This window comes from Mobula birostris, chromosome 13 (assembly GCF_030028105.1).
Source record: "Mobula birostris isolate sMobBir1 chromosome 13, sMobBir1.hap1, whole genome shotgun sequence".
Lineage (NCBI taxonomy): Eukaryota > Metazoa > Chordata > Chondrichthyes > Myliobatiformes > Myliobatidae > Mobula > Mobula birostris.
The window spans coordinates 91,335,782-91,479,960 of NC_092382.1; the positions used below are offsets into that span (position 1 = coordinate 91,335,782).

The 144,179-nt window shown below is 47.4% G+C and overlaps 1 protein-coding gene, 1 long non-coding RNA gene and 1 other non-coding gene across 11 annotated transcripts; 1 reads left to right on the top strand and 2 right to left on the bottom strand.

Annotated features, from left to right (window-relative positions):
• Positions 1-18,110: 18,110 nt before the first annotated feature.
• Positions 18,111-70,074, bottom strand: LOC140207169 (lysophosphatidic acid receptor 5-like). 9 transcript variants are annotated; one of them, XM_072275519.1, is made up of 3 exons: positions 69,809-70,074; positions 50,639-50,972; positions 18,111-23,727 (listed from the first exon to the last, which is right to left on the bottom strand). In XM_072275519.1, the coding sequence occupies exons 2-3, from the start codon at positions 50,651-50,653 to the stop codon at positions 22,543-22,545; spliced, it is 1,200 nt and encodes a 399-aa protein (XP_072131620.1). In that variant the 5' UTR covers positions 50,654-50,972; positions 69,809-70,074; the 3' UTR covers positions 18,111-22,542. The 9 variants fall into 9 exon arrangements, with proteins under 9 accessions (XP_072131620.1, XP_072131622.1, XP_072131618.1 ...); XM_072275521.1 differs by lacking the exon at positions 50,639-50,972 and adding an exon at positions 38,468-38,567 and having other exon boundaries at positions 69,809-70,072; XM_072275517.1 differs by lacking the exon at positions 69,809-70,074 and adding an exon at positions 51,372-51,439.
• Positions 51,619-59,365, top strand: LOC140207170 (uncharacterized). Its single transcript, XR_011888522.1, has 3 exons — positions 51,619-51,766; positions 56,754-56,855; positions 59,317-59,365. It is a non-coding gene; the product is annotated as an uncharacterized lncRNA (long non-coding RNA).
• A 56,390-nt stretch (positions 70,075-126,464) lies between the features above and the next one.
• trnap-ugg (transfer RNA proline (anticodon UGG)) lies at positions 126,465-126,552 on the bottom strand. Its single transcript is given in 2 exon segments — positions 126,465-126,500; positions 126,517-126,552. It is a non-coding gene; the product is annotated as a tRNA-Pro (tRNA).
• Positions 126,553-144,179: the final 17,627 nt, after the last annotated feature.

The window sequence follows — 144,179 nt, forward strand, 5'->3', positions numbered from 1 at the left end:
GGAAGTGAGGTGAGTGGAAGGGAGAGTCGGAGGGGATGTGAGAGGAGAGGAGGGGTAGAGGAGGCGAAGAGGGAGGAGAAAGTGGATGGAGAGGGTGGGGAATGTGGAGAGTCAGTGGCGTCTGGCTAGATATTTGAAGGTCAGTACGGAGATTATGGGCAGACAGGCCTCTTTCTGTTGAGAGAGGGGGAGTGGGGTTAGGGGTGCGAAAGGAAGTGAGTGACCGAGACGGAGAACCGTAGGTGGAGAGGAAACATTGTACTCAATCTCCAGCAGGAAGAAGAGAAGTAGTGGAGAGCGGGGCAGAGATGGTCTCAACACCACAACGGGTCAGCAGGCTGGCTCGGACGTTCGGTGGGGATACCGGCATCTTCTAATCTCCCTTCTCTCTCTCTCTGTCTCTCTCTCTCTCTCTCTCCCTCTCCCTCTCCCTCTCCCTCTCTCTCCCTCTCCCCCCCCTCTCTCTCTCTCTGTCTCTCTCTCTCCCTCTCCCTCTCCCTCTCCCTCTCTCTCTCTCTCTCTCCCTCTCCCTCTCCCCCGCTCTCTCTCTCTCTCTCTCTCTCTCTCTCTCTCTCTCTCTCTCTCTCCCCCACCTCCCCAGCTTTCTATCACTTTACATAATTGTCCTCTGCCTGGGTTGGGGCGGAACAAGACCAATGACCAATGTCTCCTCCGGTGTGCGCCACTACCGTTACCTGAGCTCCTCCCGTCTTGGCTCCCCGCGTATCCACCGTTACGTCCAGCTGTGGGTCTGGAAGAAGATTTGGGTGGTGGTGATGTGGGGAGGGGGGGGGGAGTAAAATCGTTTTAAAATACTTCGGACAGCATAAACACAAGAGACTCTGCAGAAGCTTGAAATCCAGACCAACGCATGGAAAACTCCGGAGGAAATCGGCAGGTCGGGCAGCATTTTTGGATAGGAACGTTCCGTCGATGGTTCCTGCAGAGACCTTTCATCTAGGACAGGGACGGCAGGGGAAAGAGGCCAAAATAAGACGGTGGGGGAGGGAGAGAAAGGCGTAGGTGACGGGTGATGCCAGGTGGGCGGGGATGGGGGAACGAAGTGGAAATCTGTTGTGCATTCCCCACTGCCCAAAAATGTCCCTCCTGTCACTTATCCCTGTTTGCGGGACAAGCGCTACAACCGCTCCTTCGCCCCCAGTCAGGGCCCCAAACTGTCCTTCTAGCTGGGGCAACACTTCACTTGCTAGTCTGTCAGAGTACCTGGTGCTCCCGCTGCACCCACCTCTACATCGGTGGGACTGGGCGTACGCCGTCGGTTGGGGAGTGGGGGTGGGGGAGAGGAGGGGTGCCTTCATCGACCATCTTAGCAGGCGGGATCTTACCAGCGGCCACCCATTTCATTCGACTTCCCATTCCCATTCCGGCACGTCTGTCCGTGGCCTCTTCTGCGACAATGAGGCCTCTCCCTGGTTGTAGGAACAACACTTCATGTTCCGTCTCGGCAGCCTCCAACCTGACTGCACGGCATTCATCCAATGTTTCCCTCCCTCCCTTTTTTCTCTTCTTCTACCCCCATTTCGCGCTCCCCTCTAACCCTTCTCTTCCCACCTGGATACCGCCTCCCTGTGGTGCCCTTTCTCCTTCTCATTCTCCCACGGCCCACTGTCTTTTACCTTCAGCCCTCTGCACTTGCACTTTCACCTCCCAGCTTCTCGCCTGGAACCTTTCCCTTCGCCGAACACTGCTTGGCTGCTCTCCTTCACCCACCCCCCATCTTCGTACTCTGGTGTCCGCTCATTCCTTCGCAGACCCGATGAAGGAGTTCCTCCCGGAAAGTCAATTGCTTACTGCTCTGCAGAGATGCCACCTGACCTACTAAATTCCTCCGGCATTTCGTGTGAACATCTCTGACCAGCATGGGTGTCCAACGCACGCGGGCGTCGCAACTCGGTGACGACACGAATAAGCGCCAAACCTCTTGACCTAGGGGCACACACGCGTCGGACGCGACCCACGCCGCACTCCCTCGTTCCTCCGCACCTCACTCCTCAAGGCCTGAACAAGCATTATTTCTCGCGAACACGAAGAAATCTGCAGACGCTGGAAATTCAAGCAACACACACAAAATGCTCGTGGAACGCCACAGGCCAGGCAGCATCTCTTGGAAGAGGTAGGAACGGATCCTGACCCGGATCTGGGCCGTACCCTCCAAATATCCGGACCTGCCTCTCTGCACTACTTTACTTTCCATTTTCTATTTTCTACTTATGATTTATAATTTATATTTTTAATATTTACTATGGATTTGTACTCCAGGGAGCGGAAAGCGCAGAATCAAATGTGGCTGTGATGACTGTACGCTTTTTTATCAATTGTTTGGCGACAATAAAGTATAAAGTATGTATCCCTGCAGCAAATCCTCCCTCCCCACCCCTCCCCACTTGCCCATTCCCCCTCTTGGCCCTTCACGTGTCCACTCCTCTGCCGGCCGGCCCATCCCTAACCCGCCCTGCCCTAACTCCTCGCTCTGCTTCACCCCCAACCTCCACACTCCCTTCCCATCTGAAATTCCCCATTTTACTCCCACTCACGGCCACCTCCCCACTCCCCCTGCCTTCCTCCCGCTCGCCTGCCCTCTCTCCTCCTCCCAAGCCCATCTCCTCCCCTTCATGCCTCCCATTCCCTGCTCCGCTTCATTCCCTGGCAACACCCCCGCTCCCTTTTTACCATTTCTCTATCCCCATACACCACCCGCTCTACCCTCTTGCCGCCCTCCGTCGCCTTCCTATTCCCCACTCTTATTCCTCCACACTTCTCCATCCCAATCCCCTCCCAACGTCATACCTGTATCACTTAAGCTGTGCTTACCCTGAAACACTTTCCTTCGAATCCTCACCTCAATACCTCTCCCTCCTTCCACTGCCTATTCCTTACTCCTCACCTCCATCCCCACTTAATCCTCCGCTACTTACCCCTCTAAATCCTGTGCTGATTACAACTATCCCCTCTCGTCTCCGCCCCAACATCCCCTCCCCATTTCTTACTTTACCACCCCTCGCAACTCTCCTCCCTCCACAACATCCCCCTCGCTCCCCCTCTGTCCTCCCACTACCCGGCCCCCTCAATACCGTCTTCTCCTCATTCACGTCCTTTGCCCTACTTTCTCCTCCCGTTCAATCCCCACACAGGGTCGCACATTCCTCCACCTCTCCCCCCACTGCCGCTGTCTGACTCTGCTCTCATACCCCACATCACTTACCCACCCTTCCCTCTCCTTCTCCCGCTCAAAAGTTCCGCCTCCCATTTCCTCTCCGCACTCTTCTCATCGTTACTCCCTTTCCCCATCGCCCTCCCCTCTCCACAATCCTCCCACTCAGCTCCCTCGCCCCGCACCCCTCTCTCCATTCCCCTCTGCTCGCCCTCCATTCGCTTACCATCCTCCCTCCCCATTTCCTGCTCACTTCCAATGCCCCCGTTCCGCTCCCAGCTGCCCCCATTCTCGCACCCTTTCCCCACTGTCCGCAACATCAACCCCATCTCCTCTCCTCGTCCTCCAAATACCCATGCCCCTCTCCGAACATCCACCCTCAACCGCACACTGCCCCACTCCCGACCCTTCCCACCACCCACTCGAACTGATTGTCATTCATCACTTTTCTCTTTCTCCTCGTGTCTCACTCCGCATCTCCTCCCCGTTCATCTCTCTCCCTCTCTGCTACCCTACCCTCTACGGCCTTACTCCCTATTTTAGCCCTTCCTTCGAATTCCCCTTCGCTGTCTACTTCTCCCCGCATCTTCTCTTCGACTCCCCTCCCACAAACCTCCCTTGTAGCACACTCCTCTTGACTTCTCTCCCTCTCTCCTTGTCCTCCTCTACCCCTTCTCTAAACTTCCCACTCCCCTCTGTGCACACACTCCCTCTGAACCCGTACCATTCCACTCCAATCCCCTTCTCCCCTACTCCTACCCATCTCCTCCCCCTCCCATCCCATCCAGAGACACACCCACAACTCCGGCTGCCCATCCCCTCGCCCCTCCCTACTCATCACTTTGCCAAACTCCCCCGATCCAGCCTCGCCCCCTTTATCCTCCTCCTCCTCTCTCTTCACACATTCTACTGCTGTATCCACTCACCTCCCCCCCCCCGTGCTTCCTCTGGCCTCTTCTATCCCCTACAGATGCCCGTCCCTCACCATACCCCTACCCGGCCGCTCCCTCCCTCCGGCCGCCGTCCCATACCTCGCATCTATTACACTAGCCCTCCCCCCTTACTGTGGCCACCTCACTGCACATCCCTCCTGTTCTCATTGCCCTCTCTCACTCCAATCTCCGATCCCACTCTCCTCCCTCACCTATCTCGCCATCCTACACCTTCCCCGCGCCCCCCCCCCCGGACATGTTCGCCAGGACATTTGGTCTCCGAGTTGCGGAGCACGACAGAGTGGGATGCTTATTGGACTTCCTCCTGGGAATGAGTGCCTCGCAATCCTCCGCCAGGGAAAGCAGATCGCTCGGTCATGCTACCTGGAAGGCAGCTGAGCATAAAGAAATCTCGGCAGTATCCTGAATATCCTGAAGGTGTAGAAGGAGAGCCGCCACTTGTACAGGGAAGCATACCAAACACTGCCTGCCACTGCCCCCGCTGTAAGGACCCAGTTTTTATCCTATTGCCTAGGGAATCCCCGACTTCTCTGAATTCTGGTTGCAAAAAAACAGCGAGTGGGAACAAGATGACTACCCAGTTACACAAGGTGGATTTCACAAGTTGTTTCAAGTCCACTGCTATTAACACCTCCCTTAAAACAAAAAATCAGTTTACCTCAGGTGGCTATAACACTACAATCACCACGAATCACAATAAATAAATAAGGAACTACAGGACATCAAAGTATTCATATCTCCATTCAGAATTAAATGTATTGTCTGCTGCTCCCAGTTGTCCCAGAACAGACATGCAGAACGCCGCAGACAGACAGTGACGGGCACGAAGGATTGCGAGGCAGTGGGCCCCGGCGGAGACCTCAGCCACCTGGGTCCATGACTGGAAAGGACATTTTACTCGCTCCCCGTCCCCCTCCGGAATTGGTGACCAATAATGAAGAGAAGGGGGCTGGTGTAGGCAGAAGGCCGGGAGGAGTAGCCCCTTCAGATATACCAATGAATTAAATTCAATTGACCTGACTTTATTACTTACATCCTTCATATACATGAGAAGTAAAAATCTTTATGTTACATCTCCGTCTAAATGTGCCATATATAGTAATTTATAATAAATAATATGTACAACAGGATAGTCAATATAACACAGAAATGCAGTTGTGTCAGCGTGAATTAAGCAGTCTGATGGCCTGGTGGAGGAAGCTGTCCCGGAGCCTGTTGCTGTCACCCAGTTCAGGTATGGCCCAAGTGTGGAGTGAGAGACACTGAAGCAGATCGATATTTCACAGACTTTAATGCGAACAGAGTTAAAGGGAAAAAGGAAGCAATAAACGCCAGGCCAAACAGGGCCATTAACTAAAACTTTCAAATGGAAAACGAAACCTACAGTGCGGCTGAAATGAACAACTATGAATGAAACAAATACTACTAGTCTTCCGAGTCCAACTTCTCAGGCAAGGAGGAATGCAAGCAGGCAGCGAAGCGTTGCTGTGTCCAAGTCTCGACAAACACAACGACGGAATGAATGGAGTTAAATACCTTCACAATGAAATAATAATCAGCTGACACGAGCGCAATTGCCGGATCCCTGGTTGTGACTGTCGGTCCTGCTGCGGGTACCGCTTCCCGGATGGCAGGAGCTGGAACAGTTTGTGGTCGCGGTGACCTGGGTACCCAGTGAACTTTCGGGCTCTTTTTATGCACTTGTCTTTGTAAAGGTCCCGAATAGCGGGAAGTTCACATCCACAGGTGCGCTGCAGATAGGAGCCATCGACATGCGCTGCCCGCAGAAGCGACGCGCGGCTGGAATATCTGGGCGCATACTTTAAAGACAAACCTGACTGCGAGCGAAGCTCTGTGGAGGACACTGTACCCAGGTCCCTAATGCACAAGGAAAGGACACCGGCATAAAGCGACCGCCATTGGGTACCCCGCCTCCCCCCGTTATCAAGTTAAAGAACCTTTCGGCACCGTCGTCCGGGTCCGGGGCAACCATTTCCTAAGCTTTTGGCAGGTTCCAATAGAAGCTGAGCATTGCCAGCGGAGCGGCGCTCTTGGTGCCCACTGGTGCGTCCCGTTACGAAGTCAGTAGTAAGTGCTTCACCAGCACACGCCGCCCACCTGCGTGCTCAGCGTACCCGAATCCTTGCAGGGCCCTGTCCTGCGACGGGGAGGCCGCCACCGCTGCATGGAAGCATACGAGCGACTGCAACTGCGCTCTGCGACCGTGCCGCTGCAGAGACACGGTGCTTCCTGCTGCTCCCGAACATCCTCATTTTACCCTGTACTTTCCTGGCAAAGTCAACGGGTGGGTTCAAGGTAACCAGCCGGTACCCCACAGACTACCAGTTGGACTACAAACACCCCACGCCCTATCTCATTTTTGTTTACAAAAATTGCTATCTTGAAATGAGTGTTCTGCAATAATGCAGCAACACGATAAACTATAAAAGTAACTAAAAGCAATTAAGTTAAAGCACCTCCATCCTCATCCAGGATGTTGTTAACTCCTTGAGGTGCCGTCTGGCTCCCTGTCCCGCCCAGAGCTAGCTCGGTCAACTCCATGATCAAGTTTACAAGGTCATCCTCCTCCCACTACGCCCCCTTCCGCACGGCGGCCAGAAATGAAAAGGGTGGGGCTAAAGGCTATTCCGGGGACCTATGCAAATAGGGGTTGCGTCAGGCACATGCAGAACACGGTCAGTTCAGGCCCGCCAACCGACACACAACTGCGAGTCCCATAGGCAAGCGCGAAACCCCATTGGTCAACCTGCAGGATCCTGAGGCGGAGAGCTGCTGCCACCTCTCCACGTTGATACGCCAGACGCGATCGCCCCTTCCGATCTCCGAGACCCAGAAGAGGTGCACCAACTACCCCTGGACTCTCGTGCCAAAGGAAGAGGATTGGGTCACCAGGTGACCGCCGGTACCACAATATGGAGGCCACCAGTTGGTTTACGACAACCCCCTCCCCCACGGCCCGGATTGGAGGAGGCCCAGTCAGCGTCCCAGCCCGAGGGGCTCAGGTAGGCTGCCAGTGTGAGGTGCTGATCTGCACCGGCGGGAAGCCCACCTGCCACTGACACACCAGTTCCCACCGACATACAGCGGGAAGTAGGCCAGCGTCTTCCGACTGCGGGAGGAAGCGGGAACGGCCGGACGGAACCCAGGCGGTCACGGGGAGAAGTTGCAGGCAGTGGCGATGCAGGAGAGCGTTGTGCCAACCGTACCAGCCCGGACACTTTGCCCAGTTATTCCTGACACTCGATGCAGCCGGGAAGACCCGCCGGCACTGGCGCATGAGGTGACCAGCATCAACATTTAGCCAGATCTAGGAATTCCCTCCTGGAAGGAAATGGGGCAATGGAGAAACTATTGACTTGGCGCTCTCGCTCTGCCACAGAGTAGAAGAGTTTGAGGCGCTCTCCAAGTGCGGTCACAGACCGCACATCTACGGAAAGCAATGGTTCACCTAACCGCAAACACGACAAAATCTGCAGGTGCTGAAAATTCAAGCAACACACCACAAATTGCAAAAGAAATTTGGCCTGTCCCCTAAAGCCCTCACTAATTTTTATAGATGCACCGTAGAAAGCATTCTTCTAGGGTGCATCACAACCTCGTATGGAAGTTTTCCTGCCCAAGACCGGAAAAAGCTGCAGAAGATCGTGAACACAGCGCAGCACATCACACAGACCAATCCTCTGTCCTTGGATTCACTTTACACAGCACGCTGTCGGAGCAGTGCTGCCAGTATAATCAAGGACACAGCCCACCCAGCCAACACACTTTTCGTCCCTCTTCCCTCCGGGAGAAGGCTCAGGAGCTTGAAGACTCGTACGGCCAGATTTGGGAACAGCTTCTTTCCAACTGTGATAAGACTGCTGAACGGATCCTGACCCGGATCTGGGCCAGACCTGCCTCTCGGTTTTTTTTTGCACTGCCTTACTTTCCATTTTTCTATTTTCTATTTATGAATTATAATTTAAATGCTTTAATATTTATTACTTTTTACTATCTTCACTATTTTTAATATTTAGTATTTGTAATCCAGGGAGTGTGAAGCACAGAATCAAATATCGCTGTGATGATTGTACGTTCTAGTATCAATTGTTTGGCGCCAATAAAGTATATATTATTTCCGATCTGCACAGACTGTGGTCTTTCGCTGAGGTAGTGGAAGTTCGAGTTGCAGAAGAAGGTAAAGAGACCCATCTTATGGAGCTTTTTGATCAGATCTATTGGAATGATTGTGTTAAACACTGAACTGTAGGCAAAAACAGCAGCCTGACCGAATTATTAGTTTTGACTCGGCGGCTTGAGAGCCAGTGAGATCATATCCGCTGTAGCGCAATTGTGAAGACAGCCAAATTACAGTGAATCCATTCCTTGCAAAGGCAGGAGTTGATTCTAGCCGTAAACTAAAATCATCACCTGGGAGTGAGACATCATTGACATTCCCGACGTTAGTTTTTCTTTTGAAAGAACTAATGGCCTACATTCTCTGCCAGAGTTGACGTAACGTGCATCCAATGCAGAGCAATTGCCTTTGTATCCTTTCTAATAGTTTCTTATTTCTCTTTAACACTTGTCACGCCATTTAATTATAACACAATGTAATCTGAGAACCGAGAAAATTCACTGATCAGCCTTTGGCAACGATGTCTGCAACCTCCATGGCGGAAGGAGGAGTACCAGATGCTTGGTGTGATGTAAATGTTAGTTCATGGAAATGAGAAGGGATTGCACTGGCATTTAAAATCAGTGAGTCTTAATTCAGCGGTCGATACTTCACGTACCCCGTGACGGGGATGAAGAAACCAGCAGAAATAGAAACCACTTTGGAGTCCAGTATTGCCATAAACTACTAACATTTATTAGTAACTACAAAATACAGTAATATCAATGTAAATAAATCACACGGGCTAGCAATGAATATATAAATATATATAAATACATAAATCAGTAAGTGTGGAATATATATGTATGAAAAACCAAGCTTCTTTAAGTCTAGGGGTAAAAAGATACAGTCTTACGATGTTGAGTAAAGTTCAGTTCAGTTCAGTTCATGGTATTTAGTTGAATAGTGATGGAGAGAGAGAGAGAGAGAGGAATGAGTCTTCAGGTGAGCTGTTGCCGTCGATCTTCTCGTCGCCCTCCGAAATCCTTCACAAGTCACCGACTGTGACTTTAACCAGGGGGACCATTTTCCTGTGGTGGAGCTATCACCCCGGCAAGGATGGACACATAGACAACTCCCCCACCAGTCAAGCCCTTCTCCTTCACTGGAATAGCAACTTGGATCGATCCGCCTGATCGATCCTCCAAAACCCACTTTCTCTGCAGGCACAACAATGCTCATTCAGTGTCCAGATCATGTGTCTGAGTTCTGTATCATCTGACCTCCCATTTATCTCACCAGGCTGAGCATCACCTGTCATTCAGCGTCCCTCCTTCCTTTGTCTGTGAGGAAATGCAAGCAGGCAACAGGTCCTTGAAAGTAACATCAACAACCTGCCTTCGGTCACCATAGCAACTTTCGAGCAGCTCGGTGCTGTCTCCAAACCCAACTCAGTAAAAATCCAAAGTTACTTCCAATGCCTTAAAGTGAGAGTCCAACCGTTAATCTTCGTCTCTCTCTCTCTCTCTCTTTTGAAAAGCAACGGTGGGTACTCCAGGGAATTGAGTGTTTTGTAGATAGGACTCCGAGACAGGCTCCGGGACAGCTTCTTCCACCGGGCCATCAGACTGATTAATTCACACTGATACAACTGTATTTCTATGTTCTTGGACTCACTTTACACCGCACGCTGTCCGAGCAGTGCTGCCAGGATAATCAGGGACACGACCCACCCAGCCAACACACTTTTCGTCCCTCTTCCCTCCGGGAGAGGGCTCAGGAGCTTGAAGACTCGTACGGCCAGATTTGGGAACAGCTTGTTTCCAACCGTGATAAGACTGCTGAACGGATCCTGACCCGGATCTGGGCCGTACCCTCCAAATATCCGGACCTGCCTCTCGGTTTTTTTTTTTTTGCACTACCTTACTTTCCCTTTTCTATTTTCTATTTATGATTTATAATTTACATTTTTAATATTTACTATCAATTTGTACTCCAGGAAGCGCAAGTGCAGAATCAAATATCACTGTGATGATTGTACGCTCTAGTATCAATTGTTTGGCGACTATAAAGTATAAAATGCTGGTAGAACAGAGCAGGCCAGCCAGCATTTAGTATGTGTTTACCTTAGCCGGGCGCTTTCTCATGATCAAGAGAGAGAAACGCAGCCAGGAAACCACACCCGGACCAGGCGAATATTGTCCTGGATGGGGACTGTTCTCCGACGGTGCACGGCTTCCAATGGATTATCTGCCCTAGAGCAGGGCCACGACGGGCAAAGGCCTTGCTCTCCCTGTATGTTTCTACAACAGACGGTGGTCTCCCTTCTTTGAAAGCAGGACCACGATAGAGACCTCTTCCGGGCTTTCTCGTAGCGCGCGCAGTCCAGTCGGCCAGAACATCCCAACTCGACAGTAAGGACATCCGGGCTGGGTGACACTCTCCCCTCCGGAGCAGGTGAAGGGAGATGCGCGGTTCTGCCAGTGTGAGGGGACCGCCTAGCGCCCCTGCAGCCTCAAAGCAAACGTCATCAGGGCCCACCCAAAGAATGCCGGACACACCCTTAACGGGCGGAGCTGGCGAAGTGAAGGCCCGTAAAAGGGGCGGCCGCGGACTGTCACGTTTAGCCTGACAGGATCAGAAACGGAGGGTCTGCCGGCTCCGAGTGGCGCCACCAGCTGCTTTCGGACGTTGCGCCGCCACTGCAGCGTGTGCAAGGGTAGGCCGCTACCCGACTCGTGCCCCGTTTGGATCCGTAGCCTTCGGCCCGGGCCTCGGATCGCTCAAGCTGGGCAGAACGGTATTGCTGTGTACAATGCATATAGATTAACGCTATCACAGCGCCAGCCGCCCGGGATCAGTTCCGACGCCGTCTGTAAGGAGTTTGTTCTTTCCCCGGTGAGTGTGTGGATTTCCTTCGGGTGCCCAGGTTTCCAAAGACCGACGGGCTCGTAGCTCAACCGGTCACGTGGGTATATTGATGACTTGGCGTGGGCTCGCTGGTCTGGGGAGCCTTTTTACCGCGCTGTATCTCTGAATAAAGCAAGCAGGAGATCCCTCTGCGCTCCAGTCTCCTGATTATCCCAGCTCAGGAAGGGTCAGACCGAGACGGGACTCTCTCTCTCATAAGGCACATCAATGTCAGATTTCCGCCACCTAGTCAAACTTCTAGCGTACTTCTGACATGGGAATCAGACTGGGCCTTTTCCGCACCCCACCACAGCCACGGGGGCAGGAGTCCTCCCCTTTCTTACGGGAAGCGATTCTAAACTCTGAATGAATCACAGGATCGGCCGCCCTCCATCAGTCGACTCCAGACCTCACCGAGTGCACAGCGGAGTGAACTGCGCCGACGATAAATGGTGGTCCGAGTACAGCAGAGGCCGCACGGAGGTTGCAGACACAGGCGTGCCTGAGGAACGTCCTGCCGCTCCATGCGGCGGTCTTCGTCACTCATACTCCCAGAGAAGACACTGGAGTCAGGGAAGAAAGTCCGCCAGGTGCTTACTGCATCAGAGTAGTCCACTAGTGACGTTCAGCAACGTTCGTTTTTCAGACCAATGCGAGCAGGAACTTTTTACAAGGACGAAAAAATGTGTGGAACTTTAAATGTGTCTTATTTTGTCTTATGTACAATATGAATATTTAGATTGAACACTGAAAAATCATATACTTTTGAATTTATTTATCGATTAAAAAGTATAACCACATAGAAATAAGTTGTAACATTTTGTAAACTTTTTTCCGTCTGTCTGTATTCCGCCGAGCTGTGTGCGGGGAAGCATTTCAGACACTGCGCGGCCACAGCTTAGAGGGAAGATTGCTAGCAAGGTCTGCACTGATCCCTGTTTCTGTTGGAGACTGGAGCAGTTCTCATCCTCGGAGATACGAATGAAAGTTCCCCCCCAAAGACGACAGTCACCATAGTCCATGGAGCTCAGCCATGCGAGCGTCTGACGTAGCAAGCAGCACTTTGGGCCCAGGGTTACTGCAAAGTGCGGCGGCGCGTCATTCGGGCGCACAGCAGGATAGAAAAACGGTCTTGGATTTTTCCAATTTGCGGCTGGGAAGATCGTGACTGGCAAAAGAACCACCGTGCTGGAAGTGGAGCTGAAGTAACTCACTACATCGCTCTGCCCGCCAGAGAAAGCAGGATCTCCCAGTGGCCACACATTTTAATTCCACATCCCATTCCCATTCTGACATGTCTATCCACGGCCTTCTCTACTGTAAAGACGAAGCCACACTCAGGTTGGAGGAACAACACCTTATATTCCGTCTGGGTAGCCTCCAACCTGATGGCATGAAAATTGACTTCTCTAACTTCCGCTAATGCCCCACCTCCCCCTCGTACCCCATCCGATATTTATTTTTTATACACATATTCTTTCTCTCACTCTCCTTTTTCTCCCTCTGTCCCTTGTCCATCCTCTGGGTTTCCCCCCGACCTTGTCTTTCTCCCTGGGCCTCCTGTCCCATGATCCTCTCATATCCCTTTTGCCAATCAACTGTCCAGCTCTTGGCTCCATCCCTCCCCCTCCTGTCTTCTCCTATCATTTTGGATCTCCCTCTCCTCCTCCCACTTTCAAATCTCTTACTAACTCTTCCTTCAGTTAGTCCCGACGAAGGGTCTCGGCCTGAAACGTCGACTGTACCTCTTCCTAGAGATGCTGCCTGGCCTGCTGTGTTCACCTGCAACTTTGAAGTGTGTTGCTTGAATTTCCAGCATCTGCAGATTTCCTCGTGTTTGCATTTTTAAATAGAGAGGGGGAGAGAGAAATAGACAGAGATCATTAGAGGCAAAAGATCAGAAGGCGGGGGGTGGGTAGAGAGACACTGATAAGCAGACAGAGCCTGTTAGGCAGGGAGATAGACAAACACAGAGAGAATGTGTGTGTGTGTATGTGTGTGTGTGAGAGAGAGAGAGAGAGAGAGAGAGAGAGAGAGAGAGAGAAAGAGAATTGTGTGTGTGTGTGTGAGAGAGAGAGAGTTGGGAAGAGAGAGTTGTGTGAGGCGAGGGAGGGCAGAAAGGTTTGAGAGAAACTAGTCCATTGCTTTGGTCCTGTTCTCCACAGGACACTGGTAAGCCCACCGTTGCCCCCGAGTCCCCTTTCCTTCTCCTGCCCAACCCCTACTCCCATCCTTCTCTTTCACATCCCCACGAGTCTTGCCTCCGTGCCCCGGGAACACGTCGGCCATTTGCAGCCTCGGCTTCGTTCCCTCGCTCAGTTTCCATCCTGGCCAAGATCTGGAGAACTCGAGCTATGCCTTCCCCCGGGTTCCCAACGCATTCGAGGATCCCTCGCCACACCATTTGGTCTTAGTAGCCGGGGCTCTTCTCTTCCACGTTTTGTTTGGTCTTTCCATTCAGTCTCTGTGGTGCCTCTACTCAGGTACCTGAAACTTTCAGATCCTCAGGAGTGGAGAACCCTGCCTGCGGTACACACGTCCCTTTGCTTTACACTACCTACCACACTCAACCCAACGCTCCCGACCCAAATTATTACCGGGGCCTGCTCCCCATGGATCAACATGTCCCTGGCTTGTCAGAGCCGCTCTGCACCCCCGCCCCCACCTACACACACTTAACTGTTCCATTGGCCGGCTGCTCTGGCATAATATTCACGTTTGCTGGAGTTGCAATGCTCGTTTGCACAGGGCCCATCATAGTGCGGGCAATCAACCTGTTTCTGTGACATTTTCCATTGCGATAGTCCCACTTTGCATTCCCAGTGGCACTCCTCACACTCAATGAACGGACCCTTATTCCCCCAGTGTCGACTCCCATTCCCAATCCCACCTCCATATTCCCAATGACCCCAGGCCATCCCCATTAACCCCTTGTTGTATTCCCATCGACCCACTTTTGCCATATTTACAATAACCCTGGCTATAACGATGTTCAGTGATTACACCCCTTTGCTAACGGCCCTCTCCCGCTCCCAATGACTGCGCTGTCGTTCCAAGAGAACTCATACCGTCCCCAACAACACACATCAAAGTTGCTGGTGAACGCAGCAGGCCAGGCAGCATCTGTAGGAAGAGGTGCAGTCGACGTTTCAGGCCGAGACCCTTCGTCAGGACTAACTGAAGGAAGAGTGAGTAAGGGATTTGAAAGTGGGAGGGGGAGGGGGAGATCCAAAATGATAGGAGAAGACAGGAGGGGGAGGGATGGAGCCAAGAGCTGGACAGGTGATTGGCAAAAGGGGATACGAGAGGTTCATGGGACAGGAGGTCCGGGAAGAAAGACAAGGGGGGGAGGACCCAGAGGATGGGCAAGAGGTATATTCAGAGGGACAGAGGGAGAAAAAGGAGAGTGAGAGAAAAAATGTGTGCATAAAAATAAGTAACAGATGGGGTACGAGGGGAAGGTGGGGCCTTAGCGGAAGTTAGAGAAGTCGATGTTCATGCCGTCCCCAGTTGTCCACAATGAGATTTAGAGCTTTATAGAGGCTCATCTACTAGAATCATATCCGCAGCTAGCAATATGGCACCACAAAGGACCCTCCGGAAAATCCTGGCAATACCAGACAGGGTTTCTCACCCTCTGCATGCCGCCTCGGCGGAACAGAGGAACACTTTTAGTGATAGACTGAGACAACTGCGCTGCTCCAAAGAGCGATACATGAGGTCACTCTTACCGCCGGACATAAGGCTCCATAATCAGTCAACCTGTCACTGGGGAAGTGATGACCCCCCCCCCATCCTGTTAGACAGTTTGAGGTACCCTTTTTTATTGTTTCTTACTTCTCTTCTAATATTTGTATATCTGTGCACTTCTAATGCTAATGTGACACTATAATTTCCTTTGGGATCTTTTTGTATTAAAACTATATTAATAATATTAACTGTATTAATCTTTCTTTATTAATAACGTTTCCTTTGGAATCTATCTATATTAGAACCAACTGCAAGTTAATCAAGAAACAATCACGAGGATTGTGTTGACATTCCAGCGCGGGAGAAGGCCGATCATACCACATCAAATGTTCAGAACAAGCAACAAAAATACACAACTGACAAGTTTTAAACACTGGAGGTTCTTTCAGCTGCTGAAAATATAGAGCAAAGCACAGGAAATGCTGGAGGATCTCAGGTCAGGCATCATCTGTGGAAAGGAGTAACTAGTCGGCATGTCGTGTTGGGACGCTTCATCAGGCCTGGAAAAGATGGGATAGGCTAGAATAAAGGTGTGGTGGGAGAAGAAACCGTACAAGCTGGAAAGTGATAGGTGAAGTCAACTAATCAGCTAACAATTCATAACATACAATAGTAAAAGCAGGAGTACGCTAAAGTGCCTGACCAGCGGCAGTGTTACTATCTCAATGAACGAAATGCAGTTCGGTGCAGCAGTCGCATTAGGAACATAGGAACATAGAAAATCTGCAGCACAATACAGGCCCTTCGACCCACAATGCTGTGCCGAATATGTCTTTACTTTAGAGATTACCTAGGGTTACCCGTAGCCCTCTACTTTTCTAAGCTCCGTGTACCTGTCCAGGAGTCTCTATTGTATCTGCCTCCACCACTGCCGCCGGTAGAGACAACCTGCGTAGCAGCTTTGAGTGTCCTATGGACTCGGACCCGAAGATCCCCCTGACCCTCAACACTGCCAAGAGACTTACCAGCAAATTTACTAACCCATTCCCCCACTTCCTCATCCAGGTCATTTATAAAAATCACCAAGAGTAGGGGTCCCAGAACAGATCCCTGAGGCACACCACTGGTGACAGACCTCCATGCAGAATGTGCCCATGCAAGGCTTATTAGAAAGTAAGGAGGCATGGGATCCAAGGGGACATTACTTTGTAAATCCAGAAATGGCTTGCTCACAGAAGGCAAAGCGTGGTTGTAGATGGGTCATATTCTGCATGGAGGTCGGTGACCAGTGGTGTGCCTCAGGGATCTGTTCTGGGACCCCGACTCATAGTGATTTTTATAAATGACCTGGATGAGTAAGTGGAGGGAAAGGTTAGTAAATTTGTTGATGACACAAAGGTTGGGGGTGTTGTGGATAGTGTGGAGGGCTGTCAGAGGTTACAACGGGACATCGATAGGATGCAAAACTGGGCTGAGAAGTGGCAGATGGAGTTCAACGCAAATAAATGTGAGGTGGTTCATTTTGGTAGGCCAAATATGATGACAGAATATAGCATTAATGGTACGACTCTTGGCAGTGTGGGGGATCAGGCGGATCTTAGGGTCCGAGTCCATAGGACAGTCAAAGCTGCTACGCAGGTTAACTCTGTGGTTAAGAAGGCATACGGTGCATTGGCTTTCATCAGTCGTGTGAATGAGTTTAAGAGCGGAGAGGTAATGTTGCAGCTATATAGGATCCTGGTCAGACCCCATTTGGGAGTACTGTGCTCATTTCTGGTCGCCTCACTATAGGAAGGACGTGGAAACCATAAAAAGGGTGCAGAGGTGAGTTACAAGGATGTTGCCTGGATTGGGGAGCATGCCTTATGAGAATAAGTTGAGTGAACTCGGCCTTTTCTCCTTGGAGCGACGGAGGATGAAAGGTGACCTGACAGAGTTGTACAAGATAATGAGAGGCATTGGGATCATGTGGATAGTCAGAGGCTTTTCCTAGGTCTGAAATGTCTAGCACGAGAGAGAATAGTTTTAAGATGCCTGGAAGAAGGTACAGAGGAGATGTCAGGGGTAAGTTGTTTTATGCGGAGAGTGGTGAGTGCATGGAATGCGCTGCCGGCGTTCGTGGCCTAAGGTAGAAGGAGACGAGGAGAAACATCAAACTTTCTGTATTTTCACTCAAACGAGAGCTGTATAACTCATCTCCTTCTACCTGCAGCCACGAACTTATCAATCAGCCTTGCTGTGGACCACTTCTACAAAGAAGGGATCCGTATGCTCCACGACGGCTGTTAAGTGTGTACATGTAGGACGGGACAATGCTGAAAAATAAATGTGCTAGGTTTTCTAAAATTGACTCCTTCTACCTTAGGCCACGAACTTTTTAATCACCCCTCGTACATATATGTCACCACATACAGCCCCGAAACTCATTTTCTTGCGGGCATACTCAATAAATCCACTATATAATCTCTGAAAGGCTGCACCAACTTGACCGTTCGACCACGTGCACAAGACATCAGAGTGTGCAAACGCAGAAAGAAATAGTACTAACCCATTCCTTCACTGCCTCCTAAATTCTCCCTGCACTTTTTCTATATTTCCGATGGCGTGGTGATGAAAAGTGAACACCCTACTCCGAGGGCAGCCTCAGAGACGTTTCATTACCGTGATGTGACCTTCCAGCTTCCTCTCTCATTGCCTCAACTCATGGGGGCCAGGGGCTCTAACACCATCTTCACCTCCCTGCCCGCTTACCAGGGTATTGAGCGGGGGACTTGGGATGTGTAAGATGTTGGTGAGCACTGTCAGCAAGTTCGGGTCACCTGAGACTCAAGACCTCAGTTACAGGGAAAATTTGAACAAGTAAGAATTTTACCTTTCTGAAGTGCAGGAGAGCGAGAAGGGATCTTACAGAAGGGAACTGGCGAGTGGTTATGGTGGAAGCAGATGTGACGCGTGTATTTAGGAGGCTATTAAAATCACATCAATACGCAGGGAACGGATCGCGTACAGGTAAGACCATAAGCTTTTCACTGCGCGCTCCCGCGTACGCGCGAGAAGTGAATGAATCTGAAACGGGAGCACGCTTGACCTCTGATGTTTGGACGAACTGGCTGGCACCCGGGTTGTTTCAAACTGTCCCGCGGACGGTCACTCGAGGTCATCCGCGTGAGCGCCGATTCTCCGCGCGCGAGGAGACCCGAAATATTGAGTGACCGCGAAAGTGGGCTACGACCGTGCACGGTGCGGTGTCAGAATCAGTCTGGTCCAGTCTTCGTTAAAATTTATTATAGGCATACATTATAAACTCCACATAATACAGAAAGGTAGTGCAGGAACAGGCATCTAAGCCCCACAGTGTCATGCCAGACTAATTAAGCTAATACCACAATCTCTTTTTTAAAATATAAACAGAACTCGTCACCATCACTATGTGCCGTGTTGCAGGACAGACGATCATGGTCTATCCACGGCCACGATTGTTCTTGGCAAATTTCCCCACAGAAGTGGCCTGCCACTGCCTTCTCCCGGGCGATGTCGTCACAAGGCAGGTGACCCCACCCCCTCCACAACCATTTATCAACACCGTTCAGAGATTGTCTGCCCGGCATCAGCGGTCGTGTGCCCGGACCTCTGCAAATGCAGCATTTGCTCATATGACCATCCTGTACCTGATCTCGTGGCGGGGGAGGGGCTAACAGGCGCCACACCTTGCCCAAGGGTGACCTGCAGGCCAGCACCTCGCACCTCCTTTGGTGGAAACGTGTCCCGACCCCACCACCCGATTTAACATTTATTCACTCACAAAATACAGAAAGTGACCAGGGCTTTACAAAGCTGACATTTCACATTAAAACGTGGTTACTATTATCTACAAAACACTCAGTTCTGTAGAGCGGGGGCCCCGGTCCAACAACGCTCCCAATGGGCCCGCAGAGATTGCGTGCGCCCGCTCCAAGGACATAAACCCTCGGGCTCCTGCTGTGTGGATCTATAAGCTGCCATCTTGGCCAGGGCCAGGAGCAGGTCCACCAGGAGATCCACCGAGTGCCCCAGCCAGTCCGTACTGGGTGACCACAGGTCTGCAGTGCGGGGCTGGGCACATGGTCCATATCCCTCCATTCTCTTCGACACATCCACAGTTTCTGCTTCCTCCGCTGCACCTGGCAGCCCATTCCAGACGCGTACTGTTCTCTCTGCGAAAAAAAACGTGCCTCTCACATCTTATTTGCACTCCCCCCCCCCCCCCGGTTTGGCATTTCTACCTCAGGGGAAATGTAGCAATGATGCTGGCTAACTGCTCTACACTTGCCTCTAATATTATAAGACATAGGAGCAGAATTAGGCCATTCGGCCCATCGAGTCTGCTCCACCATTCAACCATGGCCGATCCCTTTTCTCCCACCACCACACCCCACCCCGCCCACAGCTCCACTCCCCGGCCTTCTCTCCGTAACCTTTGATGCCATGCCCAGTCAAGAACCAATCAGTCTGTACGAAATACAGACCTGAAATAATGACCTGGCCTCCACAGCTGCCTGTGGCAACAGATTCCACAAATTCACCGAAAGAAATTTCACCCCATCTGTTTTGAAAGGGCGCCCCTCCTTCCTGAGGCTGTGCCCTCTTGTTCTAGACTCCCCCACCATGGGAAACATCCTTTGCACAGCTACTCTGTCTGGGCCTCTCAACATTTGAAAGGTTTCAGTGAGATCCCCCCTCCCCTCCAACCCTTCTAAATTCCAGTGAGTACAGACCCAGAACCATCTAACATTCCTCCTATGATAACCCTTCCATTCCCAGAATCATTCCTGTGAACCTCCTCTGGACTCTCTCCAATGCCGGCACAACTTTCCCTAGATAACTGTTCACGATACCCAAGGGGGTGGCCTCACCAGTGTCTTATAAAGCCTCAGCATCGACCAGGACTGCAGCCAATTCTCCAAGTATGGCCACACCAGAGCGGTTGATGGCTGCATCATGATATCCCAAGTCTCATACTGCATGTCCCCAGCAATGAATGTAATTATGCTACTTGCAGGCTTTTCCACTCAGACTACCCGTGACACAACCTTTAGGGAGCTTTAGGCTGCACCCATTATACGTATATCACTGTTCCTGCCAGTACTGCTGTACGCTGCACCTGACAGCTGCCAAGATTTTGAGCGTAGGCTTGGCACTTTCACCATGTAAGAAGGATTCTCAGTCAAGGCGCCAAGTGCAATGTTGGCACGCATTTCAAGTGGAACAGAATATTAAAGCAAAGAAATAATGCTGAGCCTTTAGAAGACACTGGTCAGGCCGCACTTGGGGTATCGTCAACAGGTTTGGGCCCCATATCTCAGAAAGGATGTGTTATAGCCTCCTGTAATTTCATAATGTTAGAGCATTCGACCGAAAGACATGGGCAGAATTAGTCCATTCAGCCCATCAAGTCTGCTCCGCAATTCTATCATGGCTGATACCGGATCCCCCTAAACCCCATTCACCCGCCTTCTCGCCATAACCTTTGATGCCCTAACCGATCAGGAAGCTATCAATTTCCACCTTACATATACGCAGACTTGGCCTCCACTGCAGTCTGTGGCAGAGCATTCCACAGATTCCCTGCTTTCTGGCTAAAAAAAACTCCTCCGTGCCTCTGTTCTAAAAGGCCACTCCTCAATTTTGAGGCTGTGCCCTCCAGTTCTGGATACCCGCACCGTAGGAAACATCCTCTCCACATCCACCCTATCTCGTCGTTTCAACATTTGGTAGGTTTAAATGAGATTCCACGCACCCCCCCCCCGCATTCTTGTAAATCCCAGTGAGTACAGACCCAAAGCTGCCAAGCTCTCCTCAGATGTTAACCCCTTCATTCCTGGAATCATCCTTGTGACCCTCCTCTGGACTCTCTCCAGGGACAACACATCCTTTCTGAGATATGGGCCCAAAACTGTTGACAATACTCCAAGTGCAGCCTCACTGATGTCTTATAAAGGCTCAACGTTATCTCCTTGCTTTTATAATTCTTTGAAATAAATGCCAACATTGCATTTGCCTTCTTTACCACCGACTCAACCTGTAAATTAGCCTTCTGAGATTCTTGCAGGAGGTCTCACAAGTCCCTCTGCTCCTCTGATATTTGAATGTCCTCCCCGTTTAGATAACAATCTGCACTATTCTTCCTTTTACCAAAATGCATAATTGTACATTTCCCAACACTGTATTCCATTTGTCTGTCCTGCTCTTTCAGGTCTCTCCTCGGCCTCCAAGAATCCACAAAAAAAAAACAAGTTTGTCCAATCTTTCCTACAGCTGATACTTTCTGAAATCAATTGGACCATGTTTGACTGAAAAATCTCAAAAGTATTTGACGTGATCGCAGATACTGGTAACTGTGTTGGCTTGCCTACTTTATTTATCTCTGTTTCTATCTCACGCACTTTGAGTCTGGCAAGACTCCATTCCAGAGATCTCACAGAGAGTGCTTGCTTTCCAGGTGAGTGAATGCATGTCGCACCCCCACAGTCGGTCCCTGAGTGATTTTGTTCAGCGGTCAACGCAGTGTCTGTTGGGACATCGGCAGTGGGCGGGAAGGGGCAGGAAGCATTCGGAGTGCCTGTGTTCATGGAAAGGGTTGGACTCTTTACGAGTGTGGGTGGTAGAAGGCACAGAAAGGGCTGCTGTGTATTGTGATTGCAGACTGACAGGGTAGGCTGGGTCATTGGGAGTGTGTGCTATTGGAATGATTAGGAATAGTTGGGCTCCATTAAGAGCAGAGGGGCAGGGTGAAGTCATGATTGCGCTAAACAGTGACTCCTTTGCTTGCCTCCTTGGAAATAGCTCTATTTCTATCCTTGAAATCTCCTTTTTCCCTTCTCCGGAGTTGCACCCTGTCTTCGGTTCTTTGTGGGAATGGGACCCTCTCTCTGGGCCTTACGACCGGCTGCTTTTTGATATCCCGCTTTTTGACTAGCACGCTTTCCGGGTGCCAGAATCCTGTGACTCTGGAGACAGGCCAGGTCTTGGCCGGTGCCCCTGTCTGAAGCACCATGACAGAACACGGAACATCAGGGGCAGCGGGTCGGAGTGTGTCCGGAGAGCTGTGCCTTTCTGGGGCCAACTGTCTGGGCGCAGAGCTTGGAAAAAGCAACACAACAGGCTTCTAAATTCATGATTCAGTGAGATGATTGTTTAGTCTCCCCTCTCTCTGTGAAATGGGGACACCTCTTTTTTTCCCTTATCAGGGAAAGAGAAAGAGCTGGTGGTATGTTGAACTACCGTGCGAACAAGTAGTCTTTGGGGTACTGCACATATGTGTCTTTACCGATGCTTTGCTGCACCCTTGAGTGTTCAATGGAAGGTGCTGATGTCTTCTTGCTCGTGGGCATGGGGGGCTGCGGGCTGCTGCTTGTGCGAGGGAGGGGGGAGCTGTGGGGTTCAAAGGTTTAACTGTCGTTCATTCTTTGAGGTACACCTCTGTTTTTGTGGATGCTGGTGAAGAAAAAGAATTTAATTACATTTCCCTGACAGTAAAGGTTCAGAGCAGACAGTGGGAGTGAATGGGAAGGAGTGGACACTGCTGGGAGTGAATGGTGGGGGGCGGGGGTTGGTTCTTTGGGAATGTAGACGAGGGGAGTGAGTGGGAAGGAGTGGGACCCATTGGGAACGTACGATCGAACAGTATTGGCCGGCTCAGAAAGGATCGTGGGATCAAAGGGTCACACGCCCGACACTGTATACAAGCATTTCTCCCCCTTCTCCTCTGCAACCTCTCCATTGTCCAACCCCTCCCCCTTCCCCACAACCTGGAACTCCACAGGGGGAGATCCGTGGTCTGAGGACCTGGCCCGGTCGCGCCCCTTCCTGGACGGCAGCAGGAGCGTCCACCGCCCCTGGCCCGGTTCCCTGGACCAGCTCGGGCTGAGGGGCCCACGCCGGAAGGTGGCCCGGAAGCCCTCAGTGCTGAAGTAGTAGACCAGCGGGTCCAAGCAGCAATTGGAGCTCGACAGGAGCATGGTGATCTGGAGGGCGTAGCGGAGTCTGGACCTCAGCTCTGTGTTGCCCTTGTCCCCTCTGGCCTTCAACCCTGCATAGCTCACCAGCAGCAGGTTGTAGGGCAGGAAGCACAGCACAAAGATGGTGGCGTTGACCAGCAGGAGAAGGCGCACTTTCTTCCTCCGGACCTCGCCCTCTCCCTGCCCGCTGCCACCCCTGCGGCTCAGGACGCGCAGGATGCGGACAGAGCAATACAGAACGGCAGACAGGGGCAGGAGGAAGCCCAGGATCTCCGCCAGCACGACGAGAGGCAGCAGCTCCCTCCTCCAGGCCCGCGGGGAGAAGCTCTCGAAGCAGCGCACCTCCACTGTGGATTTGGAATTCTGGCAGCAGCTGGTGTCGTGGGCGATGGCCACGGGGATGGATCCCAGGGCGATGAGCGCCCAGACCACCCCGCACACTCGCCAGGCTACTCGGCGCCGGCGCAGGGGCCGGGAGCGGAGAGGCTGCACCAGCGCCAGGAAGCGGTCGACGTTGACGGCCGCCAGGAAGAGGCAGCTGCCATACATGTTGAGCTGGAAGAGTGAGCCCGCCAGCTGGCAGAGTGCATTGCCCAGCGGCCAGTTGTCGGTGGCGAAGTAGTAGACCCGCAGAGGCAGGGCCAGGGTGAAGAGTAGGTCGCAGGCGGCCAGGTTCGCCAGGTACACTGTCACCACCGTCCGCAGGCGCAGGAAGCAGATGAAGACCCAGAGAGCCACGACGTTGAGTGGGAGGCCGATGCCCAGTTGCACGCTGTGCCAGGCCAGCAGCAGCTGGTGGACCTGATCGTGGTCGCTGCAGTTGGGCAGCAACGATATGTTGTCAAAGTCCCGGCAGACGGAGGGCAACTGAGTGGTGGTCAGCTGCATCTGGGGAGAGTAGGATTAGGGAAAAATTGATGTCAGTGAGGAAACGGCTATGGAATGTCCCATTCCCAATAACAAGCCATTACCCCATACCCAGTCGCCCCAGCCCTTTCCCAATGGGACTCACTCCGATCTTCAGTGAGCACTCGCCCATTCCCAACTACTTTGTCCCATTCCCATTCAGAGTTGTGCCCTAATGATCGCACCCCCCCGTCCCACGCCCCATATTCGACCCCCTTTCATATTCTGAGTCGCACCTGTCGCACGTCCCCCTTCCACCACCCCACTAACTTCCGCCCTATTCCCCACTGTCGCAGCTGCGGACTGGGCAGAGCAGCAGAACCGGCAACGGCGCTCGTGAACACGCACGCATCAGCCAGTTGTCATCCCACGATAGCTGTATTTAACTCCCTTCTTTTCATCGTAGCACTTGTCGAGACTTGAGCAAAGCACGGCACCGTCACGCTGCCTGCTCGCTCTCGGCCTTGCCCGAGGAAGTGGACCGCCAAGCCGACTGGCTCTGAAGACTAGCGGTGTCTGTTTTATATTTAGATATTCCTTTCAGCCGCAAATGTTGGCATCTAGTTTTACGTTTGAGAGTGTTAGTTAACGGTCCCATTTGGTCCAGCGTTTATTGTTCTCCTTTCCCTTAAAATACTGTTCGCATTAAAGTCTGTGAGCTATCGACCCGTTTCAGTGTCTCTCTCTCTCTCACCGCACTTAGGCCATATCCAAACGAAATGACAGCAAAAGAAGGGAAGTAAATACAGCTGTCATGAAATGATAATTGTCTGACATGTGCATATTATGGAAAGCACAAATGCCAAATCTGCTGTGCCTGTGACACCAGTTGCCCCTCACATTCACATTGTCTGTCTTGAACTATAGGCATCAGTAAGCCTCATGAGACCATGGATTTGCCCCTTGGAAGATTTCCAGGGTGCAGGCCTGGGCAAGGAAGACCGGCAGTTGCCCATGCTGCAAGTCTCCCCTCTCCACGCCACCGATGTTGTCCAAGGGAAGGGCACTAGGGCCGACACAGCTCGGCACTGGTGTCGTCGCACAGCAATGTGCGGTTAAGTGCCTTGCTCAAGGACACAACACGCTGCCTCAGCTGAGGCTCCAACTGGCGACCTTCAAATCACCAGACGAACACCTTAACCACTTGGCCACGCGCTGACACTACTCCAATCAGAATGTCCCCGCCCCATTCCCAACAAACCCCACCCCATTCCTGACAAACCTGGCCCCACTTCTGAGAAACACCGTCACCACTCCCAATGTCCGCCAAGCACATTCTCAATGACCAACGACAATTCCTCATGACTGCCCCGTCACCAGTGACACCTGCCCATCCCCACCCCATCTTCCCGCCCATTCCCATGAACTTCTCCCTGAATCCCACGACTGCACTAAATCTGAGTGGCCCCGTCCCATTTCCAGTCAATCCAACTCCGCTCCCGGCAGTGGCTGTCAATTCACAATTACAGCCCCATTCCCAGCGACCCCTGCACAACTCCAGATGATCCCATCTCAGTCCGAACGGTATTCCGTTCCTAATGATTTGCCCCATTCCCAAAGGCAGCAGCAGGTCTTACATCCATCCGATTCCCCATTGTCAATAGTCTGTTGCTCTTTCCCAATAACCCACTCAGCAGTCCCAATGGCCCCTCCCACTTCCCAGTGACACACTTCCCCATCCCCAATAACCACAACAAGACCATAAGACACAGGAGCAGAATGAGGCTGTTCAGCCCATCGAGTCTGCTCCACCATTCCATCATGGCTGATCCCGGGTCCCACCCAACCCCATACACCTGCCTTCTCGCCATATCCTTTGATGCCCTCACCGATCAGGAAACGATCAACTTCTGCCTTAAATACACCCATGGACTGGCCTCTACAGCAGTCTGCGGCAGAGCATTCCACAGATTCACTACTCTCTGGCTAAAAAAAAAATTCCTCCTTCCCTCTGTTCTAATAGGTCACCCCTGAACTTAGAGCTTGTGCCCTCTAGTTCTGGATACCCCCCCCCCCCACAGGAAACATCCACAGCTTCCACATCCACCCTATCTAGTCCTTGAAACATTCCGAAGGATTCAAAGATCCCCCCCACCCTCGCATTCTTCTAAATCCCAGTGAATACAGACCCAAAACAGCCAAATACTCCTCATATGTTAACCCCTTTTTTCCCAGAATCATCCTCGTGAACCTCCTCTGGACTCTCTCAAATGACAACATATCCTTCCTGAGATATGGGGCCAAATCTGTTGACAGATTTGTCTCAATCTGAATGGCAAGTACGGCAGGACCTGGAGGAGCTGCTAGCTCCTGTTTGGACATGAACTTGAAGCTCTCACCTATCTCTGCAACAGCTTGATCAATGAGGGGAGGATGAGACAGAACCAGGCAGGGAACCTACTGTCAAGCTGTGATGACAAGAAGCTCTCTGTCAGTCCGTCAATTTTTTCCAGAAAGCTTGGAGGATCTTGGTCAGCTCCCCTCTCTGTACCAATGGGGCAGAGTTGGACACAGTTGACAGCTTCAAGTTCCTGAGTCTAAATGTCACCGTCAATTTGTCCTGGTCCAACGACAAGGATGCTGTGATTGAAACAACACCTCTACCAAAAAATGCAGAAAATGTTGAGGAAATCCAAAATGCTCCCCAAAGATCACCACCAATCATATATATCCTTATAATAATTACAGCACGGAAACAGGCCATCTCGGCCCTTCTAGTCCGTGCCAAACTCTTACTCTCACCTAGTCCCACTGACCTGCACTCAGCCCATAACCCTCCATTCCTTTCCTGTCTATATATCTATCCAATTTAACTTTAAATGACAACATCGAACCTGCCTCAACCACTTCTGCTGGAAGCTCGTTCCACACAGTCACCACTCTCTGAGTAAAGAAGTTCACCCTGAACTTTTGCCCTTTAACTTTCAACTCATGTCCTCTTGTTTGAATCTCCCCCACTCTCAATAGAAAAAGCCTATCCATGTCAACTCTATCTATCCCCCTCATAATTTTAAACACCTCTATCAAGTCTCCCCTCAACCATCTAGATTCCAAAGAATAAAGACCCAACTTGTTCAACCTATCTCTGTAACTTAGGTGATGAAACCCAGGTAACATTCCAGTAAATCTTCTCTGTACTCTCTCTATTTTGTTGACATCTTTCCTGTAATTCAGTGAATAAAACTGTACACAATACTCCAAATTTGGCATCACCAATGCCTTGTACAATTTCAACATTACATCCCAACTCCTATACGCAATGCTCGATTTATAAAGGCCAGCATACCAAAAGCTTTCTTCACCACCCTATCCACATGAGATTCCATCTTCAGGGAACTATGCACCATTATTCTTAGATCCCTCTGTTCCACTGCATTCTTCAATGCCCTACCATTTACCATGTATGACCTATTTTGATTAGTCCTACCAAAATGTAGCACCTCACATTTATCAGCATTAAACTCCATCTGCCACCTTTCAGCCCACTCTTCTAACTGGCCTAAGTCTCTCTGCAAGCTTTGAAAACCTACTTCATTACCCACAACTCCACCTGTCTTAGTATCATCTGCATACTTACTCATCCAATTTACCACCCCATCATCCAGATCATTAACATATTTGACAAATTGTTCATCCCAGTTTGGCAAAAGAATAAACCAGGGAAGGTAGTGCACCCGTGGCTGACAAGGGAAATTAAGGATAGTGTCAATTCCAAAGAAGAAGCATACAAATTAGCCAGAAAAAGTGGCTCACCTGAGGAATGGGAGAAATTCAGAGTCCAGCAGAGGAGGACAAAGGGCTTCATTAGGAAAGGGAAAAAAGATTATGAGAGAAAGTTGGTAGGGAACATAAAAACTGACTGTAAAAGCTTTTCTAGATATGTGAAAAGAAGAAGATTGGTTAAGACAAATGTAGGTCCCCTACACACAGAAACAGGTGAATTGATTATGGGGAGCAAGAACATGGCAGACCAATTGAATAACTACTTTGGTTCTGTCTTCACTAAGGAGGACATAATTAATCTTCTGGAAATAGTAGGGGACCGAGGGTTTAGTGAGATGGAGGAACTGAGGGAAATACATGTTAGTAGGGAATTGGTGTTAGGTAAATTGAAGGGATTAAAGGCAGATAAATCCCCAGGGCCAGATGGTCTGCATCCCAGACTGCTTAAGGAAGTAGCCCAAGAAATAGTGGATGCATTAGTGATAATTTTTCAAAACTCTTTAGATTCTGGACTAGTTCCTGAGGATTGGAGGGTGGCTAATGTAACCCCACTTTTTAAAAAAGGAGGGAGAGAGAAACCGGGGAATTATAGACCGGTTAGCCTAACATCGGTGGTGGGGAAAATGCTAGAGTCAGTTATCAAAGATGTGATAACAGCACATTTGGAAAGCGGTGAAATCATCGGACAAAGTCAGCATGGATTTGTGAAAGGAAAATCATGTCTGATGAATCTCATAGAATTTTTTGAGGATGTAACTAGTAGAGTGGATAGGGGAGAGCCAGTGGATGTGGTATATTTGGATTTTCAAAAGGCTTTTGACAAGGTCCCACACAGGAGATCAGTGTGCAAACTTAAAGCACACGGTATTGGGGATAAGGTCTTGATGTGGATAGAGAATTGGTTGGCAGACAGGAAGCAAAGAGTAGGAATAAACGGGACCTTTTCAGAATGGCAGGCAATGACTAGTGGGGTACCGCAAGGCTCAGTGCTGGGACCCCAGTTGTTTACAATATATATTATTGACTTAGGTGAGGGAATTAAATGCAGCATCTCCAAGTTTGCGGATGACACAAAGCTGGGAGGCTGTGTTAGCTGTGAGGAGGATGCTAAGAGGATGCAGGGTGACTTGGATAGGTTGGGTGAGTGGGCAAATTCATGGCAGATGCAATTTAATGTGGATAAATGTGAGGTTATCCTCTTTGGTGGCAAAAACAGGAAAATATCTGAATGGTGGCCAATTAGGAAAAGGGGAGATGCAACGAGACCTGGGTGTCATTATACACCAGTCATTGAAAGTGGGCATGCAGGTACAGCAGGTGATGAAAAAGGCGAATGGTATGCTGGCATTCATAGCAAGAAGATTTTAATACAGGAGCAGGGAGGTACTACTGCAGTTGTACAAGGCCTTGGTGAGACCACACCTGGAGTATTGTGTGCAGTTTTGGTCCCCTAATCTGAGGAAAGACATTCTTGCCATTGAGGAAGTACAAAGAAGGTTCACCAGATTGACTCCTGGGATGGCAGGACTTTCATATGATGAAAGACTGGATGAACTGGGCTTATACTCATTGGAATTTAGAAGATTGAGGGGGTATCTTATTGAAACGTATAAAATCCTAAAGGGATTGGACAGGCTAGATGCAGGAAGATTGCTCCCGATGTTGGGGAAGTCCAGAACGAGGGGTCACAGTTTGAGGATAGAGGGGAAGCCTTTTAGGACCAAGATTAGGAAAAACTTCTTCACACAGAGAGTGGTGAATCTGTGGAATTCTCTGCCACAGGAAACAGTTGAGGCCAGTTCAATGGCTATATTTAAGAGGGAGTTAGATATGGCCCTTGTGGCTAAAGGGATCTGGGGGTATAGAGGGAAGGCTGGTACAGGTTTCTGAGTTGGATGATCAGCCATGATCATACTGAATGGCGGTGCCAGCTCGAAGGGCCGAATGGCCTACTCCTGCACCTATTTTCTATGTTTCTATGTTTCTAAATAACATTGGACCCAGTACAGATCCCTGAGGCCCACCACTAGTCACCGGACTCCAATCTGACAAACAGTTATTCACCACTATTCTCTGGCGTCTCCCATCCAGCCACTGCTGAATCCATTTTACTACTTCAATATTAATACCTAATGATTGAACCTTCCTAACAAACCTTCAATGTGGGACCTTGTCAAAGGCCTTACTGAAGTCAATATAGACAACATCCACCGCTTTACCCTCGTCAACATTTCTAGTAACCTGTTCAAAAAATTCAATAAGACTTGTCAAACATGACATTCCACGCACAAATCCATGTTGACTGTTCCTAATCAGACCCTGTCTATCCAGATAATTATACATACCATCTCTAAGAATACTTTCCATCAATTTACCCACCACTGATGTCAAACTCACAGGCTGATAATTGCTAGGATTACTCTTAGACTCCTTTTTAAACAACGGAACCACATGAGCAATACGCCAATCCTCTGGCACCATCCCTGTTTCTACTGATATTTGAAATATTTCTGTCAGAGCCCCTGCTATTTCCACACTAACTTCCCTCAAGGCCCGAGGGAATATCCTGTCAGGACCCGGAGACTTATCCACTTTTATATTCCTTAAAAGCTCCTGTACTTCTTTTTTAATCCTCATAGTTTCCATAACTTCCCTACCCGTTTCCCTTGTCTTACACAATTCAATATCCTTCTCCTTAGTGAATACTGAAGAAAATAAATTGTTTAGAATCTCCCCCATCTCTTTTGGCTCCACACATAGCTGTCCACTCTGATTCTCTAAGGGACCAATTTTATCCCTCACTATCCTTTTGCTATTAATATAACGGTAGAAATCCTTGGGATTTATTTTCACCTTACTTGCCATAGCAACCTCATATCTTCTTTTAGCTTTTCTAATTTCTTTTGTAAGATTCTTTCTACATTCTTTATATTCCTCGAGCACCTCATTTACTCCATGCTGCCTATATTTTTTGTAGATATCTCTCTTTTCCCGAACCATGTTTCCAATATCCCTTGAAAACCATGGCTCTCTCAAACTTTTAACCTTTCCTTTCAACCTAACAGGGACATAAAAGTCCTGTACTCTCAAAATTTCACCTTTAAATGACCTTCAATTTCTCTATTACATTCTTTCCATAAAACAAATTGTCCCAATCCACTCCATTTAAATCCTTTAGCATCTCCTCAAAGTTAGCTTTTCTCCAATCAAAAATCTCAACCCTGGGTCCAGACCTATCCTTCTCCATAATTATATTGAAACTAATAGCATTGTGATCACCGGACCCGAAGCGCTCCCCAACACAAACCTCCGTCAACTAACCTATCTCATTCCCTAACAGGAGATCCAACACTGCCCCTTCTCTCATTGGTACCTCTATGTATTGCTGCCAAAAACTATCCTGCACACATTTTACAAACTCCAAACCATCCAGCCCTTTTACAGTATGGGCTTCTCAGTCTCTGTGTAGAAAATTAAAATCTCCCACAATCACAACCTTGTGCTTATTACAAATATCTGCTATCTGCTTACAAATTTGCTCCTCCAATTCTAGCTCTCCATTTGTGGTCTATAATACACCCCCATAAGAGTTATTACACCTTTCCCATTCCTCAATTCCTCCCAAATGGCCTCCCTAGACAAGCCCTCTAATCTATCCTGCCAGAGCACCACAAAGAAAAAGCATCCCATCCAGATGCGTCAAGACTTGAAACAGCAAGTGCTCTGCACAAGGCCATCAGGAAAACCAGCTTCCCCTTCCATTGGCTCCTCCTGCACTTTCCGCTGCAGTTAATATCATCCAGCACCTCTTCCACCCCTGTCAGCCCTCTCTGCCATTGGACAAAAGATGTTGGTACCCAACTCTTAAATGGAGCTTGTTTGCTGAGGTCAACTTGATCCCCATTCAATGACATTATTGTCCGTCCATCACAACCTGTACAGCACATTCTCTGTAATTGTGCCACTGCATTCTGCATCCTGATTTCCTTTTAGATTCTGGATGCATCTGCTTCAGCGGGTACAACCTGCCTGGGTGGCATACAACAGAACTAAAGCTTCCCACTGTAAAGCTGATGAAAATCAATGGGAGCTGATTGCAGGTGCAATTTGAACAAGAAGGCCTTTCAGCACGCTTACCTTCATCAGGTGGAGCATGGAGAACAAATGGCAGGGGGTCATGTTACACCTGCACAAAACAGTATTAGTTCCTTCCTGTTAGTGGGCGGATTAGCTGAGGGCTCCCGACAATGCCACCAGGATCATAACTCCCTACTACCAGAGGGCATGCAATTATGTTCAGAGGAGGTTAAGGTCAAAGGAGATTTACGGGGCAAGAGTATTTTTTTTCAAACAGGGAGTGCTGGGTGCTTGAGATGGTAGAAAGGCAAAAACAAAAGGGGCACGAATGTGGAGGAAATCGATAGATATGAACTGGGTGTGGAAAGGAGGAATTAGTTTAGCTGGTCATTTGACACCTAATTCAATTATGAGGGCTGAGAAATGAAGTTAAGGACTGCATATAAGCCAAGGAAAGGGCATATGAGGTTGCAAAAGTGAGTGGGGAGTTGGATGACTGAGAAGATTTTAAAATCCAACTACCGAAGCCACAAGAAGGGAAAAAGTGAAATATGAGGAGAAACAAACCACAAATATAAAGCAGGATACCAGAAGTTTTTATCAGGTAGAAAAAGAGTAAAAGGGAGGTGAGAGTTGATTTTGGACCACTGGAAAATGATGTTGGTGAGGTAGTAACGGGGGACAAAGAAATGGCAGATGTACTTAATGGGTACTTTGCATCAGTCTTCACTGTGGAAGACACTAGCAGTGTGCCAGAGGTCCGTGAGTGTCAGGGTGCAGGAGTGAGTGCCATTGCTATTATAAGGGGAAAGTGCTAGGCAAACTCAAAGGTCTGAAGGTGGATAAGTCACCTGGGCCAGATGGACTACACCCCAGAGTCCTGAGAGAGGTGGCTGAAGAGATAATGGATGCATTGGTCATGATCTTTCAAGAATGACTTGATTCTGGCATGGTCCCGGAGGACTGGAAGATTGCAAATGTCACTCCACTCTCAGAAGAGAAGAAGGCAAAAGAGAGAAAATGAGAGGCCAATTAGCCTAACCTCAGTGGTTGGAGTCTATTATTAAAGATAAGGTTTCAAGGTGCTTGGAGACTAATGATAAAATCAGTCAAAGTCAGCATGGTTCAGTGAAGGGAAATCATGCCTGACAAATCTGTTAAGAGTTCTTGGAAGAAGTAACAAGCAGGGTGGAAAAAAGGAGAAGCAGTGAATGTCACTTACTTAGATTTTCAGATAGTGTTTGATAAGGTGCTGCACATGAGGCTGCTTAACAAGATAAATTCCTATGGCATTACTGGAAGGGTACTGGCATGGATAGCAGAATGGCTGACAGGCTGGAGGCAGTGAGTGGGAATAAAGGCGGTGCTTTCTGCTCGGCTGCCGGTGACCAGTGGTGCTCCTCAGAGGTCAGATTCGGAACCGCTGCTTTGCACATTGTTTATCAAAGATTCAGATAATGGAATTGATGGCTTTGTGGTAAAGTCTGCAGATGGTACAAAGATAGCTGGAAGGGAAGGTAGTGCTGAGGAAGCAATGCGATTGCTGCAGGACTTAGACAAATTGGAAGAATGGGCAAAAAAGTGGCAGATGGAATAGTGTTGGGAAACATCTGATGATGCATTTTGGTAAAAGGAACAATAGTGCGGACTATTATCTAAATGTGGAAATGAAGGGGTTAACATATGAGGAGCGTTTGGCAGCTTTGAGCTGGAATTTAGAAGAATGTGGGGGTGGGGGGAATAGAATCTCATTGAAACCTACCGAATGTTGAAAGGACTCGATAGGGTACATGTGGAGAGGATGTTTCCTCTGGTGGGGAATCCCGGACAAGAGGGCACAGCCTCAAAATTGAAGGGCGACGTTTTAGAACAGAGGGAAAGAGGAATTTTTTTTAGCCAGATAGAAATGAGTCTGTGGAATATTCTGTCCCAGACAGCGGCAGAAGCCAAATGCGTGGGGATAAATTAAGGAGGAAGTTGATAGTTTTCTGAATGGTCAGGGCATCAAAGGATATGCGGAGGAGGGGGAGTGGTGTGGAGGAGAGCAGGAGCTGTGTGTGTGCGTGGGGGCGGGAGGTGAGTGGGGATATGGAGGGTCATGTGAGGGGGAGGGAGGGGTGGGAGAGGGGAGGAGAGAGGCATGCGGGGGTAGACGGAGGTGCAAGGGGTGGAGAGTAAGAGGGAGGTGTATAGGGGGAGAAGGAGGAGTGTGAGGAGGGTGGGCAATGTGTGGGGGAGGGAGAGAGAGCTGTGCGAGAGAGAGGGGGTGTTTAGTGGAGAGAGGGAGCTGTGCAGGGGGGAGGGGAGTGCGTATAGGGGAGAGAGTGGAGTGTGTGGGGTGTGGAGAGGGATGTGTGGGGGGGGTGTGAAGAGGGAGGTGCATGCGTAGTGTGAGGGTGGTGCTTTGGGGGGAGCAGTGGTAGAGTGGGGGTGTGGGGAGGAGTGCAGGTAATAGAGGGATGTGTGCAGGGGAGAGGGAGGAGAATTGGGGGAGGGTGGAGAGTTGGGGAAGAGAGGAGAGTTGGGGGAGGAAGGAGAGTAGGGGCCGAGGGAGGAGAGTTGGGGAGAGGGTGGAGAGTAGGGGGAGAGGGAGGAGAGTTGGGGAGAGGGAGGAGAGTTTGGGGAGAGGGTGGAGAGATGGGGAGAAGGTAGAGAGTTGGGGGGAGAGGGGAGAGTTGGGGGGAGGGAGGAGAGTTGGGGGGAGAGGGGAGAGTTGGGGAGAGGGAGGAGAGTTGGGGGGATGGTGGAGAATTTGGGAGAGGGTGGAGAGTTGGGGGACAGGGGAGAATTGGGGGGATGGTGGAGAATTGGGGGAGGGTGGAGAGTTTGGGGGAGAGGGAGGAGTGTTTGGGGGAGATAGAGGAGTGTTTGGGGGAGTGAGTAGAGTTTGGGGGAGAGGGAGGAGAATTGGGAAGAGGGAGGAGAGTTGGGGAGAGGGAGGAGAGTTTGGGGGACAGGGAGGAGAATTGGGGGAGTGAGTAGAGTTTGGGGGAGAGGGAGGAGAGTTGGGGAGAGGTTGGAGAATTTGGGCGATGGTGGGGAGTTGGGGGGATGGTGGTGAATTTGGGGGAGGGTGACAGTTGGGGGGACGGTGGAGGATTGGGGGACAGTGGAGAATTGGTGGGAGGGTGGAGAGTTTGAGGGGTGGGTGGAGAGTTTGGGGGAGAGGGTGGAGAGTTGGGGGGAGAGGGTGGAGAGTTGGGGGGAGAGGGAGGAGAGTTTGGGGGAAAGGGTGGTGTGTGGAGTAAGGTAGACGTGTGGTGTGAGAGGGAGGAGAGCAGCGTGATAAGGGAGAGAAGGCAAGATGGGGATGAGCTGGGTGGGGGAGCGTAGCGGAGAGGGAGGAGAGTAGAGCGAGAATAGGCGAGTGGGATGAGAATTGGTGGGAGAGGGGTGGTGTGTGGGTGGAGAGGGAGGTGTCTTGCGGAGAGGGATGTTTGAGGTGAGAGGGAGGTGTGAAGGGAGAGGGCGAGAGTTGTGGGGTGGAGAGGTGTGTGAGGTGATAGTGCGGAGAGCTGGTTGGGAAGGTCGAGCATGACTGGGGAGGGGGTGCACGGCATGTGTAGTGGGAGGTGCGTGGGTAGCGTGAGGGTGGTGCTTTGGGGGGAGCAGTAGGTGAGTGGGGGCGTGGGGAGGAGTGTAGGTAATAGAGCAGGTAAAGTGGGGAGAGGGAGGTGTGTAGGGGGAGAGGGGCAGTGTGTCGGTGGAGGGGGAGGTCTATTGCAGAGAGGGATGTGTTAGGCGAGAGGGAAAGTGTTGTGGAGTTACAGTGAGGAGTGTGGCTGGGGAGAGGTTCGAGCATGGGGGGGGAAGGGTCCTCGAATTCTGGATACACCCGCCATAAGAAACAAACCCTTCACATCCACCCTATCCAGTCCTTTCAATATTGAGAGGACCAATGAGATCCCACAGTAATCTTCTAAATTCGAGTGAGTAGAGGCCCAAAGCTGCCAAATGCTCCTCACATGTTAACCCCTTCATTCCCGGAATCATCCTCATGAACCTCCTCTGCACTCTTTCCAATGACAACACATCCTTTCTGAGATATGGGCCCAAAACTGTCCATGTGGCCTGATTACTACTTTATGAAGTTTCAGCATTATCTCCTTAATTTTATATTCTACTGTCTTTGAAATAAATACCAACATTGCATTCACCTTCTTTACCACAGACTCAGCCTGTAAATTAAACCTCCGGGAGTCTTGCATGAGGAGTCTTAAGTCCCTTTGTACCTCTGATGTTTGAAACTTCTCCTCATTTAGATAATAGTCTGCACTCCTGTTTCTTTTACCAAAATGCATTATCATACATTTCTCAACACTGTATTCCATCTGCCACATTTTTGCCCATTCTTCCAATTTCTCTAAGTCCTCTGCAACCACATTGCTTCCTCAGCACAACCTACCTCTCCAGCTTTGTATCATCTGCAATCTTTGCCACAAAGCCATTAATTCCATTATCTAAATCATTGACAAACAAGGTGAAAAGTATTGGTCCCAATACTGACCCCTGAGGAACATCACAAGTCACTGGCAGCCAACCAGAAAAGGCCCCTTTTATTCCCACTCACTGCCTCCTGCTTGTCAGCCATTCTGCTATCCATGCCAGTATCCCTCCTGTAACGCCAAAGGATTTTATCTTGTTAAGCTGCCTCATGTGTGGCACCTAATCAAATATCTTCTCAAAATCTAAGTAAATGACATCCACTGCCTCTCCTTTGTCCACCCTGCTTGCTGCTTCCTCGAAGAACTCTAACATATTTGTCAGGCAAGGTTTTTTCATAGAAACCATGCCGACTTTGACTGATCTTATCATTAGCCTCTATGTACCCCGAGAAACTTCATCCTTAATAATAGACTCTAACAGTTTCCCAATCACTGAGGTTAGGCTAACTGGCCTATGGTTTATTTTCTTTTGCCGGAGTTGAATGACACTTATAATATTCCAGTCCTCTGGGACCATGCCAGAATCAATTGATTCCTTAAAGATCATGGCCAATGCATCCATTACCTCTTCAGCAACCTCTCCCAGGACTCTGGGATTTAGTCCACCTGGCTCAGGCAACATATCCTCTTTAAGACCTTTGAGTTTGCCTAGCACTCTTTCCTTTGTTCTCGCAATGACACTCACTCCTGCTCTCTGACACTCATGAACCCCTGGCACACTGGTAGTGTCTTCCACAGTGAAGGCAGATGCAAAGTACCCATTATTTTCATCTGCAATTTCTTTGTACCCACATTACTACCTCATCAGCATCATTTTCCAGTAGTCCAATATCAACTCTCACCTCCCTTTTACTCTTTATATAACAGGGAAAAAAATTATAGTTTCCTGCTTTATTTTATTGGCTAGTTTTGCCCTCATGTTTGATCTTTTCCCTTCTTACAGCTTTTTAAATGGCCTTTTGTTGAATTTTAAAAACTTTCCAATCATCCAACTTCCCACTCAGTTTTGTTACCTCATATGCTCTTTCCTTGGCTTTTACGCAGTCCTTAACTTTGTCAGCTACTACCATTTGAGAACTTCTATCCAGCGCCTTGTGAACTATTCCCAAAACCTCAGCCATCTCTGCTCTACCGTCATCCCTGCTAGTATCCTCCTCCAATCCACCTGGGCAAGCTCCTCTCTCATGCTTCTGAAATTCCCTTTTTTTCTGTTGTGATACTGATATATGTGACCTATGTTCTCCCTCTCAAACTGCAGTATGAATTTAACCATGTTATGATCACTGCCTCCTAAGGTTTCTAACATTAAGCATTCACCAGCAATTTCTATGTGTGTTGCTCCCTGTTAAGATCTAGGTTATTACACAACAGCCAATCTAAGATGCCCTTTCCCCTAGCAGGCTCAAGCACAAGTTGCTTTAAAAAGCTGTCTCATAGGCATTCAACAAATTCCTTCTCTTGCGATCCGACACCAACCTGATTTCCCCAATGTTCTTGCATTTTGAGGTCCCTCATTACAATTGTGTCATTACCCTTATTACATGCCTTTTCCAGCTCCCTTTGCAATCTCAACCCCACATTTTGGCTACTATTTATGATTTCCCATTATGCTATTTTCACCTTTGCAATTTCTTAACTCCACCCACAAAGATTCAACATCCTCTGACCCCATGACTCCTCTTTCTCAAGATGTAATTCCATCTCTTCCCAACAGATCCACACCACCGCCAATGCCTTCCTGCCTGTCCTTTCGATACAAAGTATATCTTTTGATGTTAAGCTCACAACTATGGGCTTCTTTCGGCCACGGCTCAGTGATGCCCACAACGTCATAGCGACCAATCTGTAATTGTGCCACGAGCTCATCCATCTTATTCCAAATGCTATACACATTTAAATACAGCACTCAGCTCTATCGTACTGATTCCCAACCCCTGCCATATAAGCTTACCCTACTCCCAACAGCTCTAGTAAACCTGCCCTCAAGAATCTTGCTACCCCTCAGATTCAAGTGCAACCTGTCCCTTTTGTACAGATTCCACCAGAAGAGGACACAATGATCAAGAAATCTGAATCTCTGCCCCTGCTCCAATTCTTCATCCACACATTTATCTGTCAACTCATTCTGTTCCTATCCTCACTGTTAGGAGAAAGGGGACGGGAGGTGGGATGAGCAGAAGGGGGAGAGAGAGGAGAGGGCTGTGGGAGAGAATGAGAGGGGAAATGGGTTTATGAAATGGGGAGAGGTGTCAGATGGAGTACAAGCAGGAGAGTGAGAGAAAGAATTGGGGAGCGGGACACAGAGAGGGGGAGGCAGAGCTCGAGAGAATAAACATGGGCTCATGGCAAGATGGGGTGGCCAATGTTAAGCAAGGTAGCCACGCTCCAAATAGGGTGAGACCCCCTCGCTTGTCTTTGCCTCTCCCTCCCAGACACACGATGCCAACACTGCGCGCACGGATGCCGAGCAGACCTACCTTTCCTTGCCTGGATCGCGTTTCAGAAGCTGGCCCCTTCACGGGCACTGGAGCATCGGTCTGACAGCAGTGCCACCTATCTTCTGCCGGAAATCTCTCTCTGTGGAGTTGGGGAGGAAGGCCTTAAAGATGTGTAAGCCCGCGTGTAGTCACGCCACCGAAAGCACGGTCACACACCAACGGCCGTGATCTCTGGGAGGAGCTGCTCGACCCGGTGCAGAGCTTCGGGAAGATATGGGCTTCTCAGCAGTAGCGGATTTGGGTTTCAGTAAAACACTGATTGAGGTATGCTCACAGAAGACAGCAAACAGCTCTGCTCACCACAAGGTAGGAACAGCGCGGCAGTGCTCGCGTGGTTTCAGAGGAAGTCCCACAGACTGCTCAGTATTAAATTCGTGCAGAAACCACAAATTTCAGACTGACCAAAATCTGGTGCACTTGCAAAGTGCCAGGCCCAAAATGCAATTCTTTTCAAACAAAACAGGTACACATTACTCTTGAGGATCATCTTGCAGGAAATTACAGGAAAGATCGAGGAGATTCAAGGGGAGAAAGAAAAGAAAGAAATGAGGCAGACACCCTGTGCGTGTTGTGGCATGAATTTCCAGCTTAGCAATTTGTCGGAGAGGCTGATCTTACTCGATTCTGCTATGGGGAAGTATTAAATTGGAAATAGCACAGAACGAAAATGTTTCTCCACGATGTTGTCTGCCCTCAAGCGACTGAGTGACAGAGGGAGGCTGAACAGGCTGGGGGTGTATCTGCTGCAGGAGAATGATGTGTGATCTCATGAGGGCCTCAGCTAGGGTGGAAGTATACAGTCTTAGGGGAAACCAAGAACCTGGATGCCTGTTTAACGTGAGAGAGAGAGAGAGAGAGAGCAAAAAGACCAATCAGGGCCCCGAAGGGCGCACACAAAATGCCGGAAAAACTCAGCGGGCCAGGTAGTATCGATGGGAAAGAGTACAGCCGACGTTTCGGGCCGAGAACTTTCACCAGCACTGAGGGAACAAAAGATGAGAAGTAGATTTAAAAGTGTTGGGGCAGGGGGTGGAGGGGAGAGAGAAACTGGGAGGGGGGAGACACTTGGGCGGGGACTCGGTATGAGGCACACACACAGGCAAACGGGTCTACCTTCAACGGGGTCGCGACGGGGACGGACCAGCCTGCCAAAGGGCCTACTCCCCACACTGAACCCACTCCACGACCTGCCGGGGACGTTGGCGGGAACGATTCGGCGGTAGCCAGCAGTCCATCTCAGGCTGCGGCCTGCTGGGGCAGCGGGACGAGAGCAGCTGAGAAACTGACCAGGAAGGCTGGTTCTGTGCTGGGGAGGGGATGGAACTGGATACCCTGGTGGTTGTATCAATGCTGTAGAAACTACAGAGCATTACGGACAATCCCTCTCACCCCCTCCATGGACAAACTGAGGAGCACTTTTAGTAACAAGACTGATTGTGCTGAGGCTCACCACTGAACACCACAGGAGATCCTTTCTCCCTGTGGCTATAGGACTCTGCAACTCCTCCTCCTTCAGTATACAGGTTTATGGTTTCATTGCACATCTGTATTTTGACCTATTGCTTTTTAATACACATTCTGTATTTTTTGTACCTTAATGCTTGCATTTTGTATTTTAAAGAATACTTTTCTGACTGAACAGCCTTGCAACGACGATTTCCTTCGGGATAAATAAAATTTGATCTCATCTCATCTACAAGGAGAGGATGGAAACGTTTGAAATCTTTCCTCGGCTGCATCAGAGGCTGAAGGAATACCTCTTGTATGAGAAGCTGGGCCCTGGCCTCAGAAAACTGCATTGCTATGGTCAGAGTCCGAATCAGATTTAACACTTGTTTTACTGCAGCACGACAGTCTCACATCATAATAAGGGAACCTGCGAATCCTAATAGTATCAAACAACTCCTCCCGGGCTCCCGGCCAGGTAGGGAGAACGACTATCGCCGGCGTTTCGGCATCAGACTCTGCCATCTTCACCAGGGGCGACGGCAGAGCTGGTCATTGAAATGCCAGCTGTGATCGATACCTGCACCCGGCTGGAAGCCTGGGAAGAGTATATCCATCAGCGTGCCGGATCTGTTTACGATTATACATCTGTGGGTGTATACATACACACACACACACACACACACACACACACACGTCTACGGACGCATATAAAGGGAGCAAAAGACAGAAAAATAAAACATTGGCCAATCAGAAACCTGATGGCATAGGGGAAACAGGTGTCCCTTAAAAGTTGCGCGTGTGTCGTCAGGCTCCTGTACCTCCTCTCTGATGGTGGTAATGAGAAGAGGGCACGCCCTGGATTGTGGGGGTCCTGACTGATGGATACTGCCTTTCTGATTTCTATTGCACATTGGTTGCTTGTCAGTCTTTGTTTCTGTGCAGTTTTTCATTGATTCTGTTGTATTTCTTTGTTCAGGAAGAAACTGAATTTTAGGATGTGACATAGTAATATATAGCAACACACACACGATGCTGGAGGAACTCAGCAGGTCAGGCAGTACTGAGTATTCCTCCAGCGTGTTATGAGTGTTGCTTCGACCTCAGCATCTGCAGAGTATTTTGTGTTTAGTATTGAGTAAAACAGTCCACGATTCGGGCTGAGATCCTTCATCAGGACTGAGAGGTAAGGGGAGGGGGGAAGATGCCCGAATTAAAAGGTGGGGGGAAGGGTGAGAGGGAAGGGGATGAGGTGAAGCCAAGTGGGTGGGAAAGATCAAGGGCTGGAGAAGAAAGAATCTGACAGGAGAGGAGAGTGGACAATAGGAGAAAGGGAAGGTGGGGGTGCGGGACTTGATACTTCATTGTTTCCCTACACAGTAGTTTTTACTCATAATTCTGCATTGTTAGTGTTGTAGCTCATGCCAGCTCAACTACTCTGACGGTTTGACCTGTACAAACAGTATGCAGGACAAAGCTTTTCAGCACGTCTTGGAGCACGTGACAAGAATCAGCCAAAAGTAATAACCGACTAACACACGCAAAATGCTGTCGGAACTCAGCAGGCCGAGCAGCACCTGTAGATCTGACTCCTCATCCCTTTTCTCCCCCCGTCCCAATGAAGGGTCTGGGCCCGAAACATCGACTGTTCACTCTTTTCCAGAGATGCTGCCCGGCCTGCTGAGGTCTCCCTGCATCTTGTCTGTGTTGCTCAGACTCCCAGAGTTCGCAGATTGTCTCTTGTTTGTGCTGGCATTGGAGAAGGTTCACTAGGATGATTCCGGGAGTGTTAAATGGCTCTGAGGCTACGTCCACACTATGTCGGATAATTTTGAAAATGAAGCCTTTTCTCTTCGTTTTGACCCTCCGTCCACACTGAAATGGCGTTTTCATCCCCCGAAAACAGAGATTTTCTAAAACACTCTCCAAAGTGTGTAAATTTGAAAATGATTGTTCGGCGTTGCAGTGTGGCGGGGTAAATGTAGATATCTGAAAACGTTGTCATGACAACACCACAACAACAATACTTTTTCTGCTTCTGCTTGGTACTGCGCAAGCACTGCCGAACGGCTGTTATAACGCGCAGTCGGTGTGAACAGCGTGAGAGTTAAATTGTAAAGTGTGCTTTTTTGACTAGATCCCCTAAACTGATTTGATTGAGTCTATCTTTAAAAATATTAATGTCAGAAATACTGCGCAGGTCTGGCGGCAGAAGATTCCACTCTCTTGTTGATCTTGGGTAGAGGATGGCTTCATGCGTGAGTTGTTTACTTTATTGTCTACGTTAATAGTTTGTTTGGAGTTAAACATCTCCACATTCTCCACTGCTTTGCTGACTTTGTAGTTGTTTGTAACTCGCAGAAACAGCTCGACTTCATTGTCTGTCTAAACGAAGAAGTCCGGTCTGATTTTTCCAGTGGAGGTTTTCTTTGTATTCCTCGAAGACATTGTTGAAAACTTTCTTTTGCTGTTGTTGTTGGTACTCTAGTTTTTGACCAATAGAAATAGCACAACGCCTCCGTGGAAAGTAAATATTATACTGTTTCCTCTTCGCTTGTAGATGTCTCTGCGCATGCCCAGTAGGATTCGCCCAAATATCCGTTTCAGTGTAGACAGAGATATTTTGAAAAATGTGGAGTGTGGATGCCTGTCGTTTTTACTCGAAACCAGCATTTTCAAAATTATCTGGTCTAGTGTGGACGTAGCCTAAGTTTGTACTCACAGGAATTTAGACGGATGGGGGAGGGGGAGGAAAGGGAATCTCATTGAAATCTACCAAATGTTGAAAGGCCTGGACAGAGTAGGTGTGGAAAGGATATTTCCCACCGTGGGGCGAGTCTAGGACAAGTGGGCGCAGCCTCAGGATGGAGGGGCGTCCATTTAAAACAGGGATGTGGAGAATTTTCATCAGCCATAGGGTGGTGAATTTGTGGAATTTGTTACCGCAGGCAGCTGTGGGGAGCCAGGTCGTTGGGTGTATTTAAGGCAGAGATTGATAGGTTCTTGACTGGACATTGCATCAAAGGTTATGGGGAGTGGGGCTGAGGTGGGGAAAAGAGGAAAGGGATCAGCCATGGCAGAGAAGACTTGATGGGCTGAATGGCCTAATTATGCTCCAATGTCTTATGGTCCCTCCTTTTACTGCATGTTAATATGTCCACTTAACAGCCTCCTGAACACCACTATGATATTTGCCTCCCGCACTGCTCAAGACGCTCTGTGAAAAAGAAACTAGTCACACTCATCTCCTTTAAACTTCCTCCCCACAGACTCCCACCCCCACCTGAAAACACAGCCCCAACTATTTGACATTCCTACCCTGGGGAGGGAAGATTCTGACTGCCTACCTTCTCAGTGTTATCAGTTGTATCAGGCCTCCCCTGAGCCTCCAACGCTCCAGAGAAAATAATCAAAATTTTTCCACACTCTCCTTTGTACTTCACACATTTTCATGTAGACCACACCCTGGTGAAAATCTTCTGTCTCATCTCCGAGGGCTCTGCATCCTTCCTGTAAACCCTCAGCAATGTCAAATCTTTTCTTAGACAAGGTGCCCAAAACTGTTCGCAATACTCAATCAGCCAATCAGCATGGGGGTGGGGGTGGGGCTACTGCACAGGACCAAAAGAAGCCGCAGAGGGTCGTAAATCTAGTCAGCTCCATCTTGGGCACTAGCCTACAAAGTACCCAGGACATCTTCAGGGAGCGGTGTCTCAGAAAGGCAGCGTCCATTATTAAGGACCCCCAGCACCCAGGGCATGACCTTTTCTCACAGTTACCATCAGGTAGGAGATACAGAAGCCGGAAGGCACACACTCAGCGATTCAGGAACAGCTTCTTCCCCTCTGCCCTCCGATTCCTGAATGGACATTGAACCCGTGAACACTACCTCACTTCTTTTAAAAAATATACAGTATTTCTGTTTTTGCACATTTTAAAAAATCTATTCAATATAAGTAATCAATTTACTTCTTTATTTATTATTATTATTTTATTTATCATTATTTTTTTTCTCTGCTAGATTATGTATTGCATTGAACCGTTGCTGTTACAGTCACAAATTTCACGTCACATGTCAATGATAATAAACCTGATTCTCATTCAGTATTGGGCAGACAGCAGGCATTTGATTTCTCTCGTGCCTTCAGTACTATCCAGCCACTTCGTCTGAGCAAGAAGCTGCAAAGACAAATCTACTATCTCTTGGATTACTGACTACCTGGCAGATAAACCCCAGTTTGTATGGCTGGGTAGTTCTCTGTCTGAGATGGTGGTGAGTGGCACTGGAGTTCCACAAGGGACTGTCCTGTCTCCATTTCTGTTCTGTGCACCTCTGACTTTCTGTACCACTCTGTGAGAATCAGAGGTCAGGGGTTGAGGGCAAAAGGTGAAATGTTAAGGGGGAATAGGAGGGGGGAGCTTCTTCACACAGAGGGTGGGTGTAGAAGCAATAGATGCTGGTTCCATTGCAATCCCTGATCGAGATGTACAGGATGATGAGAGGAATTGATCGTGTGGATAGTCAGAGGCTTTCTCCCAGGGCTGAAATGGCTGCCACAAAAGGGCACAGCTTTAAGGTGCTTGGGAGTAGGTACAGAGGAGATGTCAGGGGTTAGTTTTTTTTTACACAGTGAGTGGTGAGCGCATGGAATGGGCTGCTGGTGGCAGCCGAAATGAAAGGGTCTTTTAAGAGACTCCTGGATGGATACATGGAGCTCAGAAATATAGAGGGCTATGGGTAACCCTAGGTAATTTCTAAGGTAAGGACATGTTCGGCACAGCATTGTGGGCTGAAGGGCCTGCTTTAGTACTGTAGTGCCCCATGACTCCAGCCCTCTATTCTACCTCACTCCCCAGTGCCCTGGCATGCACTGTGCGCATCCCACCCCGCTTTGTTCTCCGAAGTGGAACACCTCACAGCTGTCCACACTAAACTGCACCTGCCATTTCTCAGCCCACCCTTCACAGCCGATCCAAACCCCACCGCAAGCTTTGGTGGCCTTCCCCGCTGCTCATTACGCTGCCAACGTTTGGTCTCGTTTGTAAATTTGCTGATCACACCATCATCCAGATCATTGATACATCACGAGTCACAGGCCTCCAGTTAGAGGGGTCTGCTACAACTCCCTGCCTTCTCCCATGACACCCATGTCTAATCCATTTCACGTCCTCATCCTGAATGGCAGACAGCTGAAACTTCTTAATCAGCCTCTGGCATTACAACTGGCAGCTCACTACCCCTCATACCTTTAGGTCAAAAGTCTTGCTCAAGTCCATGTAGACTACATCCACTGTCTTTCCTTCTTCAACATTCCTGGTAACTTCCCTGATAAGTTCTAAACGATTGGTTAGACACAATCTATCAGGCACAAAGCCATGCTGATGATTCTTTCTCAGTCCCTGTTGGTCCATATGCTCATATATCTGGTCTCTTAAAGTACCTTTTTAGTGATTTACCCACCACTGACATCAGGCTCCCTGGCCTGTAATTTCCCAGCTCAGAGCCTGTCTTAAACAATAGACCAACATGAGCCAAGTCCTCCAGCAACTCATCTGTGACTAACGGCAATTTAAGTACCTCTGCTAGGACCCCTGCAGTCTCTGCACCAGTCCCTGCCAAAACCCTGTGCATCTATCCACCCTGATTTGTCCTACGCCAGTGAGCACCTCCTCCTCTGAAATCCATGACCTCACAGTTGCTTTGCCTCATTTCTATGGACTCTGTGTCCATCTCCTGGTTAAATACAGATGCAAAAATAAAAAAAAAAATCCGATTAAGATCTCCCCATCTCTTCCGGCTCTATGTGTAGATGTTGATATTGATCATCAAGAGGGCCAGGTCTATCCCTTGCATTCATTTTCAAATATACCTGTACAGGCCCTTTGGATTCTCCTTCGCCTTGTCTGCTGCAACAACTTCATACCTTCCTGGCTTTCACTGCTATGCACCTCCTCCTCCTCCCTCTTAACCAGGACCTCATTATCTCTTAAAAATCAAGGCTAATAGCTTTGCTCTTTATTCTGACAGGAACTCTGCCACTCTCAAAATTTCACCCCTGAAATGCTCCCGCTAACCAAGCATCCCTTTGCCAGTGACAACCTCTCCCACTTGCCAGATCCTCTCCGATGCCATCAAAACTAGCATTTCCCCCATGAAGAACCTCCATCCATCCGCCTCCAGAATTATTTTGAAACTAATAGAATTAAGGCAATTATGTAAAGCATTCCCCTTACACACAGTTCTGTTACCTGGCCTGTCTTGTTCCCTGGTTGGAGATCCTGAATCACACTCTCTGTTTATGGCCTCTACATAATAACCATATATAACCATATAACAATTACAGCACGGAAACAGTCCAACTTGGCCCTTCTAGTCCGTGCCGAACTCTTACTCTCACCTAGTCCCACCGACCTGCACTCAGCCCATAACCCTCCAGTCCTTTCCTGTCCATATATCCATCCAATATAACTTTAAATGACAACATCGAACCTGCCTCAACCACTTCTGCTGGAAGCTCGTTCCACACAGCTACCACTCTCTGAGTAAAGAAGTTCCCCCTCATGTTACACCTAAACTTCTGTCCTTTAACTCTCAACTCATGTCCTCTTGTTTGAATCTCCCCCACTCTCGATGGAAAAAGCCTATCCACGTCAGCTCTATCTATCCTTATATTGATTAAGGAAACTTTGTTGAACACTTTTGACACGTTGCAAATGTGTCTCCACTCTTGAAAGCACCTTCTAACAAAATGCCACATTATATTTCTTGGCACTTCTGATATCTCCCTACAAATTTGCTCTGCTAGAGCACACCAGAAGACACAGGCCATTCAGCCCATCGAGTCTGCTCCACAGTTCCGTCATGGCTGATCCCGGATTCCAATCAACCCCGGACACCTGCCATCTCACCATATCCTTATGGGAGGGTCTATAATAGAACCCCATTAGCTATCATCCATATCTCATTCCTCAGTTCCACCAATACATCCTCAGTGCAAGGGACGAGTAATACCGTCCCTCCCTCTCAATTACGTTCAGAGCCATAGAATCCGCAACATTGAGTTGCTCATCCTGCTCCTCCTGCAACCCACTCTCACCAATGGCTACATAGGAACATAGAAAACCTACAGCACAATACAGGCCTTTCGGCCCACAATGCTGTGCCGAACATGTACTTACCTTAGAACTGCCTAGGCTTACCCATAGCCCTCTATTTTGCTAAGCTCAATGTACCTATCCAGGAGTCTCTTAAAAAGATCCTATCATTTCCGCCTCCACCACCCCATTCCACGCACTCACCACTCTCTGCGTACAAAACTTACCCCTGACATCTCCTCTGTACCTACTTCCAAGCTCCTTAAAACTATGCCCTCTCGTGCTAACCATTTCAGCCTTGGGGAAAAGCCGCTGACTATCCACATGATCAATGCCTCTTATACACCTCTATCAGGTCACCTCTCATCCTCTGTCGCTCCAAGGAGAAAAGGCTGAGTTCACTCAACCTATTCTCATAAGGCATGCTCCCCAATCCAGGCAACATCCTTGTAAATCTCCTCTGCACCCTTTCTATGGTTTCCATGTTCTTCCTGTAGTGAGGCGACCAGAACTGAACACAGTACTCCAGGTGGGGTCTGAACAGGGTCCTATATAGCTGCAACATCACCTCTCGGCTCCTAAATTCAATTCCACGATTGATGAAGGCCAATGCACCATATGCCTTCTTAATCACAGAGTCAACCTGCACAGCTGCTTTGAGCGTCCTATGGACTCGGACCCCAAGATCCCTCTGATCCTCCACACTGCCAAGAGTCTTACCATTAATACTATATTCTGCCATCATATTTGACAATGTCACAATTCCACTTGCTGATCCATGCTCTAAGCTCATCATTCTCACCTACAACACCAGTATTGCAGTACACATAATTTGGAGCACTATTCCCATCAAGCTCGGGCTTTCAATTCCTGACATTGCGAATAGGCCCAAGAACATCTTTACTACCCCTTCGGGCCGGTGGGGCTCATTGGCCTTGGACGGCAGCCCGCCTAGGAGGAGGAAAGCTCTGATTTTAAATCTCTGCTGTCTTGTGGCCATGCCCACCCATGGGAGAGTCTTTGGGAATAAATCCCGAGGAAGAAATCTGGAGCCCGGGGTCCCAGAGGCAGTTTGATGTTGCTTACAACTTCACTCTGTCAACCTCTGCGACGACACTGGTGCCAAGCTGGATCAGTGCTTGCCCTTCCCTTGGACTCCATCAGTGACGTGGAGAGGGGGAACCTGCTGGACGGGCAACAGCCGGCACTTGAAAGGAGACGGTCCACCAGAGGTGCAAACCCGTGATCCCCTGGGATCGACGGCTGCCTGCAACTAGCTACCCCAGAACTCCAGATTCACATTTCTGGATCATTGGGATATCCTTCTGGGCAAGGGATGACCTGTACAAAAAGGGAGTGTTACACCTGAACTCAAGGTGGACCAATATCCTTGCTAGCGTTGTTGAGGAGAGTTTAAAATAATTTGACAGGAGCGGTGGGAACCAAGGTGGTAGGGCTGGGGATGCATCAGTCGCTATTCAGATAAATGCAGTCTGCAGAGAGATTGCAAAGAAAGATAGGTAGATGATAGGGGAAAATAGGGTCAGTTGAAACATGGGGGCAAAAATCGAAAAGGGTGATGAATAAAGGACTAAAGGTGCTATATTTGAATGCACACAGTCGATAACCTTGTAGCACACTTATAAATTGGCAGGTATAACATTGTGGGCATCACCGGGTGGGAGCTTAAATCAAAGGATGCCCATTGAATCAAAAGGACAGGCAGGTAGGATGTTCACAATAATCCTGTGAGTGGAACTTTTAACATAGGGGCAGCATTTGATTGCTCTGGGCCTGTACTCACTGGAGTTTAGGAGAATGAGGAGGGCATCTCACTGAAACGTATTGAATATCGTAAGGCCTTTGTAGAATGGATGTGGAAAGGATGATTTCTATAGTCAGTGGGAAAAAGATCTAGTACTGGAGGATACAGGTTCAGAATAGAAGGACATCCCTTTAGAACAGAGATGAGGAGGAATTTATTTAGCCAGAAGATGGCACCACAGATAGCTCTGGTGGCCCAGTCATTGGGAATAAATAACTAAAGCTTACGGGTAGAAAGCAAGAGGAGGGATCTGTGAGGGATAGTAAATACGCCTTGATGGAATGGCAGAATAGACTCGGTGGGCTGAAGGGAAGGGGAGAGCGGAAGAGAGAGTTGGATGGAGTGGGGCCAGAGAGGGCAGGGTGAGTGAAAGAGAGCAGAGGGAGGTGACGAGGAGAATGGCAGAGGGGAACCAGAGGGAGAGGGTAGAGTGGTCGGGGGTGGGGAAAGAAAGAGGGTAGAAATGGAAGGAAATGGAGAGAGTGGGGGAGAGAATGGGAAGGCAAAGAACAGTGGGGAGAGGGTGAAGAGAGTTGAGATAGCGAGGAGGCGCAGGAAGGGTGAGAGATGGAAAATGGACAGAAGAAAAGGAAGATGAAGGATGAGAGAAAGAAAGAGAGAGAGATAAAGAGGGGAGAGACATGAAAATGATGGGGAGAGGGGGTAATTGCAGGAGGGAGAGGGGGAAATTGCAAGAAGGGGAGATGGAAGAAGGGAGAGAGGGGATGGATGGCACACAAAAGAAAGTGAGGAAGAGCAAGAGAGAAACATCAAAATTGGTGTAGAGGAGAGAGGGACTGAGTGATAGAGAGAGTGTGATGGGGTGGGAAGATGTGAAGTTGGAGAGACAGGGGCAGCGGTCAGGAGAGAAAGGGAGGAGAGGGATGAGGGAGGGAGACAGAGAGGGACGAGGGAGGGAAATGGAGGAGAGGGACGAGGGATAGAATAGTGCGACAGGCACTGGGAAATTGGAGAAAGTGAAAGAAAGCAAAAGGGTCGCAGAGGAGGTGAGAAGAAGGAGAGGGTGGAAGTGAGTGGACAGAGTGGTGGATAGAAAGTTGAGAGAGGAGAGTGACAGTTAGGGGAAGTGGGGAGAGAGGGAAGGGAGCAGAACGACAGAGTAGGAGGGAGGTAACCCACACAAAATGCCGGAAGAGCTCAGCGGCCCAGGCAGCATCTATGAAAGAGTACAGTCGGTTTTCCGGGCGAGACCCTTCGTCAGGACTGGAGAAAATAAAAAGATGTTTCCTGGTCTAAGTTTATCCAGCATTGTGTGTGTTGCTTAGATTTCCAGCATCTGCAGATTTTCTCTTGTTTGTGAGGGCTGAGAGAAATGGCGAAGGGAGAAACTTGGGCGGGAGGGAATATGGGAAATGAAAGAGAGAGAGAGAGAGCAGGACAAGAGAGGGGGCAGGAGAGGGAGGGGAGAGAGGGGGCAGGAGAGGAGAGAGAGCAGGAAGGGGAGAGAGGGGAAAGGGGGGCAGGAGGGGAGAGAGAGAGAGAGCGGGAAGCGGAGAGAGGGGGCGGGAAGGGGAAAGAGAGAGCGCGCGAGAGAAACGGCAGGAGGAAAGAAAGAGAGAATGAGATGAAAAGTGAAAGAAAAAGGAAAAACAGAGTGGGTGAAGGACGAACGAGACGGTTGAGTTACAGAATGAGAGAGATCATGCACTTCAGTTCCCGGGGCGCTCCCTCCTCACTACCCTCCCGTGGCTCCGACCCCTTGCTCTCCCTCGCCACTCCCCTCTCCCCGATACTCCTCTCCGTATTCTCGGCCTCGGCCTCACCTTCCACCCGTCCATGAATCCGAGTCAGTCTGATCGATTCGTTCCTTTGTGTTCCCCTTAAACCGAGATATGCCCGGATCGGTCGCTGAGAAGGAACGCTGAGACGTATCCCGAGCCGCCTTCGACGGGCAACGGGAAGTGGATTCAAACCTTCCTTGCGAGGAAAGAATCGGGCCTCCAGAATTCTCCGGTGTAACTTGAGAAGAACTTTAGCTGGTTGGCGAAGGGCAGGTTGTCACACGCCTGTTGTCTGGTGCATGATGACGCGCCAATTGCCGGGGTGCCTCTCTGTCTCGATCACTCAACAAGAATTACAGATTAAACGCCTTACGCCCTATCCATAAACATTAGGAATCTGATAATGCTGTGTTGGCGCGACAAGCGAAAAAAAGCCCAACAACGTTCAACGATGATAACGCATAAATGAATACACAAAAAAACCTGAAGTTAGAGGTTAAAGTGTGGATGTGCTGAGACCAAAGGCGCATATTTACATAAACACATAACTCTTACCACCACCCCCTCCCTTTCCGCTCCCTTGTCCACTTTCCCTACCCGCGCATCCCCCTCCTGTTAGTTTAAACAGGATCTGCGGCGGTAAACACTGGGATCTGTATTTACACAGGAAGACGGGCAGTTTATTGATGCTAAAGTAAATTACAGGGTCACAGTAGCATTACAAGTGCACAGATATACAAATATTAGTAGAGAAGTAAAAAAGAATAAGAGTTACCTCAAACAGTCTAACGGGGGGTGCGGGGGGTGTCATCACTTCCCGGCTATAGTTTGACTCATTGTAGAATCTAACGGCCGAGGGTACGAGTGACCTCATGTATCGCTCTTTGGAGCAGCGCAGTTGTCTTAGCCTATCACTAAAAGTGCTCCTCTGTTCAGCCACGGTAGTGTGCAGAGGGTGAGAAACATTGTCCAGAATTGCCAGGATTTTCCGTAGGGTCCTTTGAGCAGTTTGACTCCGATCGCAGAGCCAGCCTTTTTCATCCGTTTATTGAGTCGGAATATCGTTGACATTTCCTGGTGTTTACAGTTTGCAGATCCTGTTTACAGTGATTTATAGACTTGCCAAGTATGACCGCAGGAAAAGAATCTCAGGGTTGAACGTGATATCATGTATGTACTCTGATAATGAACTGTACTTTGAACTTTGAAAGCGGAACAAGTGCCGCACCTGCCTCACTACCATCCAGGGCCCCAGACAGTCCTTCCAGGTGAAGCGACACTTCATCTGTGAGTCTGCTGGGGGCCATCTACTGTGTCCGGTGCTCCCGGTGCGGCCTCCGGCTTAACAGTGAGACCCGACGTAGATTGTGGGGGAGGGGGCACATCGCCGAGTCCGCCAGAAAATGCCTGATTTCCCGGTGGCCGCCTATTTCAATTCCGTATCCCATTCCCATTCCAACATGTCAGTCCAGGGGCTCCTTTTCTGCCATGATGAGGCCACACTCCGGTTGGAGGAGCAACGCTTTATATTCCTTTTGGGTAGCCGCCAACCTGATGGCATTTTCTGGAACTTCCGGTAATTACCCCCCCTCACCCCACCGCCCTTCTCTTTCACCAATCCCCGTTCCTATTTCCCTCTTTCACCTCATCTCCTCACCTGCCCATCATCTCCTTAAAGTTCTCCTCACCATTCCCTTTCTGTATTGGTTCAGAAATGTGATCTGATTACTGTCTGCATGCTTTTGTTCATTGCACACTCGGTGTTGGCAAAACTTCTTCACACACACACACACACACACACACACACACACACACACACACACACACACACACGGTGATTGATAAGTTCGTGGCCTAAGGTTGAAGGAGTCAATTTTAGAAAACCCAGCACATTTATTTTTCAAGCTAGTCCCGTCCTACATTTACACACGTAGTCCAGTGGTCGTGGAGCATACAGATCTTAGACCTCCAGAAAGTGTCCACAGCAGGGGTGATTGATAAATTCGTGGCCTTAGGTAGAAAGAGATGAGATGAACTTCAAACTTTCTGCATAATCACTCAAAGAGTTGAACTGCACGTGCATGTAACGAGAGCGTCTTGGACCTCCAGGTGGTCCACAGCAGGGCTGATTGATAAGTTCGTGGCCTAAGGTAGAAGGCGATACAGCTCTCGTTACATGCACGTGCAGTTCAACTCTTTCTGTGAAAATGCAGAAAGTTAGAAGTTAACAACTCATCTCCTTCTACCTCAGGGCACAAACTTATCAATCACCCCTGCTCTGGAGGTCCAAGACGCCGACTTCTACAAAGAAGGGATCCGTATGCTCCACGACTGCTGGACTAAGTGTTGAAATGTTGGAAAAAATAAATGTGCTAGGTTTTCTAAAATTGACTCCTTCTACCTTAGGCCACGAACTTATCAATCACCCTGTGTGTGTGTGTGTGTGTGTGTGTGTGTTTGTATGTATAGTTTTTTGGGGAGTGTCTTTGTTTCGTGACTGTCTGTTGGGAGACAAATCTCAAGACTGTATTAAGTATCATCCTCATCTCATCATCAGGTGCCGTGGCCAATTTGAGCTTTGACTGCCATGGCCCTCACACTCCTGTTTCGGGTCAAGTGGATCAATTCATTGGTATTTATTTCCAATTCTCTGGCTGCTGTCTCCATCATCATTTGTCTTTCCCTTCCTTTTGCTTTCTTCCCTTCAAATTTTCCCATAATTACCATGCACTTTAACTCCTCTTTCCTAATTACATGTCCAATGAAGTTACGTTGCCACTTCATGATCCCATAAGAATTGAAACTGCACATGGATTAAGATGTTAACTGTCCTGTGCTATCACCAGTGGGATCATCAGTTGATCTGCCACCTCTTTTTGTGTTTGCGCTGTTCATGACATCGTCATCACATATTCGTTTCGTCCATGATAGTCTTTGCATCCTCCTTAAAAACCACATCGTGGCTGCTTCAATTCATTTCCTCATGTTACTAGCTATCATCTGACATTCAATATACCTATTCTGATAATAAATGTACTTTGTACTTTGGTCATTTACCCCCTCCTATCTGATTTTCCCTTCTCCAGCCCTTTACCCCTTTCACCAATCAACTTCCCAACTTGTTCCTTCACCTCTCCCCCTCTCCCTGTTTCACAAATAAACCACCGTCTTGTACTTCTTCCAAACCTGCCCCCACCTCCTTAGCCTGACTGATCATCTTTTTCTCCCCCAGTCCTGCTGATGGGTCATGGCCCAAAATGTCGACTGCTCCCTCCTTTCCCCAGATGCTGCCGGGCCTGTTGCATGGCTTCAGCATTGTGGGTGGCTGGCCTTGGATTTCCAGCATCTGCAGATTTTACTGCAGCTGATGCTGACCTCAGAGGAGGAAAAGCACACAGAGGAGTGTCCCTCAATCCCTCTCTCAGCGGGAAGCTTGCACAACGAACAGTGCCTCTCTGTCCCTCTCCCTCAGCGGGTTACCTGTACCTTGACCAGAGTCGATGCATCCTTCTGTCTCAGGTTTATCTGTACATTGAACACTCACAACCTGACCTGCTGGGCTCATGCAAACTTTTAGGTCTGTTGCTCTGGATTTCCTGGAAAGTGCAGAATCCCTTGTGACTCACAGACCGTCCGTCTCAGGACTGACACAATGACAGGGGTCCCTCAGTACTCACTTTCTGAACTGATACAGTGACAGGGGTCCCACAGTCTTCACTCTCTGTCTCACGGAGATTTGTGTAAGACAATCAGAGTCTTGGCCGCCTTCTCTCAGGGATATCTGCTCAAGGTATTTTGTATTTCTCTCTCTCTCTCGGGGTGTTATCTGCACACTGACTAGCATGTCCTGCACCTTCCTCTCAGAGGACTACATGTACATGGACAGCTGTGATGGAAGATATCTGCCTCACAGTCCCTCTCTCTCAGTGGGATATCTGTGCATTGAATAGTGTTTCAGGGAGATATCTGTGCATTGGTGCCTCCAAGGCTCCCTCTCTCCCATAGGGATATTTGTACCCCGGCCACTGTCCCCTCATCCCTCTCCCACAGGCAGACAACTTCTCACTGATTCTGGCTGTTGCTCTTGCTTTCTCACTGGGACCATCTGTATGCTGTCTGGGTCTTGGGATTCTTCCCCCTCAGTGGGATATACCTGTACAGAAGCTCATGTCTCTTCGTACCCCTCACTCTCGGGGCAGGGCGGGTGGAACACCTCTAGCTGACCGCCGTGTCTCACCCCGCCCTGGACAGTCCCAGCCCAGCTGCAGGAGGAGGAGGGTTGGACGTCCCCTGAAGAACCCAGAGCCGCAGAAACCAATTGAAGCTCCGGAGACCTCATCCTCGGGAGAGGAAGGACATTTGCCCCAAAGATGGCAAAGCTGAAGCCTCTATCAGCCCAGGTTAGAGCACACAGGCAAACTCCTGCCCCCGTTGAGTGATGCACCCAAGGAAGAACAGGACGGATACTGCTATTTCTAAGTCCTGCTGTGGAGGGGTGTCCACTGACTGCTGTCTCTCAGACCCTCTCTCTCCCTCTCAGAGGCATATCTCTACGTAGGTCAGTCCCTTTTCCTCAGGGACATCTTCACATTGACCAGTTTTCCTCAGTGCCTGCTCCTCGGGGACATATCGGGATGCTGACCATCGCTGTCTGGCAGTGGCATGTACATGTATTTGTATATTGATGAGTGCCTCTCATGGGGACATCTGTACATTGACTGGTATCTCTCAGTCCTTCTCGCTGAGGGGCTATTAACACTCTCACTGGTCACTGGCAGTCCCCTTTCCCTGAGGGGAATTCCTCTATCCCTCTCTCTCTCAGTGGGACATCTATCCCCTGTCCTATGTTGCTCCACCCTGCTCCCACTGTCTGATATCAGCACACTGAGTGATGGCTATCAGCTGTCCCTTCTCAGGGGGGATACGTGTACACTGACTGGTGTCTCTCAGTTCCGTCCTCTCAGAGAGATAGCAGCCTCCTGTCCAGTGTCTCTTCATCGCTCTCCTTCAGTGGGATAATCCGTACACTCTCTCCCGGGCATATCTGCACACTGATTGGATTCTCTGAGCTCCTTTCCCCCGGGCAGGGCTTCCCAACCCTTTTCTCAGCCACAGACCCCTACCGTTAGGCGAAAGGTCCATGGACTCCAGGTTGTTATCCCCTGCTCTGATACATTAATCAATGTATCTCCATTCCTCTCCCTCCGCGGGAGAGCTGTACACTGACCGCCGTCCCTCAGTCCCTCTCTGTCAGGGGCATATATGCTCACAGAAACATAGAAAACCTACAGCACAATACAGGCCCTTTGGCCCACAAAGCTGTGCTGAACATGTCCCTACCTTAGAACTACCTAGGCTTACCCATAGCCCTCTATTCTTCCAAGCTCCATGTAGCTATCCAGGAGTCTCTTAAAAGACCCTGTCATTTCCACCTCCACCACCACAGCCAGCAGCCTATTCCACGCACTCACCACTCTCTGCATAGAAAAACTTACCCCTGACATCTCCTCTGTACCTACTTTCAAGCTCCTTAAAACTATGCCCTCTCGTGCTAGACATCTCAGCCCTGGGGAAAAGCCTCTGACTATCCACATGATCAATGCCTCTCATTATCTTATACACCCCTATCAGGTCACCTCTCATCCTCCGTCGCTCCAAGGAGAAAAGGCCGAGTTCACTCAACCTGTTCTCATAAGGCATGCTCCCCAATCCAGGCAACATCCTTGTAAATCTCTTCTGCACCCTTTCTATGGTTTCCACGTTCTTCCTATAGTGAGGCGACCAGAACTGAGTACAGTACTCCAAGTGGGGTCTGACCAGGATCCTATATAGCTGCAACATTACCTCTCAGCTCTTAAACTCAATCTCACAATTAATGAAGGCCAATGCACCGTATGCGTTCTTAACCAAAGAACGTCAGTGTCGTTTCTCTCAGGGAATAGTGGATGCTGACTGGTGTGTGTCTAGTCTCTTTCTCTCAGGGCCTGCCCTTGGCAGTGTTGCTTGGGTCCCACTGCAGCAGTATAGGTATCGGACCGGGATTCAAAGTGCTCGGGCTTCTGGATCATAGCCAGTCTGCACATGCAATATGGAATTTCAGCCAGCATGCTTTTGTCAGAGATACCATGAAATAGCTTGTCTCACATTCCTTTCACAGAGATCCGATCATGGCTTCGCGCATTGAAGTAGAACAAGGGGAAAATAAGCAGCAATCGAATGCAGAATATCACTCAACAGCTGCAGGGAAAGTACAGTGCAGGTAAGCGAGAGGTGAAAGGTCATGATGAGGTAGACTGTGAGGTCATGATATCATACTGGAGATCCAGTCAGAGGGCTTAGAACATCCCACTGGAGCCTGGTTTTTCTGGTTTGCTGCAAGCTGTGCTGGGGAGAAGGCTCTTGTGCTGATTTTTTTCCGCTCCTCACCCCACTCCCTGGCTGTCTCCTTGGTAACCTTTGATGTCATGTCCATTCAAGAAACTCTCAATCTCTGCCTCAAATACAGCCATCCACCTGCCCTCCACAGCTGTCTGTGGTAACAAATTCCACAAGTTCACCACCCTCTGTCTGAAGAGGTTTTTCCGCACCTCTGTTTTAAATGGACACCCCTCTATCTCACATCATCCTCCCACTCTATCACACAGCTCTCATTTGCCCATCCCACACCACCCAAGCACCCAATGACACCTCAACCCTCTCCACTCCCGCACCCAGTCCAACAGCATCTACGCACCATATCGCATATCACTCCACCCCAAATCACTCATACGCTTCAGTCATACACCCCATCCTGCATCTCTCTGACACCTCCTCCGCCACTTTCCCCACTGCCTCGTCATCCAATGCTCCACCTATCTTCCATCCCTCCTACATCCAATATCGACCCAACTCAAAGCTCTATTCATTTGTTTCAGACCCTCATCGTACTTCCCTCTTACCCACAGCCGCTCTCCCCCTCACGGAAACCAGCCTCGCCTATGTGGATTCTGTCCATACTCTTTGCTGCCTCGGTAAATGACATCCTGGCCTCTCCCATTGGCAAACAGATATGAAAGGCTGAAAGCACATCCCGTAAGGCTCAAGAGCAGCTTCCTGCCTGCTGTTGTAAAAGTTCTCCAGTACGACAAGATGGACTCCTGTTTTCACCATCGTTTTGACAATGTACCTTATTGTCTGCCTGCACTGCACTTTCTCTGCTGCTGTCACACTTATTCTGATTTGTTATGATTTTATTTATTTCTATCTCAGTGCTTTGCATGTTGATTTGATCTGTATGAACAAATACACAACGCAGGGTTTTCCACTGTGCCTTGGTGATGGTGGTGGTTGTCGTCCGTCTGTCTCGAAGGACGATGGGTGATTATCATCATCGCCAGCCTGGGCGGAAGGTATGGAGATCCTGAGATGCCCAGTCGTCAAGATCCTCCTCTCGGCCTCACCGGTGTCGTCCAAAGGAAAGCTTATGAAGCAATACGTTTGGCACCAGCTCGGCTGCAGGAGCTGCTGGGAGGATGTTCAATGATGCCTGGTCGATTTAGGGGTTCCACTGCGGATTTTCCGTCTGGATTTACTCCTTGTAGCCTTCGTCACTGCCCACAAGACAGTGGTGAGGCTATTAACCGGAGCTGGGGATCTGTTTCACGAGCACCAGCGGGTGTCCACACACCAGTGGACATGTGTGGTATGTGTGCAGGGGCCAGACCTCCCCCCCGTCCTCTGTAGCTCAGCCTGAGTCCGAGAGTTCTGTTTCTGTGCCTCACCAGAGAGGAGGCACGACATAAGGGTTGCTGGTGGAGAGGCTGTGCTCTGGCAGGGAGGGACTTACACATTCAACCCTCCTTTTCATAAGACTGCCAGCCAGTGCATGCAGACAACCTTCCAAAATGACTCCCGCCGACTTGTGGGGGGGCACCGCTTCCAGGGTCTCGTTACCTCGTGGTGTTGTGTGTGTCCTGCCTTAGCGAACCTGTCCCTTTTTATCCCCCTGCTGGGGTATCACCTGTCCATCACTTCAGACAGTTCAGGGTTCAAAGGGGGAGCCGCTCTAGACAGCTCTCTCTCCCGTCCCTTCATTACACATCTCCAAATCGCCTGTCCATCACTTCAAACAGTTCAAGGTTCAAAGGGGGAGCCGATCTTGACAATACCCAGACTGATGGCTCCTTCATTAACATCTCCAAATGCTTCTTCATTGTGTTCCTTATCTCTCCCTCCCCTGAGGACAGGTGGCAGACCAACTGCTGATGCCACTGGTGCTAGCCCAGGCCAGCAAACATCTTAATTTATGTGTATTCTCGTCACAATACCCACGGCCTTGGTCTCCACCTGCAGACTGAGGCTGGGCCCTCCAGTTCCGATTACCCTCACCGGAGGAAATGTCCTCTCCACATCCATCCGTTTTTGGTCTTCTGAGCATTCGGTAAGTTTCAATGAGATCCCCCCACATTCTTCTGAATTCCAGTGAGTAGAGGCCCAAAGCTGCCAAAACGCTCCTCATATGTTAACCCCTTCATTCCCGGAATCATCCTTGTGAACCTCCACTGGTCTCTCTCCAATGACAATAAGTACATCCTTTCTGAGATATGGGACCCAAAAGTGGTGATGAGATTCCAAGTGCGGCCTGACTTGTGTCTTATAAAGCTCCAGCGTTATCTCCTTGCTTTTATATTCTACTCTCCTTGAAATAAATGCCAACACTGCATTTGCCTTCTTTCCCACAGACTCAACCTGTGAAATAACCTTCTGGGAGTCCCAAGGTTTAAATTGATCATCAATCAATTTATGCAGGTCAGTATTACGTCATGGGCCTGTGCTCTAACTTATATCGCTGAGATAGGGCAGCACTATTGGGATTACATAGTTTCTGATCTGAGGATACACCCTCCAGCCTCTTGGGGTGGATGCGGTTATTTCCCAGTTTTTACAGCCACTAAAATATAGATTTACTGGAGAAGGGGAATACAAAAACTTACTCCTGTGCCTCTCACTGCCTCTCCCGCTCCCCCTCACCATATGAAACTGCAAATAATACTGTAAGAAATAGCGGAAATGACTCACTAAGCCCATCCAGTCTGCTCCGCCATTTCATCATGTCTGATCCATTTCCCTCTCCTGCCTTCTCCCTGTAACTTTTCATTTCCTGACTAATCAGGAAATCATCAACCTCAGGTTTAAGTACACACAGTGACCTGATCTCCACATCCGACTGTGGCAATAAATTCCACTGACTCACCACCTTCTGGCTGAAGAGGTTCCTCCTTGCCTCTGTGCTGAATAGAAGTTCCTCCTTTCTGAGGCTATGCCCCTCTGGTCCTGAACTCTCCCACCATAGGACATATCTTCCCAACATCCACTCTAATTTGGCCTTTCAATATTTGACAGGTGTTGATGAGATCCCATCCCAACTTTCACTTACGTTCCAGTGAGTACAGGCCGAGAGCCATCAAATTCTCCTCACACAGTATGACCCCTGAATCATTTTCATTGAACCTCTCCAATGTCAGCATATTCTTTTTCAGATGAGGGGCCTGGCACTACTCCAAGTGATGCCTCACGAGTGTCCTAGGAGGCCTCAGCATTACATCCTTGCCTTTGTATCCTCGTCCTCCTGGAATGAATGCTAACATTGCACTTGCCTTCCTCACCTCTGACTCATTGTGCAAACTGAACCTCCAGGGAATCCTGCATGAGGGCTCCCAGTCACTAGCGTGCATCTTGACTCAAGCCTGTCCCCTAGTGGCATAGCACTGCACCACCCCGATGCTGAACCTGTCACAATTTCCCTCCTGTTGTTGTCATCCCTGGACCCAATCTTCCATCTCAATATTGACTGGCCTCCCTCTTCCTCCCCAAATTAACTCTAAACTCTCCTCGAGTGCATCTCTCTCCTCTACGCCCACTGCCAGTTGTTCCCAGTCAATTTGCTATTTATTTCTGTGTTCTCAGACTGCCTCCTTCTTAGTTCAGTTACATCCTCCAGACATCCAGCACTGCCTGTAATTCCAGACTGTGAGAATGTAGTCATTCCATCTACATCTGTGCTTTATAACCATATAACAATTACAGCATGGAAATAGGCCATCTCGGCCCTTCTAGTCCGTGCCGAAGTCTTACTCTCACCTAGTCCCACTGACCTGCACTCAGCCCATAACCCTCAAACGATCTGTCCAATTTAACTTTAAACAACAACATCAAACCTGCCTCAACCACTTCTGCTGGAAGCTCGTTCCACACAGCTACCACTCTCTGAGTAAAGAAGTTCCCCCTCATGTTACCCCTAAACTTTTGCCCTGTAACTCTCAACTCATTCCCTGCTTGTTCAGGCATCAGTTTAAGTTTAAGTCCCTCTTAAACTTCGCTATCATATCTGTTTCCTTCAGCTCCTTGGCAGCATGTTTTAAGCACCCACCACTGTATTAAAAAAACAAACTTGCCTCGTAAATTTTATTTAAAACTTTCCCACATTAGAGCTATGCTTTTTAATAGCTGACATTTCCACCCTGAGAAAGACAGACTATCTACCTAATTTTATGTACGTCTATCAGGTCATCTCACAGTTCCTGATGCCTCAGATAAAACATTCTAAGTTTGCCCAACTTTATAGTTAACATTCCCTAACCAAAGTAACATTCCGGTGAACGCTTCAGCATTCTGGCACCCAAATCTGCACACAATACTCCTGAATGTGGCCTAATCAAAGTTTTATACAGCTGCAAAGGACTTCCTGACTTTTATGCTTAGTGCAGAAAAGGCAAGTACGCGCTATGCCTTCTGTCCATGTTGCCACTTTCAGGGAGGGTTTGTTTTGCACCCAAAGATAGTTCTGTAGATCAATGCTCCTAAGGTCCTAACGTTTACTATATACTTTCCTCTTACATTTGACCTCCCAAAGTGCAGCACACCACTTGTCCAGATTGGGGAAATGCCAGACAAACCCATCTGTCGTTTATTTCCTGATTTTTCTAACTTACTATATCCTGATGTATCTTTTGCTAACCTTCCTCTCTATGCATAACTGTGCCAATGTTCATATTTGCAAAATTACTAGTCAGCCACCTACTTATTAGTAAGGATCATTTATCTACAAGAGGCCCAAACACCACTGGTCACAGATCTCCCAGTCAGAGTAAGGCACCTTTACCACTTTCCCAAATTCTGTCTGCCAATTAAATAAGGGCTGCAAAAAAGCTCAGTAAATTTAAAGAACAGCTGTGTTACTTATGCTGCCCAAATAGTCTCCTCAGTTCTTTCATAAATCAGATTGGACCATACAAATTTATGTTTGGAGCTTCAAATTGGAAAGAATTATTTTCCTAGAATATTACATGCACATGGCCTCAATCTTTTAAACCAATTTCTTTTCACCAAAGCATAAAACTCTGGAGTTCTCAGTCAAACATGTATTGACATGCTGTCACCTTCCTCCCTTTATTGCTGCATGCCTGGCCAAGCATTTTATCTTCTTTTCTTACATATGATGCATTTCCCCATGCAACATTCTCACTGAGAATACTTTTCTTTTTATCTTTCATATCAGTCCTCACACTTCAAAGCACTGAATAAACACCCAACAATAGCTCCTCTATGCAGAAGTAAATGCAAACTGATTTAGAGAAAGCAAGATCAGCAGCAGAATCCTCCTTTCATCAGGTGATATTCTGCAAGGAAAAAAGACCAAGTTACCTTCAGAGAGGAACAAGTCAGATACAGCAACTGGAGTGAACAGTCTGCAATGACCTTGCCTCCTCCCTCTCTTGTTCTCTCTCCCACATTATCACTCTTTCTTTCTCTGCCACTCTTTCTCTGTCTCTCTCTCTTCCTCAATGGGGAGAAAATCCAAAAATCTGAGATGCAAGGGGACTTGGGAGTCCTTGTCCAGAACACCCTAAAGGTTACCTTGCAGGTTGAGTCAGTGGTGAGGGAGGCAAGTGCAATGTTATTATTCATTTCAAGAGGTCTGGAATACAAGAGCAGGGATGTGATGCTGAGGCTTTATAAGGCACTGGTGAGGCCTCACCTTGAGTATTGTGAACGGTTTTGGGTTCCTCATCTGAGAAAAGATTTGCTGGCATTGGAGAGGGTCCAGAGGAGGTTCACAAGGACAATTCAAGGAAAGAAAGGGTTATCATATGAGGAAAGTTTGATGGCTCTGGGATTGTGCTTGCTGGAATTTAGAAGGATTGTGGGGGGGGGGCGGGGTGCGAGGAATCTCATTGAAACCTTTCGAATGTTGAAAGGCCTAGAGTAGTAGATGCGGAAAGGATGTTTCCATTGGTGGGGGAGTCTAGGACAAAAGGCCCTAGCCTCAAGATAGAGGGGCATTCATTTAAAAGAGAGATGCAGAGAATTATCTTTAGCCAGAGGGTGGTGAGCTTGTGGAGGCCAGGTCATTGGGTGGATTTAAGGCAGAACTTGATAGGTTCTTGATCGTCCATGGCATCAAGGGTTATGGGGAGAAGTCTGGCGAGTGGAGGTGATGTAGTGGAAAAAAAAGGTCAGACATGGTTGAATAGTGGAGCAGACTTGATGGGCCAAATGGCCTAATTCTGCACCAATGCCTTATGGTCTTATGGCCTGCGGTCTCTTTTTCTGTCTCCTTCTTTGTGTTCCTCTCTCTGTCTTCCGTCTGTCTTTCCCTCTCACACTATGTCTTTGTCTTTCTTTCTCTCTCCTATTTTGCCTATCTCTTTCTGGCTCACTGTCTTTTTCCCTCACACCCCCTCTCTGTGTCACAGTTTCTTTGTCTATCTCTCTTTCTGCACGTGTGGCTCTCTGTCTTTCTCTTTCACTGTCTATCTCTCTCCCTGTCCTTCCCTGCACCCGCTCTCTCTGTCTCACACTCATGCTGCTTTGTTTCTCTGTTGTGCTTTGTCTCTTTTCTGGGTGCCAACATATTTGCTAAATGAGGTTCCCTCTTGCTTTCAGAAGACCACAAGTATCCTTGTTCCTTTGAAAAAAAAGCAAAGAAACTGAGTTAAAGACTACCGCCTGGTGGCTCTGACATCTACCCTCATGAAGTACTTTGAGAGATTGGCTATGTGTTGCATCAACTCCAAAGTTCCAGGTAACTCAAACCACAGCAACTCTTTTGCCACTGAAACAGGCCTATGATGGTCTGTGCCCTCATCTCTACAGAATGCGGAGAGTTAACACACCTAAGTTATTGTTTATTGACTATGACTCCAGTTTCAAAACCTACAGCACAATACTGGCCCTTCGGCCCACAGAGTTGTGCTGAACATGTCCTGACCTTAGAAATTACTAGGCTTACCTATAGCCCTCTATTTTACTAAGTTCTATGTACCTATCCTAAAATCTCTTAAAAGACCGTATCATATCCGCCTCCACCACCATTGCTGGCAGCCCATTCCATGCACTCACCACTCTCTGAATAAAAAACTTACTCCTAACATCTCCTCTGTACCTACTCCCCAGCACCGTAAACCTGTGTCCTCTTGTGGCAACCATTTCAACCCTGGAAAAAAGTCTCTGACTATCCACACGATCAATGCCTCTCATCATCTTACACACCTCCTTCAGGTCACCTCTCATCCTCCATCGCTCCAAGGAGAAAAGGCTGAGTTCACTCAACCTATTCTCATAAGGCATGCTCCCCAATCCAGGCAACATCCTTGTAAATCTCCTCTGCACCCTTTCTATGGTTTCCACATCCTTCCTGTAGTGAGGCGACCAGGATTGAGCACAGTACTCCAAGTGGGGTCTGACCAGGGTCCTATATAGCTGCAACATACCTCTCAGCTCCTAAATTCATTTCCATGATTGATGAAGGCCAATACACCATACGCCTTCTTAACCACAGAGTCAACCTGCGCAGCTGCTTTGAGTGTCCAGTGGATTTGGACCCCAAGATCCCTCTGATCCTTCACACTGCCAGGAGTCTTACCATTAATACTATATTCTGCCATCATATTTGACCTACGAAAATGAATCACTTCACACTTATCCAGGTGGAACTCCATCTGACACTTCTCAGCCCAGTTTTGCATCCTATCAATGTTCCACTGTAACTTCTGACAGCCCTCCACAACACGCAACATCTCCAACCTTTGTGTCATCAGCAAACTTACTAACCCATCCCTCCACTTCCTCATCCAGGTCATTTATAAAAATCATGAAGAGTAAGGATCCCAGAACAGATCCTGAGGCACTCCACTAGTTGCCGACCTCCATGCAGAATATGACCTGTCTACAACCACTCTTTGCCTTCTGTGGGCAAGCCAGTTCTGGATCCACAAAGCAATGTCCCCTTGGATCCCATGCCTCCTTACTTTCTCAATAAGCCTTGCATGGGGTACCTTATCAAATGCCTTGCATGAGGTACCTTATCAAATGCCTTGCTGAAATCCATATACTGAAGTTAGTCACTAATAAATTGGACATGGACGTTGAAGTGACCTTTATTCATGAATAAGGGAAGAATGACTAGCTAACAGTGCGATCATCAATTCTTCCAACGTTCAATAGTCACAACCTTTTTCATACACGTAGACAGAAAGTCAGTGACATCAGTCAAAGTTAACAAAAGTCAATTCTGACACCACACACAAAATGCTAGAGGAACTCAGCAGGCCATGCAGCATCGATGGAAAGGAGTACAGGTAATGTTTCAAGTCAAGACCCTTCAGCAGGGCTGGAGAAAGGATGATGAGAAGTAGATTTTAAAGGTGGGGGGAGGGGAGAGAGAAACACAAGATGATAGGTGAAACTGAGAAGGGGAGGGAGAGGTGAAGTAAAGAGCTGGGAAGTTGATTGGTGAAAGAGATACAGGGCTGGAGAAGGGGGAATCTAATAGGAGAGGACAGAAGGCAATGGGCAGGCAAGGAGATAAGCTGAGAGAAGGATAATGGGATGGGGAATGGTGAATTGGGGGGCATTACCGGAAGTTAAATAAATTGATGTTCATGCCATTAGGTTGGAGACTACCCAAACAGAATATAAGGTGTTGCTCCTCCAAACTGGCTGTGGCCTCACCTCGACAGTAGAGGAGGTGATGGATTGACATGTCGGAATTGGTATGAGAAGTGGAATCAAAATGGGTAGCCAATGGGAGATCTCCAGTGTTGCTTGGATTTCTAGCATCTGCAGATTCTCTATTGCTTGTGAAAAGTCAACCCTGCAAGTCTTATCAATTCCAACGAAAGTGTCCAAGACAGTCTCTTTTCTGCGCAGAACACACAGAGATAGGCTGTGAGGCATCCTTCAAACTGTGGTCAATTATTGCAAGCATGGTGAGTACCCTGGCCGATTAGTGAATCTTTATTTATGGTATGTGGAAGGCTCATTAAATCCTCAGATCCAATAAGTCATTAAAGTACAAAAGCATAATATGTTTTACATGTTGGTACCAGACACACGCTTTAATTGTCAGAAAGTTAACAACCCACAGGATCCGCTCTGCAATTCATGACCTTCACTGTCTTCATCTTGTTTAAGGTGCTGTGCTCCTCACTCAGGCCAGCACCAGGCATATTGCCAAATAAAGGAATGTGCAAGGTGTTAACAAACCAGATATGTTAACCCTTTATTTGGAATTTACTTCCAACCTGGGATTTTCAGCCTGAGATTGAACTTCCTGTCCAATGGACTACAGTCACTCTGGATGCTTTGGCACAACCTCAGCATTGGTGCACAGCAAGGCTGTATCATCAGAACCTACTCTACCCACGACTCCGTGGCCAGTTCTGTCTACGTTTGCCAATTATACCACTGTAGTCAGCCATATTTCAAGCAATGGACAATGGCAGCACAGCAAGGAGGCTCGGTCCAGTGATGTGTGTCATGACAACACTCCTTCCATCTGTCAGCAAAAGAAAAGCGCTGGTCAATGACTTCAGGAAGGGGGTGCGCACATGCCCCTGCTTACATCGTGGTTGAGGTTGAATGGGAATAGACAACAGCAAAATCCTCACCTGGCAAAGAATGCCCCCTCCCCCATCACCACCCCAAGCCTCTACTTCACCAGTAGGATACAGAAATTTTACATGTCCTCATGGACCCACAGCGGTTTCCATTGGTGCTTGGCTGCATCATGACTTGCTTTTGGAATTGCTCTATCTGTGACCCCTGACAGACTCGGTCTGTGCTTCTCACTGCTTCAATAAACTCTAAATTCATTATCACTCTAAGTAAGAACTGGAATTCAATTGTGGAAACCTAATTGGATGAGGGCTAACAAGGAAAAATCTGCAGATGCCATTAAGTACCTACCATCCCTGCCACCTTCATCAGGGATGATGCCTGGGCATGTCTAGTCCGGTGTTAATTATACTCCCGTCATCTGCCCCCTCAGGTTGGTTAGTCCTCATCCAGCACACGCAAAGCATTCACTCTTCTCACCTCTCCGATCATACAGAGGATACAAAAGTCTGAAAGCACGTACCACCAGGCTCAAGGACAACTTCTAGCGTGCAGTTATATAAATCGATTGAACTCTTCCGAGAACTGTAAGGTGGGCTGATGATGTTACAATCTAACTCAATATGATCTTGTACCTTATTGACAGCCAGCAGTGAACCTCCTGTTTCAATACAACACTTTATTCTGCTCTCTGTTATAGCTTTAACTTATGGTATCTGGGTGTACCATAAATGAAGTGACTTGTATGTATAGTACTCAGAAAAGCTGTTCACACCACCTCCATAGCTGTCAGGAATGATCCAATTGACAATTTCCCAGTACACTGTCCAATCAATCTTAATGAAAGCTCATCAGTATTACTACTTTCTTAGGAGTTCGATGAGGCTCAGCTTATGATCGAACACTAAAGAATAAAAAAAAACACCAATGTTGAATAAACTATTCTCGGGCTTCCAGCCGGGAACAAATATTAATTTTAACTGATGTTTTGATGACAAGTTCTGCTATCTTCATCGGGGATGATACATGGGCATGTCTAGTCCGGTGCTATTTCTACTCCTGTCGTCCATCCCCTCTGATCGGTCAGTCCTCATCCAACACATACAAAATGCTGGAGGAACTCACCAGGACTGCTGAAGGGTTTCGGCCAGAAACATCGACTGCACGTTTTTCCACAGATGCTGCCTGGCCTGCTGAGTTCATGCAGCATTTTGTGTGTGTTGCTTGGATTTCCAGCGTCTACAGATTGCTGATGCAGATCTCCCGACGCAAACTGGGAGACCGTTTCGCTGAACACCTATGTTCTATCTCCCAGAGAAAGCAGGATCTCCCAGTGGCCACACATTTTAATTCCACGTCCCATTCCCATTCTGATATGTCTATCCACGGCCTTCTCTACAGTAAAGATGAAGCCACACTCAGGTTGGAGGAACAACACCTTATATTCCGTCTGGGTAGACTCCAACCTGGTGGCATGAACATTGACTTCTCGAACTTCCGTTACTGCCCCACCTCCCCCTCATACCCCATCCGTTATTGCCCATCCTCTGGGCTTTCCCCCTCCCCTTTCTTTCTCCGTAGGCCTCCCGTCCCATGATCCTCTCATATCCCTTTTGCCAATCAACTGTCCAGCTCTTGGCTCCATCCCTCCCCCTCCGGTCTTCTCCTATCATTTCCCCCTCCCACTTTCAATTCTTTTACGAGCTCTTCTTTCAGTTAGTCCTGACGAAGGGTCTCAGCTGGAAACGTCGACTGTACCTCTTCCTATAGATGCTGCCTGGCCTGCTGCATTCACCAGCAACTTTGATGTGTGTTATCTGCAGATTCTCTCTTGTTAATCCTCATCCAATTAGGTTTGCGTGGTCCCACCTTGTTTACATTTGAATTCCTGGTCTTACAGTGAGACCTTTGGCTTTGTCAAAAATTATTTTCCTCTTGTTTTATTTCAATGCATACCATCATCAGGAAGTCCCAAAAGCACAATAGTTTTGGGACCATCTGGTGAAGAAAGCCACTGAAATAAAACTAGAGGAAAAGAATATTAAGAAAGACTAAGCTCTCGCTCTCAGTAAGAACTGGAATTCGATTGTAAACGGCGGGAAACAGATGAGGACCAAACACTCAGGGAGGGATGGACAACGGGGGTATAAATACCACCGGACTAGACATGGCCATGTCTCATACCCGATGAAGATGGCAGAGTTCGTCATCGAAATGTCGGTTAAAACTAATATTTGTACCCGGCAGGAAGAGTTCATTCGTCATATACGCTGGGAGAGCACCAGACCCTTTTCCCAAAACAAATGTACTGTTAAAAAGTCTGCTAACTGATGCGTCATGGTTTGGCACGGCAGTTCGAAAGCGCAGGAAAATAACAGACTGTAAAATGTAGTGGATTCTGCCCCGTATAGCAGGAACCTCACTACCCACCACTGCCTCCAGGAAGCAGAGCAACCACCCGACGTGAAGATCCCAGAATAGCTGGGTCCCTTCAATCTTGCAGTTCTTAAGCCAACCGGAAAAATCATAATCACTACTTTAGTCTCAAAAGACTGTGAACACATTGACCGCTTTTCACACAGTGGACTTTAGCTCTAATGCATTTTCCTGGAAAAATGCCCGAGAGTTGTTTTTAATTTATTTTTCTGCTGTGTAAGTTGATTATCTGATGCCGTCTTCCTGTGATGCTGCTGTAAAGAAGCTTCTCACCGCTCCTCTGCATATATATAATAGTGTAGGGGAAAAATAAATGCAAGTCTTCGGTCGTCAAGAGATAGGGAGTCGCTAGGAATGACAATCCGATGGAAGTGTCATAAACTTCATAAACATGTGTCATAAACTTCGCAGGAGAGACACGTGACCTCACTGTACCCACTCGCTCTCTCCCTCTCTCTCCTTCACATCCACTCACACACAAAAATACTCTCTCACACGCAAACACATACTCACACAAGCTCTCTCTCTCCGTCTTAACAATAGCACCACCTGCTGGGCAGACATCCAAACATCTTCCGAATGACTTTACGCCCAGATACAGACTTGTATTGTTCCTGGTGACGACTATTTGTGTGTCACGTGACCTCGCTTCCTCCTCCTCCTCCTCCTCCTCCTCCTCCCCATCCCCCACCTTCCTCTCCCACCTCCAATCGTCTACTCACTTTCTCTCTATATATCTGTCTCGCTGATAAGTCAATTGAATCTCAGAGAGAGAGAGAGAGAGAGAGAGAGAGAGAGAGAAAGAGGCAGAGAGCGCGAGAGGAGAAAGTCTGTATGAGTTAAGAGGACAGCATAACACCTCTTTCCTTGATTTAGCGTCAATGAAGTCTATATCTTTACCTGAGTATCTGGAAGAAATCACTCTCGCTTTGATGGAGGGTAAGAGCCCACCCGCAGTTTTGTTCAGCTTCAGACTCGCTGACGGCGCAGCGGCCGTTTCCGCGTTGGCTTTTTGGGCGAATGACAACAGGGCTCCGTGACTCTGCCTTTGTTCTATGTTGAGGAAAATATGCAAAATAAACAAAGCAACTACCCGCAGTTTTATGAAGAGTTCATTGTTCTCACGTTGCCATGCACCTTTGGTCAAACACGCTACCGTGGGTGGGTCAGCCCTCAGCAGCCGGCTGTCCATGCAGGAGCAAAACTGATCTGCGTCTAGTACAAACTTCGCAGTGTGGACATCAAGCGGCCTACGCAACAACCTAAAGGTACAGTGGGGGACGGAACGGGAAAGTACAGTAGAAATAGACTAAAGTACAAAAGTTAAGCAGCCAGCAGCGTCAGGGACACCCACACACGGCGGAATTCTCTTTTCTTCCCTCTCATTTCGGGCAAAGCTCTGAAAGCACGTACCAGGAGGCTCAAGGGCAGCTTCTGTGCCGCCGGTTTACGAGTGAATAGTTCCCGAGTGAGGAGAATGGATCCCTGATCTCTCAATTTACCGCATTATGACCTTGCACGGCAGTCTCTCTGTTGCTGTTATATTTTATTCCGCTTTACTAACGAACGAACTGCATAATGAATTTATTTTTTATGGAACCTATGCAAGCCAAGTTCTTCACTGTACCTCGGTACAAGTGACACAAAGAAACAAACTCCAATTTCAATAGAATGGAGGAGTTACTGTTTCTGCCACCAGGCCATGTGGAGAGTGTGGACAATGAGAATTACTGATTATGGAATCCCGCACATCGATGTTCTCCCGACCAGCGTCAAACTCTCCTCTTGACGGCGGAGAAGCCAGTTCAATGATTGTCGAATATGAACAAAACACAGACCCCCCCCCCCCACACACACACAGGAAATGGTGGAATGTCTCATATGAAGCAGTAGTAAATCAAGGCAACTGGACCGGCTGTGTTGACATTTCGCCACTCATCCGAGAGGTTTCTTCAGTTCTGATCCATGGTGGGTAGTTTTCTGGTTTGTAAACTCTGTGAGCGGTTTTGAGGTATAGCAATCACATGAGGGTCATTAAGGGACGTAGAGGGAATGTCCTCTAGAAATGAACGTTAACATTGCATTTGCCTTTATCACCACTGACTAAACCTGCAAATGAACCTTTAAGGGATCCAGCACGGGGGCCGCCCAAGTCCTTTTGCACCTCAGATTTTTGAATTTTCTCCTCATTTAGAAAACAGTCGGCACTTTTATTTCTCCTCCCAAGGTGCAGGACCATACTCATCACTGCAATGTATTTCACCGCCGCTTCTTTCTCCATTCTCCTAATCGCTTTCGATCTTTCTGTAGCCTCGGACCTGCTTGCCCCTGCACCTATCTTCGTATTGTCTGCAAACTTGGCCACATAGCTTTGAATACCGTCATCCACATCTTTGACATATCATGTAAAAAGAGGCGGTCCCAACAGAACAGTACTACACATCAAAGTTGCTGGTGAACGCAGCAGGCCAGGCAACATCTATAGGAAGGGGTACAGTCGACGTTTCAGGCCGAGAACCTTTGTCGGGACTAACTGAAGGAAGAGTTAGTAAGAGATTTGAAAGTGGGAGAGGGAGGAGGAGATCCAAAATGATAGAAGACAGGAGGGGGAGGGATGGATCCAAGAGCTGGACAGGTGATTAACTTTTGTACTTTGGTCTATTTCTACAGTACTTTCCCGTTTCTTCCCCCACTGTTCCTTTAGGTTGTTGCATAGGCCACTTGATATGAGATGATCATGGGACAGGAGGCCCAGGGAGAAGGAAAAGGGGGGGGATCCCAGAGGATGAGTAAGGGGTATAGTCAGAGGGACAGAGGGAGAAAAAGGAGAGTGAGAGAAAGAATGTGTGTATAAATATAAATAACGGATGGGGTACGAGGGGGAGGTGGGGCATTAGCAGAAGTTAGAGAAGTCAATGTTCATGCCATCAGGTTGGAGGCTACCCAGACGGAATATAAGGTGTTGTTCCTCCAGCCTGAGTGTGGCTTCATCTTTACAGTAGAGGAGGCCGTGGATAGACATGTCAGAATGGGAATGGGATGTGGAATTAAAATGTGTGGCCACTGGGAGATCCTGCTTTCTCTGGCAGACAGAGCATAGGTGTTCAGCAAAATGGTCTCCCAGTCTGCGTCAGGTCTCGCTAATATATAGAAGGCCACATCGGGAGCACCAGATGCAGTATATCACCCCAGCCGTCTCACAGGTGAAGTGTCACCTCACTTGGAAGGACTGTCTGGGGCCCTGAATGGTGGTAAGGGAGGAAGTGTAAGGGCATATGTAGCACTTGTTCTGTTGACAAAGACAAGTGCCAGGAGGGAGATCGGGGTGCTCAGAGGCTCCATCTTCCTCTCACCTCAACCCTCCCCTCTCCACTGACACCCCCAACCTCACCCCTCCCCCCTCTGATCCCAGCTCTCATCCGTGCTGGGTCTTTACCATCCCCTCCGGCCTTCAACTGTCTGAGGCAGAACGCTCTGTCCTCAGTAAGGGCCTCACATTTGTCCCACTTTGCCCACACCTCAGCGAGTTCCGTGTTCGCCATGATGCAGAACTCTTTTTCCGCCGCCTCCGTCACTGAGCCTACTTCTTCGGCAAGGACTCTTCCACCCCACCAATGACCCCTTTTTCCATCTTCATCCCTCCTCCTCTTCATGGACACCCCGCTCTGGTCTTCTGCCTGCTCCGGATCTCTTTATTGCTAACTACCGACGGGACATCTACCGTCTCGACTTCACCGCACCTTGTTCCCATTCCAACCTTACTCCTTCCGAACGCTCTGCTCTCCACTCCCTCTGCACTAATCCTAACCTTACTATTAAACCCGTCGATAAGAGGGGTGCTGTTGTAGTCTGGCGTACTGACATCTACCTTGCCGAGGCTGAGCATCAACTCGCGGATACCTCCTCTTATTTACCCCTCGATCCTGACCCCACTAAGGAGCTCCAAGCCATTGTCTCCCAGACCATCACCAACTTTATCTGCTCAGGGGATCTCCCGTCTACTGCTACCAACCTTATAGTTCCCACACCTCACACTTCCTGTTTCTACCTCCTACCCAAGATCCACAAACCTGCTTGTCCTGGCAGACCTATTATCTCAGCTTGCTCCTGCCCCACCGAACTCATTTCTGCATACCTCGACACGGTTTTATCTCCCCTTGTTCAATACCTTCCTACCTATGTTCGTGACACTTCTCATGCTGTTAAACTTTTCGATGATTTTAAGTTCCCTGGCCCCCACTGCTTTATTTTCACCACGGATGTCCAGTCCCTATATACTTCCATCCCCCATCAGGAAGGTCTCAAAGCTCTCCACTTCTTTTTGGATTCCAGACCTAATCACATCCCCTCTACCACCACTCTGCTCCGTCTAGCAGAATTAGTCCTTACTCTTAGTAATTTCTCCTTTGGTTCCTCCCACTTCCTCCAAACTAAAGGTGTAGTTATGGGCACCCATATGGGTCCTAGCTATGCCTGCTTTTTTGTTGGCTTTGTGGAACAATCTATGTTCTGAACCTATTCTGGTATCTGTCCCCAACTTTTCCTTCACTACATCGATGACTGCATTGGTGCTGCTTCCTGCATACATGCTGAGCTCGTTGAGTTTATTAACTTTGCCTCCAACTTTCACCCTGCCCTCAAGTTTACCTGGTCCATTTCTGACACCTCCCTCACCTTTCTAGATCTTTCTGTCTCTATCTCTGGAGACAGCTTATCCACTGATGTCTACTATAAGCCTACTGACTCTCACAGCTATCTGGACTATTCCTCTTCTCACCCCATCTCTTGCAAAAATGCCATCCCCTTCACGCAATTCCTCCGTCTCCGCCGCATCTGCTCTCAGGATAAGGCTTTTCATTCCAGGACAAGGGAGATGTCCTCCTTTTTTAAAGAAAGGGGCTTCCCTTCCTCCACCATCAACTCTGCTCTCAAAAGCATCTCTCCCATTTCACACACATCTGCTCTCACTCCATCCTCCCACCACCCCACTAGAAATAGGGTTCCCCTGGTCCTCACCTACCACCCCACCAGCCTCCGGGTCCAACATATTATTCTCCGTAACTTCCGCCACCTCCAACGGGATCCCACCACTAAGCACATCTTTCCCTCCCCTACCCCCTCTCTCTGCTTTTCACAGGGATTGCTCCCTACGCGACTCCCTTGTCCATTCGTACCCCCCATCCCTCCCCACTGATCACTTATCCTTGTAAACGAAACAAGTGCTGCACATGCCCTTACACTTCCTCCCTTACCACCATTCAGGGCCTAGACAGTCCTTCCAGGTGAGGCTGGGGTGATATACTGCGTCTGGTGCTCCCGATGTGGCCTTCTATATATTGGCGAGACCCGACGCAGACTGGGAGACCGCTTTGCTGAACACCTACGCTCTGTCCGCCAGAGAAAGCAGGATCTCCCAGTGGCCACACATTTTAATTCCACATCCCATTCCCATTCTGACATGTCTATCCACGGCCTCCTCTACTGTAAAGATGAAGCCACACTCAGGCTGGAGGAACAACACCTTATATTCCGTCTGGGTATCCTCCAACCTGATGGCATGAACATTGACTTCTCAACTTCTGCTAATGCCCCACCTCCCCCTCATACCCCATCCATTATTTATTTTTAAACACACATTCTTTCTCTCAGTCTCCTTTTTCTCCCTCTGTCCCTCTGACTATACCCCTTGCCCATCCTCTGGGTTCTCCCCCCTCCCTTTTCCTTCTCCCTGGGCCTCCTGTCCCATGATCTTCTCATATCCCTTTTGCCAATCATCTGTCCTTCTCTTGGCTCCAACCCTCCCCCTCCTGTCTTCTCCTATCATTTTGGATCTCCCCATCCCCCTCCCACTTTCAAATCTCTTACTAACTCTTCTTTCAGTTAGTCCTGACGAAGGGTCTCGGCCTGAAATGTCGACCATACCTCCTCCTAGAGATGCTGCCTGGCCTGCTGCATTCACCAGCAACTTTGATGTGTGTTGCTTGAATTTCCAGCATCTGCAGACTTCCTTGTGTTTGTGTTTTTAAAAGAACAGTACTAGTCACCAACAGCCAATCAGAAAGGCTCTTTGTCTTCCCAGCCTTTGCCTCTTGCCAATCAGCCAATGTTCTACCAACGCTGGCATCTTTCCTGTAAAGATGTGGTCAAGCAAGACGGGCTCTTACCTTGTTAAGCAGCCTCGTGTCCCGCACTTCGTTAAAATTCTTCGAAAAATCCAAATTCACAATATCTACCTATTTTCCTTCGAGTATCCTTCTTGTTATTTCCTTAAAGAATTCCAACAGAATTGTCGGGCAAAATTTTCCCTGAAGGAATCCACGCTGACTATGGTTTATTTTATTATGTGCCTCCAAGGACCCTCAAATCCACCCCCCCCCCTTAAAAATTGATTCCAACATCCTCCCAACCACTGAGGTCCGGATAATTGGTGATAAGTTTCTTTCTTCCGCCTCCCTACTTCCTTAAAGAGTGGAGTGACACTTGCAACTTCCCAGTCCTCTGGAACTATGCCAGAATCAATTGATTCTTGAAAGGTCTCTACTAAGGCCTCCATTTCTCTTTCAAAAGCCTGAGGTGTAAACCATGTTGTCCAGGTGATTTACTTACCTTCAGCCCTTCCAAATTCCAAAGAACCTTCTCTCTAGTAATAGCAGTTTCATTTTTCTGAAATTTATTTTTTTTATTGAATTTCACCATGAAAGGAACATTTCTATAAGATGTATTTCAGATACTGTACATATATATCATAAAATCATATTTCTCACAGATCTCCACAAATTTATTTGAGGTATACACTTATAGAAAGGAGAGGAAAGAAAGAACAATCGAAAGAAGAAAACTATGTACATAGAAGGGAGTGATTTTTTTTTACAACATATTCATTGACTTGTGAGAATAAAATCAGGCCTATGAGCTGTTATGTAGTTAAACAATTTTTTCCAGTATGAATAAAATTGTTCCAACTTATGATTAACAGATGCTGTTATCTTCTCCATTTTGTAAATAACCATTGTAATTTCCATCCAGACATTTAAAGTTGGGCTCTCCTGTGATAACCATTTCCTGGTAAGGGCCTTTTAACCAGCCACCAGCAGTACATTCATTAAATATTTATCTCTTTTCAACCTTCTTGAGGTATATACCCAAAATATATGGTCTTTCTCTCTAAGGGTATTTCACATTTAAAAATGTCTTGTAGGGCATTATGTATCCTACCCCAATAGTTTGGTTTTATCTATGCTGATCTTGTATCCTGATAATTGGCCATATTGTTCAAAGGATTGCACCAATTTAGGTAAAGAGTATGTTGGTTGCCCTAGATAGATCAAAATGTCATCCGCGTAACAGGCCAATTTGTGTTCTGTCCCTTTAATAGTTATTCCCCTGATATCTTCATTTTGTCTGATGTATTGAGCTAATGGTTCCAGATATAACACGAAGAGTAGCGGTGACCATGTGCAGCCCTGTCTCCTGCCCCTTTCTAGTGTAAAACTATTAGATAAATATCCATTGATTTTAATCCTGGCAGTAGGATTGTCGTACAGTGCCTGTATAGTTTTAATAATTGTGTCATGTAGATCAGATCTATGTAAAACTCTGTAAAGTAAATTCCAATTAACCAAATCAAATGCCTTTTCAGTGTCCATGCTTATCACTATTGCTTCCATTTCATTGAATACGAAGTGCCCTTCGTGTATTGTCTTGTGTTTGGCGTTGTTGTATAAAATCTGTCTGATCATTATGTATCAGTGTGAGTAGAAACTCTTCTAATCGTTTGGCCATGATGGAGGTAAATATTCTATAATCCACATTAAGAACAGATATAGGTCTAAATGACCCACATTCCATTTTATCCTTTCATTCTTTTGGTAGGCTGAGATTATCGCCTCCTTCCAGCTGGGTGGCATTTGCACCTTTCTTAGGGCCCAGTTCAGTGTGGGAAGTAAAATAGGAATTAACTCACTTCTAAGCTCTTTATACCACTCTGCCGTATATCCATCTGATCCTGGTGACTTGCTTAATTTAAGCCTACTAATTGTGGTTTTTAGTTCAGCTTCAGTTATGTCAGCAGTCATTGTTCTATTTTGTTCTTTGCTTAAAGTGGGTAACTCTAAAGAAATCAGGAAGGTGTCAATTTGGGTTATGCTTGCCCCTGGAACTTTGGAATATAGAGTTTTGTAAAATATTTCAAAAGCTTCTTGAATTTCACTTAACTTATTTTTGATCACTTCTGTTCTTGGATCTCTTATTCTATGAAATGTATTTTCTGCTATCTTTTTCTTCAGTTTCCAGGCCAGTACTTTCATAGATTTAGATCCACTTTCATAGTGTCTCTGTTTCAGAAACATTAATTTTTTTCTAATTTCTTGTTTTCAAACTATTAATTTCATTCCTACTTTAAAAAAATTCCTCTAGTGCCAAACTCAATTTGTGTTTTTTTTCTAGTTCTTTCAGCTTATTTTGTAATTCCTCTAATGTTTTATTCCTTTTTTTTCTTTTATGAAGATATCGCTATAATTTTCCTTCTTAAGGCAGCCTTCAGAGTATCCCATAGAATGGGGGTGCATATATATTCAATAAAGTAACTGGATTTCCATCTATATTCCCCCTTACCAGAATACTGTATATCCGCCCTCCTTATCTGCCATTTCAAATGCTTTTTCAAAATTTAGCTTGCTTGGGATGAGAATAGCTACTCCTCTTCTATGTCCTGATTTATATGAGGAGAAAAACAAATTAGTGAAGCCCATTCTCTTAATTTTCCATGCTCATTATCACTTAAGTGAGTTTCCTGTAAGTGTACTACATGGGCTAGTTATTTTTCCATTTTTGATAGAATTTTACTGCATTTGACTGGATTCAACTGCCCATTGTCATTAAAAGAAATGAATTTTACTTTGTCCTTAGCACATGTATTTATCTGTTAGAACAGCGGTCCCCAACCACCGGGCCGTGGACCGATATCAGGCCGCAAAGCATGCGCTACCAGGCCGCGAGGAAGCGATATGATTTGGCGATATGAGTCAGCTGCACCTTTCCTCATTCCCTGTCACGCCCACTGTTGAGCTTGAACACACGCGAGGTCATTACCCACGCGTCATCCATGTCAGCGCGGGAAGGAGATCAACTCCTCGAGCTTGCGAATGACGGCAGGCTGAAAAGTATGTTTGACATAACACCTCTGCCGGCATTCTGGATCAAAGTCAAGGCTAAAGATCCTGAGATAGCCACGAAAGCACTGAAAACGTTGCTTCCATTTCCAACATATCTCTGCAAAGAATGCAATGAAAACTAAATTGCGGAATAGACTGGACATAAGGAACCCGCTTCGAGTATCGCTGTCTCCCGTCACCCCTCGATAGGACCGTCTTGTTGCAGGAAAACAAGTCCAGGGCTCCCACTGATTCAGCGATATTGGTGTGTTGCAATGATTTTATATGTTCATACGGGGAAAACATGTGCTGCGTGTTTAATATCCAAACATTACTTAAAATGTTATGATGCTATTGACTTATATAATCATATAACAATTACAGCACGGAAACAGGCCATCTTTGCCCTTCTAGTCCGTGCCGAACGCTACTCTCACCTAGTCCCACCGACCTGCACTCAGCCCATAACCCTCCATTCCTTTCCTGTCCATATACCTATCCAATATTTCTTTAAATAATAATATCGAACCTGCCTCAACCACTTCTACTGAAAGTTCTTTCAACACTTACTTCAAGCTCCCCTGTCCTCCCCTGATAATTGACTTATCACTGTTCTGTGCGGTTAATATTAAATCTGTTAGATAAACCCTTTCAAAAAGGAAATTGAGTGTATTAGCCATTTATCACCTATATTCTGGTTGTGATTAACACTGCCGCCCTCCCGCACAGAATCGTCAAAAACGATTTGTTGAAAAAAAATCGTATACGCATGCGCACTGGTGCCCACGCAAGGCTTCATGGTCACTGTAGTCTTTTTCGGGGTAAACCCAGCGTATTTGACTGCTACTCCTGTCCGTTGGCAGCCCTACCACCACCCCCCGCCCCCAGTTGGCCGGTCCGCAAGAATATTGTCAATATGAAACTGGTCAGCAGTGCGAAAAATGTTGGGGACACCTGTGTTAGAATATCATTGAAATTTGCAGAATATAACTTAATCGATCTACTCCCTGAACAAGAGCCAAGAAATGCGAATAATAAAAATAAAGGTAACGAAGGTGTGATTCCAAGGCTGGGGTCTCTAGATGACCCTAGGTTGGGCTAGAAGAAAAGTCTAGACGTGGGGATAGCCCCTCCTACCTGTGGGTTGAGGGCCCCTGTTGCAGTACCTATAAAAGTAAGTAAAAAAATTATGTCCATTACACAGAAATGGTTTCCCTGTGTATTCCTCCCATGTACATATTTAGGTGGGGATAAAGGAATGAATAAACGAATTTAAAAAAAACGAGTAATGTAAAATCCACATTATAATACGTATTTCTCGAGATCGATATATCACCGCCTATTTTTGCTTCCGTTTAGTTTATCAGCACTTTTAAAGTTAGCCAAACCTTATGGCTCTTCTGGAGGAGGTGAGGGTTGTCCTCCGAGAACTGGCAGTCTCTTCCTTTTCCCGTCCTGCTCCCGTCCCCTGCTTTCTAGGTTCTCTTACTATTTCCCAAACAGATCGGGATAACTGCTCAGCCAGATTTTCCCTTGGTTTGACCACGGTAATGCGCAGTCCTCTGTTCTTCATGTCCGTAGTCGCCTCATCCACCGTCTGATATAGTCGTATCCCTTCTTGGAAAAATACCCTCAGTTTAGCAGGGTACGGGGTTTGGAATTTAATCTTTTCTTGCTTTAATATTCATTTGGCCTCGGAATATTCCTTCCGTTTCTGCAGGATTGCCGGAGGATAATCATGATCGAAGTATATTAACTTCCCTTTCCAAAAAACCCTCTTCTTACCCCAGGCCCTTCGTAAAATCTCCGCCTTGCTCTTGAATCGAAGGAATTTAAGTACTATTGAGCGCAGTTTACTTTCTCTGTCTCCGGAGGGCCGGTGGACGAGCTAACGATGTGCCCTCTCAATTTCAATCTCCATAGCCGGGGGAATCTCCAGCGCTTCTCGCAGCAGCTTGTCTACAAAGTCTATCATTGACAATCCCTCCGCTCCTTCGGGAACATTATAAATCCTGATATTTTTCTGTCGTGATCTTCCCTCCTGGTCAAGTAATTTACTTTCCTGTGGGTTTAATATTTTTTATCGTCTTACTTAGCACCTGTTCCACGTTTTGCACGCGATCTTTCACCTTCTCAATTCGAGTCTCTGCCACCGCTATTTTCTGATTGACGCTGGCGAGCTCTGACTTTATACCATTGAGTTGCTGCTTTATATCTTTTTGGACTCCACTTATCTCTTCCAGGATCTTTATCAAATTTGCCACTTCACCTGCACGAGGCCTATCAGTGCACTCAACCACGAGCAGCTCTATGAAACCATCTTGTAGGCAATCTAGAAATTGTCCCTCTTGGTATCCAGAACCAATCTGATTTCCCGAATCTACCTGCGTATTGAAATCCTCCTTGACTATCGTAACATTGCTCTTTTGATATTTTTGGTGCATCTCCGTTTGGAATTTTTAGACCACATCTTTACCGGTCTGTATGCATCTCCGATCAGGGTCATTTTATCCTCGCAGTTCCTCAGCTCTACCTAAAACTATTCTACACCTTCCAATCCTATGTCTATTCTTTCTGATGATTTGATATAATATTTTACCAACAGAACCACGCCACCAGCTGTGCCTACCTGCCTGCCCTTTCGATACAATGTGTATCCTTGGACCTTAAGCTTCTCTCAGCCACGATTCAGTGATGTCACACAACGTCATACATGCCAAGCTGCTACAAGTTTATCTACGCTATTCCAACTACCTCACCCTCAGCATTATCACTCCGGTTCCCTCTCCCATGCCAAGTTCATCTTGATCCTCCCGAACAGCTTTAGCAAATCTGCCCGCAAGGAAATCTGTTCCCCTCGGGTTCAGATGCAACTGTGGCTTTTGTAGAGGTCGTACATTGCACAGCAGAGATACCAATGATCCATAAATATCAAACTCTGATCTATCACGCCCCCCCCGCCACCACCACTCCAGCTCCTCAGCCACACATTCATCAGCCAAATCATCCTATGCTTGGTAACAATCCGGAAATTACTTCACTGGAGATGATTTTTCAACTTTGTTCTTAGCTTCCTGAAATCTCTCTTCAGGGCCTCCTCACCTTTCATACCTGTGTCATTGGTGCCAATATGTACCAAGGGTTCTGGCTCCACCTTCCCCTTTTGAATGCTTTGGATTGGATCTGAGCCATCCCTGACCCTGGCACCTGGGAAACTCTATCTTGTCTTTCTTCCTCCGACTGTATAATATCCCTCCGAGCAACACTTCACATCCGTTCTCTTCTGAGCAAGAGCACCCGACTCAGTGCAGAGACCCAGTCACTGCGGCTCCCTCTTGGTATCTCATCCCCCTCACTCATGTTCAAAAACAAGTCTAAAAATACACACTCCTGGAGGTGATAATATTCACATTTATCGGTATAAAATGTACTTCCTTTCATCCAAAACTATTAATTTTCTTAGAAATCCTGAAATATTCTGATATTTTTCAGAAGGTAGAATGCATCTCTTACCTCAAGGAGAAATCACAAATGACCCACCAAAACATCGTCCAGGTATATATAAAATTGTAACATCGCACATCTCGCAACTAATCACCACTCAGTTAGTTAACCGCAGATATGAGCAGAAAGGAACCCCAGCTGTGAAAAGGAGTAAAGAACAACTGATAATAGATTCTGTATCAAGCCCAGCAGATAAGCTGAAATCATTCATGTTGTAATATTGCCTATCAAAATGCATTTGTGTCTGTCCCATACTCATGGAGTTCTTCGAATTTAGAAACTACACCCAATGCTTGTGACATTCCATCAACATCTGATGAAGCATTGACATACAGTACTAGTCACCCTATCAATTAACAACCAAAGAAGAACAACTGCCCTGTGTACACATGGAGGTGCGTAGATTAGCAGTACTTAGGGTCAGAAGGAAGAAGCAGAATAACAGACATTAATAATGTGTACAACCATCAGAGAGAGCTTGTAAGGAGATATTTCATGAAGAAAAGGAAGTTTCAGCACTCCAGGCAAGCATATGCAATTTTTGACCTTACCAATGTGCAATTGCGTCCGACATATCATTCTCTGCTACTTCCAGCATCTTGAAAGGGAACCTGCGCACCCCACCCTTCTTGGCTTTCTGCAGGGATCGCTCCCTCTGCGATTACATTCTTCATTCCTCATTTCCACTAAGCTCCATTGCAGCACTTATCCCTGCAACCAGCATACTTGCAGTTGGGCATGACAATAAGCCAACTGCGAGTGGTTTACTGCTGACTAGGCGGACAGACACTGGGAAACAAGAAAAAGGATGGAGCCAGTCTTCAAAGTTGCATTTGGTGAGGCATGTTATAAAGGGGTGGGGTTTGGGGGGGGAGCGCTATTGCACAGGATCGAAGAAAGTCGCAGAGAGTTGTAAAATTAGCAGCTCCATCATGGACACTAGCTCCCTTGGTCTCGGCCTGAAACGTCGACGGTACCTCTTCCTAGAGATGCTGACCGGCCTGCTGAGTTCACCAGCAACTTTGATGTGTGTTGCTTCTCCCAAGTTACAGTTTTCTTGCAGATTACAACAGGTTTTCCTCCAGAGTTTCCCTGTACTTTTGTGCATTCATTTGACCCTTTACCTTCACAAGACTTCCAGGGCCTGCCGCAGGGAGGCATCTCCACAGCATGATGCAGCCACCAACATGCTTCAAAGTAGGAACTTTGTTTCTGATGATGTGCAATGGTCTAAATAGCACCGGACTAGACATGTCCATGCATTATCCTGATGAAGATACCAGAGCTTGTCATCGAAATATCAGTAAACATCGATACCTGTGTCCGACTGGATACAATTTTTTTCAGAAGTGTTTCTCCCTCAGAGTTTTTTTTGTTTATGATAAACTGCTTGAAGATGAACATAAATATAATTCAGACTACTTGTATCATGTAGGAATTTGGAGAAACAACAAATTAACTTTTATTGAATATAATGTGTTTAATTGCATAATGGTGCTGAAGCTTTGCAATAGTTCAACTAAGTTAAAAATATTTTGTTAATGATTTTCATTTGTACTCAGTGTCTGAGGCTTCTCGCTTAATTGTCCAACAATAATTCTCCAGCATTGATGGATTCCAGCTGCCCTGGTATCTTTTCTCCATGACCGCAATGTCCTGGTAAAACCTTTCACCATGCTCGTCATTAATGGCACCAACAATTACAGGGAAGAAATCTAAATGGGAATGCAGAAAATGAATCTTTAGTGACATGTTGCATTTCGTGGTTTTATAAGCTTGAAACATGCTTTCAACCAGCTGCATGTAGTTTGGCGCTCTGTAGATGCAAGAAAAAATTCAACAACTTCCTTGAATGCCTTCCATGTGATTTTAGCCGGTTCCACTACAAATTCTTCAAATTGTCTGTCATTGACGATCTGTTTGATTTGTGGACCAACAAAAATGCTTTCCTTAATCGTGGCATCAGTTATTCTGGGAAGCATCTGTCTCAAATATCAAAATCCTTCATAGAAAGTTTTGTGCCCGGTGATAGCAAACTCCATTCTTACAGTCCTGTGAACCCAATAATTATTACTAAGACCTGTCCTGCCATGCAGCAGCCGTGCCGCCTAAGCATGCTCAAGCATGCCTGGGCAAGATAGGAAACTTTCTAGCTTACATTGTAGGCAACATTTTATGTGACTTGAATTATAAATTGAAATAATAAACATAAGTTTATTAAAAAAAGTGCGTGATAGGGAAATTTCATGGCGATTTTCATGATCAGTAACACAGAATTCATAAGATACACCTAAAGGTATTCAGGAAGCAATATTTTTGTTGTCGAGTGAAACCAGAGAAGAGTTGATTTGTCATGTATGCTGGGGAAGCACTAGATCCTTTCTCAAAAACAAATGCATTGTTAAAAAGTCTGGTGACTGATGCATCATGGTTTGGTATGCCAGTTTGTATGTGCAGGAATGTAATGGGCTATAGAGTGTAGTAGCCTCTGCCCTGGACAGAGGGAACATCACTACCCACAGACACTGCCTCCAGAAAGCAGAAGCTTTCATCAAAGATCCTTACAATACGAGCAGCCGTCTTTTCAGTGCTACCATCTGACGTGAGGTGCAGAGCCTGAAGTCTCACACGACAAGGTTCAAGAACAGCTGGTTCCCGTCATTCACTGAGTTCTTGAATCAACCGGCAAAGGCATAGTTACTACTTCAGTCTAGAAAGACTGTGATTACTTTGACCGCGACGCAGACTGGGAGACCGCTTCACTGAACACCTACGCTCTGTCCGCTAGAGGAAGCAGGATCTCACAGTGGCCAGAGATTTTATTTCCTCATCCCATTCCCATTCCGATATGTCAATTCATGGCTCCCTGCACTGTCGAGATAAAGACATACTCAGGTTAGAGGAACAACACCTTATATTCCATCCGGGTAGCCTCGAACCTGATGGCATGAGCATTGTTTTCACTAACTTCCGTTAATGCCCCTCCTCCCCTTCTTACCCCATCCCTAAGTTTTATTTTATCTTTTATTTTTTTTCTCTCTCTTTACCTCTCACAATAACTCCTTGCCTGCTCTCCATCTTCCTCTGGTGGTCCCCTTCCCCTTTCTTTCTCCCTAGGCCTCCTGTCCCATGATCCTCTCATATCCCTTTTACCAATCAACTTCCCAGCTCTTGGCTTCATCTCTCCCCCTCCTGTCTTGTCCTATCATTTTGGGTCACCCCTCCCCCCTCCCACTTTCAAATCTCTTACTAGCTCTTTTTTTCCATTAGTCTTGAAGGTTCTCAACCGAAAAGTCGACTGTACCCCTTCCTATAGATGCTACCTGCTCTGCTGTGTTCCACCAGCATTTTGTGTGTGTGTCACTTTGACCGTGTTTCACTAATTGTTCTAATTGTGTTTTACTAGAAAAATGCATAATAGTTATTTTTCTTTTATTTTTTTCTGCTGTGGAATCTGTTTGTCTGATGCGACCTTCCTGTGATGCTGCTGTAAAGAAGCTTCTCACCGCTCCTCTGCATACACATAAAGGTGTGGGAGACAACAATAAACTCGACACTTTGAACATTGAATCACGCGTTTCCCCACACGTTACTAAAGGAGATAAGGAATCGCTAGTAATGACGATCAGGTGGCTGAGGTACCCGTGGGTCAGAAACATTGCAGGAGCGACACGTGACCTCGCTGCACCCACTCTCTCTCTCCACTCCACACTCACTGACACACACCCGCTCGCTTGCTGTAAACAACAGCAGCCCCTGCTGGTCAGTCTTCCGAGTACATTCTGAATGACGTTACGCCCACGCACGGATTTGTGTTGTACAGTACCCGGTGAGCACGACGTGACACGTAACATCCCTTCCACCCGCGCACCTTTCTTCCCCACGTCTTTCACCCTGCCGACCTTCTCTCCATATTTCTATCTCTCGGATAAGGCACTTGAATGAAAGAGTGAGTGAGAGAGAGAGAGAGAGTGAGAGAGAGAGAGATGTAGAGAGAGAGAGATGTAGAGAGAGTGCGAAAGAGAGAGAGCCTGAGACAGAGAGTGTGTGTGAGGGAGAGTGAGTGAGTTTGAGAGAGAGTGTGAGAGAGTGTGTGAGTGAGACAGAGTGAGAGTGTGAGAGTGAGAGAGTGTGAGAGAGAGAGTGAGAATGTGAGTGTGAGAGAGAGTGAGAGAGTGAGAGTGTGAGGGAGAGTGAGAGAGGGAGAGTGACAGTGAGAGAGAGAGAGCGTGAGTGTGAGAGAGAGTGAGAGAGTGTGTGAGAGAGATTGTGAGACTGAGGGAGTGAGAGAGAGTGAGAGTGTGAGAGCGAGAGAGTGAGTAAGAGACAGTGTGAGAGAGAGAGTGTGAGAAAGTGTGAGAGAGTGTGAGAGTGTGTGAAAAAGAGAGAGAGAGAGAGAGAGAGAGAGAGAGAGAGAGAGACAGACACAGAGAGAGACAGAGACAGAGACAGAGACAGAGACACTGACTGACTGACTGACTGACTGAAGAGCCCACCCGCAGTTTTGTTCAGCTTCAGACTCGCCGACGGCGCAGCGGCCGTTTCCGCGTTGGCTTTTTGGGCGAATGACAACAGGGCTCCGTGACTCTGCCTTTGTTCTATGTTGAGGAAAATACGCAAAATTAACAAAGCAACTACCCGCAGTTTTATGAAGAGTTCATTGTTCTCACGTTGCCATGCACCTTTGGTCAAACACGCTACCGTGGGTGGGTCAGCCCTCAGCAGCCGGCTGTCCATGCAGGAGCATTGGTGGGCAAAACTGATCTGCGTCCAGAACAAACTTCGCAGTGTGGGCATCAAGCGGCCTACGCAACAACCTAAAGGTACAGTGGGGGAAGGAACGGGAAAGTACAGTAGAAATAGACTAAAGTACAAAAGTTAAGCAGCCAGCAGCGTCAGGGACACCCACACACGGCGGAATTCTCTTTTCTTCCCTCTCATTTCGGGCAAAGCTCTGAAAGCACGTACCAGGAGGCTCAAGGGCAGCTTCTGTGCCGCCGGTTTACGAGTGAATAGTTCCCGAGTGAGGAGAATGGATCCCTGATCTCACAATTTACCGCGTTATGACCTTGCACGGCAGTCTGTCTGTTGCTGTTATATTTTATTCCGCGTTCTGTGATGCGTTCTTTACTAAACGAACGAACTGCATAATGAATTTATTTTTTATGGAACCTATGCAAGCCAAGTTCTTCACTGTACCTCGGTACAAGTGACAAAAAGAAACAAACTCCAATTTCAATAGAATGGAGGAGTTACTGTTTCTGCCACCAGGCCATGTGGAGAGTGTGGACAATGAGAATTACTGATTATGGAATCCCGCACATCGATGTTCTCCCGACCAGCGTCAAACTCTCCTCTTGACGGCGGAGAAGCCAGTTCAATGATTGTCGAATATGAACAAAACACAGACCCCCCCCCCCCACACACACACACACACACACACACACACACAGGAAATGGTGGAATGTCTCATATGAAGCAGTAGTAAATCAAGGCAACTGGACCGGCTGTGTTGACATTTCGCCACTCATCCGAGAGGTTTCTTCAGTTCTGATCCATGGTGGGTAGTTTTCTGGTTTGTAAACTCTGTGAGCGGTTTTGAGGTATAGCAATCACATGAGGGTCATTAAGGGACGTAGAGGGAATGTCCTCTAGAAATGAACGTTAACATTGCATTTGCCTTTATCACCACTGACTAAACCTGCAAATGAGCCTTTAAGGGATCCAGCACGGGGGCCGCCCAAGTCCTTTTGCACCTCAGATTTTTGAATTTTCTCCTCATTTAGAAAACAGTCGGCACTTTTATTTCTCCTCCCAAGGTGCAGGACCATACTCATCACTGCAATGTATTTCACCGCCGCTTCTTTCTCCATTCTCCTAATCGCTTTCGGTCTTTCTGTAGCCTCGGACCTGCTTGCCCCTGCACCTATCTTCGTATTGTCTGCAAACTTGGCCACATAGCTTTGAATACCGTCATCCACATCTTTGACATATCATGTAAAAAGAGGCGGTCCCAACAGAACAGTACTAGTCACCAGTAGCCAATCAGAAAAGGCTCTCGGTCTTCCCGCACATTTCCTCTTGCGAAGCAGCCAATGTTCTACCAACGCTGGCATCTTTCCTGTAAAGATGTTGTCTAGCAAGATAGGATCTTAACTTGCTGAGCAGCCTCATGTCCCGCACCTTGTTAAAGGCCTTCGAAAAATCCAAATTCGCAATATCCACCTCTTTCGAGTATCGTGCTTGCTATTTCCTTAAAGAATTCCAACAGATTTGTTAGGCAATATTTTCCACTGACTATGGTTTATTTTATTATGTGCTTCCAAGTACCCTGAAATCCCCCTCCTTAAAAATCGACTCCAACATCCTGCCACCCACTAAGGTCAGGGTCATTGGCCGATAATTTCCTTTCTTCGGCCTTTCTACTTTCTTGAAGAGTGGTGTGACTCTTGCAACTTTCCAGTCCTCCGGAACTTTGCCAGAATCAATTGATTCTGACAAGCAGCCAGTGAGTCAACGGGCTAGTGATGGAATGGAGCTTTGAGGCTTTGACTCCAGAGATTCTGGCAGTTTTGGGCAGTTGGACTGTGCAATCAAGTCAATCAGGATTTGAGTAGCTCAGCAGAAAGCAGTTGATTAGACGATCAATTTGAATAGCTCAGACTCAACAGAAAGCAGCTGATTGGGTATTCAAGGTCAGGTGACCAAGCAGTTTGAAAAGCTCAAAAAGTTAAGGAATTAACTTGCCTACTTACCCTGCCTCCGCCTGTTCTTGCTGAAGCCCTGTTGAGCCAAATCTTTACTACTCTTGGGGTGTCATACTGTTGAATTGAATTGACTTTATTTCTTACATCCTTCATACACATGAGGAGTAAAAATCTTTACGTTATGTCTCCATCTAAATGTGCAATCCTAGTAATTTATAATAATTTCCAATAAATAGAACAGTCAATGTAATATAGAGTACACTCAAGTCAGCGTGAGCTCATCAGTCTGATGGTCTGGTGGAAGAAGCTGTTCCGGAGCCTGTTGGCTCTGGCCTTTATGCTGCAGTAACGCTTCCCGGATGGTGGCAGCTGGAGTAGATTGTGGTTGGGATGGCTTGGATCCCCAATGGTCCTACGGGCCCTGTTTACACACCTGTCCTTGTAAATGTCCTGAATCATGGGAAGTTCACAACATCAGATGTGCTGGGCTGTCTGCACCACTCTCTGCAGAGTCCTGCGATTGATTAAGTACAGTTCCCATACCAGGCAGTCATGCCCCAGTAGAAAGTTCTTAGGATTTGGGGGCCCATACCAAGCTTCCTCAACCGTCGGAGGTGAAAGAGACGCTGTTGTGCCTTTTTCACCAAACAGCTGGTGTGTACAGACCACGTAAGATCCTTGGTGATGTTAATGGCAAGGAACTTAAACTGATTACCTTCTCAACCCCAGATCCATTGATGTCAGTAGCCTGTCTCCATTGCTCCTGTAATCCACAAACAGCGCTTTTGTTTTTGCAACATTGAGGGAGAGGCTGTTTTCTTGACACCACTGTATCAGAGTGTAACTTCTTCCCTGTAGGACACCTCGTTATTGTTTGAGATCAGGCCAATCAATGCAGTCAGTGGGTGCCATCCTCCCGAATTCAGGGTTGGAGGTGATGCACCTCCATCTTCTTCGATCTTGCGCCAGCACCGAGTACAGCCTCTCCTCCAGTTTATTCTCGATGGCTGCCTTGGCACCGCCCGCTGCCGCCCCCGCCGAACTCGAGCCTGAGGCTGTGTCGGCCTCCAGCCGCGGCCGCTTCTTCGAGTTCGGCTATTCCTTAGGCGGAGGCCTTGGGCAAGTCCAGGCACACGGTGCAGCGCCCAAGTTCGTCATGTCTCTTCTAACGAGGTGCATAGCATACGATTCGTAAATACGTGGTGAGGCTTTAATCTCTTCCACGGAAGATGATCGTTGGTTCACAAGGAGCTCATCAGCCCTTTGTCAGTTCTTGTTTGTTTTAGTCCTGCTGAGCATCCTCACACCCTCCTCACCAGACTAAGTCCGGTGGGGGACGCGGCCAAGTCGCCGACCACTCGACCACGGCCCCCGGCCGAATCTCTCCGAGCGTCCGGCACCTGACGAAAACCAATCTCGGGATTGCTTCTGTGCCACGTTTCAGTGAGGATAGGAATAGAATGAGGTGGAGGATAAATGTGTGGCTGAAACATTGGAGCAGGGGCAAGGCTTCAGATTTCTGGCTAATTGAGAACCCTTCTGGGGCTGGAGAGACCTGTACAAAAGGGAAAGGATTGCACTTTGATCCGAGGGGGACCAATATTCTTGCGGGCAGGCTTACTAGAGCTGTTGGCAGTGGCTTAAACTAATATGGCAGGGGGATGGGAACCAGGATGAAACAGCCAGGGATGAGCCAGCAGGCTTACAAGTAGATGATGGGCGTAACATGAATGTAAGTAAGGTCAGGCCAATGATTGGGTAAAAATGCAGACAGAGCAAAGAGTTAAATTGTACCATAGAGGCAAAATTCAAAGGGGCAAAGAATGCACGACTGAAGGTGATTTATTTAAATCTGTGTAGCTTTGAAATAAGGTGGATAAACCCGTGGCATAATTAGAGATTGGTCGGTATGACATTGTGGGCATTGTCGTGGCTCAAAGAAGTTTAGCATCAAAGGATATGCTTTGCATCGAAAGGACAGACAGGAAGGCATTGGCGGTGGTGTGGCTCTTTTGGGATGGAAAAGATGGAATTACATCTTTAGAAAGAGGATACATGGGATCAGAGAATGTTGAATCTTCGTGGGTGGAGTTAAGAAATTGTTAAGGTAAAAAAAAACATAATGAGAAATCATGTATAGGCCTCGGAATAGTAGCCAAGATGTGGGTTTGAGATTGCAAAGAGAGCCGGAAAAGGCATGTAATAAGGGTATGCCACAATTTTAGTGGGGTCTTCAATATGCAAGGGGATTGCATATAGCTTGTGCTTGGGCCTATTCGGGGAAATGCTATCTTAGACTGGGTGTTATGAAATAACTTGGCACATAATATGACTGAACTTGCACTGAATTGAATTGACTTTATTACTTACATCCTTCGTATACATGATAAGTAAATATCTTTATGTTGTGTCTCCATCTAAATGTGCAATTTATAGTAATTTGTAATAAATAGTACATATAACAGGATAGTCAATAGAACATAGAAATACAATTGTGTCAGCATGTATTAATCAGTCTGATGGCCTGGTGGAAAAAGCTGTCCCGGAGCCTGTTGGTCATGGCTTTTGTGCTGCGATACCATTTCCTGGATGGTAGCAGCTGGAACAGTTTGTGGTTGGGGTGACTCAGGTCCCCAACGATCCGTCGGGTCCTTTTAAAACAAGTGTTCTTGTAAATGTCCTGAATAGTGGGAAGTTCACATCTACAGATGCGTTGGGCTGTCTGTACCACTCTCTGCAGAGTCCTGTGATAGAGGGACGTACAATCCCCATACCATGTAGTGATGCAGCCAGTCAGGATGCTCTGAATTGTGCCCCTGTAAAAAAATTCTTCGGATTTGAGGGCCTACATCAAACTTCTTCAACCGTCTGGGGTGAAAGAGGCACTGGTGTGCCTTTTCACCACACAGCCGGTATGTACAGACCACATTAGATGCTCGGTGATGTTAACGTCGAGGAATTTAAATTGTTTAGCCTCTCAGTCACAGATCCATTGATGTCAATAGGGGTTAGACTGTCTCCATGCCTCCTGTAATCCATAGCCAGCTTGTTTGTGCTTACAACATTGAGGGAGAGGTTTGTTTTGAAACCACTGGGTCAGGGTGATGACTTCGTCTCTGTAGGCTGCCTCGTTATTATTTGAGATTAGGCCAATCAGTGTAGTGTCGTCAGCAAATTTAATTAGCAGATTGGAGCTGTGGGTGGTGACAGTCATGGGTGTACAGAAAGTAAGGAGGGGCTTAGGACACAGCCCCGGGGGGCTTCTGTGTTTGGGGTCAGAGGAGCAGAGGTGAGGGAGCCCACTCTTAGTACCTGTAGTAGTGCAAATCAAGAGGAAAAATCATTGAGGTAGTGTTCGTGGGTTCATTGTCCATTCAGAAACCTGATGGCGGAGGAGGAGCTGATACTGAAGGAGGGACTGACAGGAGAGTGATTCAGACGGAGTGAATGCCGAGAGAGGGACACGTGAGCAGGCGGATTTGAAATACAAGTATTGGACGTACTAAAGAGGAAAGGAGAGAGGTGTACGTGTATTTCAAAGGGCAGATTTGACCAGGAATTAATCCCCTTGTTTCCATTCACTGGGTTCCTTCCTGATCTGATGTAGAACTTATTCACTTATTACAGATTCCCAATCGGGCAAAACTCAAGGATCAGCGATGGGTGTTCTTGGTCAGAGCCTAACCAGCACCCCAGCAGGGTCTGTGAACTCAGGTACAGATTCCCAGCTGGACTCAACTCAGGAGGCTGAAGGATCAGTGATGGAAGAACCTGGTCCAGGGTTGACCACCACGCCAGCAGGATTGTCAAGTTCCATTACAGATTCCTATTCGGACACAGCTCGGGAAGCCCAGGAATCAGTCACTGGAGAACCTGGTCTGGGTTTGACCACAACCCCAGCAGGATCTTCAAGCTCAGGTACAGATTCCAAGTCGGACACAAATTGGGAGACCCAGCGCTTACCGGCCAGAGAACCTGGTCCAGGTTTGAACCCTACCCCAGCAGGGTCTCCAAGCTCAGGTATCCGTGGTGGGGGTCACAGAATGGAACATTGTTCCCCATTGTTGGTCCCTAAAGTTTATCCTGTGTCAGACTGAATGCAGTGATGGAGGGGGAGGTAGGGAGGGACCGAGGATAGAAGGAGTAGCTAGAGACCGAGGGGAGAGGGAGGTGGAGGTAAAGAGAGAGAGATGTGAGACAGTTATGGAGGGTAAGGGGAGAAGGAGATATAGAGAGACCGACGACAGAGCTAGATAAGGAGTGTCCAAGGGGTGGAGGGATTAGGGAGAGTCTGTGGGGAGAGGGATTTCAGAAGATACTGATGGCAGGGGGGAGGGTGATGGAGGTAGAGAGAGATCGAGGGGACAGGGAGGTAGGGAGAGACTGGGGGAGAGGGATCTAGGGAGAGACTGGAGGGGAGAGGGATTTAGGAAGAGAGTGGAGGGGAGAGGGATTTAGGGAGAGACTGGAGGGGAGAGAGATTTAGGGAGAGACTGGGGGGAGAGGGATCTAGGGAGAGACTGGAGGGGAGAGGGATTCAGGGAAGGAGGTGAGGGAGCCCACTCTTACCACCTGCCGGCGATCTGATAGGAAGTCCAGGATCCAGCTGCAGATGGCCGAGGTCTCTGAGCTTCTTGTTAAACCTGGAGGGAATTATGGTGCTGAACTGTAGTCCCAGAACAGCATTCTCACATAAGCATCCTTCTTCTCTAGATGCGTAAGGACGGTGTGTTGAGCTGGGGCTATTGCGTCATTTGTCGATTGGTTGTGTCGGTAGTATGGGTTCGAGTGGGATCCGGCATCATCCGTGATGGAATGGCAGAGCGGAATCTATGGGCTGAATGGCCCACTTCTGCTCGTTATTCTTGGTTTTATGGTCTAATCTCACCTTATTAAGACGGTGCAGACTAAGCACTCTTCCCTGTACATAAACAGTACCGCCACACAGACCGTGAGGAGTAACAAGTTTCTGCGTGTGCACGTATAGACTGTCTGACCTGGTCCCTAAACATTACTAATCTTGACAAGAAAGGACAGCAGCGTCTGCACTTCTGGAGGAGATTAAGGCGAGCACACTCCACCCCATTCTAGCCTTTGATTACATAGGCACTATTGAACGTGTTCTGACCAGTCGCATCACCGTCTGGTAGCTGTAATGCAAGGCATCTAACACCTAAATCTATACAAAGGACGATGAGGGCATCATTGACGTCTCGTTTCCACCCATCTGAGATATTTATCAGGAGTGCTGTGTACGTAGGGCCCTTATCATTGTCAATTCCACATCTTTGACCTTCACCCCTACCGCCCCCCCCCCCAGATAGGGGGTCCCATAGCGTTAGAACAAGGACAGTGGGGACGGGATGCAGCTTGTACCCCCCTGCAGTGAGACTACTAAAGTCCCCGCTACCACCCAGGTCTCATCACGTATCAAGCAGAAGTAGCGTTATACTGTTTACTTTATAACTTGTGTCGTAAACGCCCCTTACATTAAACATCAAATGTATAGAAAATATTGTATTATTTGTTAATTTGTTTGTGGTAATACTTCTTATACGTTATGTGCATTGTGTCGTGCACCTTGGACCTATGGAAATGTTGTTTCTCTCGGTTGTATACGAAAATCCACTGAACAATGGTGAACTTCAACTTAAAAAAGAGAAATTGATCATCAATCTGACCTATCATTCTATTTCTGACTTTGATAGATGTTTCATGGGATTTGTGACGAGAATACACATAAAATTAAGATGTTTGCTGGCCTGGGCTAGCATCAGTGGCATCAGCAGTTGGTCTGCCACCTGTCCTCAGTGGGAAGGAGAGATGAGGAACAATGGAGCAGCGTCTGGAGATGTGTAATGAAGGGATTGGTGAGAGAGAGCTGTCTGGAGCGGCTCCCCCTTTGAACCCTGAACTGTTTGAAGTGATGGACAGGCGATCTGGAGATGTGTAATGAAGGGACGGGAGAGAGAGCTGTCTGGAGCGGCTCCCCCTTTGAACCCTGAACTGTTTGAAGTGATGGACAGGCGATACCCCAGCAGGGAGATAAAAAGGGACAGGTTCGCTAAGGCAGGACACACACAACACCCGAGGTAACGAGACCCTGGAAGCGGTGCGCCTCTCACGAGTCGGTGGGAAGTACCGGACCTTAAGCGCACAGGGTGGAAAGGTACGATCAGCGGGAACCCGGTGTGTGTCCACCCTCGCTTGGGTGCCGGGTTCACTGCAGAGGATCGACCACATCTGGAGGAGGGGTCACAGTCGGTGACCTCAGGTGACATCACAAAGGACCCGCCCGAAAGCTGCTTGTGAGCAATATCGCCGGTCTGTGAGTGGAAGCCGTTTCTGAATGATCAGTCGTTCTCGTTCTCTCTCTCTCTCTCTCTCTCTCTCTCCCCCTCCCCACGTTGTCCATCGTCATGGCAACGATTACTGCGAACTGAACTAAATTGGACTGAACTTTTGTGTCACTTTGAAATTTGGTCATTTACCCCTAGACAACGATAGAGCTTGATTGATGCTGTTATCTTAATTCTGTGCACATGTGTGTTTATCATTGCTGAACTGTTGCATTTATTATCCTTTCGATTAGTAACATTAGAAAGAGGTGACATAGGGCCAGAAGGTGTTGAATCATTGTGGATAGAGCAATGCAATAATAAATGCAACAGTTCAGCAATAATAAACACACATGTGCACAGAATTAAGATAACAGCATCAATCAAGCTCTATCGTTGTCTAGGGGTAAATGACCAAATTTCAAAGTGACACAAAAGTTCAGTCCAATTTAGTTCAGTTCGCAGTAATCGTTGCCATGGCGATGGACAACGTGGGGAGGGAGAGAGAGAGAGAGAGAACGGGAACGACTGATCATTCAGACACGGCTTCCACTCACAGACCGGCGATATTGCTCACAAGCAGCTTTCAGTAATCTGTGTTGCTTGTTTCTTTAATAAAACTTTCTTAGTTCTAGTAATCCAGACTCCAACTGAGTGATCCATTTCTGCTGGTTTGACAACCCAATTACGGGGTACGTAACAGATTGAATCAGCAGGTCACTAGCACTGAGGACCTGCTTCTTAACTTCATGCCTAATTCCTAAACTCGGTCTGCAGGAGTCTCCCTTGTTGTACAGATTTCGTTTGTTGCACGATTTGTTGCCACCTCTGCCTGTTCACTCTCCACTTCGAGAATGTTCCATAGCCACTCAGGGATGTCCTTGACCCTGGCACTTGGAGGGCAATATCGAGCCAGTTTAACTGCACACTTACCCACTGAAACACAAGGCCATTCATGGAGCAGAGGGATGACTCCCTAGAAATAATACCCAGGCACCAGATTTGAAGCAGGCATCAAAATAAGAATCAGGTTTATTGTCCGTTGCATATCTCGTCGGTTTTGTTTTATTGCGGAAGCAGTGCACAGCAAGTCAGAAAATGGAAGTACTTTCTGTCAGAAAGGGAAATAAACAGCGCGGTGTTCATGGGGTCACCGGCCGCTCAGAAACTGCCTGCAGATGTCAATATGGATTTTCAGGCTGCAGTGTCTCCATCCCGATGGTAATAACTATTTTATTTATTTATATTAATTAATATCCTATGCATATAAATGATATCTAATATAAACTCTTAGTGACACTTCAATAAGTACACCTTACAACCGATCGTTAATGCAAATATCTAATCGGCTAATCATGTGGCAACTCACTGCATAAAATCATGCCGACATGGTGAAGAGTCCCCGTTGCTGTTCAAACCAAACACCAGAACGGGGAAGAAATGTGACTTTCACCGTGGAATGATGGTGGTTGCCAGACGGGGAGAACCTGCTGATCTCCCGGGATTTTCACGCACAACAGTCTCTGGGATTTGCAGAGAATGGGGCAGGAAAAAAAATCTAGTGGACGGCTGTCGTGTTCAAGTTGACAGAAAAGCGACAGTAATCAAGTAACCGCGCGTTACAACGTTGGGTCATATTGCTACGGGTAACGGCAATGTACCATGGTATAATTTCCCTCTACTCCAAGCCCGTGGTGTACATTTCGTCGGCCTTTTGATGGAGAGACACATCCAACCCAACGCTGCCAATCTCCGGGATGAGTTAACTTCCCTCTGGTGTAATGCCAGATGTCAGAGCTTTCCCATCAGGACGCAACCCTCCCAGTTATTTCTCTGTAACCAATATATTTTCTTTCATAGCAGTTTATTCCATCTGGTGCACTGACCACGTAATACATCTGATTAATCTGCGGATCATCATGTTTTCCAGTGCATCCTAAATCATCATGTGAAAACCCACGAAGTCAAGAGGAGAAGGGTGTAACTCTCTATAGACCAGGAGCTCGCAACCTTTTTCGTGCCAAGGACTCTTACCATTAACCAAGGGGTCGTGGACCGCAGATTTGGAACCCCTGATATATGTTGTATATTTGCATTTTCAGATGCCCTCTGACAAGATGCCACACATGAGGCTGCTTACCAAGTTTAGAGCTCATGGCATTACAGGAAAGCTACTGCCATGGTTAGAGCATTGGTTAATTGGTAGGAGGCAGCGAGTGGGAATAAAAGGATCCTTTTCTCTTTGGCTGCCCGTGACTAGTGGTGTTCCGCAGGGGTCCCTGTGGGGACCACTTCGTTTTATGCTGTCTACCAATGATTTAGAATGATGATGGAGATGATGGCTTTGTTGTCATTTCGCAGATGATACGAAGATTGGTAGAGGGTCAGATAGTGTTGAGGAAACAGGTAGGCTGCAGAAGGGCTTAGACAGATTAGGATAATGGGCACGAGAGTGGCAAATTAAATAGTGTTCGAAAATGAATGATCATGCACTCTAGTAGTAGAAATAAATGTGTAGACTATTTTCTAAATATGGAGAAAATCCAAATTCTGAGATGCAAGGGGACTTGAGAGTTATTGTGCAGAACACCCTAAAGGTTAACTCGCAGGTAGAGTCGGTAGTGAGGAAGGCAAGTGCAATGTTAGCATTCATTTCAAGAGGTCTAGAACGCAAGGGAAGGAACGTGATGCTGAGGGTTTATAAGACACTGGTGAGATCTCACATCGAGTATTGTGAACAGCTTTGGGCTCCTCGTCTATGAAAAAAATATGCTAGTATTGGAAAGGGTTCAGAGGAGGTTCACAAGGATGATTCTGGAAATGAAGGGGTTATCATAGGAGGAACGTTTGATGGCTCTGTGTCTACATTCGCTGGAATTTAGAAGGACGAAGGGGGGATCTCATTGAACCCTTTCGAATGTTGAAAGCCCTGGACAGAGTAGATGTGGAAAGGATGTTTGGCATGGTGGGGGAATCCAGGAGAAGAGGACACAGCCTTGGGATACTGGGGCATCCATTTAAAATAGAGATACGGAGAAATGTCTTCAGAGGGTGGTGAATTTGTGCAAATTATTACCAGAGGCAGCTGTGGACACCAGGTCAGTGGGTGTATTTAACGCAGAAGTTGATAGGTTCATGATTGGAAAGGTTACTGGAAGAAGGCTGGTCAGTGGGGATGAGGAGGAGAGAAAAGGATCAGCCATGATTGAATGGTGGTGCTGACTCGATGGGCCAAATGGCCTAATTCTGCTCCCACGTCTTATAGTCTTATGGTCTTATAGAGTCATAACCCAGGTTAGCCTAAAGCGTGATCGGAGGAAATCTGTGACACCAGCCCTAGTTTCTGACGACCTGTGATGTGCTATCTTAGCATAGATCTTCTTTGCCCACATCTCAGAAACAAAAATGCCTGATAGACCTTGCAGGGGCAAAACCGGTGATAAAATATGAAATACTGGAATCAGTCGAAGTAATTGCCTTTCCATCCTGTCCAGAGTACCAGGAAAATACTACTCTCATATCAATTTTCCTGCACAGCTTCGATACTCTTAGCTTGCAGCTTAGATCACGGAGTCTATCAACCTCTCTTCTGAATAAACTGAATGACCGAATCTCTCTGGGCTCCCGGAGTGGTGAATATCAAATCTACTATTATTCCTACCCGGGAAGCAAAGGTTATTATCTTAGAATTCCTGGTCAGAGAAACGCCATCCTTACACAATGCAGGGCAAGGTATGAATTTTACCCGTTTCAACGATGAACTTCATTCAGTGTGATTGCAATGGACAACATGTGAAAGAGCGTTACAAAGCTGATTTTGTATTACTTCGTTCTACACAGGACTCTTGCAGGCATTTAGTCTGTATTCGTAAACCACCTTACGACTAACAGTGCACTCACTGGTGAAGATTTCGTGCAATTGAGCAATATCATTACCTGTGCCTTTGAAAGACGTGATTACCTGGTCCACAGACCCGGTTGCAGTATTTTAACTGACTTAAGTTTGGGGATATAATTATTGTGAAAAGCCCCGTGTTTAGTTGTATAACCAATTCACCATGGTATTGATGTAGTTAACCTCCGGCTGTCCGCATGGCGGCGGTAGTGGAAGAGGGAGGATTCAGTCCCAGCAATGAGGAAACATCAGTGATGTGTCCCAGTCTTGCCAGTACCAGCAAGGATGTCTGCAGATGGTGGATGTACAACTCATCCCCGCAGTACAAACAAGGGTATCCATATTTGTCTTAAACGTGTGCCAGGCAAGTAGAGTGCTTTCTCCAGAAAGGCGACGAGCTCTGTGGGAATTGCTGGCATAGGATTTACCGAAGTAATGGAGCATAAATATACAAGTGATGGAAAGGTCGGCCAAGAGTCACATCGCAACATCTATCGTTGATGTACGGTCACCATGCCGACGCAGACGTGCTGATCCTTTTGCCATCTGATATTCCAGGCAGCCGGTCACTCTTACTGTGGGATCAGACACGTCTCTCTCAAGTACTGTGGGTGCAAGGTTACTAAGTTCAGACACTTGCGTATCAAGTTGCTCAATCAATAATTATTGGCAGATACCTTTCTCCACTTGGCGTTTGGTGAAACCTGGACACAATTTGGGGATGATAAATGCATTGAACCAATGTCCGTTGACATTATGGGACCGTTAGCTCAACGGTCGTTAGACAGCAAAGCCTTCAGAGGATCAGGACTTCGATGTGGTTGGGGGGGGGGCGAAGAATGTCGGCGATTGGAGCCCGGGGTGCATAGAGCGCGTTTGCCTTCCGGTACGTTCTCATGAAGCGGGTTGATGAGTGATCAGAAGTAGTGAGGTGACCGTATTTTTCAGCAGAGCTTTCACCTGCTCCCTGAACTTGGATTGAGTCACCGCGTAAATAAATGTGTTCGTGCAGCAGCTGAAATTCTGCAGCAGAGTGCCCACGTGCAAAAAGATAAACTCAGCGCCAGTCCAGTCCAGTCCGGTGATCTGGTAATAGATGAAAAATAGAACGCTTGTCAGCCACAGGAGGATGAAGCTGCCGGAGAGGGTGAAAAGTAAAACCACGGACCTCCTCCTGCTGTCCATCTCCGGGTCACTGCGCTTCTCCCCGTTGCTCTGCCCCCTCAGCCCCTTACGGACCCGACTAGCCACTAAAATATGCCTCACCGCCAGAGCGTTCAGGAGCAGAATTACAGAGAAGGGAAGTAACGGAGTTAAAACCGTATCGAACCAGTCGAATCCCACCCACCCCGGTTCAGTGAAGTAACCTGGTTTCCATCGGCAGAACCACGGCATATTGTCAATGATCTCCCTCGGTCCGTACGCAAAGTAGAATGGAATGTTTTTCAGAGTGAGGGCAGTGCCGGTTGTTACTAGAACCGCAGCTGCAGTTCTCCCGGTGCAATATTTGGTCTTCAGCTTCTGGCAACAAATGGTAACATATCGATCGAAGGTGAAAGTGACCGTGAACCAGACGGACCAGTCCGTGGCAGCACGAGGTAGTATGCGGACGATAATGCACACCGGCGTGATGTCCAGGAAACTGACTGGGAAATAATAGTAATTAATCTGAAGCAAAATGACCTCAGTGATAATCACGAGCAGATCCGCCGTTGCCATGGCGACCAGGTATCGAGTGGTGCAGGTGGAGAGGCCGCACTTCTCCCGTGACAGGACCAAAATCGCCACTAAATTCACTGCAGAAAATGCAAATATACAAATATAAGTTTTGCAATTCCGTCAGTAATAATAATAATAATAATAATAACAATAAGAGATTAGTAGAGAAAATATAACAAGGCAACGACGAAGGATGTGAGGTGACTTGATAGAATTGATGAGAGGCATTGATCGTGTGGATAGTCAAAGGCTTTTCCCAGGGCTGAAATGACTAACGCGAGAGGGCACATTTTTAAGGTGCTTGGAAGTAGGTACAGGGGAGATGTCAGGGGTAAGTTTTTTACGCAGTGAGTGGTGAGTGCGTGGAATGGGCTGCCGGCGACGGTGTTGAAGGCGGATAAGATAGGGTCTTTTACGAGACTCCTGGACAGGATACATGGAGCTTAGAAAAACAGAGGACTATGGGTAAACCTAGGTAATTTCTAAAGTAAGAACATGTTCGGCACAATATTGTGGGCCGAAGGGACTGTATTGTGCTGTAGGTTTTCTATGTTTCTATTTTTAATAATAGTCGCTACAAAATAGCGTTTAGCAATTTGGCGTACAACGCAATATTTGTGCTTGGCTATGCCCGCTCCTCAGGTTTTATCAGCTTAATCTGAGAAAAAAAAAATAACAAGGATGTCTCTGATCGCTTGCGTGACATTCTGAAGTGGGAGGGTGATCAGCCAGATGTCGTGGTGCACATCGGTACCAATGACATAGCAAGGAAGAGTGAGGAGGTCCTGGAGTGTGAGTATAGAGAGCTTGGTAGGAAGTTGAAAAACAGGACCTCGAGGGTGGTAATCTCAGGATTGCTACCTGTGCTACGTGCCAGTGAGGGTAGGAATAGGATGCTCTGGAGGATGAACAAGTGGCTGAGGAACTGGTGTAGGGGGCAGGGTTTCAGATTTCAGGATCATTGGGACCTCTTCTGGGGCAGGTGGGACCTGTGCAAGAGAGACGGGTTACACTTGAACTACAGGGGGACCAATATCCTTTCAGGGAGGTTTGTTAGTGCTGTTGGGGAGGCTTTAAACTAGATTTGCAGGGGGATGGGAACCGGAGTGCCAGAGCTGACAGTGTGGCTGGGGTGAAAATAAATGATGTTAAAAGTTCAAGCAAATCCGCTGATGGAAAGGTTGTGAGTGGTGGTAAAAATCTTCTGAGGTGTATATATTTCAATGCTAGGAGTATCGCGGGGAAGGCGGATGAGTTGAGGGCGTGGATTGACACGTGGAATTATGGTGTTGTAGCAATTAGTTAAACTTGGCTACAGGAGGGGCAGGACTGGCAGCTTAATATTCCAGGGTTCCGATGTTTCAGATGTGATCGAGGCAGAGGAATGAAAGGTGGGGGAGTAGCATTGCTTGTTAGGGAAAATATTACAGCAGTGCTCAGGCAAGACAGATTAGAGGGCTTGTCTACTGAGTCCTTATGGGTGGAGCTGAGAAACAGGAAAGGTATGGCCACATTAGTGGGATTGCATTACAGACCACCCAATAGTCAACGAGAATTGGAAGAGCAAATCTGCAGAGAGATAGCAGGCAACTGCAAGAAACATAAAGTTGTGGTGGGAGGGGATTTTAATTTTCCATGTATTGATTGGGACTCCCATACTGTTAGGGGTCTAGATGTTTTAGAGTTTGTAAAATGTGTTCAGGAAAGTTTTCTAAATCAATATATAGAGGGACCAACTAGAGGGGATGCACTATTGGATCTCCTGTTAGGAAACGAGTTAGGACAAGTGTCAGAAGTCTGTGTAGGGGAACACTTTGGTTCCAGTGATCATAACACCATTAGTTTCAACTTGATCATGGACAAAGATAGATCTGGTCCTAGGGTTGAGGTTCTGAACTGGAAGAAGGCCAAATTTGAAGAAATGAGAAAGGATCTAAAAAGCGTGGATTGGGACAGGTTGTTCTCTGGCAAGGATGTGATCGGTAGGTGGGAAGCCTTCAAAGGAGAAATTTTGAGAGTGCAGAATTTGTATGTTCCTGTCAGGATTAAAGGCAAAGTGAATAGGAATAAGGAACCTTGGCTCTCAAGGGATATTGCAACTCTGATAAAGAAGAAGAGGGAGTTGTATGACATGTATAGGAAGCAGGGAGAAAATAAGGTGCTTGAGGAGTATAAGAAGTGCAAGAAAATACAAGAAAGAAATCAGGAGGGCTAAAAGAAGACATGAGGTTGCCTTGGCAGTCAAAGTGAAGGATAATCCAAAGAGCTTTTACAGGTATAGTAAGAGCAAAAGGATTGTAAGGGATAAAATTGGTCCTCTTGAAGATCAGAGTGGTCGGCTATGTGCGGAACCAAAGGAAATGGGGGAGATAAATAGGTTTTTTGCGTCTGTATTTACTAAGGAAATTGGCATGAAGTCTATGGAAATAAGGGACACAAGTAGTGAGATCATGGAAACTGTACAGATCGAAAAGGAGGAGGTCCTTGCTGTCTTGAGGAAAATTAAAGTGGATAAATCCCCGGGACCTGACAGGGTGTTCGCTCAGATCTTGAAGGAGTCTAGTGTTGAAATTGCAGGGGCCCTGGCAGAAATATTGAAAATGTCGCTGTCTACAGGTGAGGTGCCAGAGGATTGGAGAGTGGCTCATGTTGTTCCGTTGTTTAATTAAAGATTGAAAAGTAATCCGGGAAATTATAGGATGGTAAATTTAACGTCGGTAGTAGGTAAGTTATTGGAGGGAGTACTAAGAGACAGAATCTACAAGCATTTGGATAGACAGGGACTTATTAGGGAGAGTCAACATGGCTTTGTGCATGGTAGGTCATGTTCGACCAATCTATTGGAGTTTTCCGAGGAAGTTAGCAGGAAAGTGGATGAAGGGAAGGCAGTGGATATTGTCTACATGGACTACTTTGACAAGGTCCCGCATGGGAGGTTAGTTAGGAAAATTCAGTCGCTAGGTATACATGGAGAGGTGGTAAATTGGATTAGACATTGGCTCAATGGAAGAAGCCAAAGAGTGGTAGTAGAGAATTGCTTCTCTGAGTGGAGGCCTGTGACTCGTGGTGTGCCACAGGGATCAGTGCTGGGTCCATTGTTATCTGTCATCTATATCAATGATCTGGATGATAATGTGGTAAATTGGATCAGCAAATTTGCTGATGATACAAAGATTGGAGGTGTAGTAGACAGTGAGGAAGGTTTTCAGAGCCTGCAGAGGGACTTGGGCCAGCTGGAAAAATGGGCTGAAAACTGGCAGATGAAGTTTAATACAGACAAGTGTGAGGTATTGCACGTTGGAAGGACAAACCAAGGTAGAGCATACAGGGTTAATGGTAAGGCACTGAGGAGAGCAGTGGAACAGAGAACTGGGAATACAGATACAAAATTCCCTAAAAGTGGCATCACAGATAGATAGGGTCATAAAGAGAGCTTTTGGTACATTGGCCTTTATTAATCAAAGTATTGAGTATAAGAGCTGGAATGTTATGATGAGGTTGTATAAGGCATTGGTGAGGCCGAATCTGGAGTATTGTGTTCAGTTTTGGTCACCAAATTACAGGAAGGATATAAATAAGGTTGAAAGAGTGCAGAGAAGGTTTACAAGGATGTTGCTGGGACTTGAGAAACTCAGTTACAGAGAAAGGTTGAATAGGTTAGGATTTTATTCCCTGGAGCGTAGAAGAATGAGGGGAGATTTGATAGAGGTATATAAAATTATGATGGGTATAGATAGAGTGAATGCAAGCAGGCTTTTTCCACTGAGTCAAGGGAAGAAAAAAACCAGAGGACATGGGTTAAGGGTGGGGGGGGGGGGTAAGTTTAAAGGGAACATTAGGGGGGGCTTCTTCACACAGAGAGTGGTGGGAGTATGGAATGAGCTGCCAGACGAGGTGGTAAATGAGGGTTCTTTTTTAACATTTAAGAATAAATTGGACAGATACATGGATGGGAGGTATATGGAGGGATATGGTCCGTGTGCAGGTCAGTGGGACTAGGCAGAAAATGGTTCGGCACAGCCAAGAAGGGCCAAAAGGCCTGTTTCTGTGCTGTAGTTTCTATGGTTCTAATAATAATTCCAGATTTCAGAAAACAATTTGCACACTCGAAAGCACTTACATTTGCAATACCTAAGAGAGAGGGGGTAAGAGGAATAACAGACATTAGAAGTTACAGAACAGACAGATAAAACATCTAAGGATATCCGTTCATCAACTAAAACGGGATTCAGCCCTCCACGCGAGCGTATGCAATTCTGCTAAGAAATACACACCACTAAACTTAAATGAGAGCACAACCCAGAGAAATGACGGAATTATCACCATTGATGTAAAGTTTAACTAATGGAAAAGCAGGACTCTCCATGGAAGTCATTCCCACCATCTGAGCAGAGTAGATTTTGACAAGGAAACATCAAATGACTGGCTCCTCCCAGAATCAGCAGGTTCCATATGACAACACAGAACGGGTGTTTAAGACAAAAATATATATCAAAAATACATAATAAAAGACCATCAAATTTACCATGATAAATGCAGAAAAAGCCAAGAGAAAGCAGGAACAATCCAGCACATTACAAGATCCTGCGGCAGTTTAACTCAATCTGATTACTTACACAGGCACATCCAAACAGCAATCATCATTTTGCTTTAAAATATAAATTCATAAAGGAAAAGCATGCACTACTATAAATACAAACCTGATTAGATTAGATTACATCCAGTTTTACAGTCAGAGTCCCGCAAAATTATATAACGACCAATCCGTTATGACAGATAGGACAATCTATAATAACTGTCCCGATATAATGGTGCAGGATAAACAAGCAAGAACAAGTTAGTTAGTAGATACAGCCATTCCAACCACACATAACTTACAGAAATAGGTGCAGACCCCAGATATGATGCTGGTGCTCAAGAGGAAATTGAAAGATTATGGAACATGGTAAAGGTATCAAGTCAAGTCAAGTCGCTTTTTATTGTCATTTCGACCATAACTGCTGGTACAGTACACAGTAAAAACGAGACAACGTTTTTCAGGACCATGGTGCCACATGAAACAATACAGAAACTACACTGAACTACGTAAGACAACACAAAAACTACACTAGACTACAAACCTACCCAGGACTTCATAAAGTACACAGAACAGTGCAAGCATTACAATAAATGATAAACAAAACAATAGGCACAGCGGAGGGCAGTAGTTTGGTAGTCCGATGAGGGAAAAAAAACTGTTACATAAGTAAACAGCTGTACTCCCGCCGAGTATTTCGTTGGAGTCGGATGTAGTCCAATTTAATGTCCACTGGAGAGCAGAATGGACAGGAGAGCCGTCCAGCTAGGGCTTGCTTTTTTCCTGGCACGGACTCCTGCCCGCTCGCCTCGCTTCCGCTTCCTCACACACCCCTTACGACGTCCCCACCGCCGGCCACCGGCATCAGGCGACTCCGAGGACTGTGGGCCCGATTCTCTCAGCAAGCCGAGGCCGCGCAATTTAACCAGCAGATCTTCATGAAGGTTCGTTTCTGGGCGATCTCTGTATTGTAGCAGTATCTGGCGATGGCAGATAGTCGCACTGTTATCCATTGCCCTAAACCCTAATTGTGCCTTAAAATTAAATTGAAAAACCAAAGTAAAGTAGCACCAGATCCGAAAGGCCGCTGCTGCCGTGCCACGCAGCCTGCTGAGTATACATTGCCCAATAGTAATATCCACAACTAGTATCATCCCAAAGGCACAACACAACAATTAGGATGACACAGCAATATTTATGAAAATCTCCAGAAAGCCACAATACTAAACACCAGAAGAATAGTCCGAAAGTTCCTAGCAACTGCACAATTAATGTATTGTTTATGCCCGTACCTCAGCTTGAGCTGACAGAAGAAGAATGACTTTCGCTGTCTTCCTGCAGTCCTGGTCCAAGGCGAAATAGGACCATGGTTCCACGGCGCAAAAGTCATGAATGCAAGCAACACACATCAAAGTTGCTGGTGAACGCAGCAGGCCAGGCAGCATCTCTAGGAAGAGGTACAGTAGACGTTTCAGGCCGAGACCCTTCGTCAGGACTCAATGCAAGGGCCAGTGTGTCCTCTCCGAGTCTGCGGTCCACCAGCAGCCTCCGATGGCCCAATTTGCAAGCTGATTCGGACTTGATGTTGCAAATGACGGGATGCACCCGAACTGGAAATCGCGAACGAGTGTAGCAGACAAGAATTATATTGAATCACGGACAGTCAGAGTAAAGCATAACCACCGGTACCCATAGAAGGTGTAATCCTAAAATGGCAAAGGAGCCTATTTGCATAGGTCTACTGGTTCCAGTGACACACTGCAGTTATTGAAGCGAGAGACCTTAAGGCCATAAGCTATAGGAGCAGAATTTGGCCACCCGTACCATCCAGACTACACAGCCATTTATCACGGCTGATCTATTTCCCGGTCAACCCGTTCCCCTGACTTTTTCGGGTAGCCTCGACTAATCAAGGCTACCTCCGCCTCAAACACACCCAGTGACTTGGCCTTCACTGCCGCCTCTTGTAACGAATTCCACGGATTCATCAGAAATTCCCTTCTCAACTCCGTGCTAAATGGACGTCCCACTATTCTGAGGGTGTGCCACCCGACTATAGGGTACAACCTCTCCACATCCACTCTAAATCAGCCTTTCACCATCCGATAGGTTTCAGCCAGAAACCTCCTCATTCATCTAAATTTCAGCAAAATCAAGAAGGCGGTGTCCATCATTACGGACCCTTATCACCCAGGACACGCCCTCTTCTCATTGCTACCGTCAGGAAGGAGGTACAGAAGCCTGAAGGCGCACACTCAACGATTCAGCAACAGACCTCCCTCTGTCACCCGATTTCTGAATAGACATTGAACCCATGAACACTACCTCTCATCCTTTCTATTTCTATTTCTACACACTACTTAATTCTATAATATATATACACACACTTATGGTAATCCACAGTTTTTCTCTTTCGGTTGCCACCATTTGCACTGCACAACTGCCTCAAAGTTAACAAATTTCACGACATAATGTATGCTTGTGAGCGTAAATCTGATTCGGGTTCTGAATCCGTTTCAGCTTCTGAGAAAAGGCCCAGAACCATTAAACGCTCCCCAGACGCCTTGCATGCCCGGAACCATTTTCGTGAACCTCTTTTCAACTCTCCTCAAAGACAGCACATCCGTAGATAAAATGCCAAACATCACTTGCAGTACTCCAAATGAGGCCTCACCCGTGCCCCATAAAGCGTCAGCATTACATCTTTATTTCTATATCCTTCTCTCGAAATGCATGTTAACATTGCATTTGCCTTTCACACCACCGACTCAACCAGCACGTTAACCTTCAGGAACTACTGCACGAGACACCACCAGTCCCTTTGCACTGCAGATTTTTGGAATTTTTCCCAGTTTAGAAAATAGACTGCACTTTTGTTCCTTCTAGCGGAGTTCATGACCAGACACTCTGCGACACTGTGCTGCAGCTGCCAGTTTTTGACGATTTTCTTAATCTGTCTAAGTCCTTCAGCAGCCTCCAAACTTCCTCAGAACTGCTTCTCCATGTACCCACCAGCGTACCGTCTCCACGCCCGGCCACAAAACCATCAATTCTGTCATGCGACATACAACGTAACGGGAAGCGGCGGGAACACCGCAGTTCACCGACATCCAGTCAGAAAAGACTCCGATTATTGCTACGCTTTTCCTCCTGGAAATCAGCTAATGCTAGCATCTTTTCTGCAACTTCATTGGCTCAACTTGCTAAATAGCCTCCGGCGCGGCACCTTGTCAAAGGCCTTCGGAAAATCCAAATACACAACTTCCACCCATTATCCGTCGTCCATCCAGCTTGCTATTTCCTCAACAGGGTTGTCAGGCAATATTTTCCCTGAAGGAAACGATGCTGACGTTGGCTTAGTTTACCATTTACCTGAAACTACCCCGAAACCTCATCCTTATCAATCGATTCCAACATTTTCCCACCCGCTAAGATCAGGCTAACTGTCCTATAATGTTCTATCTCCTATCTTCCCCACTTCTTGAAACCTGCAGCGACATTTGTAATTTTCCAGTCGTCCAACAGAATGTAGTTTTTATTGAAAGATCATTACAATCTCTGCAGTGACCTCTTTCAGAACCCTAATTTGTAGTCCATCTGGTCCAGTTAACCTATCTACCTTCAGAGCTTTCAGTGTCGCAAATACCTTCTCCCTAGTAGTAGCAAATGCACGCACTTCTGCCTCCAGCCACTGTCGATCCTCCACTATATTGCTAGTGTTTTCCACTTTGAAGGCTGATGCCATTCCCCTGTCCCCCATTACTACTTCTGCAGCATATCTACTCTCTTCACTCTGTTACTCTTTATGTCTCTGGAAAAAAAATCCTTCGGCTACTCCCTTTGATATTACTGACTAGTTTACCTTCATATTTCATCTTTTCTTTCCTTATAGTTTTTTTCAAGCCATCTGTTGTTTTTTTTTAAAGCTTCTCAATCCTTTAATTTCCCACCAATTTCCCCTCTGTTATATGCCTTCTCTTTTGCTTCTATGTTGGCTTTGGCTTTTCTTGTCAGCCACGGTTGTGTAATTCTGCCATTAGAATGCTTCTTCTTGATTGGGATGTATCTACCCTGCGCCTTCTGAAGTGTCTCTTTCTAATCAGCTTTGGCCCTCTCCTCTGTAATGAATCTGTAATTCCCCTTACTCAGCTGTAATACAGATACATTTGTCTTTAGCGTTTCCCTCTCAAATTGTAGCGTGAATTTAATCATATTATGTTCACCGCCGCCTACGGGGTTCTACACCTTACGCTCCATAATCAAATCCACTACGTTACCCAATGCCCAATCCCAAGTGGGCTCAATCATAAAATGCCCTACAAGTCATCTCAAAGGCATTCTGCCAACCCTCTCTCTCGGGATTTACAGTCGTCACCATTTTGATTTTCTCAATCTGTCTGCATATTGGAATCTGCCCATGACTATCGCATGTCCCTTTAATGTGCATTCTCCATCTCCCACATCCTAGCTACTGTTTGGAGGCCGATATTGAACTCTATCCTGGGTATTTTTACCCATCTATTTCCGTAAATCTACCCACATGGATCCTACAGTTTCTGCTCCTATGTTACCTCTCTATAAGGATTTGATTTAATTTCTTACCAGCAAAGCCACGACAACCCCCTTGCCCTACTTACCTATCTTTTCGATGCACTGATGTTGAGCTGCCAACAATAATTTTCTTTCAGCCACGAGTCAGTGATGCCCACAAGGTCATACCCGCCCCTCTTTAACTGCGTTACGAGATCTCACCTTATTCCATACAGCGCGGACATTCGAACATAATGCCTTTAGTCCTGTATTCGTCACCCTTATCGATTTTGCCCCCCCCGTTACACTGAAACTCACCCCACTGACTCCATCATTTGACTGCTCTCACTGACGGTCTCAATACATGTTGCCTTTGCTTGTATACCAATTTCTCCATCCTCAGCCCCATCTCCCCAGTACCCACCTCCAGCCAAATTAGTTTCGCGCTCCCCAACAGCTCTAGGGAAGCTGCCTTCAAGGCTATTCGTCCCCCTCGGGTTCAAGTGTTACGCGTCCCTGTTATACAAGTCATAGCCTCTCTAGAAGCGATCATGGTGATCCAGATATTTCAAACCCTACTCTCTACACCAGTCGCTCAGCCAAGCATGCGGTTTCTACTGCAGTACAACTTCACACTGGAGATTCAGCGGCTGACCACCATTCTTCCATCAGATGCACTCAACAGCACCAATACAGAGTTTCATCCGAGAGAGGTGGAGAGAGGACTCGAGAGAGCACACCCCAGTAAAGCACCAGGTCCAGACAACATCAGTCGTTGGCGACTGACACTCTGCTCTAGACAACCGTGGGAGGTTTTCTATCATCTCCTCAACCTGAATATTCTATACCAACCATTTGGAAACCTGTCATCACATGCCCAGATCCCAAGAAGAGCAATCCCGCCTGCAATAATGACTACCGTCCTGTGGCAGTAACTTCCCTGGTAATGAACTCCTTTGAAAGGCTCCTCCTACCACAGCTGCAGGTGGTGGTAAGTGCGCTCACTGACCAGCAGAGCCACGACAACCCCCTTGCCCTACTCGCTTATAGGCCGAGAAGAGGCGTTGGCGATGCAGTACGAACGTTACTGCATCATACCTACACACACCTAGAGAGGCCCGGATCATTTGTTGTCTGTGGGCTTTTCCAGTGCATTTGACACCGTGCAACCTCAGCTCATGCGACACAAGCTCCAGCCAATGAATGCAAGCCTCCAGCTCATACTCCTCATCCTCTCCTTCCTCACAGACAGACATGAAAAAGTGAGGTATAACGGGCACCAACAGGCAGATATCAACTGGGGCACCTCAGGGCTCGGTTATCTGACTAATCTTGTTCACGCTGTTCGCAGATGACTGCAGAGGCTCACGGCCAAGCATGCAGTACACCAAGTACTCAGATGACACATACCAACTCTGATGACAGCACCAGTGAGGAAATCAATACATTAGCTGTATGGTGCACAAACAACTCTCTGGACCTGAACCCCAGCAAAACTAAGGAAATGGCAGTCGACTTTAGAAAACAACAGCACACTCTCCCAATCCTGGAAATAAGGGGCCAGTCGATAGAGTGTGTCGGAGAATACAAGTACCTCAGCACAACTATAGATAACGAAATCACGAAGGTGGGTTGCTACTCTCCAAGGGCCAACAATGGCTATTTTTTCCTCAGGAAGATGTGGAAACTTCAGGTCCAGGCATGGATTCTCCAGACATTTAATAAATACTTCATTGAATCAATATTAACCTACAACACCACGGCATGGTTCGGAGCAATGAGAACAATCATCCTCAGCCCACTCAGCAGAATTGTCAGAATAAGTAGCAAAACTTTTGGCCAGGAAAAAGAGCTTCTCAGCGGCGTCCATAAGAGACGGATAATAAAGAAGGCTCAGCAAACAACAACAACAACAACACATAGTCTTTACACACACTGCACTCTCATGCTGTCTGGGCCCTGCCCGTTAGCACCAGAAGAGCTTGATCCCAGTTTTGTAACTTCCCCCATTCGTCTCCTGAACACCCAATTTTGAATATATAGTATGTACAGCAACTCTGACCATAAAGCAGTCAGTTTTATAACGAGTATTTGAATTTTAAATCACACACATTAATTCTCAGTATTTATTATCGATTGCGAGTATCTTATATTGTATTCAACTGTACATAACGTGGTGCTGTGTATCTTAAGCTCTGTGATGTTGCCCTTAGCACTGTACCAACGAAGTTCCTCACAGAAAATAAAGTGGAGTACATCTGCAAAATCATCTTATTCTTACCCTCACCGACGCGTGGCAAAACACTTCAGAGATTGCTGCCCTGGAAGTCCTGCTTTTGAGCAGTCTACGCAGCTCTCTAAATCTCATTTCAGGACCTCCTCCCTTCTCCAACCTATGTCATTGGTGTCATTATGTATCAATACTTCTGGCTGTTCACGTTTCTTTTTAGAATACCATGGACCCGATCCGAGACTTCCCTGGCCGTGGCACCTGGGAGCCCTTCCCAGTGCAGTTCTGAAGTGACAGTTTGTTCAGGAACAAAACAGGCACCCGTTCCTGTTCTCCTGAAACTTCGCGGAGATCATTTGAAACAGGGCCAGATTTCTCACTCTGGTCAGGAAGTCACAAATCAGGGAAATTTACCCAAGTAGAATGACCATTAATACAGAAAGGGCGACTGCTGACCCCAGTTATGGCGCATATGACTCCGCAGACGGTAATAAATGCATCTACAAAGTCCCATGGAATCACACAAAGTAAAACAACGTTCATTTTCGGTATATGGTATGTATGTAAGCACATTTAGCCAAAATAATTAAACGAAAGAACGGTGATCTGTACAACAAGGGCGATGAAATAAACAAAAGAAATCCAGGCTGGGTCTCAAGGGGCACAAATTTATTCGATATATTTACTCACCAGGAACACCGATGAAGGTAATAATCACATAGAGTACTTTCTCGACAGCTCGGTAAGTTCCCAGCATTTTCTAAACGAGTTGTGGATGTCAGTTGTCTTGTGGGTTTTCACTTCCACTCGTAAGGTTTTATATCCTTCAGGATTTTAGCGGGGACATTGTGATTTCATTATAATAACAAAAACATCCAATTAAGTTGAAGGAAAATAAGACATCAGGGACCTGAAATCCCCACGCTCTTAGATTGCGTTCAATTCAATGATTTAATTGCAAAACTGGAAATAATGGAAATATGATGTCACAATGAAAGCCAGAGAGACATTCTTTCAGCAATTTCGTGCACCATCAGTTTCATTTCTCCTTCTCACATTGCCTGGTTGAGATTCAGGTAATTAGATATACTATGAGTGACCATGGTAAATGATATGAACACAGCCTACATACTTGTTTCCGCCAACATTGTCGATGAGGTTTTAACACAAGCGCAAAAACAATTTTCAACATGAAGCCTCACCAGTGCCTTATAAAGCTTCAACATCACATGCTTGCTCTTGTATTCCAGACCTCTTGAAATGAATGCTAACATGGCATTTGCCTTCCTCACCACCGACCCAACCTGCAAGTTAACTCCAAGTCCCTTTGCACCTCAGATTTCTGGATTTCCTCCCCGTTTAGAAAATAGTCCGCACATTTATTTCTACTCTCAAAGTGCATGACCATGCATTTTCCAACATTTTATTTCATTTGCCACTTTCTTGCCCATTCTCCTAGTCTGTCTGAGTCCTTCTGAATCCTACCTGTTTCGTCAACACTACCTGCCCCTTCAACATTCTTCATATCATCTGCAAACTTGGCAACAAAGCCATCTATTCCATCACCTAAATCATTTATATTCAGCACAAAAAAGAAGTGGCCCCAATACTGACCCCCGTGGAACACCACTAGTCACTGGTAGCGAGCCAGAAAAGGATCCTTTTATTCCCACTCGCTGCCTCCTGCCAATCATCCAATGCTCTAACGACGTTAGTAACTTTCCTGTAATACCGTGGGCTCTTAACTTGGTAAGCAGCCTATCTTGTCCTGTGTCACTAAGTACTCCGTCACCTCATCCTTAACAATCGAATCTAACATCTTCCCAACCACTGAGTTCAGGCTAACTGAGTTATAATTTCCTTTCTGCTGCCTTCCTCCTGTCGTAAAGAGTGGAGCGACATCTCCAATTTTCTAGTCCTCTGGCACCATGCTAGAGTCCAATGATTTTTGAAAGATCATTGTTATGTCATGGTCCCGTCTGGCAATCCCCCACCTTGCCATTTGCCTCAAGATCTGGGCCTCGATCACCTCATTTAGATTTCAATCATTCCCAGGTACCAATAACTACACGCACCTGCTTCCCATCAAACGGCAGGATAAAAACCCTGTACCACAGGAAGAAGCCGCCAGTTCGTTGGTCGACTCTTGTGAGAGTAAACCTTGTTTCCTATTCCTGAGAACTGTTAGTTCTAAGCTTCGCATCGTCTCCTGGATATCGGCTCCCCGTTCGCGGAGGTGCTACGCCTAACGACTCTGCCTCAGCGTCTGTGTCCTGCACTTGGGTTCATCCCCAACCACGTCCTTGCAACATGTTAATGCCACCACAATCTCCATAGCTATCTCTTTCAGAACTCTAGGGTGCAGTCTATTTTGTCCACGTGACCTTTTGAGCATCTTCTCTCTTGTAAGAGTAACTGCACGCACTTCTCTTCCTACACACACTACAACACTGCTCGTGTCTTCCACATGAACACTGATGCAAAATATTCATTTAGTTCATCAGCCATCTCCTTGTCCTCCGTTATTATTTTTCCTGCCTGATTTTCTCGGGGGTCCTACATCCACTCTCATTTCTCTTTTATTTTTAACAGGCTTCAAACCACATTTACTATCCACTTTGATATTATTTGCTAGCTTGCTTTCATATTTCATCTTTTCCATTTTAATGATTATTTTAGTTGCTATCTGTAGGTTTTAAAGAACTTTCCAATCCTCTATCTTTCCATTAAATTTTGCTTTGTTGTATGCCCTTTTGCTTTTACAATAGCTTTGACATCCCTTGTCAGCCATGGTTGTACTATTTTACCATTTGAGTATTTATGGGCATCAGCAAACAACGAGCCTTAATCATTAAATGCACGTTGCCAATTCTATGGAGTGACAACTGTGAAGCAAACTATACAGCGAAGATCCGGCCTGAGACAGAAACCTGACACCCGAAATTACGGAGTTGCTTACAATGACATCAGCTGGCTTATGTTCATAGATTCTTCCGAAACAAAGCTCCTCCAACCGATGGACACATTCAAACTCAACATTTTACAGTCTACAATTCGAATTATACTGATGATCAAGGAGGTCGTATGTTAACTATCTACTATTAACCATACAAATTATGTCGCCATTCACGGGCCAACCATTTTGAATTTATTTGACAAACAATTGAATGGCGAGGGAAATGTTTTCCGTAAACACGCTCTCTTGAATTGTAAAGTAGCCTTGGTGTCTGTGTGCTTTCATACTGGGATATACAGAAGTTAACACGGCTGTACGATGGCAATGATAAACGTCATCGATAATTTCTTCTAAGTTCCAGCGGAGGGATCGCACTCATCTAATTGAACATCGGGATCTATTGCTTAACGTGGTTCATACTTGACACCTCTGGCTCACCTGGCTGCTTTGTCTAGCCAGATATCGCACAATGCCCAATCAGTATGCCATATTACAAATAGTCCCGCTAATCTGATCTATCTCTGTGACGTAGCATCCGCTAGTTTTCCCGAGTAGTCTGCCCTATCTCTCCTTATGTTCGGACCAAGACGAGGAAGTGAGGTTTTCGGTATGGCCCTCCAGGAGCATGAATATAACGGTGTTTGAAATAACTGGCAACAACCAAACACCGGATGAAAGTTTGAAGCTGTGAAACAATGTCCCTGCAACAAACAATGTCCCTTTTCCTTTTAAATTAGATTATGAGAACACTCAGTCCTCTTTTATTGTCATTTAGAAATGCAGACATGCATTAAGAAACCATACAATGTTTCTCCGGAGTGATATCACAGAAAACAGGACAAACCAAAGACTAACACTGACAGAACCACATAATTATAACATATAGTTACAGCAGTGCAAAGCGATACCATAATTTGATGAAGAACAACCATGGGCACGTAAAGAAAGTCTCAAAAGTCCCCGAGTCGATCGACTCCCGCGTCCCCGATAGCAGGCGCAAAAGGGAGAAACCCCCAGGCACCATCAGCTTGCCGATGCCTGGGAAGCAGACGACCACAGCCGAAATTGAGTCCATCTGTCCGAAAACTTCGAGCTTCCGACCACCCTCTCCGATACAGCCTCCCGAGCGCCTTCCACCTCGCCCCGGCCGATGAAACACGCAAAGTCGAGGATTTCGGGGCCTTCAGCTCCGGAGATTCCGGTTACCACACAGTAGCAGCAGCAGCGGAGCGGATATTTCAGAAGTTTTCCAGATGTTCCTCTGTACTCTCGCATCTGTCTCCATCAAATCAGAATGGTGCACGGTCCCCTATTTGACAGGTAATAGACATCATGACTGAAGTGGCCGCGCGCCACTTTAGTTCCCAAGTATGATGACATGTGACACGTGGAAGTGGGAGGTGGCGCCAGAGGTTTTTGCGGACCTGGGCGACTTCTTCCAGTTTATCCGCGAAACAGCTTAAATCTCCTGTTCTCATGCCTGTTCTTTCCTTTTCAAGGCGGCCGGGGTCCCGCTGGAGTCCATGATCTACAGCTGCGCTCAAGCTATGTCACCTGGACCAGATTGTGCTCACCCAATGAGTCTGAAAGAGGAGGACGAAGAGATAGTGGAGAGATTAGTAATGATCTTTCAAGAATCACTAGAGCCTGGAAAGCTTCCGGACGACTGAAAAATTGTAAGTGACACTTTACACTTCAAGAAGGGAGAGAGGCAGAAGAAAATAAATTATGGGCCAGTTAGTCTGACTTCAGTGGTGGTGGTGGGGGTGGGGAATGATGTTGGAGTGGGTTCCTAAGTGTATGGTTCGGGATACTTGGAGGCACATGATAAAATAGGCCGTACTTAGCATGGCTTCTTCAAGGGAAAATCTTGCCTGACAAAGCAGATGGAGTTCTTTGAAGAAATAACAAGCACATAGACAAAAGAGAATCGACTAATGTTGTGTGCTTGAATTTTAAGGAGGCATTTGACAAGGTGCCAGATATGAGGCTGTTTAACAAGCTACAAGCCCGTAGTATAAGAGGGAAGATTCTAGCATGGAGAAAGCGACGCCTGACAAACAGGAGACAAAGAGTGCGAATAAAGGGAACCGGTTTGGCTGGCTGTCGGTGACTAATTGTATTCCACAGGTGTCTGTGTTGGGACTGATACATTACGTAAAACGTTACATTATATGTTAGTGATTTGGATGACAGAATTGTTGCGTTGTTGCAATGTTTGCAGACAATACGAAGCTTGGTACAGGGACAGGTAGTTTCGAGGAAGTAGAGAGCTACAGAAGGACTGAGACAGATTTGCAGAATGGGCAAGGATGAGGCAGTTGGAAAACGGAGTCAGAAAGTGTATGGCACTTTAATAGAGGAAAAAATGGCTGACTATTTTCTAAATGGAGTGAAATTACAAAATAAACTGAGGCGCAGAGGGACCTGGGAGTCCTTATTCATGTTTGCAAAATGGTTACTGTAATTTGTAGGTTGAGGCTATGTTGAGGAAGGCAAATTTGCTGTTACCAATCATTTCAAGTTGACTAGAATATAAAAGCAAGAATGTACAGTTGAGCCTTTATAAAGCACTGGTGGGGCTTCACCTTGGGTATTGTGAGCAGTTTAGAACCGCTTTTCTTAGAAAGGAAGCGCTGAAACTGGAGTGGTTTCAAAGGAGGTTCACGAAAAGAATTCAAGTTCAACGGATTATGATATGAAGATCGTTTGATGTCCCTGGCTTTATATTCATTGGTATTCAGACGAATAAGCGGTAGCCTCATTGAAACCTATCCAATGATGAATGACCTTGATAGAGTGGATGTGGAGAGGATGTTTCCTCTGGTGAGAGAGTTGAACATCAGAGGACAATGCCTCAGAACGTCCTTTTAGAACGGAGATGTGGAGGGATTTCTTTAGCCAGAGAGTGGTGTATCTGCGCAATTCTTTGCTGCAGTCAGCCGTGGAGACCAAGACTTTGCGCATATTTAAGGCAAAGGTTGATAGTTTCTTGACTGGTCAGGATATGAATGTATACGGGGAGAAGGCAGGAGATTAGGTTCGAGAGGAAAGATGCATGATGAAATAGCGGAGCGGACACGATGGCCGATTCTGTCCCTATGTCTTATGGTATTATGCTCGCTGGGTCTCGCTGTTGCTTGCAAGGCGGGTGGTGGGGTTTGCTGACGCTTTTGCTGAAGCTAAGGGGGCGGGGAGGGGGATTATTGATGCTTTTGTTTTTTGCTGTTGCGTGGGAGGGGTAGGGAGGGCTTTGGAGTTCGAACGTCTTTCAGACATTCATTCTTTGGCGTTTTTCTATCTGCTTCGTGGATATCTGCGACGAGAAAAGATTTCAGGTTGTATACTGTTTACATTCCCTGATATTAAATTAAACAATTGAACCACTGAACGGGGTGTGATCTCAATACTTAGAAAAAGGCAAAGTCCTTTATCAAGGACTAAAAAAGCGAGAGTTGCTGCAGCCAATAGAACGGCCAATGAAGTCAGCTGGATCCTAGCACAACCGTTTTTCTTATACAAATTACAGATGTATCAATGTGAATTTTACTCAAACCGGTAGGGCACAAGAATCAGTTCCAACGGAAGCCCAAACCTGTCCTTACTGATTCTCTCTGATTTGCCCCAGACGTCAGCGGATTCGCTGTGTCAGAATCCCACTGTTTCCAAACCCCTGACATAAAATTAAATTATCCAACGTCGTGTTAGTTTGTTGCAAAGATTTATTGTCCAGTACCTCGCGAGTGGAAAGTCCAGAGGTCCACATCTCTCTGCAGGAAGGAAAGGGAAATAAAATGTGTTCGTTGAATATTGCAGGGCACGTTTTTAAAAAAGTGTAGGTCTACAAACAGGCTTCCTCAGTTTGAAATTGAGGAGAACAAAAGGAAAATGTGCTAACAGTTATTGGGACACCACTGGGACACAAATAATTAAGGGCATTTGTGCAAATAATTTATTCCATTAATGTTATGAGATATTTAATAGGTCAAAAAGCTACTGAAAATTAATGGTAAAAATTCTTTCCATATTCTATTTTGACTAGGACGGTGTAAGAAGGCAAATTAATTTGCGACACTTGTAACTTGATCAGAAGCCGTGGAAATAAATTGCATTGGGCAACACCATTCCCTGCGTCACCAGCCAAGGGAGTTGGGGACGTTGTTGTGCAGGTGATGCTGTGTGTAATCAGGAAAGGCACGAACTGCGCAGAGCTAGGACGTTAGTATCCTGTAGTCAACACTGATCACGTGCGCAGAGGCGGCGGTAGAATGCCCAACAAAATAGACGGATTTTTGATTTAAGCAATGTTACATTACCACAACGTAGGAGCATATGCTTTGGGACATATGAGATGTTTAACGCTATCAATGCACTATATGGGAAGCGTTGGAAATGCGGCTAGGGTTGAAATAACATCTATCAGTTTACTAGATTGGCATCTCCTATTTTGTCACAGTGCAAACTCCACGATCGGTATATTTGAGAATTGTCAGCTGAATTATGTGCAGAGTAACGTGGAAAGAGTAGAAGTTATTTACCTAGCTGAAGGAAAGATCGATGACAAAGTTATGCAAGAACACTATGACACTTCATAAAGTTGGAGGCGTAATTTAAACTGGGATTTTCAAGCATGTCCTCGAAATTATTAATTCTATATTATTTACCTCAGACAGAGTGACGGGTTCTTTAGATGGCTTCGAAAAACCTGTGCATGATAGGAGCTCATTTTGGGAATGAGAGGCCTGTTGAGAACGCATGATTTGAGCTGAGACTTAGATCGGCTGACGTCGCCAAGCAACAGTGTGGTCACACAGACGTGCTGTTTGAAAAGGTTGATCATACAAGATTTTGCTTCAGATAAGCAAAAGCTGATTACCGGGCCTTCGTGTTTGTGTAATACACATAACCCTGAACTCCCTAGTCTGCAGAGTTTCCTTTTACTTTGGTACTTCATGTATCTGTGCAATTTTATCTAAACTTTAAAATGAATATACAATGTCAAACTTTGCACAATCTGGGATCGTGAATTGACTGCAGATCGGGCTTTTTGGCCTCACTCCGTCTGAAAAGTGAACAGAAACCTCCAATATTTATAATTGAACTTCTGTTTGACCTGGAAACGGACCGACACACGTGACATCTTCGGGACAGGGCCATTCAAGAGCGTTGTGTTAGACCATGTGCGAGAGCAAGATCAGATTATACGGGAGAATGGGATCAGAAAGTAATGAAACACTCCATACAGAGGGTCAACTCGTAACAAGGCGGTGATGTGTGTTTGATCCAACAAGTGGATTATAGATTATACAAAACAGATGGATCAGACAATGCAAAATAAATAAATAAATAATCAATAAATAAATACATACATACATACCTACACAATAGAGCAGAATTTACACACAAGGTAGATCAGACCAAACCTCACGGTGCCTCAGATCGTCCTGAAGAGAACTATTATACCGTTCCCGAGTTTGGAATCAGAACAAACTGGAGAGGGGCACCACGGCATTTCCTCACTTGCAGACTCCAGTCAGTTCGTATTGGCATTAACATCTCCTTCACAATCTCCATCTGCGCATGCACCACAAGCCGTTATGCTTAGCTCTGTACTCTATTCGCTTTACACTTATGACTGCGTGGCTAAGTAAGGACAGCTCCAATGCACTATTAGCGTTTGCTGATGACACCACTGTCAAAGGCCGAATCAACGGCGGTGACGATTCAGCAGTGAGGAGGGAGATTGAAAGCCTGGCTGAGCGGTGCCACAATAACAGCCTCCTACTGAGTGTCAGCAAGACCAAGGAGTTGACTATAGACTTCAGGAGGAGGAAATCAGCGGTCCATAAGCCGGTCTTCATCGGAGGATCAGAGGTGCAGAGGGTTAGCAACTTTAAATTCATTGGCGTTATTATTTCTGCGGGCCTGTGCTGCGCTAGCGACATAAATGTCACTAAGAAGAAAGCGCTTCTATTTCCTTTTGAGTTTGTGAAGATTTGGCATGACATCGAAAAGCTTCTTCTTATGTGTAGGGGAGAGTATGTCGACTCTTTGGATCTCCGCCTGGTAAGAAAACACCAGACGCCCTTGAATGGAAAATTCTGCAAATTGCAATGGGATCGGACCTGTCGATCACGGGTAAAACCCTCCACATAATTGAGTAATCTACCCGAAACGCTGCAGCAGGAAAGCAGTATCCATCACCAGTAACCCCCACCTGCCAGGCCATGCTGTTGTCTCTCTGCTGCCATCAGGAAGTATGTACAGAATATTCAGGTTCAGGAACGGTTATTGCCCCCCAACCATATTGAATCAAAGGGATACCGTCACTCAACTTCAATTGCCCCATCAGTGAAATTATACCGCAACCTAGTTCGATGACTCTCATCTCAGGTTCATGATGTTCTTGGCTTATTATTTCTTAATCATTATTATTTCTTTCTCTTTGTATTTGCACAGTTTGTTGTCCGTTGCACACGGGTTCAACGGCCAAAGTTGGTGCGGCCTTTCATTGACTTTGTTGTGGTGATTATTCTGCGGATTTGTTGTGTATGCCCGCAAGAAAATGAATCCCATGGTTTTATGTGGTGACATATATGTACTCTGATAATGAATGTACTTCCAACTTTGAAATAGAAAGGTAAGCGGTTTTAGTCCTGATAGGTGCTTGACAATCAAATTGGAGCATACACCAAAATCGGATCCAACCACACACAAAAAAAAAAAGAGAATCTTTGCCAAGGCACTTAAATGAAACCGTGATGGAAAATGGGATTGGACCATATCATAAAAGGAATGTGACAGATCCATTCAGGAAATTTGGAACAGAGCCCAGCAGAGAAATTCCTAATAATCGCCAGCCTCTGAGTAAAGCAGGCTCTCCTGACCTCGCAACAAATTTCCTGCGAAGTTCACGATAAAGTGGACCACATAAATTCGACTTCCATTCTAGTCACCAATACTCACATTTATCTCTCAAAGGACTTATTCCATTCGTAACGTTTGAATTTCCAGTTTATTTAATGTGCGTTCATGGACTAGCCTGCAGTTCTGGAAACATATACGGTGGATATTGGGTTCATGTCACTGTAGCAATGACACCTGTTTATTAATAAGAGTCTTAATGTAGTCTCGTAAAGGGATAAGGTTAGTGTAGAAATACATTTTCCCGACAATTAATTCATATGGCAATAAAGGCTATTAGAAATACGTTTATGGAACGAAATATGTACAGTATATATAGTGATTGGGTGGAACTTCATTGCCGGGACTATATTCTGTGTCGTGGATTTCAAACATAATGTTATAACGCGTACAGGAATAATTGTATCTGATAATACTAGCAATACCACCACGCCAGTACAGTCATGGAATTCACAATGAATGCACTGGCACCAGTTGAATCGGTGCATTGGTACATAGCTCCTCCTAGCATACGTTCTGCAGATTCTTGGTAGAATGGCTGAGTGACAAAGAAATAGAAACATAGAAAACATACAGCACAATCCAGGTCCTTGGGCCAATAAAGCTGTGCCGAACATGCCCTCAGCTTACAATGCTCAATTATATTTCCTTTTGCCTCAGTAATTCAAATAAACAATATTAGCAAAAAGGAGCAAATTATAGATTTTGAGTGGCGTATAGATTCGGAGCTACAGACGTTTCTTGCAGTCGTGATCTGTGGGTATTTAGCAACTGAAAATTATGCACTCGTAGTCCTGTGCGATGAGGTCAAAGTCCCCTTGCACCTCGGAATTTTGATTTATCTCCACATTAAAAAAAATATATGCTCTTGTTTCTTCCAACACTTTCTCACACTGTATACCATCTGTCACTTTTTGTCAATTCTCCTAATGTGTCTGAGTCTTCCTGCAGCCTCCTTATTACCATAAAACTATCTGCCGTCCCCCTGATCTTCGTATCGTTCGAAAACCTGGGCACATATCCCTCAAATCCGTCATCCAAATCATTGACATACAACTTAAAAAGAAGCCTTTCCGACAGCTACCCCTGCTGAACTCCACTAGCAAATGGCAGCCTACCAACAATAGGTTCCCTTTATTTCTTCATTTGCTTCCCTATCAGCCAGTGCTCTATCTATGCGAGCATCTTTTCCTGCAATTCAATGGGCTCTTACACTGTTTAGGAGCTTATGTGTGGCACCCTGTCAAATGCCTCCTGTAAAATCGAAGTACACAATATCTACTGATTCCCCTCTGCATACCCTGCTTTGTTACTTTCTCACAGATTTCCTACAGGTTGTCAGGCAAGCTTTTCCTGAAGGATACCATGGTGAGTTTGATCTATCTTACTCGGTGTCTTTAAGTAGGTCGAAACCATATCCTTAAAAAAATGGCTCCAGCATCTTTGCAACCACTGAGTTCATGTGAACTGGCTTATAACTTCCTTTCTTCTGCCTCCCTTCCTCCTTAAAAAGTGTGAGTGATATTTTCTATTTCCAAGCCTTGACTTGGTCGAGGGAGACAGGAACGCAGAGCTTTGGTCGAGGGAGGCAGGAACGCAGAGCCTTCGTCGTCAGAGACAGGAACATAGAGAACAGAGACTGGACCCCTCCTTGGGAACAGGACTTGGGACGGGGCTCTACACAGAGTCAGGACCCCTCCTAGAGAGCAAGATGTAGGGCCGGGACTCTACACAGAATACTGAGAGACAGATCTCCACTCAAGGTAGCGGCAAACAGCCGGACCTACCCAGCGGAGGCGAAGGCACAAAGAGACGGTTCTGAACACAAGGTAGCGGCAAACGGCCGGACCTACTTAGCGAAGTCGAGGACACAAAGAGACTATTCCAAACAACGAAAGACAGTTCCTTATCTAGACACAGCAAGACCCTGGCGGTTGAACTTGATGGAGCAGCTGAAGAGTGCAGCGGTGTATCCTGTCACCTCGCTGCTTCGGGTCATCTCTGAGCGCAGTGCGCCGGAGCCCTCGGGATCACCTGCCCGGCCCCGAGCTTTTGACGACCCATGCCCGAACCGCGGGTGATGCTGCTCAAGGGAAATGCACAAAAATACAGAAAACAAAACGGCAGGAGGCCGGTCTGCCCTTCTCACCTTTTACACCTGGAAAATACCCATAGAATACAGCACCGCATAGTACAGACCCTTCGGCACACGATGTTGTGCCGAGCTTTTAGCTACTCCAAGAACAATCTAACCCTTTCTTTCTGTGTATCCCACCATTTTCTATCACCGATGTGCCTATCAGACAGTCTATTAAATACCCCCAACATACCCGCCTCTACTGTTACTGCAGTCACGACACCCCCACTCTCTACCCCTGACAAGCCCCAGCCCGCTCAAACTACCCTGATAAGACATGCTCTCTTATCCAGGTAACATCCTGGTAAATTCCCTCTGCACCTTGTCTGAAGCTTTCGCGTCTGTTTTATACCGGGGCGACTGGAAGTGGACACAGTGTTCCCGGTACAGGTCTAACCGGGTTTTACAGAGCTGTAGCATTGCCTCCTGGCTTCATCGGTGCACTGTTCCTCCGACCCGCACAACAACAACCCTCACCCCCTATCAGCTGACCCTTTGAGAATTAATAAATATAATGATCGTCTCACTGAAATATAATCTGCTCCTTGGAGTCTGGTGCCTTCGATGTAACAGAACGAATCGGTTCTGCGCCCTCCTGGTGTCGAGATGAGTCCCGATCACCATTGTATGTGACGTTTCTGAATATCTTGATGACGTAATCCCCCGGGTGTGGAGTCCACGACATCAGACGATAAGACATAGGGGCAGAATTAGACCGTTCGCCCCATCATTTCATCTCCGCCATCCCATCGTACTTGGTTAATCTCAAAGCCTTCCGCCTCATACCCTTTCAAGCCCTTACTAATCAAGAGCCTATCAGCCTCGGGCCCACTTTCCATCCGTCCGTTGTATCGGGTCATTGAGATCCCGTCTGGCGGTGTGTACAGCACTGAACGATTAGCCCGGTCTCCCAACCTCCCTTTGCCCTTGCAAGTGGATTTCAGAGCGGCACACATTCCCTACATGAAATCAACACCTCTCCTCCGATTAAATGGCCACAACCGTGAATCATAAATGCCCCGTGTGGCTGCAATGGGGCACCCCTGTCCGTATCCTCTCTTTCAAAAAAGTGTGGCGTAGCACATGTCTTCCCAACTGTTCGCTGCTTCTCAATCCCTGTCAGTCCAGATGAAGGGTCAGGGTCCGAGGGGTTAATTATCTATGCCTCTCCATAGATGCTGCCTGACCTGCTGAGTTCCTCCAGTGAGTGCGTGCTACTCCGGATTTCCAGCATCTGCAGAATCTCTTGTGACACCTGAATACTTGCTTCGTGTACACGGACACGCGGGTCTCCTTCCACCTTTCCTTCTCACGACCCATTTCTCTTACATCATTAATAACCTGGTTTCTAGTTAATAAGAATGAAGACCAACCTCTTAATTATCACCGTCCACATCTGCCTGTTCACCAATCCTGAATGGACAGTATCGGAGACGCTTTGCGTCCTGCTCACTGCTCCTCATCCCACAAATAACAGTGCAGTTTCATGCCAGCCGCAGACAGGGAATCTGTCCACGCCATGACCCAGTAGGGTAGCAGTTTTTGTTAGGCCATTAGAGCGGCCGCTGTAAGATGGAGAATCAATTCCCACTGCTCACTGAAAGGAGTTTGTACGTACTACCCCTGACCGCGTGGGTTTCCTCCGGAAAATCCAAGTTCCTCCCACATTGCAGAGACGTACGGGTTCGGGTTGATGAGTTACTGGCAGGCTATGTTGGTGCTGGACACTTGCGGGCTGCCCCCAGCACAATACTTGCACTGATTTGACTTGACGCAAAGGACGAATTTCACTTGATGTTTAGATGTACACGTGACAAATAAATCTAATCTTTAAATACTGTACTAGAGCTTCAAGGTTATCGCCGTACACTGCGAACAACTGGGCTGGGACCTGAACACCGCGAACCCCAACTTGTCACTTCTTTCCCTCCAGCAAAGGGCCCGCATTTCCCTCTCCTCTGCTCCGGCTCTGTCAGCTGACAATTCCCCGTGTGGGTTCATATTCAATGCCACAATCCATGATAGACTTCTTTATGAGAACTCTCCGTTTGAAAGTCCAAATACATTAAACCACCGTGTCTATTTCACATTTCACCCTTAACCTATGACCTCTGTCTTCAACATCAGTGGAAAAAGTCTGCTTGCATTAACCCTGTCTATACACCTCATAATTTTGTATACCTGGTTTTCTCTAATTCCCTGGGTTTCTCAGTTCCTCTGTGAAACTACGAAGTTACGTTTGCTACATTCTGTTCGGCAAGAACGTCTCCAGATGTCAGAGAATTTTGGAAGATGGTCATCTACTCAAACACTATTTTCCATGCTCACTTTCTGTATCTCACTTCAATGTAGAGAGTATTACAGTCAGGACACCTGTTCCAATTGATAGTGCTGAATTTCAGTAATGCAAGTACACAAGATTGTAGGAGCAGGAATTGTCCACTCAGCTTCACAACTCTTCCAATCCATTCCATTTCTACGCCAGCCAAAATCCCTCATAGAGTCACGGATCACTACAGAACAGAAACAGGATCTTAGGCCCATCTAGTCCATGCCACCTTTCTGACTAGTCCCACCCACCTGCACACGGAACATAGCCTTCCATACCTCTCCCATCCACGTGCCTAACCAAACTTCTCTCAGTTGTTGCAGTTCTACCTGCATCTCGTTCCACGCTCGTCATATCCTCTGGATGAAGTCGTTCCACTTGAATATTTCACTGTCCACTCTAAACCTTTGATCTCGAGTTGCCGTCTTGCCCAACCTGAGGGGGGAAAGCCTGCAGGCATTGACCTATATATAACCCTCATAATTTTGTAATCATCTAAATATATCCTCCCCAATCTTCTGCGCTCCACTGACTGAAGTTCTAAAATATATCATTCAGGGGGCTCGTCCGGGATTTGAACCCGGGACCTCTCGCATGCTCGCAAATTCAGACCCAAAGCGAGAATCATACCACTAGACCAACGAGCCCGTTCAATATTTATGATATAAAACTGATGCCTTACACTTTCTCAATCTCCTTCTTCAACACATCTGGGGGTAATTTTACGACCAAAGTAGATCAAACAGCAAAGACCAGTACAGCACACTACATGCCCTTCGGCCCATGATACTGTGTCCATCTATGTAGACCTGCTCTACCATCAATCTAACCATTCCCTCCTACACAGCCCATAATCTGCTATTTTCACTACAGCCACCTGTCTATCCAAGCATCTTTTTAATGCCCCTATTTTGTCAGCCACGACCAGCACCCCGGCAGTGCGTATTGAGAGTCCACCACACAGTGTAAAAAGAAAAACAACTTAACTCTGACCTAAACTTTCCTCCACTCATCTTCAATGCATGTCCTTTCGTAATGGCCGCTGTCACCCTGGGGAAAAGGTGCTGTTGTCCAGCCTGTCTGTGTCTCTTGCAGTCTTATACACCTCCATCACGCTCCGTAGCTTCGAAGAGAAAAACCGCTGCTCGTTCAACCTTCCCTCACAGGACGCGTTATAATCCAGGCAACATCCTGCTGAACCTCCTCGGCAGCTTCTCTAAAGGTCTTTTAAACGTTTTTCCCACCCCTCTCCAGACAGTTATTCCGATCAACCATTCTATTCAGCACGACTAGCTCACCCCAGGCCCCCTCTATCGATCACCCCAGTCACTGCACCAGGATGTAAACATTTTAAAACACAGTTCTATCAAGTTGTTTACATTGTAAATACACGCTGGTGTCTGTGTTATTTATGCACATTCTGTTCCATATCCGCACTGTAACCACGAACGTTATTTATATAATTGTTTATGCTTTCTCATCGGTAAATGTTGTTTTTGTTGCATGTCGGCCCAACACACCACGTCAACTTCCGAACACACGTAAATGTATCAGCGAAAACGTTGATCATTGATCCCTGATCGCTGACGTTTCCTATAAAGGGACGAGCTGAACTGAACACAATACTCCAAGTGCGGTCTAACCAGAGTCTGACAGAGTTACATTACCTCGCGGCACCTGAACTCAATCTCTGATCGCGGCACCTGAACTCAATCTCTGACCAATGAAGGTCAGCGCACCATGTGACCTCAGAACCTCTCTCTCAACCTGCGCCGTATGTGTAACACGGGACTAGTGTTGTTTGGATGTCAATTATAATTGTCCCCAATACTGGCGAGAACCAACGGTTAACTCTTCCCTTCTTCTCTATCCAGCGGGTGTTTAGAAGCGTGCGCAGTCCCCTTAAAGCAAACGGGGAAAACTAACAGCTGGGGAACTGGGCGGTGAAGAGAAAAGAATAGTTAACATTGAGGGTCGGGTCGCAGCAGATGCGGGAATCGTCGACCGTTCCATATCCTGCTGAGTTCCTCCGGAAGTTAGTTTTTGCACCAGACTCCCGCGCCTCCACACTCTGTCTGAAATTTCCTGCGTTCAGCCAGTTGCTCCCGTTCCCATTCGCCACCCACCCCATCCCTCCCCATGGAAATCTCTAACCTTCTTTACAGAATTTCAGTCACTGGCAACCCTCGAGCTCGTTGCTTTATTCTTTCTGGGCATTTTATGTCGCCTCTTTGGATGAGAACATAGAATAGTACAGCACAGTACAGGCCCTTCGGCCCACAATGTTGTGCCGACCCTCAAACCCTGCCTCCCATATAACCCCCCACCTTAAATTCCTCCATGTACCTGTCTAGTCGTCTCTTAAACTTCACGAGTGTATCTGCCTCCACCACCGACTCAGGCAGTGCATTCCACACACCAACCACTCTCTGAGTAAAAAACCTTCCTCTAATATCCCCTTTGAACTTCCCACCCCTTACCTTAAAGCCATGTCCTCTTGGCTTTGAAGTGAATGGATAGATGAGTGTAAGATGATCAGAGGCACAGATCGAGTGGACATCTGGGGACTGATTCCCAGGGCGGAAACGGATAAATGGAGGAGAGGGGGATGTCAGAGATAAGTTCTTTACAATGAGAGTGGTAGGTCTGTGAAACGTTTGGCCGGGATGATGATAGAGGCAGACACGTTAAGGTCATTTAAGAAATGCTTAGCTAGGCTGATAGGAAAATGGAAGGTTATATGTCAAGGAAGAGTTAGATTGATCATGGACTACGTTATAAAGTCGACACAACGACATTGGACTCAAGGGCCTGTACTGAGCTGTACGGTTCTATGTTCTCAAAAGGAGCCAACACAACTGTTCCTGCTGCTTCACTGCTGAATAAGACAGCAGAACACATGCAAACTGCTGGAGCACCAAATCTGCATTTCCGGAGTAGCCATCCACGCAGGACTAGCAGTGCATGCAAGACGGCCCAAAAATTTCACAGAATTAGAAGAATGTTGCAAGGAAAAATGAGCGAAAATCCCCCAAACAAGAATTGAAAGCTGGCTACAGAAAGCGTTTACAAGCTGTGATACTTGTCAAAGGAGGTGTTACTAAGTACTGACCATGCAGTACTTCTGCTTCAGCCCTTTAACTTTTTTGTTCTTTTGAAACTGTAAAAGATGGAAATAAAAAAGTAATCTTGCTTAAAATATTAAAGAAATACGTCATCTTTAACTTCATGCCTTTTGGAAATCAGTTCATCTTTTACTCGCTTAGCTATTCACAGTAACAGAAATTTTGACCAGGGTGCCCAAACTTTTGCATGCCACTGTATACAGTGATGTGAACAAGTCTTGGGCACATATAAATAGCTTGGAAGCCTAAGATTTTTGCACAGTACTGTAGTAGTTTTATGTATGCACTTTACTGCTGCGGGCGAAAAACAAATTTCATGACCTATGTGAGTGATGGCAAACCTGATTCTGATACGGGTCTCTATTGTGGACTGAGAGTGGGAAGGGGGCAGGGAGACAGGAATCATGTTTGGGAAAAGGGGAAGGGCGGGGGAGGGAGCGGGAAGCACCAGTGAGACATTCCATGATGATCTTTACTTCCCACAATTCCGTGAGATGATTTCCATCTGCACTGCTGGGACAACGGCGCCGCCCTGAGGCAGAGTGTGGCATTACACGTGAAAATATGGATCTCGGTTTTGCATTCTCGCTGCTGCTGTGGTGCTTGTTGTTGTAACGAGGTATTGATGCTATAAACCACGCATTTGGTCCTTCTGTACACTCAAACTGAGATGTAGCTATTTTTTGCCCAAAATCCAATGTTGAATCATTAAGACATATTACTTTAAGCTGTCGGTCTGGGTATTTAACTGATGTATTTAACATTGCACTTTTAAGAGACAGAGACCGTACAATCTCACTTTCACCACATCTCCCACCTGTATTGATGTCAGCTTCATTTCCATCACTATTGATTGATTTGTTTATTGAAAGATACAGCACTGTAACAGTCAATGAGCTCGCACCGCCCAGTTACACCCATGGGACCTGTTATCCTGTAACCCGCACGTCTCTGGGATGTAGGAGGAAACTGGGGTACCTTGATAAACTCACGTTGAGAACGTATAAACTTACAGACAGCGGAACTGACCCGGGTTGCTGGCGCTCTAAAGCGTTACACTAACTGCTGTGTACCGTGCCAACACCAAGGGCCGTCAGTGATTTTCACCGGTTACCACATGAGAGGTATTGGTTAGCCTGAAGTGGATCAAATCCCCATGGCCACATCAAGTTTAACCTTCAGACCTTGTGGAAAAGTAAGGAAGAAATCGAGTAAACCCTTGCAGAAATTGTTGCTTCATCTTGTAATGCCCTGGCTAACAACATGCTTAATTGCATTTCTACAGTGTTGTACCAGAGGGGTAGCTGAGGGCTAGAACATACCAGCATTTGGGTAGAATAAAATCTTTATGAGATGTTTTGCACATGGGAAACCATGTCTGAAAAAAAATCCACTGGAATTTTTTTTTTGATCAAGAGGATATGAGGACAGAGCAGGTCCCACATACAAGGCTCATCTGGGAGGTTGGATTGAATAGGGTCCAGGGAGAGATGGCTTGGTGGATGAATAATTGGCTCGATGCTGGGACGCAAAGGGTGAAGGTTGAATGTATTTTTCACGGACTGGAGGGCCATGACTGGCTGTGTACCATAGAGGTGGACTTTGGGACCTTTGCTCTTCATTATTTATTATTTGAAGAATGTAAACGGCGTGGTTGGTCAAAGTTTTCACACGATACTAAAGTAGGTAATATTGTAAACACAAGAGACTCTATAGATTCTGGAAATCCTGAGCAACACATACAAAATTCTAGGGGAACTAGAATTTTCGGTGTCCCTGGGAGAACTGAGATTTGTGAGGGTGAGGGTGCAGGGGAGAGAGAGGAGAGAGGGGGTGTGGTGTTGCACAGGCAGTTGGGGTCTATCTACTTACCCGTGTCCCTGGGAGAACTGGGATTTGTGAGGGTGAGGGTGTGGGGAATGGTTGAAGATTTGAGGATTGATGGGATAAGGCTGTGCTTCAGGGTCTTCAGGACCTCCGGGGATATGGACAGGAGAGAATTGGAGAGGAGGGGGTTTTGTCAGTGGGGAGGAGAGAGGGTAGAAGACCGTGTGGAGGGGTCCCAGTTCCAGGACCCCTCCCACTGACCTCTCTCCTCCTTCTAAATCCCTCCACCATCTACCTTCCCCCGTCACAGAACTGTGGTGAGACACGGGCAGGACTGTTAGCTCAATATTTGAGGATTCGGATGTTTCATTCGCTATAGAAAGGGATGCACAAAGAAAAGACGGGGATGGGGAATGTCTAAATGTTTCTTGAACATTGCTGTCATATTTGCTCCAACCGCCTCCCTGGAGGCGTGTTCCAGGTTGCTGTCATTCTCTTTGTCAAAGAACTTGCTTGAAAATGTTCCATAGAAACATAGAAAATAGGTGCAGGAGTAGGCCATTCGGCCCTTCGAGCCTGCACCGCCATTTATTATGATCATGGCTGATCATCCAACTCAGAACACCGCCCCAGCCTTCCCCCCACACACCCCGACCCCCGTAGCCACAAGGGCCATATCTAACTCCCTCTTAAATATAGCCAATGAACTGGCCTCAACTGTTTCCTGTGGCAGAGAATTCCACAGATTCACCACTCTCTGTGTGAAGAAGTTTTTCCTAATCTCGGTCCTAAAAGGCTTCCCCTCTATCCTCAAACTGTGACCCCTCGTTCTGGACTTCCCCAACATCGGGAACAATCTTCCTGCATCTAGCCTGTCCAATCCCTTTAGGATTTTATACATTTCAATCAGATCCCCTCTCAATCTTCTAAATTCCAATGAGTACAAGCCCAGTTCATCCATTCTTTCTTCATATGAAAGTCCTGCCATCCCAGGAATCAATCTGGTGAACCTTCTCTGTACTCCCTCTATGGCAAGGATGTCTTTCCTCAGATTAGGGGACCAAAACTGCACACAATACTCCAGGTGTGGTCTCACCAAGGCCTTGTACAACTGCAGTAGTACCTCCCTGCTCCTGTACTCAAATCCTCTTGCTATAAATGCCAGCATACCATTCGCCTTTTTCACCGCCTGCTGTACCTGCATGCCCACTTTCAATGACTGGTGTATAATGACACCCAGGTCATGTTGCACCTCCCCTTTTCCTAATCGGCCACCATTCAGATAATCATCTGTTTTCCTATTTTTGCCACCAAAGTGGATAACTTCACATTTATCCACATTAAATTGCATCTGCCATGAATTTGCCCACTCACCTAACCTATCCAAGTCACCCTGCATCCTCTTAGCATCCTCCTCACAGCTAACACTGCCACCCAGCTTCGTGTCATCCGCAAACTTGGAGATGCTGCATTTAATTCCCTCATCCAAGTCATTAATATATATTGTAAACAACTGGGGTCCCAGCACTGAGCCTTGCGGTACCCCACTAGTCACCGCCTGCCATTCTGAAAAGGTTCCATTTAATTTCTTACTCTCGTCTTAAATCTATGCTCTTTGGCATTTGACCTTTCTACACTAGGAGAGAAAATTTGACCATCTACCCTACCTCATTATTTTACAAACTTCTATCAGATGTCTCCAGGGGAAACTCTATTATATTGAGCTTATAGAATCAACGCAGGATTCAAAGCTGACAGAGACAGGAGGCAGAGGGTATTGGTTGAAGTGTGTTTCTCTGAATAGAGGCCGGTCACTAGTGGTGTGCTGCAGGGATTGGTGTCAAGACCCTTGTTAATTGCTATTTATGTGAACGATTTGGATGTAAAGGCAGAAGGCTGGGATCTGGGAATACAGATACAAAATTCCCTAAAAGTGGTGTCACTGGTAGATAGGGTCAAAAAGAGAGCTTTTGGTACATTGGCCTTTATTAATCAAAGTATTGAATATAAGAGTTGGAATGTTATGGTGAGGTTGTATAAGGCATTGGTGAAGCCAAATTTGGAGTATTGTGTACAGTTTTCGCCAGCAAATTACAGAAAGGATATTAATAAAGTTGAAAGAGTGCAGAGAAGGTTTACAAGGTTGTTGCCGGGACTTGAGAAACTGAGTTACAGAGAAAGGTTGAATAGTTTAGGAGTTTATTCCCTGGAGCGTAGAAGAACGAGCGGAGATTTGATAGAGCTCCTGGTAATTGCCCCCCCCCACCCCTTCACCATTCCCTTTTCCTTCTTTCACCTTATCTCCTTACCTGCCCATCACCTGCCTCAGGTGCTCCTACCCCCTCCCTTTCTCCCACGGTCTTCTACCCTCTATCAGATTCCCCTTCTCCAGCCCTTTATCTCTTTCATCAAACTTCCCAGTTCTTTACTTCACCTCCTCCCCCTCTCCCTCTCCCGGTTTCATCTATCACCCGCCACCTTGTACTTCTTCCTCCACTTCCTCCACCTTCTGAATCAGACTTCTCTTCTTTCTTTTCAGTCCTGATGAAGGGTCTCAGCCTGAGACGACAACTGTTTACTCTTTTCCACAGATGCTGCCTGACCTGCTGAGTTCCTCCAGCATTTTGTGTGTGTTGCTTTGGATTTCCAGCATCTGCAGATTGTCTCGTGTCTGTGAGTCTTCTCCTGCTCCTATTTCTATGTTCTGACATTATTCGTTGTACAAGATGTTGGTGAGGCCAGATTTGGAATACTATGTTCAGGTTTAGTCACACTGCTACAGGAACAATATCATGAAGCTGGACGGAGTGCAGAGGAGATTTACCAGGATGTTGCCAGGACTCGCGGGACTGAGTTATGGACAGAGGTTGATCAGGCTGGTACTTTTTGTTTTGTCCCCGTTGGAGTGTAGGAGAATGAGTGGTCATCTTATAGAGGTGTAGACAATCATGAGGGACATACACTCAGTGGTGGAGGGGTCTCGGGAAGTAATTCTAGAGCAGAGGGTCATGATGGACAGTGTTGTAGACTAATTCAGGATAATCAGGGCAGGGATGGGACAGCAGTGATATCTCAGTGGGGAGTAAGACCAGAGGAAATGTTCACCCTCCCTGTCTCAGCTCCATCTCTCACCTCAGCCTGGTTTCCATCTGTTGTTCAATGTTCCCCTGTGGCTCCTCACCAGACGTTGCCTCTGCCTCTGACACGGAGAGTCCATCGCTCTCAGTCTGACACCTTCCTGTAACAGACCCGTCATCAGTGGACTCTGACCATCGGTACTCTGCCCACCTCACACCCTCAGATTTGTCCCTCACCCTCGTGAGCTCCCTCTCAACAAACCGTCCCTCACTAAGGGAGCTCCATCACAACACACCTTCGCTCACCCAAGGGCGCTCCCTCACACCAAGGGTGAGCTCCCTGTCAGCACACCGTCCCTCACCCAAGGGAGCTCCCTCTCAGCACACTGTCCCTCACCCAAGGGAGCTCCCTCACACCAGACCGTACCAGTACCTCAGAAGCCCCCTCAAGACTCCCTCAGACCCGGCCATCTCTCACCCTAGAGAGATCCCTCAAGTCAGATGGTCCTTCTCAGGTCTATCTCAGGAGCTCCCTCAGGTCCATTGCTCACCCAACAGAGCTCCTTCACCTCAATCTATCCCACTCCCTCAATCTTTACCTCACCGGAAGGAGTTCCACCACTTCAGCCTATCTGTCCACCTCAGGAGAACCTTCAGCCCATCCCTGGAGCTCCTTCAGCTGAGATGTTCCCTTTGCCTCCTGAGTTCCCTCCATCCATCCCTCACCATGGAGTGTTCCCTCACCTCAGACTGATCTCTACCTCAGGAGCTACTCAGAACATCACTCATCCTAAAGAGCTCCCACCTCAGCTTCAGACCCTACCTCACTGAGACTAACCTCACCCTCAGACCGTCCCTCCCCGAGACGCTCCTCACCTTCACACCCTCCCTCTCCGAGACTCTCTGTCACCCTCAGACCCTCCCTCTCCGAGACTCTTTGTCACCCTCAGATCCTCCCTCGCCGAGACCCTCACCCTCAGAACTTCCCTCTGAGACCCTCCAGACCCTCCTCACCAAAATCCTTCTCATCCTCACTCCCTCCCTCGCCGAGACCCTCCTCACACTCAGATCTTCCCTCTCTGAGACCCTCCAGACCCTCATACCCTCCTCATCCTCAGACCCTCCCTCGATGAGATCCTCCTCACCCTCAGACCCTCCCTCACCCTCAGACCCTCCCTCACCGAGACCCTCCTCACCCTCAGACCCTCCCACGCCCAGACCCTCCCTCGCCAAGATCCTCCTCACCCTCAGACCCTCCCTCGCCGAGATCCTCCTCACCCTCAGACCCTCCCTCGCCGAGACCCTCCTCACCCTCAGACCCTCCCTCACCGAGACCCTCCACCCTCAGACCCTCCCTCGCCGAGACCCTCCTCACCCTCAGACCCTCCCTCGCCGAGACCCTCCTCACCCTGACACCCTCCCTCGCCGAGACCCTCCTCACCCTGACACCCTCCCTCGCCGAGACGCTCCTCACCCTGACACCCTCCCTCGCCGAGACGCTCCTCACCCTCGGACCCTCCCTCGCTGATACCCACCTTAGCCTCGGATCCTCACTCACCGAGACCCTCCTCACCCTGACACCGTCCCTCGCCGAGAACCTCCTCACTCTCGGACCCTCCCTCGCCGAGACCCTCCTCACCCTCAGACCCTCCCTCGCTGAGACCCTCCTCACCCTCAGACCCTCCCTCGCCGGGACCCTCCTCACCCTCAGACCCTCCCTCGACGAGACCCTCCTCACCCTCGGACCCTCCCTCGCTGGGACCCTCCTTCGCCGAGACCCTCCTCACCCAGACCCACCTCACCCTCAGACCCTCCCTCACCGAGACCCTCCTCACCCTCAGACCCTCCCTCGCTGAGACCCTCCTCACCCTCAGACCCTCCCTCGCCGAGACCCTCCTCACCCTCGGACCCTCCCTCGCCGAGACCCTCCTCACCCTCGGACCCTCCCTCGCCGAGACCCTCCTCACCCTCAGACCCTCCCTCGCCGAGACCCTCCTCACCCTCGGACCCTCCCTCGCCGAGACCCTCCTCCCCCTCAGACCCTCCCTCGCCGAGACCCTCCTCACCCTCAGACCCTCCCTCGCCGAGACCCTCCTCACCCTCAGACCCTCCCTCACCGAGACCCTCCTCACCCTCAGACCCTCCTCACCCTCAGACCCTCCCTCCCCGAGACCCTCCTCACCCTCAGACCCTCCCTCCCCGAGACCCTCCTCACCCTCAGACCCTCCAAACAGACACTCCGACACCCTCAGGCGGAGCTCGAGCCTCGGGCAGGTTAATCGACCAATGACGGACGGAGGAAGGCGGGACTATCAGGATTGGCGGACTGACCGACCAATAAAGAAGCGAGGAAGGTGGGTCTCGCGCGACGGGGAAACGAATCGACCAGGGGCGGGGGGAGGAGCTCGCGAGCCGATGGTGTCACCTGAACAATAACGGTGCTCAGGGTGGGCGGGGTTACCTGATCAGTGACGTCAGGTGAGTGCGCGCGGCGAGCAGGTGAATTGACCAAAGACAGGACGGAAGGTGCGGCTCGCGCGGCGGGGAGATGAACTGACCTGTGACCTCAGCCCGGTGTCCGACACTGACACATTGCCGGTGTGGGGGGATTTATCCCGTGAACTGTCCCTCTCTCACCCTCTCTGTCCATTATATTCCCGTGAACTCAGCCCGGTGTCCGACACCGACACATTGCCGGTGTGGGGGGATTTATCCCGTGAACTGTCCCTCTCTCACCCTCTCTGTCCATTATATTCCCGTGACCTCAGCCCGGTGTCCGACACTGACACATTGCCGGTGTCGGGGGATTTATCCCGTGAACTGTCCCTCTCTCACCTTCTCTGTCCATTATATTCCCGTGAACTCAGCCCGGTGTCCGACACTGACACATTGCCGGTGTGGGGGGATTTATCCCGTGAACTGTCCCTCTCTCACCCTCTCTGTCCATTATATTCCCGTGAACTCAGCCCGGTGTCCGACACCGACACATTGCCGGTGTGGGGGGGATTTATCCCGTGAACTGTCACTCTCTCACCCTCTCTGTCCATTATATTCCCGTGAACTCAGCCCGGTGTCCGACACCGACACATTGCCGGTGTGGGGGGATTTATCCCGTGAACTGTCACTCTCTCATCCTCTCTGTCCATTATATTCCCGTGAACTCAGCCCGGTGTCCGACACTGACACATTGCCGGTGTGGGGGGGATTTATCCCGTGAACTGTCACTCTCTCATCCTCTCTGTCCATTATATTCCCGTGAACTCAGCCCGGTGTCCGACACTGACACATTGCCGGTGTGGGGGGATTTATCCCCTGAACTGTCCCTCTCTCACCCTCTCTGTCCATTATATTCCCGTGAACTCTGCCCTGTGTCCGACACTGACACATTGCCGGTGTGAGGGGATTTATCCTGTGAACTGTCCCTCTCTCACCCTCTCTGTCCATTATATTCCCGTGAACTCAGCCCGGTGTCCGACACTGACACATTGCCGGTGTGGGGGGGATTTATCCTGTGAACTGTCCCTCTCTCACCCTCGCTGTCCATTATATTCCCGTGAACTCAGCCCGGTGTCCGACACTGACACATTGCCGGTGCGGGGGGATTTATCCTGTGAACTGTCCCTCTCTCACCCTCTCTGTCCATTATATTCCCGTGAACTCAGCCCGGTGTCCGACACTGACACATTGCCGGTGTGAGGGGATTTATCCTGTGAACTGTCCCTCGCTCTCTCTGACCATTTACTTCTGAAAGAGCAGTTGAAATTGCTGTGGAATGGAAACAGCATAGACACAATCATGTCGCAGTCAGAAATGAAATGAAATGTGATCAACAAAAGAGAACTGTCCTGGCTGAATAAAAGTGTGTTACTGGTGTGACAAGTACTCACGTACATCAGCCCGTTGTAGGCTTAAAGGTAAAATTTGCAGAAATGCAAAGAAGAGCATGAAACATCGGACAGTAGAGCACAGCAGCTGGCCCTACAGCTCTCAATGTTGTGTCGAACCAGCTGAAAACTAAATCAAAAACACCCAAAAACTAATCTCTCCTTCTTACACAATGTCTTTATCCCTCATATCCCCTCTGAACCTATGCTCTCTCATCTTCAATGTCTGCTCTCTGGTATTAGACATTTCAACCCTGGGAAACAGATGCTCCCTGTCTCCTCTATCTCTGCCTCTCATAATCATATAAACCTCTATCAGATATCCTCTCAGCCTCCGACGCTCTGTAGAAAACAACTCAAGTTTACCCAGCCTTTCATGTTAACACATTCCCTCCAAACCAGACAGCATCCTGGTAAACCTCTTGTGCAATCTCTCCAAAGCCTCAACATAATTCCTTTATTGGGACAAGTAGAACTGCACACAGTACTCCAGATGTGGCCGAACCAGACTTTATACACACAGCACTGATCTCCTGGTCCTCCATGTCCTTTCCCTTGGTAAACACTTGAGCAATGTACTGATTAACACCTCACTCACATTCTCTGCACTCAAACAAATGTTCCCCCCTTTATCCTGGAGTGGTCCTTCCCTCTCCTTAGTTATCCTCTTGCTCGATGTATGTATAGGATCCCTTGGAATGCTGTTTTCCAAGGACTTTTCATGGCCTCTCCTGGCTTTCCTAAATCCCGTCTTTAGTACTTTCCTGCCCTCTTTATACTCCTCATATGCTTCATTTGATCCTGACTTCCGAAGGTTTACATACTTCTCCTTTTTCACCTTACCTGAATACGACACCTCTCTGGATATCCAGACTCTCTTCTCCTTCCATTCCTGTCCTCCTTTCAAACAGGAACACACCTTTCCTGTACTCTGTGTAATTGATCTTTAAACACCCTCCACGTGCCTGATGTGGACTTGCCAGAAAAATGGATTTTCCCAATTAACCCTTCTTAGCTCCTGCCTAATCCCCTCGTAATTTGCCCTCCTATTTAACCCTCCTGGAAGGACCGTACCTATCCTTATCTATAGCTATCCTGACAGTTAAGGAGTTGTGGTCACTGTCCCCTAACTGGTCACCCACTGAAAGGTCAGTCACCTGGCTAGGATCATTACCCAACAACAGGTCCAGTACAGCCCCTCCTCTCGATGGACCGTCCACATGTTGATTTAAGAAACCCTCCCGGATACAGTTGACAAATTCTGCCCATACAAAGATCATGCCAGACAGAGAAAAACAAATGGACTGCACAGGGAAGAGCAAAATGTAAATAGTGCAGTTGTAGTTACAAAAAGAGCATGAATCTGCACGATGAAAATCCGATCATCACGAGAGAGACACAGGAACACACACAAAATGCGGGAGGAACTCAGCAGGTCAGTCATCATCAATAAAAAGCATTATCCGTCGATGTTTCAGTCCTGATGAAGGGTCTTGGCCTGAAACATGGATTATTTACACTTTTCCATAGATGCTGCCTGACCTGCAGAGTTGTTCTAGTGTTTTGTGTGTTGCTTTGGATTTCCAGCTTCAGCAGACATTCTGGGGGAGAGTGACACAAGACTGGGCACCCTTGAGATTTTCAATGTGAAAACCGATAATAGACAAGCAATGTGGCTTACACCAGGACTCAGAAAGATGGACAGAACTGGACCACTCTCCTACACAGTGGAGATTGCGTCCGATATCATCTGCAGGCGACCCATCAATCAGTTGGGGAGAGCGGAGTCAACTCTTACAACCATCACGGAGGGCCCCCAAACCTAAGATTGTTTCACAGCCACAAGTCTCACCTGCCAAGTGTAGTGATCCCTCAGTCAGGAAAGACATTATCCCATCAGAGTAAGAAAACATCCATCCATGGTGATTCAATCTTTAGCGATTAAAATTTAGGCCAATTTAAAACTTACTGTGCTGTGGATGTCTGTCTATAGTAGTTGTATTATATAGTTTACTGTGTACGTATAGTTGAGATGCACTCTCCCTGAATTGGAGTTTATCCCTAAGCAGGTAGGAATGGTGTGTATTTAATATTTCAGTAATATGTATTGTAAATATATTGTAGATTAAACATTCTTGTTTGTTTAAATAATTCATTACGGATTAGCTGTAAAAATTAAAGTATTGCATATATCATGACGCTACCACGATACGTGTGTGCCCCGCTTAAAGTAAAAAACAAAACAAAGTTAGACTCACATTCCCACTCCCGTGTCATTCTTTTAAATAGTTTAATGTCTTGCAGTTACAAAACACAGCAGGTACCCATCTCCACTCATCCCCTCTACCAACTCCTGATCCGTAGCCTCCATGCTGAAGCAGTTCAAGTCTCTTCCAAGTATTCGATAGGTTCTGTTCGGAATGATTCAGGAATTGTGGAATTATGTGAGAGTAGCAGATATTAATTCAATCCAGAACCAGTCTTCAGTGCTTAATGGAAATCGCAGGCAAGGTAATCAGCTTGAAGATATTTTTGCTCTCTTTTTGCACGACTTATTTTATATTCTGTATATTTCATATTGTAATTTATAGTATTTTCTGTCTTACACTATACTGCTGACACAGAACAATTTTCATGACATAAGTCAGCATTATTAAACCTGATTCAGATTCTGAAAAGAACAGCTTTGCAATCAAAGTTCAAAGTAAATTTATTAACAGAGTACATATACATCACCATATACTACCCTGAGATTCATTTTCTTACAAGCATTCACGTGAAAATAAAACACGATACAATTTATGAAAGTCTACATGTAAGTAAAGACCGACAAACAACCAACGTTGAAAAGAAGACCAAATGTGCAGAAATGGTCTCCTTTCTCTGCAAGCTGTTTGGGAATGTTCATCTATTTTGTGTCTTTATGATATTACTTTTAATAACAGTGATAAATGAACGTAACATCACAACTGAAGTAAAATAGAAATACATGCTTAATTAAAGTAACTGTGGATCATTGGAAATACAGAAACAATTACAGAGACAGGTCCCAGGAATCTGAATGTGTCTTTCATTGCTTGGATTAAACCCATTATTACATTCAATTGCTGAGAAATAATGAAAGATGAAAGAATCATATGTTAGTGATAATAAACCTGATTCTCAATGACAGATACACAGTCTAATTGATGCTAATAATATTTGATTGATATTTTTAATCTAGGATTCCCCACCACCATCACACAACCCAGTGAAACCTCACACTCCCCAGCATAACCCATGAACATCTCACACATCGTCCATCACTCTGTGATACATTGGAGGAACACAATCTGAGATCTTCATTCTCAGTTATTTCCCTTGTCGCATTTGCTCTTGGACAGGATGTGCTTGCAGGGGAGCTGTTCCCTCAGTATCTCACGCACCTGTGGACCAGGGATATCGATGGTGAGGGATGGGTGAAGAAACACGGTTAGATTGCACTGTGTGGGGGATCAGGACAACAGAGAGACCCTCCTCTCATCATCCGCAAAATCCATCACTTACCACCAGGAGATTCCTTTCTTCACACCAAGAACTACATTCTCCAACACCAGGAAAATTCAATTCCTCAGAAATCACCGTCAATCCCTCTCCAAACCCTATTCCCTCACCGGGAAAATCTGCTCTTCCAAACATCCCACAACAAGGATCCACCTTCTCTCGGGATCAGAGAAATTCCCCCGCTCCAAAATAGGGATAGACCTTCCCCAAAAATGGAATCAGCTTTTCTATTCGACCTGAGAAAACCCTCCCCTCACACCCTCACACTCTCAGAATGTCCTTCAACCCCTCAATCAGGGGATTGTCCTCATCCCTGGAACAGGGAATTCTCCTCACCTCGAGTCCAGGAAATGCCTTTCACCCCTCTCGGATCAGGGGATTCACCTCACCCGCTGAGAACAGAGAGTGCCATTCACCTCCCCCACACCCCTCGTACCAGGGAATTCTCCTCATCACCTGGGACCAGGTGATTCCCGCCTCTCACCCCACCCTGTCCAGGAAATTTCCACCCTCCTCGGACTAGGGGATCTCCTTACCCCGAGAGCAGAGAATGCCTTCCATTCCCCTTGGACCAGGGAACACCTCTCAACCCCCTGAGACCAGCGGATTTCTACCACGCCCCCACCTCAGACCGAGGGATTCTCGTCACCCCCCACCCCTCAAAACCAAGAGATTTTCCTCACCCTGAAGATAAGGGGATTCTCCCCTCCCTCAGACCAGGGGATTTCCCCATTCGGACTTGGGGATTTCTTCTCCCTCAGACCAGGGGATTTCCCCATTCTGACTTGGGGATTTCCTCTCCCTCAGACCAGGGGATTTCCCCCTCCCTCAGACCAGGGGGTTTCCCCATTCAGACTCAGGGATTTCCTCTCCCACAGACCAGGGGATTTCCTCTCCCTCAGACCAGGGGATTTCCCCCTCCCTCAGACCAGGGGGTTTCCCTATTCGGACTCAGGGATTCCTCCTCTCCCTGAGACCAGGGGATTCCCTCTCCCTCAGACTCAGGGATTTCCACATTTGGACTTGGGGATTCCCCCTCTCCAAACCAGGGGATTTCTCTATTCAGACTCAGGGATTCCCCCCCCCCCCTCCATCAGACCAGGGGATTTCCCCATTAAGAGTCAGGGATACCCCCTCACAATTCAGACTCAGGGATTTCCCCATTCGGACTCAGGATTTCCCCTCTCCAGACCAGGATACTCTCAACCCCTCAGACCAGGAATTCCACTCACCAGCTCCCAAAACCAGGCAACTTCCTTTCCCTACCACACGGAAACCCACCTCCTCACAGACCAGTGAAACTGATTCTCCGGTGCAGTGTATTGCTGTCTCCCAAACTGAGACCACACGTATCTCCCTCTTTCCCAGACAGTTCTGACAAAAGGTCTCTGAGCTGAAATGTTAACTCCCTAACTAATGGAATCATGTCCCCTAAACCTGTAAACCCTCAGATCCCATAAATAGACGGTCCACAGAATGGGAGATAAACGTTCCCAGAAAACAGGCACCAGAGGAAAACGTTTCCCCAAACCAGGGGAACCTCTGCTGTGCAAAATGGTGGGGGTCCCCGAGCAGGAAAGTCACAAAGTGACCGCTGGCTCCGAATGGTCGTTAGGACCATGGGGGAGATGCAAAGCTGAAGGGACATGAGTGGAGATGATTGGTCGGTGGGAACTCGTTGCCAACAGAGGAGGAAGCTGGGCTGGGAGCCGACTGTCCAAGGCTATGTACATGCCCGGATAAGGAGCACGCAATGTACTGAGGAATAAGGGACTTAGAGGAATGGTGAGACCATGAGGGGACAATGATAACCGTAAATAGTTTGTCTTCAGAAGTCGTATATAATGGGTGGAGGTGGGGGAGATGGGAAGATGGTGTTTGTCAGGTGGTGGGGTAGTCCCCATTCACACTGGGGGTACTTAGGGCAGAGACTGATCAGTCAGAGGGTTTGGCTTTCAGGGAGAAAGTGCCAAGGCAGAAACATATTCATGGAGCAGACTTGATGGGCCCAATAGCCTAATTCTGTTCTTATATCCTACGTTGGGTGCTGACTGAGGATGAGGAGTCTCTGGTGACTGAGATGTAACCATTTCAGGGTTCGAGTGTTTCACTGTTCATCGGGAGGGGATAGTCACTGATTATTGACCTGGATTGACCAAAGCCACATGAATCAGAACCTCCACCTCGGGGAATGAATGTGGACGACATCTCTCACCTGACGGAGGTAGGCCTCTTGCTCCTGGGGGTTTCTCAAGTTGTTCTGCCCAAGGAACAGCACTTGGACACTACTGATCATCTTCTCACACTCATCGGACAGGAGATCGTTCACTGGAAGATTGAGAGAAATATTCAGTCAGAGCAGACCCAGAGACAGCAAACTCACACGGTGTGATGGGTGCTTGGGCTGGAGCGTTGGTGACGGTAAGCGCAGGGACCCAGGCTGACCCCAGGTTCTCCTCCTGCCCATCGTTCCAGTAACCAGTCCCTTTCCCCATCCACCACTCTGTGCAACGTGTAAATTCACTTGGCTTCCCCTGGCTGGATTTTAATTCAATAAGAAGGGAAGAGTGTGTGTTAGCTGAAGCCAGTAAAGATTGACATGGTCAATAATACAAAGAAGAACAAGTTTTTCAAAACATCGCATGGCATATAGAACTGAAGGGGAAAGAGTAACCCTATCCAATGGAATGTGGATCGAGGAGTAACTTGACCCCTTCTCATGGAAAGTTGGATATTGTGGGGGAGTTTTCACTCTCAGAGGGAGAGTAATGACATCCAGAGGGGGATCTAGATCTTTGGGTGATGGAGCACTACAGTA

Coding starts and splice junctions, on each gene's coding strand:
- LOC140207169 (XM_072275514.1), bottom strand. CDS start 51,470: ATGAGGTCACTCGTACCCTCGGCCGTTAGATTCTACAATGAGTCAAAC. Junction 23,728..51,371: donor CCCCCGTTAGACTGTTTGAG/GTAACTCTTATT, acceptor TACTCTCCCCAG/ATGCAGCTGACCACCACTCA.